Consider the following 102,809-nt stretch of genomic DNA (forward strand, 5'->3'; position numbering starts at 1 on the left):
CGAGCTCTATTGTAGTAGGCTTTGTTTCTACTGTTGTAGTTGCGTTGTTTTGTTGTTTCACAAGTATTTTTCTTTGTTGCATTAGTTTCCTTTCTGACGTTGCATTCTTACTTCTCATCTGGATCTAAGATTTTAGAGTTGTTTCTATTTTTGTAGTAGCTTTTGGATGTTGTAATGGTTCTCTCTAGATTTCTCTGTGTTGCAATGGTTCTCTCTGGATGTTGTCGTAAGTTTCAATTATTGTTGCAGCAGTTCTACTTTTTGAGATGCACGTAGTATGTGTTTAGTTGCTTCAATCTGTATATTACAGTAATTGTTGTATGTTGGTGTAGCAGTTGTTCAGTGTTGTTTCAATAATATATTCATGATGTTTCAGCTGCTTCAGCATAATGTTTCAGCTGTTTTTTTGTTGTTGCAATAATATGTGTCAAGGTGTTTCACCTTCGTCATCCTAATGTTGCATTTGTTGTCTCTTTTGTTTGTTGCAATATATGTGTTCATGGTGTTTCAACTGCTTCGATCTATTGATGTAACAGTTTGTGTAGCGATGTTGCAATAATGTATTCATGGTGTTCAAAGTTGCAGCAGCAAGAGGGGTGGGCTGTGGGGGCGAGCTGGCGATGGGGAGAGGTGATAGGGTTCCAGCAAGGTTGGGGGCGGGTACATCCTGTGTGTGAGAGATGGGGCGAGTTCCTTGCACAGAGAGCGGAGGAAGAGACGATTTCCTTTCTTCTCTGTATGGGGTGGGCGGGGTACGTTCGTACCTCTAGTTTTTTTTCTCCGTGCGAGGGCGGATGGGGTCGAGTTCACATCTTACTTTTCTTTTTCTTTTCCGTGTGGGGGATAATGAAGATGCATAGTAGAGCCACCGTCCGGACGCTAGCACCGGATCGGACGTCCGGGCGCTAGCAGTACCGATTCGGAAACTGCCATACCAAGCAGCAGGGGCGGATCGCGGGGCACGGCCCAAATTCTTTTAACAGTTCTTTTATCTGGCTTAAGATAACTCATAAAAATATATATTTTAGTCCTACCTGCTCTAAAAATACCTTGCCCTGTTTTTAGCCTCCCTTTGAGTGTTTTCGGATCCGCCACTGTTAAGCAGCTTCCTAAGATATTGGGCCGGCTGGTCCGATTTATTGATCCTGTGTGCTGTGGGATTAAGCTAGGGAGCGGCCGAAGCACCCATGGGCCATGACCACCCCAGCCCAGAATGCGTGGACGCCGCATGCCCACCCACCTCCCAATCTGCTGCTGGTAGCCTGGTACCCGCGCGGGTTCCTTCCTCCGGTCCTCCCCGAGAGTGGGCGGCGGCCGCAACCGCATATGGCCATTGCCCGCCATAGCCATAGTGGTCCTGACTCCTGAGTGAGTTTTCAGTGGACCTTGGAAGCGTTTGAGGCCCGGCGGCGGCGTATCCGCCGGCCATTGCTTTATTCAATTATTCCCCGCGACGCGCCACTCCTATGGTGTTTCTGATCAAATGGAGCAAGCCTCCAATGGCGCACTGCCGGCGCCTCCACCGCTACCTCTCGTCTGCCTCCGCCAGAGCCGCAGCGCCGATCCCTGCCCGGCACGTGCCCCGGTCGCCCGGCACCACGTCCGCGCAAAGCGCCCGCATACGGGAGCTCGGCCGCCTCGGCCGCTTGCGCGAGGCCAGGGAGGTGTTCGACGCGATGCCCTTCCGCGACATCATCGCCTGGAACTCCATGATCTTCGCCTACTGCAGCAACGGGATGCCCGACGCCGCGAGGTCGCTCGCCGACGCGATCTCCGGCGGGAACCTGCGCACGGGCACCATCCTGCTGTCGGGCTACGCGCGCGCCGGGCGCGTGCGTGACGCTCGGAGGGTGTTCGACGGAATGGGCGTGCGGAACACCGTGGCGTGGAATGCCATGGTTACCTGCTACGTCAAGAACGGGGACATCACCCTCGCGCGCAGGCTGTTCGATGCAATGCCGAGCAGGGATGTCTCGTCATGGAACACGATGCTTACTGGGTACTGCCATAGCCAACTGATGGAGGAGGCAAGGAATCTGTTTGAACGAATGGCAGAACGCAACTTGGTTTCTTGGACAGTGATGATTTCTGGGTATGTTCTGATTGAGCAGCATGGCAGGGCTTGGGACATGTTTCGCACAATGCTATGTGAAGGAATGACACCAGAGCAACCAAACCTTGTTTCTGTGCTTTCAGCTGTACGCCATCTTGGTAAACCTGGCATTCTAGAGAGTATCCACGGTCTTGTGCATAAGACTGGCTTTGAGAGGGATGTTGTCGTCAGCACTGCCATACTTAATGTTTACACTAAGGATGTGAATATGCTTGACACTGCAGTAAAATTCTTTGAAGGCATGGTAGTTAGGAATGAGTACACATGGTCGACCATGATCGCTGCACTATCTCAGGCTGGACGAATAGATGATGCTTTTGCTGTTTACCAGAGAGATCCTCTAAAGTCTGTTCCTAGTCGGACTGCCATGCTGACAGGCCTTGCACGATATGGAAGGATTAATGATGCAAAGGTTTTATTTGACCAGATTCCTGAGCCCAATGTTGTATCCTGGAATGCCATGATTACTGGGTACATGCAGAATGAAATGGTTGATGAAGCTGAAGAACTTTTTAACAGGATGCCTTTTAGAAACACAATATCTTGGGCTGGGATGATTGCAGGGTATGCGCATAATGGGAGGAGTGAGCAAGCTTTGGTTTCACTCCAAGCTCTCCATAGGAACGGAATGTTACCTAGCCTGTCTTGTTTGACTAGTAGCTTCTTTGCTTGTTCAAACATTGAAGCTCTTGAGACAGGAAAGCAAGTTCATTCACTTGCAGTAAAGGTCGGCTGTCAGTTTAATACCTATGTATGTAATGCACTGATTACTCTGTACGCTAAGTGCAGAAACATAGGGTTTGTGAGACAAATCTTTGATCGAATGGCAGTTAAAGATACAGTGTCTTATAACTCTTTTATGACCGCACTTGTACAGAATAATCTGTTTGATGAAGCAAGAGATGTATTTGACAATATGTCAAGTCGAGATGTTGTCTCTTGGACTACGATAATATCTGCATATGCACAAGCTGATCAGGGGAATGAGGCAGTAGAGGTTTTCAGAAGTATGATGCATGAGCGTGAGTTACCAAATCCACCTATATTAACGATACTTCTTGGTATCAGTGGAAGTCTTGGTGCTCCCAAACTTGGACAGCAAATTCACACAGTCGCTATTAAACTTGGAATGGATTCAGGAATTGTAGTGGCAAATGCTCTTGTCTCGATGTATTTCAAGTGTGGTTCTGCAGATTCCCTTAAGGTTTTTGATTCAATGGAGGAACGGGACATTTTTACATGGAATACCGTCATTACAGGCTATGCTCAACATGGCCTTGGAAGAGAAGCTATCAGCATGTATCAACTAATGGTATCTGCAGGAGTGTTGCCTAACGAAGTAACTTTTGTGGGGCTTTTACATGCATGTAGCCATTCTGGTTTGGTTGATGAAGGGCGCCAGTTCTTCGAGTCTATGAGCAGTGATTATGGACTAACTCCTCTACTGGAGCACTATGCTTGCATGGTCGACCTACTTGGGCGAGCTGGTGATGTGCAAGGAGCTGAACAGTTTATTTATGATATCCCTATTGAGCCAGATTCAGTGATCTGGAGTGCGCTTCTTGGGGCATGCAAGATTCACAAGAATGTAGAAGTTGGTAGGAGAGCAGCTGAGAAACTTTTCTCTATTGAGCCATCAAATGCTGGGAATTATGTCATGTTGTCAAATATATACTCCTCCCAAGGGATGTGGGACGAAGTTGCGAAGGTACGAAAACTTATGAAAGAACAAGGTGTGAACAAGGATCCTGGTTGTAGCTGGATGCAAATAAAGAACAAAATGCACTCATTTGTCACTGGAGATGAGGAACATGAGCAAACTCAAGATATATATGCTACCCTTCGGGAGTTATACACTTTGCTAAAGGCCGCAGGGTATGTACCTGACACGGACTTTGTTCTCCATGACATAGATGAAGAGCAGAAGGAGAGCTCGCTTCTGTACCACAGCGAGAAGCTTGCTATTGCTTATGGCCTTCTTGTTACACCCAAGGGCATGCCCATACAGATAATGAAGAATCTTAGAATATGTGGTGACTGTCACACTTTCATCAAATTTGTGTCCTCTGTCACCAAGAGAGAAATTGATGTTAGAGATGGGAATCGATTCCATCATTTCAGGAATGGAAGTTGTTCATGTGGTGATTTTTGGTGATAAATTATCGGAGCACCAGCAGGTCCTCTTCATGCTATCCCCTCAAACACAGGTTGCGGGTTGCCTAATTTCTTCACCCATGTTTTCATTTCCTTTTAGTTTCGATCTGTATCTAAATCTTTTTTCATGTTGTCCCAATTGATCAAAGAGGATTTTGCTATGTGATATTATCAATGGGTTACACAAAAGTTGGCATAAAGATGGGTTTGTACACTAGAAAATTAACACCCACTGGCGGACGCAGTATATGGACATGGGTGTACAGATGTACACCCAATAATTTTGAGAAAAAAATTACAGGCACTATACATTTGTATGTATTGTACATATAAGTAGACCAAATTATGTATATTTGATCCAAGTAAAAGGAGTGTTTGATTGGAGGGACTAAAGCTCAATAAGTATTGTAGCATATTTTTAACTATAACAATTAATGTCTAATTATAGACTAATTAGGCTTAAAAAATTATCCCGCAAATTATTCTCTAGCTGTGTTTTTAGTTTCGTAAATAGTCTATATTTAATACTTCGTGCATATGTCCAAACATTCGATGTGATAGAGACTAAAGTTTAATATGGGTAATCAAACAGGGCCTAAGAGTAAAAAGGCCACGTTTCTTGCCTCCTCGCCTCCACCATCTAGTTGGGTCTGACTGCTAGCTCAAGAAGCAAACTCACGGAGGGAACAGCCAACCAGGAGTGATGCCCTCTGCTCGTCCGTGACGGTGCCTCAAGCACTTGCCCTGCCTACTTAAACTCACCTTTCCCAATTGACCAAAAAATTTTGTTCCCCACCTGCGCCGCTCGGCCACCTAGGGTTTGATTTCAATGGCATTGGCACAAAGTCGACACCAGTAGGCTGCACGACAGCCGCACAGAGAACACACCATGACACAAATAAATTTGTAATGTTCCTTTATCAGTTGAGACTTCACAAATACTATGTATTAACTAATTAATTATACTAATGTACTTTATATTCAAGTACTGTTTGCTTTAAATTGATGGATATTTAGTATATAGTATGCTATAATGGTTTAGTTTTTATGTGTATCTATATACACCATGTACACCCAATCTTCAATTCCTGCGTCCGCCACTGTAATGTCCACATGAAGTTTGAATTGAGTGCAGAGCAAAGCGAGATTCCTTATATGATGTGTTTCTTATCAATGTTGATGTTCCCCCTGGATTGCATTTTGATATACTGATAGTGTAGTTAATCCTGTATTCTTGTTATCATATGACTGGTGTTTTGTACATTTCAGATCAAGGCTGACGGCTGAGTGTAGGGAGAGGCAATACCTTGCCTCTTGGATGTTCATCTCTATATTAAGGAGGTTGTCCATAGGTTAGTCATTTCATCATCACCAAATCATTATAAAAATAATTGATTTATTATGATATTGTTGTGTTCTCTCTACTGAATGTTTATGCTTTGGTGTTCTATGTACTGCTGTAATGTGCACAGATATGCTATGCGGTTCTGGACAATTGATGTTAAGTCTTGCCTCACCAGCATCTGCTTCTGATGATGTGGCTACCTCAGGAGCATCTACCGATTCTGATTTAGCGTGACAGTTAAAGCCGGCCACCAGGATAGAGCTGAAAACTTGAAATGTAAGACCACAACCCTGAAGTTGAAGTGTTGGTAAGAAACTCAGATTGGTGGATAAATGTTTAGCCACCTAGCTAAGAGTTTAAGGACAGATGGTAGGTGTTGGAAATGGAAGACCACGCAGCTCCCTTGTTATGAAACCCAATCAGGAATTGTGGAAAGCTCAAGGACCACTTTCCAAAATGGAAGGAACAGAACAAATCTCAGTTAAAGGAGATATGAGGTAAATTCTTACAAGGTTAGCAATCGTGATTAGAAATTCCAGAAAAGAGGAAGAAGATTGTGGAGGAAAAAAGTGCTCAAAGTAGATGGTGCAAGATGAGTCGTGAGCTTTCCCCCTACATTATTCTGATGTCGCATCAAGGATAAATACCAAGAATGGCCTCTACCATGAGACAACCGTCGGTGATAGTGCTGTTATTCTTCAGCTCAGTCTAGGCAACGTTTCAGAAGATTTCAGTGTATGAACCTGAAACACAGAAGGGTACTTACTTAGATGCGGATAATCATGCATAAGCGCATACAATGACGTGTGCAGTCAAAAAATGGTTGGTGCAAAGCATGCATTGTGGCTCCATTCACCTTTGATCTGATGTCTACCTCCATTGCAAAATGATATGTTTCTCCGACTCACAGTTAGGAGTTAGGACTGACTTTGCATGCAGTGTTCAATACTGTACTCTGAACTGAGGGCTGAGTTTTAGTACCGATCTGAACTCGCATCCAGTTTTCCATAGTGTACTCTGACCTGAGGACTGAGTTTTAGTACCGATCTGAATTCTACACTGTGTTCAGGCAGCTCTTGGTTGTCGAAGCATCAACCACAGCCAGTCCACCAGTCCTTGTTTTATATATTGAATTCAAAGCAAGATGTGAAACATCGCACCCACAGATCCTCGCATCTTTTTTTTTAACACAAGTTTCATATACTCTTTTTTTTTGGTTGGGAACAACCAGGGCCTTGTTTAGTTCCGAAAAGTGAGTTTTCGGTACAGTAGCATTTTCGTTTGTTTGTGACAAATATTATCCAATCATGGACTAACTAGGATCAAAAGATTCGTCTCGTCATTTACAGTTAAACTGTGTAATTAGTTTTTGTTTTTGTCTATATTTAATGTTTCATGTATGTGTCATAAGATTCGATGTGACAGGGAATCTTGAAAATTTTTTGGTTTTTAGGGTGAACTAAACTAGGCCCAGGTAACCTTTGTCCTACCGACCACCAAATACTGCCGAGCCGCGCCGAGACGGGAGAAAGCGAAAGCGAAACCGAGAAACCACTCTGCTTCGCAGCGAGAAATTATAAAAACCGCAGCTCGAGAGCCCAACTTGGCAGCCCGAACAACGGGAGCTCGCCACCTGCGCGTCAGCGTACCCGCGGCCGCACGTAAAGCCACGGCGCCCTCGTCCTCTGCCCGTGCCGAGCTGGTGTGCCGAGACCGAGAGGCCCCCGAACCCGTGGTCGCGTACTCGTGTGGCGTGGGGGCGAGGAACCCAGCGAAAAAGCCTGGGCAACTTGTGCAGCCACGCACGCACGGCGCACACCAACGTTGTTTGTGCTGTGCCCCCGCCCTCTGGGCTCCGCCGCTCCGGGCTCCGGACGGCCGCGGCAAGTTGGAGTGCTAACGACCTGTGCGGAGCCAAAGTGCACCCGTTGTTTTGCTGCAATCCGACGGCGCTTCGCTTTCGTGGCGCCGTGGTCCGCCTCAAAGGATAGCTTCCGATTTGTCCTCCGTGTCCGTGGTCCTCGAGCAAAGCGTTGCCAAACTGCCGATGAATCGTGCGGGGAACTAGAAAGATTTATACACAGATCCAATGAACAGAAGGTACGGAACAAATAATTTCGTGGCTCGACGCATTGGACAGTCAATTGCCACTTGCGAGATGACATTTCAAAGTCGTGTTTTCTGTCGTTTTATTAGAGAAGAAAAGTAGAGGCATCAGGGGGCCGGGAGACGAGACGGGAGAGTACACGGCTTCACGCAGCTTTGGCTGACGGCATCGCGCTCGCGCCGGCCTATGTTGTGTGCCGCCGCTTACTGCCAGAGCTCGCTTGCTCGGTCGGTCTAGAGTCTGGACCAGGGGCTCTAGTTCTCTATCCTCCTTTTTACTCAACCCGGGGGGGATGTTTCTCGTACTCTCTCGTCTGCCTCGCTGATGGCGACAATGGCGAATCCGTGTCAACACCGGCCACGTCACCGGGGTGAAACTTTACCCCATGCTATCATCCAAGATCAATCCCTGCAGTGATCGAATGGAACACACACTTCGATGACTGCACTAGAGCACGAAACCATGTTTGGTATAGTAGATATATATATGTGCCTCACTTTTGAGTCCAGAAGGCAGTAGTACACTGTGATACATCACGAAACAACGAAGGCTCATTCATGGCCAACTACACTTCTTTATGTACATATACACTGGTAGTAATGATCGAACCGAAACCATGGACAGCAGCATGTTGAGGCCATGATCTCCGGGAAAAAGGGGGGAAACACACACGCGCCACGCTTACAGATTGCAGTATTAATAGTTGCTTGCATCATGTTTGGTTTATCCACAGAAGAATGATGCAATTCATTCATGAAAATGCTAGAATTAATATTGCTTAATGAAGCTGTTCCGAATGGCGATCGAGAGGCGCCTCTTGACGGAGATGGCATCCACATCTTGGGCTCGGCCGCCGGCACTGGGGAACTGGGCAGGTGCTGGCATGCCTACATCACCAGCTCCGACACCCACCCCAAGTCCGGCCCGTCCTCCTCCGTGACCGCAGGCAGGACCGGCGCCGACGACGCTGCCTGGGCCTTCCTGAAGCTGAGCTCCCGCATTGCGAGCATCAGCTCCTCCATCTCCGCGTCGGCGGCGTCCAACGACGGCTCGTCGATGGCGTCGACCCACCTCCGGCCCGCCTCCACTGGAGACACCGGCGGCGACTCCCAGAGCGGCGCAAGGGTGGACTTGGGCGAGAGCGAGAGCGAGAGCGGCGAGCACTCGTCCTTGGCCCCGGCGCGGAGCTCGGCCGCGGTGTGCGCGAAGAAGCAGACGCGGCGCCGGCATGCGACGCCCGCGCGGCAGGGGCGGGTGCGGTAGCGGGACGGGTGGAGCCACAGCTCGAAGGTGCCGTGCGCGAACGGGCACGCGGGGCCGCGCGGGCACGCGGCGCCCGGGCGGCGCCGGAAGTCCGGGCACGGCTCCCCCGTGTAGGCGACGCGGCGCGGGTCCCGGCGCCGCGCGGCCTCGCCCGGGTGCGCGTACGGGCACGCCGTCCAGTCGTGGCTCCGCGCGCGCGCGCACCGCCGCACCTTGAACTCGTACATCATGAACTCGTCGTCCGCCTCCGCGTCCTCCTCGCCACCGCCGCCGCGGGCGGCGGAGAGGTACTCCCCCAGCGCCGCGAGGAGCTGCGGCGGGATCTCGACGGCGGCCGGGTCGGCCCACGACACGCCCAGAGGGAGGGACGCCGGGTCCAGCACCAGGTGCTCGTAGCTGTGGGTGTGCTGCTCACGGCTCACCATGCCGGCGCTCACTGCCTCAGACCCTCCACTCGTAGCTGCGGGTACGGTGGTGCTGGGGAAGAAAAGAGAGGAGTGTGGTGGTGGTGACCGTGCCTTTGCTGAGGTTAACAGCCGTGGGGTGGGTGAAGCGGGTTTTATAGGTGGCGCGCTCGCACGAGATGGACGGGGTCGACGTCGACGCGCGCCCGCAGTTGGGTCGGGCGGGGGCGGCATCGAGGGCATGGGCGGTATTGAGGGCTCTGTTGGTTGCCGAGCTATCGGAGGCTGGCGTGGCTGCGTGGGGAGAGGTGGTTTTGGCGCGGGGCGGGGTACGTGGGGGCGCGGGGCGGGTACGTGGAGCGGCGTGGAGGCCCGTGCTGCATGTTGCTCGCCACGTCGCGGGCCTCTCGGCGAAGGAAGTGGGCGGCCTGCCGCAGTGCCGCCTCTCTCTCGATGGAGGGAGGTAGTTTCTTTAAGCTTTTGCGGCTGATCCGTGGAGGTTTCGCTACGTCAATTTTCCATTTCTGGGAGCCTACTAGGAGTCAGGAGAGCTGCGCTGCGCAGCTTGGACACGCACACGTAGACAGATGCATCACTGCTCTTGTCGGTTCAGCCATGCCCCTCCCAGGCCTTGTTTAGTTCACCCTGAAAACCAAAAAGTTTTCAAGATTCTCCGTCACATCGAATCTTGTGGCACATGTATGAAACATTAAATATAGACGAAAACAAAAATTAATTACACAGTTTAGCTGGAAATCACGAGACGAATCTTTTGATCCTAGTTAGTCTATGATTGGATAATATTTGTCACAAACAAATGAAAGTGCTACAGTTCCAAAAAGTTTTCACTTTTCGGAACTAAACAAGGCCTGAGAAGAGGCACTTGGACATGGACATTTGTTTTTTTATTATTCTACAGGTAGTAGTACTATAGAAAGTATATACTTCCGTGCACCTTAAATACTCTTATCGCCGAGCGATTCGCGTCAGCTGACTCGGGAGGTTACGAGCTTTCCCTACGGACATTTCCGCCCGCGGTAAATAACGCGCGCTGAACCTTTTTTCCATCTTTGCTTTGCTTGGCATTCGAATGAAGCGTGAAATGGTTGGATGATTTTCCTTTTTTGACGAGATTCACGAGAAAATGGTTGGATGATTGAACCAGTGGCGTCTGCAACTCTGCATGCAGCGATCCCATTCCCAGGTGACGAAATCCTCCGTAATACACTAATATGTTCGTCACTGCCGCACCGGAACAGCAGTACAGCACTCCATCTCCAGCCACTCCGCGTGCTCAAAGAGTCACAGGCGTCCTTGGTAATAATGCCGGACGAGACGGGGCGGGTCTGCCGAGTCCGCGCGTGGCTGATCATCCCTCGCGCCGTCGCGCGGGTACGCCTCGTGTTCGTGAAGGCCGAGGTGTGAATCGGTGGTGATGATGATGCGGTGCGCTGCAAAGCACTGGCCACTGCAGACTGCCGCCGGCTCGGCCGAACCTGGGGAACGAACGAAACAGCGGCAGGCCGGCGTCCACCGACTGACGACACATGATATGGATAATTACAAAATTTTTTAGATTTCTCGTCACATCGAATCTTTAGACGCATGTATAGAGTATTAAATATAAATAAAAATAAAAACGAATTGCACAATTTGGTCGGAATTTACGAGACGAATCTTTTGAGCCTAGTTAGTCTATAATTGGACAATATTTGTCAAATACCAACGAAAATGCTACAGTGTCGATTTTTTTAAAAAAATTGAAACTAAACAAGCCCTAAGAACTAGCGCTAACGCTGCCAAGTGCCAACAAGTAGTCTAGGCAACACATTCGGTGGTGGATGCTGGATAGGCTCGCGCGGGATTTCACGTGCGGATCGAAGGAGCAGCAGGGACGCACCCACGGCTACGGGCGCACGGCACGCATGTTTCGCTGCGTGGATCAAGCCGCCGCCGCCACACCACATGCATGCCCACGATGCTCGCGTGCTTTCTTAGCCATTAAAAAATTCGCTAGACAAATTATATAATTAACTATTTTTTATTTATATTTAGTAATTTATGTATATGTTATAAAATTTAATATGACGATAAATATTAAAAAAAATTATTTTAGATGTAACTAAACAAGGTTGAATGTGTAATCTTCGATCCGGTACTCGGCAATCCTCTTTGTTTAGTCTTTCTTCTTTATAGGCTTTGCTGGACTGTCCTGGATTTCCAAATCGTAAACTTGGGCTTTATTTAGTTCACTCCAAAAGTCAAAAAATTTTTAAGATTTTTCGTTACATTAAATCTTATGGCACATACATAGAGTATTAAATATAGACGGAAACAAAAATTAATTGTATAGTTTGCCTGTAAATTACTAGATTAATCTTTTAAGTCTACTAGTTAGTCCATGATTGAATAATATTTATCAAATAAAAATAAAAATATTACAGTACCAAAATTCAAAATATTTTTGGAACTAAACAAGTGCATGAGAAGAAATTGCCGTGCTCACATGGTAGTCACAAATGCGCAGTGGATTACACGCAAGATCCGTTAGACGGGTTTTCTCATTATTTCGTCGTGTTGTTTTCAGGATAGCATTTTTTTTTATTTAGGCCTTATTTAAATCTAAAAAGTTTTTAGATTTTGAGACCGTAACATTTTTATTTTTATTTAATAAATATTGTTCAATCATGAAGTAACTAGATATATAGAGTTTTTTTAGAGGGTACAACATATTGCATATAACCTACACACTCACACCATGCACACACAAACACGTGCGTTTTGGAAAAAGAAAAATTGCAAGACCAAAGGTTGAACCATGGTGAATAGCATCCCATCCGACAGCACCATGGTGAATAGCATGCCATCCGACAGCTCTATCCTGGACCAAAGCCTTTAGGCCTTGTTTAGTTCCCAAAAACTACCAAAAATTTTCAAGATTTCCCGTCACATCGAATTTTAGGACACATGCATGAAGCATTAAATATGGATAAAAATAAAAACTAATTACACAGGTTACCTGTAAATCGCGAGAAGAATCTTTTGACCCTAGTTAGTCTATGATTGGAGAATATTTGCCACAAACAAACGAAAGTGCTACAGTAGCCGAAGCCAAAATTTTTTGCAAACTGAACAAGGCCTTAGATTTGGTCACTGCGGCGAGCTTGCAGATCAAGCTCAAGCTGGGCCAGATCAAGCTGGGCCAACAGCCCAACACAGACCACTTAACGGACTGTTCGACAACACAGACCATTCAGCCCACAGTTCACTTTACAATCGATCCATCGTCGTGGACGCCAACTCTTGTCATCTCGTGGTCGTGATTCGTGGGAACAGGCGTAGGCGCGCAGCCCAGTCCGAGGCGCTCGACGGCTCAAGGCTGTGGCTTTTGACCGGTGAGAGGTGGGACACGACGACGGTGACGGTGAGGCGGTGACCGCCTGACTGGCGGATCGTGGCCCCGATCCACAAGGGACGGCTCCGCACCTCGCGATTCTGCCTCTGCTCAGCAGCCATGCCGTTGAGGCGGCGACAGCCGCGGCGGCCGGAGACGGGTGCGGCGGAGAGGTACAGGGAGATGCGGATCGGGGCTGCGCTGTCGCGGCCCTGGGACTATCCCACGGCCTGCGGCGAGCTTGCAGCGCTCCTGCGCCTCGGATACGCGGACCTCCCTAAGGCAGCCCAGGCGCTCGTTGCCTCCGATGTGCTGCTAGCGTTTCGCCTCCTTCCCGAGTAAGCCTCCTCCTCCAATCATCCATGCATCCAGCATCCCTGATGTGCGGGATTGCCGAATTCGTTTGATTATAGCCCGTTGATAATAGTTTGCTGCCCGGAAAATTTAGCCGCCAGCCCCGTGGATATGTGTTGATGATGATTGATCTTTTTTACTTGCGTGCGCTTGTCTTAGATGCTTATTATTGCTAGCATGTTCTATCTGCAGTGTCCATGTAATATTTTTCTTAGAGCAACAGAGATTGTAGGTATGCAAATCCATATCTCTTCTTCAGGCTGATACAGCATTCATGTAGCTCTCTCATCAATGTTGCCGATGGTTTGAGTATACATTGTACTAGGTTGTCTGTTCTTACCTTAGTATCTTATAAGCACTTTTTATGCCGACATTAGAGTAGCTCTGTTGTTGAAACATCGCTCGAAATATTTCTGCCAGTAGCTGGTGTAAGGTGCCACTTTGACATGCTTGTTCTGGGATGATTAATTGATCACCAATGATATGTAAAAATAACAAAGGTAATATTGATGACTACTACATTGTAGAGAAAATTTGTGTTATATTCCCTCATCTGCAAAACCGAACTTAAAATCTTATGTATAGTTTGCACAAGGAAATATACTGTTATGTAATGAGATTACTGATATATGGATGTGCTTGATCTGTTCACAATTAATACAAGAAGAATCAAAATCAATATCCAGTCCATTATAAGAAGCAAAAAGAAGGCTCCATCGTAGACAGGCTTACAAATATAAATAGGATGAGATTACCTTATCAGTTTATGCTTTACAAAACAATTGTCGTAGCTTGTGCACAAGTTCTCTCTCTGTTTTTCTTATTTCTTTTAAGAAAAACATAAAGCAGGAGCACTGCTATTACATATAAGAAGGATGCAAGCAGGGTTCAACAAAGTCTTTACTACAGAATAGCTGAAAGAACTTGAAAAGATACAGCAAGGCATTCAGCTACGGCAAGTTCTCAACAAGCCTGCCTGCACAAGTGAACCTCCTTTTTGATAAGCTGCAACACCTGCACTGGTTGTTGAAATCTGCCATCAGAGACTCTGCGATTTCTTTCCCTTCCATAATCCAAGTGGTATAGATCATCAGTGCCGCCTTTCTTCGTTGCTTCTGTCTGGGCAGGTTGCTGAGAAAGGCATGCCACCAGTCTCCTACTGAAGCATTGTCAGCCAGTACCTGGACTGTAATCCCTTTCCAACTTCTGGCAAAGAACCAGGCCTCTTTACTGAATGTGCATTGCAAACACAGATGTGTCGCCAATGCTTGCTCCTGATCACACAGCAAGCACTTAGATCACAGTTACATTACTAGCCGCAAGTTTGTCTGCTGGTCTGAACCAAAAGCCAAGCAAAGAATTTTTGCTTTCCTTCAGCATGTGCCTTCCAAATTGAGTTTCCATCAAATCTGCTGAAGGAGACACTGCACTGAATGCTGAAAGCTGACTTCATGCTGTAAATTCCACCAGTCGTCCGACACCACACAATCTCATCGGGCTGGTTGTAAAATGTCGCCTGCTCAACCTGCCCCACAGTTTGATGAATTCTACCAGCTCTTCTATTATGGGCATTCTCCAAAGCCCTCTTGTCCTTCGAGTTCTCTAGATCCTCACGACCTGTTCTATTCTTTCTCCATACTATTTGCTAGTTTGTACATATTTAGTGCGATGCCCATTGGCACTTGGCCATCCACCCAAGAAGACTGCCATAATCTGGCCCTGCAGCTATCTCCACTTTCCACAAAGGCGCTTGCTCTGAACAGCTGCCTTTCAACCGCGTTGCACGGTGGCACCGTGCCTACCCAAGGATGGTGTGGTTCTGTCCATTCATACTAGAGCCAGTGCAGCTGTAGTGCTCTACTGAACATGCTGAGGTCCAGGATCCTCAGATCCTCGGACTTATTTGGACAACTCGCTTTTGGGCACTTTTTTAGTAAATACAGTCTCCACTTATGACTGTTGGTGGGTACTCATACCCACTCCCCAAATCCACATCCACATCAAATGGGTAAGGATATGAATAGAAAATTATTTAGCCATTTGAAATGGGTAATACCTACTAGAGTACTAGTACCCAATGATGATCAAGTAGCACTCCAACTCCAAGCACCTCTCTTCTAATAGCTTGATCATTACCCACTGGGCTCGGGCAAATGGATATGGATGATACTGGGGAGGGTGACGAATGGACAATGATGATCTGGGTTTGGGTGTCGGCAAGCATGGGTGTGCTCAAACCCTCCCCAGTGACAGGTATATGTCCGCCATTAGCTTCCGTGGGTCCTTTCCACAGAAAACTCCTGATCTCGTCAATCTTCCTCAAAAAATACCCAGGCAGGTAGGTTGGCAGCTACCTTATCAACGAGCATCTGAATGTCAACTCTCCAGAGCTTCCTCTCCTGATCTCGTCAATCTTCCTCAATACCCACTTTTTGAGATCAAACAGTAGGACACTGAGGTGAGCATTGAGTTCAAATAGTTAATCACCCTGCAAGATTCAGGAGACGTCTAGGCAGGTAAGTTGGCAGCTACTTATCAACGAGCATCTGAATGTCAACTCTCCAGAGCTTCCTGAGATGCAATGGCAAACCGAGATGTTTGCAGGGAAAAATATTGATTGAACAGGGAAAAGATTCCATGATTTCCTCCAGATCAAGTCCATCACAACCAATAGGGATGTTGCTAAATCACACCCTTTTTTGTGGATTGGTTCTCATCCCCGATGCCTGGTCAAAAGCCTCAAGTAGCTGATGGAGAACCTGTACCTCCTCTTTGACAGGATGAACGAAAATGGCTGCATCGTTTGCATAAATACTTGCATGAATCTTTATTGCCCTATTATGCAGATGAGAGAGCAGGCTTTCCTCAGTAGGTCTGATCAGCAAGTGTAGGTAAGAATGGACAGCATGGACGACCATGAGTCACCCTGGCAAAAACTTATTGCAGAAGTTCTCTAGTTCATTTCCTCAGGCTTTAATAGTATCCCCTTGTTAATGTGTCTTGTTTCTGTCAATGCTTTGCTCTGGTTTTGATGCCTCTGACGTTACACTGATTTTGTGCTTCATGTTTGCTGGAATATCTGGAGATATCTGTGCTTCCAAAGATCATTTTCTCATGTTGTGATTTGCAGTTAGTTTTCAGATGGTTATAATCTATGGTGTGTAGTTTCATGTTAAACTATGTTATTCACTTAACTTCAATCCTCAATGATATTGCTACAGAATACATTGTATTAACTGATTCTTTTCCCACAGTGTGCAGACAGGATATGCAGTAAGCACTGCTAATGTTCTTCTCCAAGCGGTAGAAGTTGCCCTACCAAAGCAAAAGAAGGCGCAGGCTGTTTCAGAGTTCAAGCACTCTATTATTGCACATAAAAGGCGTTCAAGAGTCCAACAAAATTCAGGTACGTGATAGGTTCCTTTTCCATGGTGTAACTGCATCAATGTAACCCTGTTTAGTGTGAACTTGATATCTTGAGCCCATTCAGTTCTTGAACATATTTGGTGACTGGGAAATTGCTGCACCAGCTGTGTCTTTTATTCTGTGCTGTGCTACCATAAATGTACACACAGGCCATTTTGTTAATTTAGTCTTCCAAGTTTTATGAGCTGATTTCAGAAATTTCTCTTGATGGTCTGTTAGGATAGTAAACATGATAAAATCATAAAGTTTGGCTTTAAGTAAAAGCTTATAAATGTTACTATGTTATCTTGTATAGACATGTATCTTCAGACGTCCTGGTGTTCTTGATTCATTTTACCAAAAGGATCAGAGCTTGAACATTTTCAAAGTAACTAACTAGTTGGCTTAAGATTCAGCCTCCTTTGAAGACTTAGGAGTATTACAAGCCTTTTTGACATAAGAGGACTACAAGCCTTAGCACTTACTAATACAAGGTATTGTGATGTGTTATTTTCAATCCATTTGACAGGTTCACCAGACATACCACAAGATATACTTGTTCATATCTTCAGTTTCCTGGACATGCATTCTTTGGTAGCAGCAGGTCTTGTCTGCTGGTATTTTTCTTTTCTTCCCTGTAAAGATTTTCAAAATAATATGGTGCTTTCTTGTTGATCACACCTTTTGTCTTCCTTAGAAGGTCTTGGAATTCAGCGGCAAATGACAACAAACTGTGGAAGATGAATTACTCGATTTTCTTTGGCCTCAGCCATTTGAGTTGCAACAACATCCCTGTATCTGGTGTGCACTACAGCATGAATTCAGTGTCAGATTATCCAAGCTTTAGCTGGAAGGAGTCCTTCCACAGTAAGTATGAAGGTAGGGGTGGCTTTCCTCCTTTTGCATATAATTTGAGTTAAAATGCACAATTTCCATGGTTATCCTCTAAAACAAGGATGTAATATTTTACTGCAGAATGTGCGTCGTGGAAATTTGCATCAAATAGAGCATTTTGTGCACATTGCAGATCAGTTATTTGGCTGAGCAACCTCACATGTGCTTCTCCACACCATTGCCCTAAGAATAGACAAGATGAAGTAAAATTACGGCCTCTGTTACCTGATACAGTAAGTTGTTTAACCCTATGGTGGTTTGGACCTAGCACATCGTACCTTTTATCTAATTTGCAGATTGTTATATACAACACCGTTAAACTATATATTCTGTCTGATCAGCTGTACAAATTTATCCATATAATAATCTCAATCTGTTTTCCTTTTCACCGAGGGTGTATGCACTGAACCTTCTACTTAACCGTATCCTGGACCAGGTTGCTAAATACATATTGCACGTTGAAGATCTAGCAGCTTCATCATCTGAAAGTGATGACACGGATGACTCCGATTACGAGAATTGGCACCCAAGATTTTGGGTGTTATAGTAGGACAATAATATTCGGATTATCAGATTGTGACAGTTTTTCAATTTTCTGGTAATCAGCTGTTGTATGTCCCCTGTTGTATGTAGCAACTGCAAACATGACTCGTCAAAGTGAATGAAACACATTGCATTGCAAATTGTAGTCTTGGTACAACTATATTTTTGTAGCAGCAAAAGGAGGGTGACCAAAAAAATCTATAGTAGCACCTGCACGCTTTGATAGAAGCAGCTCCTGCTAAGAGCCAGTTTGGCTGCTCCAGATTCTAGATTCTTTGTGGAAATTTATTGTCTTTAAGAAGTAATTCTGACTAGAGCTAATTCTTTACGACTCTCTAGGATAAACTCAATTTCTCCGACTAAGGTCTTGTTTAGATACACCCAAAACTTTACAAGATTTCCCATCACATCGAATCTTGCGGCACATGCATGGAACATTAAATGTAGATAAAAAAGATAACTAATTGTACAGTTTAATCATGAGACGAATCTTTTAAGCCTAGTTGCTCTATGATTGGATAATGTTTGTCAAATAAAAACGAAAGTGCTACAGTGTCAAAATCCAAAAAAATTTTGGATCTAAACAAGGCCTAAAGTTGATTCACTGTGATTCTATGCGTGAAGTGAATCAGTCGTCCTTGTAGTTCTCATAATTATTTTTTTCAGCTCCCTCATCTTTATAGTTCTTTTAGTTCATTTTAGAGAATCACTTTGCTGAAAATCAGCTTTAGTATCCCTCTCATTAAAATACTGTTCGAAGAGCTTCTCCTGGATTTTTTCGCAAAAAAAAAAAAACTTCTCCTGGATTTACAAAGTAAAGAATCACTCATTAAAAAAAACAGCGAAGGATCCCTCACTAAAAAATAAAAGATTGTTTGGCAGAGCTTCTCTTGGATTCACAAAAACAGCAAATAATCACTCATAATTAAAAAAATTCTTTGGGTGAGCTTCTGTTTGATTCAGCCAAACTGGAACTAAAAGTTATTGAAAACTACCAGAAGGTATCAACGGAAGCATCAAATATATCAATAACCAGCGAGAACAATTCATCGTAGCCCTAGGTCCGGTTATGAAATAGCACTAGATATATATTACAAACACCGAGGGAACCACCACTTCCAAGGAGGGTAATGTTAAACTGGGAATTCATAACACAATTCTGCGTAACCTTAGATAATTTAGCACATTGCTACTGACCACACTAATACACTAGAACACGTCCAGGTATTTACCATCACATGGAGACATGGAATCACATTCATCCTTCAAAACCGACAAGTAATGATCAAAAGACATGATAAATCACCGCAGACCCTTGTCTGATTGTGCTCTTCTAATGTTGCTTCTTGTCTTTTAATGGGCCCTTCGGAATCTTTGATAGGCATTTCTCGTCGAAGATGGCATAGTACTTCTTCAGCTCGACCATGGCCTTCTCACCAAAAGCATCAACCTTATCCTCATGCTTCTCATACAGGACCGGCACAGTGTACAATACCATAAAAACTGCATAAAAGAAAACCATAATTGAATACTGTTTCTTAACACATCAAAGAACGTTAACAACAAATAATTACCTATGTAGGACAAGGTGAGGAAATTGCAGCAGCTCCCAAGAACAGAAAGGATCCATAGTCCTGCAATCACCTGACAATAGAGATAAGCACATTAGATACATTCTGAAAGAATTGCCTTAATTAACATATATATACAGAACAAAATCCTGCCAGTCAACATACAATCAGAAATTTCTTCAGGTCATGGCCTTGGCCGATCTCCCTCAAGGTAGCAAATCCCCTGTTGATCTCATATCTCAGGGAACGTGCAACATTCACAGCCAGGTCCTCTGGGATCTTCACCTCAGGGATGTTAGGAGGAGACCTAAATAGCCATGGCAAATATGTCACAATCCAAAAGATATGCTAATCAACAACAGGTCAATAGGTGATATATGCTCTTAATAAAATGCAAGGTGAAAATAATAGGGGGTGCAGCCATGCAGAACAATCATGCTGATGCTGCATAAACATGTAAGCTTTGTTAAACTAGCACGATCAGCATAAATAAAACCTTACTAAGGCAAAGGACAGCAGCAGTTTAAGGGATCCCACTAACTCACTTGTTGATGAAAGTCGTGGCATTGGACCAGAGGAACAGGATGGCCAGGGTGAGGATGAGGCAGTGGCATAGCAGGGTGAGGAGGTGGTAATCCATGACCTCAAACAGCAGCCAGATGGCAGTTGCGCCTGCGAGCACCCCACCAGAGATTCTCTTGTTCCTCCATAGAAACAGATCCGCCGCTGCAAGCATGATCACAAGCACATCAGAACAAAGCCCCCAAAAAACAATTGGGGACAATGCTCGCTAGCAAACAAACAGAATCTCTGGGTTTAAGGGTAACCCATGCTACAAATTACCACACAAGCACAAAACAAAACCCCAAATAAACAATTGGGAACAATGTTCACTAGCAAACAAACAAAGAATCGGAGGTTTAAGGGTACTGTAACGCATGGCGGCATGCTACAAATTAACCAGCGAGCTACTGTAACGCATGCTACAAATTACCCAGGAGTAGAAAGCTACTGTTACTCGCTCATAGAATCACCCTGTTACTAGCTTATAGAATCACACGCAGTTACTGTTACTAGCTTATAGAATCACCCGATCACTTAGTCCTGGCGACAGACAGTAATCTGATCACGTCATACTCGCATCGTGGAGACAATGCCGCATAAAGTTGACCCGGACCGCACCGGATCGGAAGTCGAGCGGTTTTCCACACGCTAAGATCTCTCCCCCGGGAATTTGCTTGTGTCCACACGAGGAACAAATGCGGTGCGGCTACAGATTAACAGTTCACCAACACTAAACAGTGAAGCAAAGCCAGACGCTGTTGGATCTATGTATATATAAACCAAACAAGACAAAGCCCCCACAGGTGGAGATCGGAGAAGAGGCTTGAGGTCCGGGGCTTACGCTTGCCGCCGCCGAGGACGGAGTGGACGGGCTTCTCCCGGCCGAAGAGGCGGTAGATCTTGGCCTTCACGGCGGCCGTCGCCGACGAGTGCTCGTCGTCCGAGTCCGACGACGACGACGACGAGCCGCTCCCGCGGCCGTGGAGCTTGTCCGAGATCTTGTCCAGCACTGACCCGCCCGACTCCTCCCTGTGCTGCTCTGCCATGGCTGCCACCGCTAGCCCGCTTGCTCTCTCTCTCTCTCTCTCTCTCTCTCTCTCTCTCCCTCTCCCCTCTCCCTCCTTGCTCCGCACGCGGCTTCTGTAGCAAGCCAACCAGCAACAAGCTTTTCCCCTCTCCCTTCTCTTTTTCTTCCCCCGACGTGTTCGGGCCGCGCGCTTTATGCGCGGCGCGGCGCGATCTTGGCCGTCGGTCCGGTCGCGCCGGGCCGTGTGATCCGTCCGTCGTGCCTGCGTTAATCTAGCCTTTTAATTATTCAATTCGCGCAGTTATGTGTCGACGTAACGCTGCGTGCGTGTCCCGTCCCCCACGGGCCACGCGGCCACGGGTGGTGTGCGGCCCCACTCTGCTGGGCCCGCCTGTAAGCTACGTAGGGTGGATCGTTCGGTGGGGGAGAAAGAATCGCGGGTCGCTTCGTCATGTCCCCTCTGTGTGGGGCCGTGGCGAGGGCGGAAATCGCGAGGAGGACACCGGACCTGGCGACGCGTGTCGTGCCAGGACTTTCGCCGGCATCCGGGTCCGTCCGGCCGGGCGCAGCGGAGCCGAGGCGTGGGGCCAACAGGATGAGTGCTTGACCGCTCGAGTCGAACTCGGCCCTACGTCAGAAGCTTCAGGGCTGTCGAAGCATCTTCTTGCGGGCCAAGGCCTTGTTTATTTCCCAAAATTTTTCAAGATTTCCCGTCACATCGAATCTTACGGTACATGCATAAAGCATTAAATATAGACGAAAACAAAAACTAATTACACAGTTTACCTATAAATCGTGAGACGAATCTTTTGATCCTAGTTAGTCTATGATTGGATAATATTTGCCACAAACAAACGAAAGTGCTACAGTAGCGAAATCCAAAAATTTTCTCAAACTAAACAAGGCTCAAGTCCATCTTATCTACTGGGGGCCTTGTTTAGTTCTAATTTTTTTTTACAAAATAGGAATAATATCACTTTTGTTTGTATTTGACAAATATTATCCAATCTTAGACTAACTAGACTTAGAAGATTCGTCTCGTCAATTTCGACCAAACTGTGCAATTAGTTTTTATTTTCATCTATATTTAATACTTCATGCATGCGTCTAAAGATTTGATGTGACAGATAATCTGAAAAATTTTACAAAATTTTTTGGGAACTAAACATGGCCTAGCTTTGTAGTTAAGCAAATGGAATTTTCGCTCTCTTGTCGGCTAAGGAAACGATAATTTCCTCCTGTTAACCTACACGTTGCAAAACAAAGTCTGCATCACAGATTTTTTAACTTTTATTATACGTCGGAAGAAATAGTTCGGAAACACTCTAACGATCGAAAAAACTTGCAAAAAGAGGTAAATAAACGTCTAATGCTCTACCAAATAAACGTCATTACATACCAACACGTCATCAAGATTAAAATGAAATCATCTATAAAATAACCCCAGCAATAGAGCATTTCACTTTGTTGTTTCCAAGGCTAAGCAAAGCATTTAATTGCTGCAAAATAATTAGATCACATGCAAGATGGTGAAATGATTTGGCCCTCAGTGGGGATTTCATCCTGTTTCACCGCGTGGGAAACAACGCCCGCGGGGTTTCACCATGGTGAAACTACTTCCTTCTCTCTCCTCTTTGTTTAATGCAAAAAGTGCAATTTTTCTGACATGGCGCTCACATTCATAAATGTGCATGATATCGTGATGAAACCCCCACTTTGATTGGTCTAATAGGTCTTGTTTAGTTAAAAAAAAAATTTGCAAAATGGATACTATAGTACTTTTATTTGTATTTAATAAATATTATCCAATTATAGATTAACTAGGCTCAAAAGATTCGTCTCGTAAATTACAGACAAATAATATAACTAATTATTATCTGTATTTATATTTAATGTTGAATGCATGCGCCATAAAATTCGTTGTGACGCTGATTTTTTTGTAAAATTTTTTGGCAAAACCTAACGAGATGAGATTCTTTCTATTCTCCGGGCAGCTTATCAATGGCTCCACCAGCGCGATTCCGATGGCCGGCTAGCTGCCGACGCGAAGGTTCAAGGGTCACATTCCACCCTGCCATAGAGCATCTCCAGCATGCTACCTAAACCCACTATCTATCCTATTTTTGAGTAGTGGATGTCAAAAAACGCACTCCAGCAGACTACCTATGTGGCTACCTACTTTTGTTGGCCCAACAAATTTCTCTTCCCACTATCTACTTCTGTTGGGCCAACAAATCATCCTACCTATTTTCTTCTACACCGTTTCCTTCCCATGCCCGATGATTTCTTCCTTGCGACTTCCGTCTGCCACCACCAAAAAGCCGATGTGGCCCTCCCCAGCATCCCATCCCTCCCAGACAGACCTCCCCGGCAACGCCCCACACCGGATTTGGCTTCCCCCGCGCGCGGCGAGCCTCACGACAGCTCTTCTAAGTGCGAGCATGAGCACTCTTCCCAGTGCGGGCGTTCCTGTCCCCAGTGGCGACCTCCTCCGCCCCCTCGTGACCTCCCCACGGTGGCCTTCCCTGACACAGGCGCATGATGAGGACGAGGGTGCCTCCTCAGCACGGGCGCATCTTCTCACCGGTGTAGAGAACAAGAGGGAGAAGATGACAGCATGGCCCCACATGTCATTTACTCCGCAAATGAATTTAGGTAGTATGTTTTAGGTAGTGCTGCTGGAGTTTGAGGCAAAATATAAGTAGTAGAAAAATAGCTAGCTACCCAAATAAACATTTTGGTAGTCTGATTTAGGTAGCACTGCTGGAGATGCTCAAGCGCCCATGAGGCTATGAGCCCATGACCTACCTGGTAACAGAATTGTGACCGAGATGAAGGACACTAAACAACAAGGTCGTTGTAGTATAGTGGTGAGTATTTCCGCCTGTCACGCGGACGACCCGGGTTCGATCCCCGGCAACGGCGTTTTTTTTGTCGTTTCGTACTTTCGTTCTGTAATCTGTGCAGCCTTGGCAACTGCAACGCTTGTTTTCCCCAGCAACCATGCAAAAGCAAATTCATTTTTGTATAACCTTTACGTCAATTTAATAACTAGTATTTGTTTCTGCAGAATGTGCGTGCTGCACATCGATGCACCACAATCTTGGTAGTTTTAATTTATTGGCATAACCTTATGGTTTAATAGGATTTGTTCCCGTGTTTTTTTTTTCACTGACTTTGATAATTTTTTTCTTTTGCAGGAAGAAAACGATTTGAAAATATGTGTTTGAAATGTGGTAGGTATTTTTACGGGAAGATAACGAGTATATGATGATATTTTAGAGAGTCATGATTTTATTAGAGAGTATATATCGTCATCAGCAATTCACCGATTACTACTATCACATCATCGCAACAATTACGAGTCTGTTCGCTTATCCGAAAAGCTATGGCTGAAAGTACTGAGAGAAAAATATTATTGAATGACTGGCAAATTGGACAGATAAGTTTAAGCGAATAGGCTCTACATTGAAATGTAGTACGTATTTTTATTACAAAGTGAGATACGATATTGGTTGAATATAGAGATGTTGCTAGATAAGATTCAACAACACAATATATGCTTCTAGGGTTTCCTTAGATGCATACCTAGAAATTTTGCTCGACCCTGACATCAATCCCAAGCTTCCACTTTTATTGCTTAGGTAACAACTCCAAGGTAAGGCTCCATCCAACCAAGCCTTATTACTTGATATAAAGTAAAAACATTAGTAGACGGATTTGGCGTTGTACAATTTATTAATAGGTCCATTCGATACTTTCAATACTATGAATGGACGATGGGTTAGACACAGAAAAGAAAAGTTATGTAAAATCAACATAATGAATTTCTCCAATATAGCTAGACACAAGGCTTTATCCATCTGTCCCTACAACTAAGTTTAAACTAACACCTAAGAAGGTCATTTTGAGTCTTGGTACCCTTAGCATCTGATAGCCATATACCGAGTGCTTTGTACGTGAGCGCTTGTTTGTGAAGTATTTGCATTACTCATACCGTTTTCGTAGCTTGTTTTGTCACGTGGCGCCATCATTGGACGGACAAATGCTGCATTGAGAAGGACCCTCCCCCACCCTTGCCTACCCTTTAGATCTGCTTATAGGTTTGCGAGTGGTTTCATTGCTGTATGGCAAAGCACCGTGCTAGGAACTGCCTCCCTCCCTGAAGATCTAATGGTTGTACTGGAGAAATGAGATGATGAGTTCAAACCTAGGGAAAAAGGAAGGCACATATAGGGAAGCACCAAGGGTGACTGGTGAGTGTCTCATCTCTTCCTAATTTTCAATTTTTCCTTTTCCTAGCAAAACTTCTGATTCTTTTGGGTGCACTTTTCTTGATGTTGTTTAAAATTCCCCCAAAGATCTTTATTATGTGGATCTATAAATCAAAAGTTAGAACTTTTGAAGTTTTGTTTTTCAAGAGAGATGTTTTTCATGAACTCTTAAGGAAAAATGCATGGAAAAAACTTTGTTTAGAAATATCCCAAAACATGTTTTTTTTTCTCTTGAGCTTCTTCTAAAGAAACTATTTTTTGGTAGTGGTGATGTGTGTGAATGTATCAGAGTCGAGGAGGAAAAAGGAAGGCCTGAAACATTAGTATTACTGTTTTCTAAAAATAAATAGAGTATACGGGAGAATGTAAGGCTCTGTTTGGTTGGCGTCGTTAAACTTTAACTCCCATCAAATTGAATGTTTGGAATAATTTGCAAGACGAATTTTTGAGCCTAATTAATTTATAATTGGACACTAATTACTAAATAAAACAAAAATACTATAATATATCTATTAAACTTTAACATCTCCAACAAACACCTCTAAACGTACTTGAACGCCTAGCTACCATGATGGTTTCCTACAGTATCTCTATCTGAGCCAATGGCCATCCCATGAGCAAATACACCAGCTCATCAAATCTTTATGCTATCCCCGTACAGCTCCTTGGTCGGCCCAGGCACCACCAAAAGTCAACGAGGCCGCAGCCCACCACCAGCCGCACGGCCCGCAGCAGACGAGCAGTCACCCACTGCCAGTCCGTGTGCTGGCCGGAGTCGCATTGTCAGCGACGGCCCAACGCGCATTTGCTCCGAAACCTCACGCGTTCCCCGCCGAGCCCTCTCCCACCCATCCACTCCACTCTCCACTCTCCAGTCTCCCGGTTCCCACCGGCCACCACACCAGCCGGCTCCCGCAAACCAGAGCACGGCAGCGCGCTGGCTGCTGCACCCGCCCAAGTCCTCCGCCATTACTCCGATTCCCCTCCTCGGCTTCTCCTCCTTCCCCGGCAATTAATGCCGCCAACAACCCGATCCATCCTCCGCCCCCTCGGAAACCTAAGCCCCCGCAAACAAATACCCTCTTCCCATTCTGCCCCTCCCCCGCGCATCATGCCATTCCGCCCCACGATCACACCCCCGCCGCCGCCGCCGCCGCCGCCGACCACCACCACGTGGGAGGGAGCGAGGGAGCCATGTCCCTCCTTGACTCGCTCGCCTCGCTCGGTCTCGGGTACGCAATCGCCATCGCGCTCGGCTTCCTCGTCCTCCTCGCCTCGGTGCTCCTCGCCTCCTACTTCTGCCTCCGCCGCGGCGGCGCCGGCGACTTGTTCGGCCCCGGAGTCGGCGTTGGCGTCGGCTCCGCCCGCCACGCCGCCTCCTCCGCGTCCAGCTCCGGCCACATCTCCATCACCGTGCCCCGCGTCGTGTTCGTGGCGGAGGACTACGACTCGCCGGGCTCCTCCTCCCGCGGCGCCGCCGCCGCGGCGTCCCCCGTCGGGCTCGACCCCTCCGTCATCGCGTCGTACCCGAGGGTGCCCTTCTCCAAGGCCGGGGCGGGCGCGGGCGCGGACGCCGAGGTCGCCTGCTCCATCTGCCTCTGCGAGTACAGGGAGGGCGAGATGCTGCGGGTGATGCCCGAGTGCAGGCACAGGTTCCACCTCACGTGCCTCGACGCGTGGCTGCGCCGGAGCGCGTCCTGCCCCGTCTGCCGTTCCTCGCCCATCCCCACCCCCGTCGCCACCCCGCTCTCCACACCACTCTCGGAGCTTGTTCCGCTGTCGCAGTATGCTGCCGACCGTCGCCGGAGCAGGTGACGGAGGTTGTCATCTCTCATTTCCCATTCTTTGCCTCCTTACTATTACCCTGTTTTATGCCGCTTTTGTTGACTCTGGGACGCCAATCTGATTGTTCCATTTGTTTGGACAGGTTTGGGTGGTTAATCGGTGATGCTTAGTGCATTTGGACTGTTCGGTTAGAGCTACCATAACTAGGAGAAAAGTTTTGCTTGATAGCAGTACATTATTGGACCGAGGAAGACATGCAGTGTACATACATTGTTCTTCTGTTCTAAGATAGCGTCTATCAAGTGAGATTACCTGTGGTCTTATAGTTGTATGCGCAAGATCGTTCTCTGAATCAATCATCTTATTCCATTCATGACTTATATTGCAGTGTACATCCTTGTTTGTTGGCTATCTTATTTTGGTAGCAAGAATGTGAAAGAAGAACCTGCTAGTTCTCCTGAAATGTAGAAGTATTACCGTGCTAGCATCTAAATGGAAAATCTATATTGTAAGGGAAGGAAGAACATTCTTAAGATAATTCTTACTAGTTATTAAGATATTTTTGGGTCTTTAAGAGACCTCTGACTCTTGCGTGTCAGATAATTTTATGAACTGGATTTTCAGTCACAATTGATTTAATATTCAACAAAGATCAGTTATTTAGTTTATGAGGAAGGTAATTGCACTTGATATAATTTTATGTGCAGATTACTGCTTAAAATTCTGGATGTAATTATGTCTTTGAAGTATAAGTACTATGTTGTTCATTATGAGAAATTCTTTCTATTTTAAATTGCTAAATATACTTTGTGCTCTTGATTAGTCTAACTTTTCAAATCCTGTCCTGGTTGGTTGAATTAATCATATTCTCATATCTCTGGCCAAACATTTCAGTTTTGTGTATGAATTTTGTTCCCTTCGATTGTCGGTTCCCAGGATATAACTAAACCAATTGAGACTAGCTGATATCATGACATTTCTGATTTTCTTCTATCTATAATGTGTGTGGGTTGGACATGTAACTTATTTTTATGGCTTTTCAAGTTAATTTTCGTGCGATGTTGTCATCTTGGATCAAACACCAATGAATCATGTTGAATGGATTTTGATGCTTTTTCTCTGTATCTACTGTGTCTAGCAAGTTTTATGTGCTTCCTTGCACTTTAATGACGGTGACAGGTTCAAAGCATATCTGTAAGAATTTTGTTCTGAGGTATTGATAATTTGCTATTCTTTTGGTATCTGATGTTAATTCCCTGTATCTACTCTGTCTAGCAAGTTTTATGTGCTTCCTTGCACTTTTATGACGGTGAAAGATTCAAACATAATGGTAAGAATTATGTTCTGAGGTTTTGATTTTTTTTTGGCATCTGTGATTTATGTGTAACAGTTGTTTTCAAATTATTGTACTGAAGTATGCTTTTCCCATGCTCGTTTCGCTGAAATTTGGCTTATGCCAATACTATTCACTGATTTATAGTGAGAGAAAAATACTATACAATGGCTAATGCTGATACTATTCGCTGATTTATTGTGAAAAAAGTTTGACTTATGCTGATACTGTTCGTCTAATTTGTAGTTTAAGTCATGAATTCAACTTGTCTGTCACATTAACTTTAGTTCATGCCCTTACTTTTTTTTTGGATTGTAATTATTTAAATATTTGTTTGAAACATCACCATTTGTTCTTTTTATGTGGACAGTCCACTATTTTCAAGTATTTAGCTCATCATTGAAGTGATCAGTTTGTTTAGGGAAGCATTTGTATCTATTTTATGCTAGCTTGTTTTGTATTTCTACAGATTTAATGATGCACAGTTACTGTTACTCTTAACATTCTTTGAAACCTGCCACGGCAGCTGAGTTCAACTTTCAGCTACAGTGAAGACTCCTGTGGCATTGTCAGAGCTATGCTAGACACAGCATTGCACTGAAACCAGCAACTTCAATAACAAGCTAAATAATAACGGATAGCCTTCTTAGCTCAAAAAAAAATATTTTTTGCATTTTTCTTAAGATTTCCGTTACATCAAATTTTACGGCATATGCTTGTAGCATTAGATATAGATAAAAAAAATAACTAATTATATAGTATACATTACGAATCTTTTAAAGCTAGTTAGTCTATGATTAAACAATATTTGTTAAATACAAACGAAAGTTCTACAACGTTTATTTTGCAAAAAAAATTGTAACTAAACAAGACCTAAGATAAGTGACCTTTTTCTGAAATGAAGATCCGTGTATAGTATACCATAGGGTCCATCCAACCCTCCACTAACGCTCTCCTGCTATACTATTTAAGGACAATAAAGAATATCGAGGAATACTGCAATATCTACCTTGGCAGTCTCCACTGATTTTCTTATCTTTATTTATCCATTTATTTATGTCTTTTGAGTTCTTCGGCAATGATCGTGTTTTTTTATTCTGTAGTATGACCCTGCTGATTCTTTAATGAAGTGAGACTTCCTTCATCATTAACTTTCCTCTCTGTTAGTTGTAATCTTCTAGATGGTGCAAGCACTATAATGTATTAAAGGATACAAATATCCAACTAGTCTTGGGTATCTACTCAATCATATACAAATAAAAACAAATAATTCGATTGCAGATTTGAGTCTTAAGGACTACGTTATCGTAAAGAATATCGAGGAATGTATTTGCTGCAACAGTAATACTGCAATATTTATTATTCAATATGCTTAGATATCTACTTGGCGTGGTGGTCTCGAGCAAAAAGCAAGAGAGATGCATCTGTCACAGGCTCACCGCTATTGCTTTTTTATTTTATGTCTCCATTTATTTATGTCTTTTGAGTTCTGAAGGCAATGATCGTGTTTAACTGTATGATCCTGTAGGTTTTTTAATTTATATTTTCAGAAGTGTATAGCATACTCCCTCCGTCCACGAAAGAATCAATTCCTAGGATCCGTGCCAGTCAAACTTTTTAAAGTTTGACTAACTTTATAGAAAAGAGTAACAACATCTATAATATAAAATACACATTATATGAAAATATATTCTATGATGAATCTAATAATACTAATTTGATACTATAAATCTTAGCATTTTTTCTAGAAATTTGGTCAAAGTTTAAAAAGTTTGACTTAGGACAACTCTAGAAATTGACTCTTTCGTGGACGGATGGAGTATTAATTAGTATTTTACATTTGTATTGTAATTTCACATTTAATCACGCAACAACACGGGGTCTCATCTACTAGTTTTTATAAACGCACTGTCAGTAACAACCATGTGCCTTGCGTAGTAATAATAGTTTAAAATCCACAAAGCTTGCGTAGTAGTAATAGTTTTAAATTCAGGAAGCTAAGACTGATTTTTCTTTTTTTACTTAAAGATTGTATTATTTTGGAGTTTTGATAGATGAGATTGTAAGGTGCTAAAATATTTGCTTAATCTGCATTATCGTAACATGTATGGTATTCCGGACAGCCTAAATACAGGTCAAGAACTGTCCTGAACAGATGAAAAGGAAGGAAATAGAAAATTAAGGAAGGTAAGCCTATTCATATGTACTATACGACATCATTTTTTTTATTTAAACATGTGGAAACGTAAAAATAAAAGTTAGAGATCGGCCACCCACAAACGATATGGGGAAATGGCTCGCTACTCTGTGAACCGACTCACATGGTGACATCTGCTAAACAATTGATGCTCTTGCTCTGCACGGTGGACGCAACGCCATACTCCAGCGCGGCAGCCGCTCCCCCAACCTGGACGACGACGGTGCAGTTGAGCTTGATCTCGATGTCCTTCTTGATGATCCCGAGCACATTGACCGTCCCGTTGATCTCCGTGTAGGTGTCGAAGTCGTACTCCTGGCCGAACACCAGGCCGGTGCCGTTCATCACGCGGGCGAGCCTGTCGGCGAGGAGGTCGACCGTGACGTTCATCCGGTCGGTCCCGTGGGCGCCGACGCGGCCGGCGGGCGCGAACACCACGCTCACCGTCTGCCCCTTGTAGTAGACGTCCGTCTCCGTCTCCGAGAACTTGAACGCCGCCGCGTTGGGGTTCTCGATGGAGACGTCGGCGGTGAGCGTCGCGTTGGTGGCCACCGGCGCGGGGATCGTCCCGGTGCCGGGCGCGGGGATGGACCCGGGCGCGGCGCTGATGGCCGTGAGCCAGACGTTGTTCACGGTCAGGCGCGGCTCCTTGACCTTGAACACGGTGAGCGCGAGCACCAGGATGACGACGCCGATGACCACGACGGTGGTCAAGCAGCAGCCGCCGCAGCAGAGCGCGCGCTTGCGGAGGTACGGCGTGGACCGCGACCCGGCGGCGGCGTCCGCCTCCGCCGCCTCGGCGTCGTCGTGGACCGACGCCGACGCCGGGTAGACCGTCGGGGAAGGCACCGCCAGGGGCCTCGCCGGCTCGTTCTTGTACTCCCACGCCCCGGCGGCCGCCATGGATGGAGGACTGGACTTGAGAGGCCACGCAGTATGATATGGCACCAGGAGAGCAACGGCTGCTTTGTCTGGTACACGGTGGTCGGCCTTATGAAGTGCTGGCTCACGCGGTCACGCCACTGCCGGTCTTGGTCATAGTCATACTGTCTTACACTTGGTGCTACTGAATTCGAAGACGCCAGTGTATATATTCTATGCCGGGAGACTTGGCCCTGAACTTCGTATCGGTGTCGCGCTACGTATTGGTATCAGCCTATCCTTGATTTTGAAAAATAAAATACCAGTATCGCCATATCCGTATCGGCGTGTCGGTGCGTCCTGATCATAGGCTTTGTTTAGTTTCTCAAGTATTTTAGAAAAAAAACCCAAAACCCAAAATTTTGAGCAGCCCACTCTGTCACATCAAATTTTACGGCATATATATAGAATATTAAATATAGATAAAAAATAACTAATTGTATAGTTTATATGTGATTTGCAAGACGAATCTTTTAAGCCTAATTATTCTATTATTAGATAATATTTGTCAAATACAAACGAAAATATTATAGTGTATATTTTGCAAAAAAATTTAGAACTAAACAAAGCCATAGACGCTGCCCCCTGAAAAAATGTGCTGTGGACTGAAGCTCACATGTTTGGAACCAAGTATCAAATCATCTGTGGTCTGCGTATAAGGAAACCCATGCTGGACAAGGTTTCTTCTGATCTAGATGCTTGGAGAGTTTTATTTCGTCTCTCTGGTTGCGACTTAGACTTGTGAGTGAGTTGTGCGACTGCATCTCCTAGATTCTGATGGTTTTTGAGCCTGTGAGATCTCAAAAACAGGAGGGATTGCCGAGTGACGGCCTTTTTGAAATAGACGTGCCGAGCGAGAGACTGTGGGATTACTAGGCAAAAAGCGGAGCGATTAGCCGTGGAAAGGCGAGGGATTGGTCGCAATCACGCTGTCCGTTTCGATGGGGGATTAGTCAATTCCGTTGAGTAAGAGTTTCACGTTCAGCGATTCAGCGTTCCAAAATGCAGTGCATCTCGTGGTGCTTTTGGTAGACAAAGTCCCTCAATAACAACAGTGTCTCATCATTTTCAACGGCCTCCTTTGGGCTTTTGGGTAGCCATAATTATAATTACAACCATGACTGACCATGACGGGACTCGCTTGAGAGAGCAGCAGACTTTAACGCTTCATCCGTGTGACGGCTAGCTGGATGCGGATGAGCAAGTCTTAGTGCAACTCCAGCAACACCTTGCTAGGCCCTTTTATCTCTAAATTAAATAGCAGAGGTAAAAGAACCACCTCCAGCTCCAATAGCCTCTTATTAGATTCTCTAGATTTGTTGGTCTTCTATTTTTTTCCGTTCCCACTACCTATTCCTGTTAGCTCCATTTTGGTCTATCTAATTTTTTTCTCCCTAGTCCCTAGCGACTGCTCGCCCGCAACTTCTATCGACACCTTCCTCCACCCGTTGCCTCCCCTTCCCCGATGAGGTGGCCCTAGCCCTGGTGTGGTAGCCTCCACTGGCGTGGCGGACGCTGCTTGCCCGCCGCGGCAACTTTCCGTCAGCGCGACAGGCGTGGCTTGCCTAGTGCGATGACCTAGCCCTGGCATGGTGCATCTTCTTGGCATGGCGGATGCGGCCTGCCACGCATCACCTTCCCAACGTCTACGGCGAGAAGAACACTTGAGAGGATGACATTTGAGTTTAGGTGGCATGCTGTAAATAGTATTGATGGAGAAACAACGAAAAATACACAGTATTTAAATAGACAACAACTTGGTAAAATTCACTTGTCAAATCTTGAGTTATAGCAAGTTGCTAATTTGTTTAGCAAAAGAAAAAAGGATGTGTCTCCAATAAATTGCTATTCTCACTTGGTAAAAATAGAGGATGACAGATGGGACCCGCTCACTTGGTAAAAGAATATGTGTCTCCAACAAGTTGCGCTCGGGATAGCAACTTGGGATAGCAACTTGACAAATCTCGGCAGTATAAACCTCTGGATAGCAACTTGGGAAATTTAGCAAGTTGAGATAAGGAGTTGTTGGAGGAGGATTTTTATGCTTTTAGCAAATTTGGTAGGATAACATGTTGAAATACCAAGTTGTTGGAGATGCTCTAAGAGGTCTGATTTTAGTATAGATTTTCTTCGGACTCCCCTTGGCACTATGCATCTTCTCATCCTACGCCCAAAAGGGGAAACCACACATTATTGGAGGTGTTATATTCTAAAAAATTTTGTGTTTTAGTTCATCATTTTATGAAATGGAACTAAATACTATGTAAAATTTTTAGCAAAAATATGGTTATTCTTTATTTTAGATTTTAGCATCAAGAGGCAAAAAAAAAAAACAACCTCATGAGGGCAATAAATTCTGCAATTTTTATGTAACAAAACATTACCCTAAAAATTTTGATATTTTGCATTAAAGTAGTTAGCATTTTGTATTTTGCATTTTTTTAACTAAACATCCCATTATTTAGATGCATTGCATACGCGCCGATCTGCTCATGCGTCTTTTTCGTATTAAAAGAAACAGTGGTTTTGCATCGGATATTGGCAACACACACACAGATGTCATTTTGGCTATCAATTAAGCACACCGCCTCATTACTTGTTGGAGTATAAAATGTAAAATTATAGGAAAAATACAAACCATATATTCTCATGTTTGGATGACATTGGCACCGACAACTCAATCTTCCCTGATTTTAAAATGCAAGCTTTTAGAGTCTAGACACCTATCACACGTTAACATTGCCATAATTTTCTATTAGATCACGCGAGATCACGGTATATCAGAAAAGGTGGTTTGTTTATGGGAGGACGCTGTTGTTTACTTCGCTGACCGTATCTCCAATGAGCATATCTCCTCACGCCTTCTAGAGCATATCTTCAAAGGGTGCACATCTTTTTTTTTTTGCCCTCATAGCGACAGCAACAAGACCCCTTGTTAAATACGGAGTACATGTGTGTTCAGGTCAAAAAATATAACTCCAATCAATGATAGTTCTACACGTGCAACCACAGTGTAGAGAGAGAATCACCCAGTATAATCAAGCAAAGAAACAAAACTGCTTATCAAAGATGCTTTGCACATATATAGATCTATTTACCGTGCAGTTTTTTTTTTGTTTGACAAGTACCATGCAGATTGGATGGCGTGGGAATACATGGTCGCATGGCTCGAGGCCCATGAGCATGGCCCATGGCCCGTTGTTTTGGTTTGGCCCAGTCATGACACAGGCCTATATAACCATGGTGCCTTATGCCAGCCTGGCTTGATGAGATGGCTATGCCTAGTCCGCTTTCTTAGCCGGATCTTAGCCTGACGTACTGGCACAACAAGACTCGATTAGCATACTCGTGGTGGGTCAGCACCGCCCGGCAACGAAGGGCTAAGCCGCTAAGCGGGCCGTGCCTTCAACGGCCCCGGACCGTATCGGCCGAGCGGGCCGTCCATTTAGCTATCTCATGGGCTCGACTGGTGGTGTGCTTCTCGGCCCGTCCTAGTTACACATCCCGGCTGAAGAGTGAAGACTGTGAAAAGTCCACTCTCAAGTCTCTGCCGCTACTCGACCGCCAGTCGATAAGGGGGAGAATTCACCTCGGCGGCTCGTCCTCGACGCCGATGGCGGAGCCCAGTCCTAACCCGACCGTGGTGCTGCACGCCTGCCTCGGCGTGGGCCACCTGATCCCCATGGTGGAGCTCGCCAAGCAGCTCCTCCGCCGCGGCCTCGCTGTCATCATCGCCGTGCCCACCCCACCAGCCTCCACCGCCGACTTCTTCGCCTCCTCCGCATCCGCCGTCGCCGCGCTTGCGGCCGCCAACCCTGCCGTCTCCTTCCACCACCTCCCGCCCCCAGACTACCCTGTCCCGGACTCAGACCCCTTCCTCCAGATGCTCGACGCGCTCCGCCTCACAGTCCCGTCCCTCACCGCCTTCCTCCGCTCCCTTCCCTCCGTCGCCGGGCTCGTGCTCGACCTCTTCTGCGGCGACGCGCTCGACGCGGCCGCAGCCACCGGCATCCCGGCCTACTTCTACTACACCTCCTGCGCTGGCGACCTCGCCGCGTTCCTCTACCTTCCCCACTACTTCGCCACGACGGAGGGCGGCCCCAGCTTCAAAGACATGGGCAAGGCGCTCCTCCACTTCCCCGGCATCCCGCCGATCCCGGCTTCGGACATGCCTCACACTGTCGTCGACCGCACGAGTCGGACCTGCGCCTCGCGGATCGTGCACTACGGCCGCGTCCCAGAGGCGCGGGGCGTGCTGATCAACACCTACGAGTGGCTGGAGGCGCGGGCCGTCAGGGCACTCAGGGACGGCGTCTGCGTCCCCGGCCGCCCCACGCCGCCGGTGTACCCCATCGGCCCGCTCATCGTCAAGGGCGAGGAGGCGGCGGAGGAAGTGGAGCGGCACGCGTGCCTGTCGTGGCTGGACGCACAGCCGGAGCGGAGCGTGGTGTTCCTCTGCTTCGGCAGCCTGGGCGCCGTCTCCGCGGCGCAGATTAAGGAGATCGCTCGCGGGCTGGAGAGTTCCGGGCATCGGTTCCTGTGGGTCGTGCGGAGCCCGCCGGAGGACCCGGCCAAGTTCTTCCTCGCGCGTCCCGAGCCGGACCTGGACTCGCTGCTCCCGGAGGGGTTCCTGGAGCGGACGAGCGGCAGGGGGATGGTGGTGAAGATGTGGGCGCCGCAGGTGGAGGTGCTGCGGCACGCGGCGACGGGCGCGTTCATGACCCACTGCGGGTGGAACTCGGTGCTGGAGGCGGCGTCCGCCGGCGTCCCCATGCTGTGCTGGCCGATGTACGCAGAGCAGAGGCTGAACAAGGTGTTTGTAGTGGACGAGATCAAGGCCGGGGTGGTGATGGACGGCTACGACGAGGAGCTGGTGAGGGCGGAGGAGGTGGAGAAGAAGGTGAGGCTGGTGATGGAGTCTGAGGAAGGGGAGAAGCTCAGGGGGAGGCTGGCAATGGCGAAGGAGAAGGCGGCAGAGGCGCTGGCTGATGGCGGGCCGTCGTGGGTGGCGTTTGAAGAGTTCTTGAAGGATTTGAAGCTCGCCAAATGATCATGCACAGAAGTGAGCATCATGGTTGATCCTGTTATCTGATAGTATGTTCTAATGTTAGCTTGGACTATGAATCTATGATCTCTGTGAGCTCTTTCCGGGATTGTTCCGTTAATCTCTCCCAAAGAGGTTTGAGGGAGCGAGGGGATTTTCTTACTTGCAGGGACAATCCTCTTCAGTTTCTTTCTAATTCTAATCTCACATTCTCACCAAACTGAACAAGGCCTCGATGAGATAGCGGAGCATGACTTGTGAGAGTATGACAAATAATATACGTATTGCTGAGAAATGCATGTTGTAGCTTCCAATCGGCGGCTAAATGAGAGCCTGCGAGCTTTCCTCCAACAGCATATAATAGTTGATCTTTCTTGGATTGCTTTGATTTGGACATGTATTTAGATCCATTACCATGTCTTTTAGCTTAAAATCAGAATATGCTATACTAGATACAATAATCACCGAATTGATTCAGAAAAATGAAGTAAGCTGAGAATCACATTTTAACACATAAGTGGCACTCTGCTTGACGAATTTGATGTTTTGCAAGTACGTGATCCAATTTTACTGCCAGACTACAGATGCAATATTTTTTTATTACTACCAAATACTAGTATGTGATATTGAATCCTCAAGTAATAGCTAACTTAGGGCTTGTTTTTTTTTAGAAAATAGCTTCATGAGTGACTTTCTAGATGAAGTTGAGCTGTTTTGGAAAAAATGTTTGGCAAAATAGCTTCACAAACTACGTCATGCATAGTTGAGAGAGAGAAATGAGAGAGAGAGCTACAATAAGCTACTTGTTTCAGCTTCATCTCAACTTATATCTTTGTGGAAGGAGGGGAAAAACAGCTTCATCCATAAAGCTGTTTTAGAAATAAGGGCTTGTTTGGTACAGCTCATAACAGCTTCGTGAGCTGTTATGAGCTATTTTTTTTTACCAAACACTTCTTTCCAAAACAGCTTCATGGGTGAAGTTGTTTTTTCCCTCCTCTCACAAAGATATAAGTTAGATGAAGCTAGAAAAAAATAGCTTATTGTAGCTTCTCTCTCATTTCTCTCTCTCAACTATGTATGAAGTAGTTGGTGAAGCTATTTTGTCAAACACTTTCTCCAAAACAGCTCAGCTTCATCTAGAAAATCACTCATAAAGTTATTTTCTAAAAAAACAGTTTTACTTGTGAATTTGAGTTGTGCCAAACAAGCCCTAAGTGTTTGGTAAAAAAAAACAGCTCACAACAGCTCATGAAGCTGTTGTGAGCTGTAGCAAACAGCCACTTATTACAGTACGTATTTCGCAGTCCCATCTGCCACACTAGCAGTAGCACACTTCAATTTATCAGATACTTCAAATTGTACTCCTTGATCAATTGCATTCTCCGTTTACGGAGCTGCTCTTGTCCAAATCTCTCAAGAACTCCGCGAATGCCACTTGAGAAGACCCGCACTCCCTAGTAGCCTCCAACGCCTTCTCCCTCGCCACCGCGAGCCTCTCCCGGAGAATCCTCCCTTCCTCCGCCTCCATCACCAGCCTCACCTTCGCTTCCACCTCCTCCGCCCTAACGAACTCTTCGTACCTCCCCAGCGCCACCGCGATCTTCATCTCCTCCACCATGAACACCTTGTTCAGCGCCTGCTCCGCGTACAGCGGCCAGCAAATCATGGGCAGCCCCGACACGATGGCCTCGAGCGCCGAGTTCCACCCGCAGTGCGTGACGAACGCGCCGACCGCCTCGTGCCGCACCACCTGCGCCTGCGGCACCCAGTTCTTCACCACCATGCCTCTGCCCCTGTTCCTGTCCAAGAACCCTGCGGGGAGCAGCCGCCCCAAGTCCAGTTCGGGAGACTGGCCCTCTTCTTCCGGCGGGCTCCTCACCACCCACAGGAACCGGTGGCCGGAGCTCTCCAATCCGCGGGCGATCTCCTGCAACTGCGCGGCGGGGAAGGCGCCCTTGCTGCCGAAGCAGAGGAACACGACGCTCCGCTTCGGCTGCGCGTCCAGCCACGCCAGGCACTCGTGCCTCTCGCCGCTCTGACCTGTGCTGCCGTCGTTGACGAGTGGGCCGATGCAGAAGACTCTCGGCGTCGGCCGGCCGGGCACGCAGACGCCGTCGCCGAGCGCTGTCAGGGCTCGGGGCTCCAGCCAGTCGAAGCTGTTGACCAGCACGCCCCTCGCCTCCGCGATGCGCTTCCACTGGTACATCCGGACCTTGGTCCCGTCGCTCTCCCTGTCCAGCACCGTCCACGGCATGTCCAGCGCCTGGATCGGTGTCGGCATGCCGGGGCAGCGCACAAGCGTCTCGCCCATTTCCCTGAACGACGACGGCAGGGTCGGGTAGAGGTACGGCAGGTTGAGGAACACGGCGAGGTCCCCCGCCGCGGAGGCGAAGAAGAAGTATGCCGGGACGCCGACCTCCGCCGCGACGTCGAGCGCGTCGACGCAGAACATGTCGAGGAGGAGCGCGTCGACGGCGCCGGGCAGGGAGTCCCGCAGGAGGTCACGAAGCGCGGGGTTGGCGAGCTGGAGCGTGTCCTTGTCGCGCTTCGCCGGGTGCACGCCGACGACGTCCGGGCTGGCCGGCGCCGGCAGGAGGCGGAACGCGATGGCCGGGTTGGCCGCCGCCAGGCGCGCCACCGCGGCGGCCGACACGGCGTCGGTGTCGGGTGGGTCGACCACGGCGATGAGCGCGCCGTGGCCGTGGCGCAGCAGGTGCTTGGCTAGCTCCACCATCGGGATCAGGTGGCCCACGCCCAGCGAAGGGTAGAGCACGAACGTCCTCTTCTTCCCCGTCATGGTGTTGGATGGATTGGTGGCGTAGCTCGAGCTTCGTCGATTCGTTCGCCGGACTGGGGAGCCCGTGGTTATGGCTGGAAATGGAATAGATGTAGAAGTAGAACCAATATAGCGGTATAAACGGGATATGAGCACAGTAGCAATCGATGTCGGAGAGTGACACCATTTCTCGGTAGTGGACGGCCCAGCATACGTATTTCGTATCTATGTGGTCGTCGTTGGAAGCTGCAACTCTCCCGGTTCCAAGTCCCGACAGGCGGTCGTAGAAAAATCTTTCAAGTAACCCCGGTCCGCATGGCTGTTTCGTGTGCGATGACGACCAACACCCACGATCAGTTTCGCCGGAGACCCGGAGGTCTTGGCCGCGTTTCTAAAAAAATTTATAAAATTTTTCAGATTTCTCGTCACATCGAATCCTTAGACGTATGCATGGAGTATTAAATAGAGATAAAAATATAAACTAATTGCACAGTTTGATCGAAATTGACGAGACAAATCTTTTGAGCCTAGTTAATACATAATTGGATAATATTTATCAAATACAAACAAAAATGTTATTATTCATATTTTGCAAAATTCTCGCCTTCTAAGCTGTAGAGGCATGAAGTCGCGTACAGCTTCCACTCGTGGCCATGGACGCTGAGGGCCCGCTTAGAAGGCGATAATTCGCTCCTAAAACATTATTCACTGATTTGGTGTGAGATAAAAATCATTATTAAATAATTATTAAATTCAGCAAGTGAAACTGAGCTGATTTCTTGCTATTTCTATACGCCTCTTGTGAAATTCTGTATTTCTATTTCCGCTGGGGAACAAAAGACTCGATTTGAGTGAATGCCATCACATTGACACATTCCTTGGCTCAGCTTTGTCCGCATGCGTCATGTGTGTTGCATCCCTCCATGATCGTTCTTTAGCATATCAGATGTGTCGGAAGAATATTGGAAGGTATTTTTATAAACTAATAAAAAACAAATTACATAGCTCGTCTAAAAACTGCAAGACAAATCTACTAAGCATAATTAATCTGTCATTAGCACATGTGGGTTACTGTAGTAATTAAGGCTAATCATGGACTAACTAGGCTTAAAAGATTCGTCTCGCGATTTTCAATAAAACTATGTAATTAGTTTATTTTTTTTATCTACATTTAATATTTCATGCATGTGTCTAAAGATTTGATGGGATAGATGAAAAAAATTTTAGGTGGGAAACTAAACATGGCCTTAGGAAACAATAAAGGGACTCTGTCCAAAAGAATAAATTAACAATAGATGATTGAAGAGGTGACATTATAATTAATGTCTATAAAAATTACCATAGTTTCTATATTGAAAGTGTTTTAAGGCACTTACAATACAAGACTCTATTATAGAGTCCAAGACAAGTAATTACATATTATTTATGGTATTTTGCTGATGTGGTAGCATATTTATTGAAGAAAGATGTAGAAAAAAAGACTTTAAGTCTTATTTAGACTCTAAGTCTACATTATTTGAAGTAATAAATAACTTTAGATTCTATGATAAAGTTTGCATTGTGAGTGCTCTTAGAGAGAAACTAAAGAGGATTCTCCCTGTAAGTAAAAATCCCCTCGCTTCCTTAAATCTCTTTGGGAGAGATTAAGAGCAAGGTTAATAATACAGTCAACTGTTGATTGTAGGATTTCTTTACAACCTTCTTGTAGCTCATTTATCATTATTAATATATGGCTTACTTATCTCTCTCACAAACTATCTTGATTCGTATGTCTGAACCGGCTATAAGCTTATAACCCGTTTTTACTCTCTCTCCTCCACTTTAGTATTTAGCAGGCTTACACACTTACTCTAACCGAACAATCCCGGAAAGAGCTCACATAGATCATAGATTCATAGATTCATAGTCCAAGCTAACATTAGAACATACTATTACTCATCTGAACACGTCAACAGTGGTAATGACCGTTCGCTCTCTGTCTCACACAATAGATATAAAAATAGAAAAACATAAAGCATGCTTCCACACTTTACTCAGTTTTTTAGTTTCTGGTGGCCTCTCTGTTTGGATTGGAGGATTTCCACGGGAATTTCAAAGGAAGACCGTTTGGAAATTGGAACGGAGAAAAACAGCCAGCCGTTCTAGAGGAAAGGAATCACTTGCTTCACAAAACACGGGAAAAATAAGAATCCACTCCGAGCCGTGGTTTCACGGAAGTCCGAGGCGAGTGAGGAGAAAATAAGCATTATGCTCGCCAAAAAAAAAACTGAAGACGACAAACTTGAAGAAGAAAGAGAACTGGCGCAACGGGCCAAGAAGAACAAGCAAACCATGGCGCAACTGCTGCTGCCCCATGCCTGCCTAGTTGAGTCGTCGTCTGCCCTCCTTGCGTTTGCGTGCATCCGCACTCGCCGCTCTCAATCAGCTGGAACTCATGACCAGCTGACAGAGGAATAAAAAACAAGGCCTAAGAACGAATGAACGATGTCACATGAAGCTTCTAGATACTTGGGCTTGTTTAGCTAGGAAGTGAAAAAAAAATTAGATGTCACATCAGATATTTCGTAGGATGTTAGAAGATATGTTTATATACTAATAAAAAACTAATTACATAATTCACCTGGAAATAGCAAGATAAATTTATTAAACCTAATTAATCCATCATTAGCACTGTAGGTTATTGTAGCACATAAGGCTAATCATGGACTAACTAGACTTAAAAGATTTGTCTCGTGATTTTTAACCAAACTGTGTAATTAGTTTATTTTTTTACCTATATTTAATACTCTACGCATGTATCTAAACTTTCGATGAGGAACTAAACAAGTTTGAAGCCTATACACTCATCTTATAAGGAAAAAAAGCCTATACACTCATAGGACCCACATTGATCTATACTCGCTTGAGCTTATCTGCCGAATCTGTTAGCCATTCAATAATATTTTTTTATAATAAATCAGCGAATAATACTTTTAGCCATGGTACTTTCAGCCATGACTTATCAGCTAAGCAAACATACTGCTAAGATTCCTGTGTTCCAAATACATTTTGGTAAATTTTTCTTTGTCGTTACTCTGTTTTGCTCTTACACACACATCTATCCTATTCCTCTTTTTTTTCCCTCTATTTTGTATTCTTATATGTTCCAGACAGGTCTTCAGTTTTAGGGCCTGTTTAGATTGGGGATGAAAATTTTTTGGGTGTCACATCGGATGTGTCGGAAGGATGTCGGGAGAGGTTTTTAGAAACTAATAAAAAAACAAATTACATAGCTCGTCAGTAAACTGCAAGACAAATTTATTAAGCATAATTAATCTGTCATTAGCATATGTGGGTTACTGTAGCACTTAAGGATAATCATGGAGTAACTAGGCTTAAAAGATTCGTCTCGCGATTCTCAACTAAACTGTGTAATTAGTTTATTTTTTTTATCTACATTTAATGTTCCATGCATGTGTCCAAAGATTCGATGTGATGGATGAAAAATTTTTAGGTGGGAAACTAAACAGGGCCTTATACTCTAGCATGTCGACAAAAACGTTAACGACATCTCGAGTTTATGGTATATTCGGACGGTGGTGGTTCAATTCCTATTGGACATTTTAATCACAAAGATGGAAATTTGCCGCTGAAACATTGCTGCCTCGTATGTTTAGTGCGGCACCGACTCCCATTCAGGTCTTGTTTAGTTCCCGATGAGAAATATTTCGCGACACTGTAGCACTTTCGTTTGTTTATAGTAATTATTGTCCAATCATGGACTAACTAGGCTCAAAAGATTTGTTTTGTCAATTTCGACGAAACTGTGTAATTAGTTTTTATTTTCGTCTATATTTAATACTCCATGCATACGTTTAAGATTCGATGTGACGGGGAATCTTAAAAAATTTTGGAGTTTTGGGTGGAAGTAAACAAGGCCTGAAACATTGCCACCATGTTTCGTATGTTACATGTAGTGGTGGTGGCTCCGGTGTGCGAGTGGCGTGCTGAACCCTGCCTTGTTCTTTGGTGTTTTTTTTTTGCCTGGCTGAACCCTACGTGCAGGGGCGGGCCTAGGCCTAAGGTTAGTAGGGCCATTGCCTTAGTCGTGGCTCAGAAATTGTAGAAACAACTTTTCAATTTTGGCCCCAAAAAATAAGCCCATTAAGAAGAAAACTAGGGCAAACTCTCAGCCACACTGGCCACTGAGCCACGCACGGACGCGCCCACGCCGCCACACGCCTCGCCTCCGCTCTGCTCCAGCCTTTCGGGTCCGCGTCCGGCGGCCCACCTCCCTTCTCTTGCTCAGCGTCGGCGCAACGGGCCGACGGCGCCTCCTGCTCCGGCGTCCCTCGCGGTCGCGGCCAGTGGCCTACTCCGGCGTCCCTCGTAGTCGCTTGCTGGCAAGCAGGGCACCAGCCGCTAGGGCCGACCGCCCAGACCAGGGGGCAGGGCCCAGACACGCTCGCCCCTCGCCCTTCGGTTGCTGCTGCCGGAGCGATAGAGCTGGAAGGCCAGACCAGCGGCCTAGTCGCCCAGATGTGGCTGCCCCTGTCTGACTACCTCTGTCTAGAAACAGGAATGTTCAGAAGCCTGAATCCGTGAACGCAGGAAGTGAAGGTATTCATAGCTATTGCATCGTACTATTATATCATACTATTAATTGGTATTTATAGCTATTATATTATACTATTAATTATATAGTTCAAAAATTTCTCTAGACCTACAAACTTTGCTTCAAAATTTTTGTTTTCTGTGATATATGCATATATATAGTCCTATAATGTAGGTTGTAGCTTTTGGATTTTGGACACCAGAATTTGGCCTAGTCTTGTCCGCCACTGCCTACGTGTTCTTTGCAATTTTGCAGTTCGTTAGATCGGTGGAGTTCATCACTATGGTTGGTTAAAACTCTTGTAATTTTGTTACTTTTGAGTAATGGAATTTGGTTCGTGCGTGGTAAAAAAACATAGATTGCCCATATGAAACTATGTGTAGTTTATACAAATTTGTTTTTTCAAAAAAAAAATGTGTGTACAAATTTGTATACATATAAATTTGTGTTTGATGCAAAATTTTGGACATGAATTTGTTTTATCTATCTCCTGTCCTTGATTAGGCCTTCGCAAAAATTTTCAAGATTCCCCGTCACATCGAATCTTTGGTCGCATGTATGGAGCATTAAATATAAACAAAAAAAACTAATTGCACAGTTACCTGTAATTTGTGAGATGAATCTTTTGAGCCTAGTTACTACATGATTGAACAATGTTTGTCAAATAAAAACAAAAATGTTACAGTAGTAAAAAAAACCAAAAATTTTATGAACTAAACAAGGCCTAAGAAAAGAAAAGGGAGGGGCGCACGTTAATGGATCGAGACTTGGGAATGTGGTTCCAATAGCATTTCAGGTATTGTGAGATTGATCATTTGACACAACACAATATCTTTTAGAACAACACAATATTTCTAGGGAGCACATATTTTGACTCACAATCCAAAGCATCAACCATCAACCAAGTGTCAGACGATCCTGTCCAACCTTGGCCGCGTCTGACAAGAACTGGCCAAACGCCATGCGCGACGATCCACCATCCTTCCAGGCCATGCCTGCGGCCTCTTTGTGCGCTGTCACACGAGCTCTAAGCTGCTCCCCTTCCTCAGACTCCATCATCACTAGCCTCACCTTGGCCTCCAGCTCGTCGGCCTTGACCAGCCCATGCTGCCACCCGGCAAGTTCCACACCGATCCCGATCTCCTCCACCATGAGCACCTTATTCATCTTTTGCTCCGCGTACAATGGCCAGCAGAGCATCGGCACGCCGCCGGCCATGATCGCCTCCAGTACAGAGTTCCACCCGCAGTGCGTCACGAAGGCGCCTGTCGCCTTGTGACGGAGGACCTCCACCTGCGGCGCCCATAGCTTGACGACGAGGCCACGCCCTCTGGTCCTCTCCAAGAATCCTTCCGGCAGGAGCGTGTGGAGATCCGGGTTGGCCTGGTCGCCGAATGTCTTCTCCGGGTTGTCGCCGAGAGGAGCTCGCACGACCCAGAGGAAACGGTGGCCAGATCTCTCGAGGCCGGCGGCGATCTCCTTCAGCTGCGTCTCCGAGTGGTTGCCTAGGCTTCCAAAGCACAGGAACACGACACTGCGCTCTGGTTGCTCATCGAGCCATGTGAGACACTCGTGCTTTTGTTTCGTCTCAGCAGCAGCCTCCTCGACAAGTGGCCCGACGCAGTACACCGGAGGCACTGTAAGCCCACTTTCAGTGGTGAGAAAGTGCGGGTCCTTGAGGGCTGCCACTGCCCGAGGCTCTAGCGATGCGAACGTGTTCACCAGTATGCCAGCGGCCTCCAGATTCTTGCCCAGCGAGTTCATCACCGCCCTGTATATCTCAGTGTTGGGGTCCTCGAGCACCTCGCGAATGAGGTGAGAAGCCGGTATCGGTGGGACGCCATGGAAGTTGACAGTGGCGTCTCCTGCTAGCTCCTTGAAGCTCGGCTGGCCCTCCGCACGACGTCGGGCCCAATAAGGGAGTTGGAGGCATACAGCGAGGGCGGAGGCGTTGGAGGCGAAGAAGCTGTAGGCTGGGATGCCGAGATGGCCGGTGACGTCGAGCGCCGCGTCGGACCACGAGTCCACGATCACCGCGTGGATGCTTGGCGGCGGGATGGAGCAGAGGAACTCGCGGAGGTGCTCGTTGTAGCGCCGTATGATCTCCAAGTATCCGAGGAGGAGGTTCACGTCGTTGGTGACGGTGGGAGGATCGTGGATTCGAGGGAGCGTGTGGAAGGTGACCGCCGGCTTGGAGGATGCGATGACGCGGTCGACGGCGGCGGCCAAGGCGATGTTGTGTTCCATGGTGATGTCGATGAGCGCGACCACGACGTCGTAGCCTTCCTCCAGGAGGACGTCAGCGAGCTGCATCATGGGGATGAAGTGGCTGACGGCGAGGCCGGGGTAGAGAACTACGATCTTCTTCATGGAGGCCACCGCCAAAGGTTTTCTGGCTCGCCGGCCGGCCGGGGGAAAGAGGTCTAGCAGCCAAAGATAAATTGCTTGCTAGGTAACCAGGTTGAAGATATATAGGCGACGCCAGGCTCTGACCTCTGAGCAATGGAATATTGTATTGACGTCTACTTCTCTGTCCACAGTGCATTTTATGAATTTTAGGACAAATTAAGAGAGAATATAAAAGACACATATATCATGGGAACTGCTTCGGTACTCTCCTTTTTAATTTTTACCTCAAATCTTAAAGCAGTCCAGCAGTCCATCATTTTAATTAATTAATTTTATAATTATTTCTCGTCTGGTTTCGAGTTAACCCAGCCTAGCTTGTGTTCAGCTCAAACCTGCTCTCGTGATCCATCCCATTCCTTCTCCCTCCTCCGCGATCGTCTTCGGCGTCGCATGAGCTTCGACGCAGCACAGAGCTGAGAGCGGCAACGACCACTCAACGGTGGCGGTGATGTCGGAGCCATGGAGCTGACCTAGGACGGCGAGGAATGCCCATGTCAGGAGCTCCGCCGAGATGAGAGCAGTGGCACTCAAAGACTGCTCACTGAGGCCACGATATTTCTTAGGACCATTGCTATTCTTCTTAGGTGCACCTTTGGTGACAGCAATAGCTGGATCACATACAAAAACAATTGTACTATGACGTGTCTGATCATTTTGATCAACCAGGCTCAGGCCATCACTGACAGTGAAATTAAACTAGTACGCAAATGTTGACTTTGATCTTCACTAGGAGTATCCAAGGCTTATGTTCAGTAGAATTAAGTGGTGTGTATGTTGCTAGCCAGGCCATTTGAGATTGATCAGTACAAGTCTCACTCTCGGCACTGAACAAAGAGAAGATACAACAGAACAGATCCAATGGGAGTGCAAAATTTTTATAAGCCACTACAATGTCTAGGTCATGTGGCTGGTAATCACTACCTATTCGTGATTAGATACAATATAAAAATTCTGCCTCAATGGGAGTAGTAGAGCTCCCCTCGTCGACCTCCATGCTTGGTGGCGTCGTCGGTGAAGGTGATCGAGTGCCACCGGTTGACGCTCGGTGGAATCCTCACACGGCACTGGATATAGACAAGACGAAGGAAGAGGATCGAATCGGGGGAACGTTGCGAATGAAGCAGATCGGGGCAAAGAGCGTAGCAAATGTGGATCAAATGGATCATGGAGACGGATTTGGGCTGGACATATGGGAAGGGCTGAGCCAACTCGAAACCCAGACGACAAACAATTACAAAAAATAATTAATTAAATAGTGGGATGCTTTAAGATTCGTGCCAGAAATTAAAAGAGGAGTACCAGAGCAATTCTCTTATTTTATTTCCTAGTCAGACGTTATCATCAATTTAATTAATGGTGATTGGTTGATAAATGAAAAATATTCAATATAAAATTGGGATTTGTTATCCGAATGCATTATATTTGAGGACAAATTGCAAATGCTAGAATGCACTTTATCAAATTTCAAATTCTAGAATGCACTATATTACAGGACAAAGGGAGTAGACCACTGTACTAAGGCCTTGTTTAGTTCCAAAAAATTTACAAAAATTTATGTCACATCAAATCTTACGACACATGCATGAAGTATTAAATATAGATAAAAAATAACGAATTACACAATTTGCCTATAATTTGCGAGACGAATCTTTTAAGCCTAGTTAGCTCGTACAAACAAAATGCTACATAGTTAAAACCAAAATAATTTCGCGAAGTAAATAAGGCCTAATCACTATGGATTTAAGTGCTACAGTAGCTAAAAAAATCGCGAACTAAATAAGTCCTAACCACCATGGATTTATTGCGTCCTTTCTGTGTAACCACTATACTAACCACCGTGGATTTATTGCGTAGACCAATATGCTCATGACGTCTAGACGTCTAGTAGGTCAGCTGTCCGCTTCTGTCTTCCCAAAGAAGATTGCAATGTCTTCCCAGAACTTGTTTACTTCACTTTAAAATTAAAATTTTTCAAGATTTTTTATCACATCAAATTTTGTGACACATACATAAAATATTAAATATAGATCGACGCTCTGGCTCACGAACCCCCCCCCCCCCCCCCCCCCCCCCCCCCGCGCGCAAGTGACGATGAAGGTCAAAGATCAATGTACGTGTGTGGATGGAGCTGCTCGACACGGTGGGACACGATGCATGTGGAAGGTAGGTCGGGTGGCTCGCTCACCGTCCAGCGTGGGGTGGCTAGTGTAGTTAGATTGCAGTGTAGTAGTTGACAAGGTGCTGTGTCGGTTTGGAGCAGTGCGGCCGGTGCACATCGAGTGCCATGCGGTCCCGTTGGGATTGACAACAGCTATTGCTAGATATATAATGCATTCTGGAGGACAAATCCAATTTTGCATTAAATATTTTTCATCTATCAACCAATCATTGTTAATCACACGTTAATATAGTGTCTGATTAGAAAATAAAATGAGAGTACATGCGTCTTTCATGTTCTCTCTTAATTTGTCTTAAAATTCTTACAATGCACTGTATTAAGAATTCAGTCTCTATTGGGATAAATATCGCGCTAAGTTTAAGAAAGACATGACTACATCCATTCAAGAAAAGCCGCAGTAAAGATAACAGAGTTTCTCATATCATCATCCTAATATTCACACTATGAGTGCTATTTCGATAGCGCGGATGATGATTCTAGTGATGCTTTTGTTGTTGAATTTGTTTGGGTGTCGAAAGCCATATCATTAACTTGTCCCTCTCTTAACCTAATTCATAAAAATCGATAAGAAGAGATTAAACTTTAATTTTGATATGTCCAAATATGATAAGATGTTTGATGAGATACGTAAGAATGGACACATCAAGTCGCCACATCCTTTTACAACCGCTTAATGAATTGAAGTAATGACCTTATTGTGAACATAATTTGTCTTCTCATGACTAATGATGCAATATTTTTTGTCAACACATCCGATCAGATCTTAATGAGGGACAATTGACTTTATAAAAAAATGATGATTGATAAGAATAAGGTATCTCACTATTAGAAAAATAATTAATTTTAGAAGATAGACTCGTTGATTAACGAATGTGGGCACACGTAGCGACTGGCTCCTAAATGTCCAAGGGGCCCCAAGAAAATGCCTGTCTCCAAAAATCATAGATTAACAGAGATAGATATCTCTATAAATCTATTTTCAGTTTGAAAATCACTATTAGTAGGGGTGACCGTTCTAAGTGGACATCTCTAAAAGTTGATTTTCAAAGGCGAATGTCTTAAGACGTCATTCTCTATAAATACTTACATCCAAAATTTATAACTTTTCCATGTGAACTTGGATGAAGATAAACTTTATATTATAATTTTAGCACTTAACGTGATCTACAACTTTATAGTTGAAAAGTTTTTTTTAGTATAAAACTACTTTGAGTCCCAAATATATTCTAAGATATTTTTGCAATTTGCAATTTAAAATTTTCAAACAACCTCAAATGTTGACATGGTCTATATCAAAGTTGTAGTTCTTACTACAACATACAACTTTGTAGTTGAAAAGTTTCAAAATTTAGAATTCCTAAATGGCATTGAATATTCATATAGTTAATACCAAAGTTGTAGTGGCCAACTTGGTCTACATGTTTGTTGTTAATTTTTTTTATCTAAAGTTTTGAGTGTCTCAAATATTTGTTTTAAATCATATATTTTGAGATTGAAATTTTTGAATTTTTTAAAAAACCTTGGATGGAGACGTATTCTACACCAAAGTTATAGTGTTTGACAAGATTTATAACTTTTTAGTTAACTTTCTTTATTTGAGTTTATTTAGTAGCAAAAATATTTTTATATAAAATTATAAAACATTTATATAAAAAGATAAAGTCCTATATATACTCACAAGTGATTGCATGGTGCATTGTTAGTGCTAAATCGAAGGTGATGAGTTTGAGTTTTGAGTAACACCAATTTTTTTTTGGTTCGCCGGTCTTCGGAAAGCTTGATTAACAGTGACGCTTTGTTGGAGGTGGGCACAACCTCTGCCTCTATTAATCCAAAATGTCCACCTCCAAAACTATTTTATCGTGTATCTCCATTAACAAAAACGATCGTCTCTAGAAATATTCTCTACTAGTGTACCCATCAACAATCTAGATCTCCAAAATCCTAAGATTGTATAAAAGATTTTCTTGTTAAGCTCATATTTCTCCATTAACTTTTAACACTTAGGGTGTCTCCAATGATCTAGCTTAAAGCTAGATGATAATTTTTTTAATTATTGAATAATGTAAAAAGCAAGAGACTAGTGTGTGCTGAAGATATAGTCTCTTTCTATTTCATGATGCATCTCTTTCTCAACACAAGATATTCAGAACTACTTGCTAAAGTTTCTCTTCTTTATATTAGTTACTTTATTAAAGCTAGTGCTATAGCTCATGTTTTTTTTTCTCGAATACATACGCAGGAGATCTGTGTATCATTATATTAAAACGAAAGAGTTTATAATACAATCAATGCACAACAAGCGCTAGATGGTCAACAGCCGAACTGACCTAGCAAAGAGTTCTAATAACCAATATTACATAAATGGATCAACCAAATGTGCTCGACGTCGCGTCTTACGAGTCCTCCTGGAAGAGCTCGCATGCGCGCCCATTGAACACTGGGAACAACGCATCCAGGCCCTCCACCTTGCTCGACGACAAGGTCCCAGAACGCAGGGCGTCGAGTATCCCTCTCGACGCGAGCGAAACAGGTGCAATCAGTGGAGCGATCCCTAGTTGCTTGTTTAGGAGAACCTCAGCCCGCTTAGAGACCACAATGTGCGCCAACGGCTGTGCGGCAATTTGACTACTTCTGGGCCAGATAAGCGTAGGGGGGAGGGGGTCCTGACAGGCTGCCGAGGTGGGGAGGCGATAATGAGCGGCTCCCGCTTGACTTACACCTTGTCAAGAAACCTTGCAAGGCGTCGAGTGGCGTCGGCGTCTCATCCCCACAGGAGACGCCCTTATATATTTAGTATTTTTTTATATAAAATAGCTTGTACAGGGCACAAACACAGGTCAAACTACTATGATATATTATCTTGAGGTGGAACAAACAACAACAAGCTCGATCAACTTAGACCTTGTCAGGCCTTGTTTATATGTGAATTTTTTTTGAATTTCGCTACTGTAGCACTTTTCGTTTGTTTGTGACAAATATTATCCAATCATAGACTAACTAGAGTCAAAAGATTCGTCTCGCGATTTACACACAAACTATGTAATTAGTTTTTGTTTTCATCTATATTTAATACTTCATGCATGTGCCGCAAAATTCGATATGATAAAGAATTTTGAAAATGTTTTAGTTTTTGGGGTGAACTAAACAAGGCCTTAGTTTACTAAAAAACCAAAAAAACTCTTCAAGATTTCCTGTCACATCAAATCTTGCGGCATATGCATGGAGCATTAAATATAGACAAAAACAAAAACTAATTGCACAGTTTGCCTGTAAATCGCGAGATGAATCTTTAAGCCTAATTAGTTTATGATTGGACAATATTTGTCAAATAAAAACAAAAATACTACAGAAGTCCAAGGCAAAAAAATTTTGAGAACTAAACAAGGCCTTAAGTAAATAAACTACTCCAAAGTCCAAACCGTACGAGCAACCACAATGTATATGAATCAAGTAGTCCATATACATGGGATCCACATAATTAGTCCATAGTTATTGTTTTCTTCTGACAATGTATATGGACTAAGAGCAACCACAATGTGTGCCATAAGGTAATCTATAGGATTAAAATACTTGCTATCAGGTAACTGGAACACTGTGAGACTAGTCTATAGAGGAGTCCATAGCAAAAGGTACCCATAAGCTTATAGACTACCCATAGGGAATAAAAAATGTTACTTTTTCTCACTCCTTACTCTCTCTTTCTTGGCTTTGCATAGGATTGTAAAGAGAAATAATTTTTTATCTTATATCGGACCCACTTTATGGACTACTTGTTGACTGAAACATTGTGGAGACAACAATAACTATTGTCTACTGACACAAAAGCTGCTCATATAGACTACTTAGTCTATACATTATGGTTGCCCTAAGTAGTCTATAAGATGGGACCCAAAGAGGATAAAAAATTATTTATCTTCATTCCACCAGCCACTACAAGGAGAGAGAGATGGAAAAAAGTAAAAAAAATAATTTTTTTATTCTTTATGAGTAGTCCATAAGCTTATGGATACCTTTTAATATGAACTACTCTATGGACTGGTCTCACATGTACTACTCTATGGACTGTCTCACAATATTTTAGCTAGTTGATACAGATTATTATAATACCTATGGACTACTTTTGAGCAACATTGTGGCTGCTCTAAGATGCGAACAAAGCAATTCTACCACCAAATTATTATTGCTGACCCACTGCATCAAGGGCGTGTCAGGCTCTGCCCGAAACGCTGCCTGCGTGCGACAGGAACTGAGCAAACGCAGCGCGCGACGAGCCGCCATCCTTCCATGCCATTGCCGCACCTTCCTTGTGCTCGGACACCTGTGCCCTCAGTAGCTTGCCTTCCTCCGACTCCATCACCAACCTCACCTTGGCCTCCACCTCCTCGGCCTTCACCAATCCCTGCTGCCAGCCGACCATCTCCACGGCGACTCCATATTCCTCCACCATGAACACCTTGTTCATCTTCTGCTCCGCGTACAGAGGCCAGCAGAGCATCGGCACGCCGGCAACAATCCCCTCGAGCACCGAGTTCCACCCACAGTGTGTCACGAACGCCCCTGTCGCCGCGTGATGGAGCACGTCCACCTGCGGCGCCCACAGCTTGACGACGCGGCCGCGACCCCCAGTTCTCTCCAAGAAACCGGCGGGCAGAAGCGCGTCGAGGTCCGGGTCCGCGCGGGGATCGAATGGCTTCTCCGGGTCGTCGTGGGGAGGCGCCCGCACCACCCACAGGAACCGGTGGCCGGCCCTCTCCAGGCCATTGGCTATCTCCTTTAGCTGCTGCTCTGAGTGGTTGCTGGCGCCTGTGCTTCCAAAACAGAGGAACACTACGCTCTGCTCCGGTTGCTCGTCGAGCCATGCCAGGCACTCGTGCTTGTCTGTTGCCTGGCCGCCGTTCCCGGCGACCAACGGCCCGACGCAGTACACCGGAGGCATTTTTGGCAAGCGCCGTGGATCGCCGAGGGCTGACACCGCACGAGGCTCAATCGATGCGGACGTGTTCACAAGTATTCCATTGGCTTTTTGTATCCTGCTCTTCATGTTCATCGTTGTCTTGAATGTCTCACTCCCTGGACCCTCGAGCATTTCAGCAGTGAGATGAGAAGCTGGCATAGTTGGGACGCCATGGAAGTTTAGAGGCGCGTCTCCTAGCTCCCGGAAACTTGGCTGCCCTTCTGAACGAACTGATGAAGCCTGGACGAACACGGCAAGTGCGGAGGCATTCGAGGGGAAGAAAGCGTAAGCTGGGATGCCGAGCTTGCTGGTGACGCCGAGCACCTCGGTGGACATCACGTCCACAAGCACGGCGTGGACGCTGCCGGGAGGCATGGAGAAGAGGAAGTCGTGGAAGTGCTGGCAGTAGCGGCCCACGAATTCCAAGTACCTGACCACGAACTTGGAGTCATGGACAAAGGTGGGAGCGTCCTCGACTCGTGGGAGCTTGTGGAAAACCACGGACGGCTTGGAGGCGGCGACGCTGTCGATGACGGCGGCCAAGGCGATGTCTCCTTTCAGGGTGGGGTCGATGAACGCGACCACGACGTCGTAGCCCTCCTCCAGGAGCACGTCGGCGACCTGAACCATGGGGACGAAGTGGCTGACGGCGAGGCCCGGGTACAGGACGACGGTCTTCTTCATGGCTTAGATTTTGCTCTTGTGGCTACCTGTAGTACAAGGATGCACCTGCTGGGGAATTGGGATCTGGGAGTAGCCCGAGTTCTTGATTTGGGGGGAGAATGGTGTTGTGGTCTTGGGAGGCAAGGAGCAAGGAAGCCGTACATATTGTCGATTGCGGACTTGCAATGCAATCGTCAGAGGCACTCACTAGTCACAACCACAATAACTGCCTTTGTTTCTGCGCGTGCCGAAGGGATGAATTTTAGTTTTCTTTTAGGGGAACGGTTATTTGTTTAGATTTTGAATTAAATTTGGAGCTCTACTACATTGCGCTTTCTTTAAACATAATCTGTAATTTGTTGTCCCAAGAGTAAAAAAAACTTTAGACAAATCTGGCAAAATCTGATCTATGTTAATATAAAGACAATTAAAGATATATAATTATTTCTATAATCAGACAAGGACAGAAATTTGACTTCTTATTACACAAAAATTACAATTCACAAAGTAACAATTTACTTGTAATCTTTAGATGTACAAGAATTTTGTCTAAAATCATCTTAAAAATAAGGCACCTAAAATATAGAAGTGTTAGAACATCTCCAAGGGACTTTGCAAATGAATTTTGCATTTGGTGTCTAAAAATAGTCCAACTCCAAGGGACTTTGCATTTAGATTTGGCAAACCCAAAGTGTGGACCCCACCCTCGAATTTTATTTTCATCGATCGCGCCCGCGCGTTTTTTTTCCCTTCGCGCCATTTTGACGTACGCCGTGCGTGTCAGTCGCCGCCCAGCCCAGGCCGCGTTCGTCGTTCGTCGCCGTAGGGCGCGCGCGGTAGGGAGGGCGGGCGCGCGCGGCAGGGAGGGCGGACGGGCGTAGAGAAATCGCGCGGGGTGGGGGGCCGGGGGGACGGAGTCCGACGTGAAAGGCCGAAATTGTGGATACAAAGTGGTGGGAAGGTTTGCATATATGCAAAGCCTCCACCTCTATTTGCAAAGTTAACCAAATTGCAAACCTTATTTGCAAAACCATTGGAGGGGTATTTTCTACTCTTTTTTGCAAATAGGGCAATGCAAAGTTTGTTTGCAAAGCCCTTGGAGATGCTCTTATAATAGTTGTTATAGACAATTTGTTTGCTCACCTGTTGCTGTCGTGACTCTCGGAAAAAGGTGTTTCTAGTGGTACCAATGGTACTAAAGCTTTGTTGACCAATGCATAGCTACCGTTGTTGGTACAATGGTCCACATAACGTTTCACAATCAAGCATCTCTAGTAATGACACTCGGTCAATATCTCTACTTTTCAACTTCTGACACTCTTTTTTCTAGGCTTAACTCCAACAACAACCTCAAATCTATTTCAATAGACATTGACATATGGGACCCACTCATCATTCTCTATTCCTTCATCTTTCTCTTCCTCGCTCTGCTGTCTAAGCTATGCAGCGGCGGCCAGGGATGTCAGAAGGATCCACTAGGGCAGCAGTCCTGATGGATGGGATCCGCTGTTGGGGTAGCGATCCGCATAGACATGATTCACTGTCAGGGCTATGGACCTAATAGAGCCTAGGAAAACTATGAAGAGAGGTTGATCCACCGGGGAGGTTGATCAAGGACGGTTGAGAAAGGCATCAGGCTATGGGGGCATTGATGGAGGCAGGCAGGATAGGCAATGGATGGTGGCACGTTTTGCAAGGGCGAGTAGGTTCTAGATGGGACTAGGAGATAAACGTCAAGAGCTAAAAAGTAGGGGCTCCTCAAATTTGAGGGCTCTAGTAGAGGCTCTATTGGACCTTTTTTTTTGCCTCAAGCCTCAAATTTAGTTTTGAATGCTCAAGTAGGGGACCTGGAAGAGCTGCTCTTTGGGCATCTGCAGTGGTGCATAGATTCATTCAGTTTTGAAGAAGCCACATCACACAACTTCACAAACCTTTTACACAAACAACCATTCTACAACCCGACGTCAAGATGTTGCCTACCATGGACCCTCTTGAGTGGATCTCACTAGAAACATTATATTGATATCTAACACCTATCGGATCTCGCCACACCTGCTGCGACACTCGCTGCTACTTGGGTTTCATCGGGCCGTCTTGGTACGTGCTTCTCGAAGCCAGACACCTCTTGCTAGCTACCATAGTATGGTTGCATGGGTAGATGACATCTTGGGTTTGAGAGAGAGAGATCGGCACTTCCATGGAAAGAAAGGGAGACCAAGAGAGTGGTTGAGATATTTAGGGTTTTGTAGAGGTTTATTAGAATTTGTTGGGTTGGTTGCATTATAAGAGGTGGGGCTCTTAAGAGGTCTCACTTTGAAAATAAGGTCCATTAGATGTGAGCTTCTTAATTGGCATTCCTCTCAAAATCAATTTAGAGATATGTTTTTTCTAATTGTTCCAATAGATAGGTTAAGCGTCTTAGAAATTGGATAGACATTTTAGGAGAGGTAGATATTTTTTGATTGCGGGTGGGCCAAAGCGAAATACCAGCCAATGGCTAAACTTTACCATATTTAGATATAACGTAAACAAGAAATATAGTTAACTATTGAGCTTCTATATGTAATTAAATGCTTGCTTATTAGGATAGATATTCTAAAAAAATCACTGGCCTTCTCTGTTGCCCAAATCGAGACCATGTTGGTGGTTTAATTAGTTTGGGAAACAAAAAATATTTGTAGTGTGCTAGTGCTAAACTACGAGACCAAACGTTCTACTGAAAAAGTGATGAAAATAAAAGAACCATGCACCACTAAAACACATGTTTAATGATCAATGAGTCAAGCAGTGATTTATTGTCATGGTTGTGCCCCGCGATATACATGATTTATCGAGTACTGCAACTTCATTTAGATATGTAGCCGGACGAGCCTGTATATGTTGATGCACAGGAGGCGGGGGACCTATAATTTTGAGGGACCTGTGCGAGTCCTCACCTCATACACCCTCATCGACGATCCTATGGAACACATATCATGGGCTCCATAGAATAATAAGAGAATAGACACATGACGATATTTGTAGAGATGGTTGGGAAGTCTCTATAGAGGCAGCTACTACTCTACATAAGTTGCCTCTACAAATCAGATTTCTAGAGGTGACTAATAGTCCAACAAATCCCACGAATCATTTTCTATAAATTGCATATTGGTCAAATAACAAAATAATTGTTTTCCCAAATTAGTAATGTCCCACTAGCCAGCCTCAAATGGTCGCGGGTCATAAGTCACACGACTTTTCTAGAGATGGTTGGAAACATGATCCACCTAGCCAACCTCACATGGTCGCTATTTAAAAATGTCAATGGGGGCCCGCGATCCGCGACCCGATGGATATTTACTCTATTAAGGTATCAATATAGAGTGAAACCAGTACCCATGGGTACACAAACGGAGCAAACCCTTCACCCATTGGGTACGCGGGTATGGGGACGTTCTAGTAGTCCCCATATCCATTTACCCATGGGTGAAAAATACTCGGCTCAAAACTCCCACCAGTCCACCGGCAGCCCATACACTGAAACCCTATGTAGTGCTAGCAAAGTACTACTCTCTACTACGTGATTTGTATGGATCATGAACTATTATGGTGCTGTGACTAGTGGTTGCAGCATAAATTATTATGTTGCTATTTGCCAGGTATATGGTGAGGTGGCTATGTGACGATGCTTGTGAATTGCTACTACGTGACTGGTGCTTATGAATTGTTGATGTTTGGTGGGTACGGGTGACCCGCCGGGTCTAATTTACCCACCCGGGTATGGGTCTAGGGAAATTCCTCCACCCGTGACCGTATATGGGGATACCCGTGGTGTCATATTGTTATCACGGAGATGGGTCTAGGAAGTCCATACCCGATGGAGATTTACACATTACCAACGCTATCGCTATTGTTATAGTGGGGGATCGAACTCATGACCACTAGCCCTGCACGTAGCTCAATTGATCACTCCACACTCAAAAATCATTTTTGACTAAAGGGCATAAACATTCCCTCATATTTGCTTATCTGTTTTTAAAGTAAGTATTTGGGACCCTAAACGAACTCATATATTTATCAAGTACCACATTTTTTGTTTTGGTGTTTTTTTCATCTAACATTATTTAAAAATTTTGAATTTCAAATATATATGAGAAACACAACCTAAGTTTCCTTGCATAAATGATTTAAATAAAAAATTGTCAACAAGTTAAGAAGCTCTACAAAATCTACAACTCTCGTTGTTGTCGTTTCTCCATGTGATGTTCTTTGAAAATTTTAAATTTCAATATATGAGGACTTCAAACTAAATTTAAGACCATAGTTATTTTAAATAAAAAAAATTCTGAACTGCAATGTTTTATGTGTTTTGAAATCTAGAAATTTATTTTTTGACATTTCTAAGGTCATTTAATAAACTAAAAGAATTATACTTTAAAATATAAGAACTTCAAATAAAATTTGCAGGATTTAAATGATTTTAAATAAAAAGATTGTCAACAATAAAGTCATAGATCTCTTTGAGCTATATAATTTTAGTGTGCTCTATCTATTTTTAGAGACGGTCATAGATCTAGCTATCTCTAGAAATCAATTTTCAGAGACAGTTCTATATCTAGTCGTCTCTAAACACAGATCGGGGCTGTGGAGGCAGAGGGCGAGCAGCCACGCGAGGCCGTCATTCACTAACGGCTGCCGATGGGTAGAGTCGAGCTTGAGGCTAAAGATGAGCAACGGGCTGGCCCGGCACGGCCCGGCACGGGCCCGTATGGCCCGCGTGCAGTCGGGCCGTGCCTCCACAGCTCATCGTGCCTGCCTGACGGCCTAGGCACGGCCCGTGGGCCGATTTTCATGCCGGGCCGGCCCGAAAGGCACGAAGCCCAATAGTGCTTCGAGCCGGCCCATGGCCCAATATATGAAAAACACCAAATTTAATACAAAATTTAACAAAGCATAAATACATTATATTCAAGTCACATACATTAATACTTCACAATTCACATAACACAATATACTCTCAGATTATATTTTACTTGCCAAAAGTCACAAGTTTCAAAAGTCATAGAACCTGATACTTCAAGTTTCACAAATTTCCTGATACCGTGCCGACACCGTGCCTGCTGTTAAAAGCGTGTCGTGCCGTGCCGCCCGCGGGCCGAGGGGTCGGCCCAAGCACGACCCGCAACGTGCTTCGGGCCGGCCCGGGCCCAGTTAGGATCGGACCGTGCCGTGCTCGGGCCGGGTCAAATGACCGTGCTTTGGGCCGTGCCTTTGGCCCGCGGGCTGCATGCTCAACTTTACTTAAGGCCAGTGAAATAAATAAATCAATACATTATAACTTCACAAATAGTTTATACACAAGCATAAGAATCATGTGAGCTAACTACCGTATGTGTGAGCTAATAGGTGGATTCGTTCACACAACCAGTAGCGAGCTATATTATTTGTCTTGGTCCAAGATACAAAGATGAAAGATAGGAAAGCTACCACCAATTTGGTGCTGACCTCCGGCATCAAGGGCGTGTCAGGCTCAGCCCCTGCCCGTGGCGTTGCCTGCGTGCGACAGGAACTGGGCAAACGCAGCGCGCGACGAACCGCCATCCTTCCATGCCATTGCCGCACCTTCCTTGTGCTTGGACACCCGTGCCCTGAGCAGCTTGCCTTCTTCCGACTCCATCACCAACGTCACCTTGGCCTCCACCTCCTCGGCCTTCACCAGTCCCTGCTGCCAACCGACCAGCTCCACCCCGACTCCATATTCCTCCACCATGAACACCTTGTTCATCTTCTGCTCCGCGTACAGAGGCCAGCAGAGCATCGGCACCCCCGCGATGATCCCCTCCAGCACCGAGTTCCACCCACAATGCGTCACGAACGCCCCTGTCGCCGCGTGGTGGAGCACCTCCACCTGCGGCGCCCACAGCTTGACGACGCGGCCGCGACCGCCGGTCCTCTCCAAGAAACCCGCGGGCAGAAGCGCGTCGAGGTCCGGGTCCGCGCGGGAGTCGAACGGCTTCTCCGGGTCGTCGTGGGGAGGCGCGCGCACCACCCACAGGAACCGGTGGCCGGACCTCTCCAGGCCAGTGGCTATCTCCTTTAGCTGCTCCTCTGAATGGTTGCCGGCGCCTGTGCTTCCAAAACAGAGAAACACTACGCTCTGCTCCGGCTGCTCGTCGAGCCATGCCAGGCACTCGTGCTTCTTCTCTGTTCCCTGGCTGCCCTTACCGGTGACCAACGGCCCGATGCAGTACACCGGAGGCATTTTCGGGAAACTCCGTGGATCGCTGAGGGCTGACACCGCACGAGGCTCGATGGATGCAAACGTGTTCACTAGTATTCCATTGGCTTCTTGTATTCTGCGAAACATGTTCACCGTTGCCTTGAGAGTGGCACTCCCTGGATCGTCGAGCATTTCAGCATTGAGATGGGAAGCTGGCATAGGTGGCACGCCATGGATGTTTAGAGGCGCGTCTCCTAGCTCCCCGAAACTTGGCTGCTGCCCTTCTGAATGAAGTGATGCAGCCTGGACGGACACGGCAAGGGCGGAGGCATTCGGGGGGAAGAAGGCGTAAGCCGGGATGCCGAGCTTGGTGGTGACGTCGAGCACCTCGATAGACAGCATGTCGACGATCAGGGCGTGGACGCTGCCAGGAGGCATGGAGAGGAGGAAGTCGTGGAGGTGCTGGCTGTAGCGGCCCACGATTTCCAAGTACCTGACGATGAACTCCGAGTCGTGGACAAAGGTGCATGGAGAGTCCTCGGTCCTTGGCAACACGTGGAAGACCACGGACGGCTTGGAGGCGGCGACACGGTCGATGACGGCGGCCAAGGCGATATCTCCTTTCTCAGTGGGGTCGATGAACGGGACCACGACGGCGTAGCCCTCCTCCAGAAGGACGTCGGCGAGCTGCAGCATGGGGACGAAGTGGCTGACGGCGAGGCCGGGGTACAGGACGACGGTCTTCTTCATCGCAGCTTAGTTTTTGGTCTCTCGTGGCTACCTGTGCAGAAGTACATGCAGTTGCTTCTGATGCTGGGGAATTGGATCTGGGGGGTAGCCCGAGTTCTTGATATATGGGGGATATGGAATGGAGAACGGTGTTGTGGAGGGCTAGAGGCAAGGAGCAAGGAAACAGTAGCCTCCATTATTGTTGATTGCTAGAGCAAGGAAACAGTAGCCTCTGTTATTGTTGATTGCTAGGGATGAAAACGGATCATATCCGCTGATATCATCAATATCATATTTGTTTTCATATTTTTGATCGGATTCAGATTTGGATAATTTCAACCATGTCGGATAAGATACGATTGAATGTTGACATCATAAATATATGATTTAAGTGTTTAGATACGGATACAGTGTTGGATGTTGAATATTCAAACTCAGATACGGACAGAGCTAAATTCCTCTAAACGAATTCGGTATCGCATACGGTCAAAAAATATCCGTATCATTTTGATTCACCTTGATTGCACACTGCTAGGGCGGCATTGCAGTGGCCATTGTCAGCGCTCACTATCACAATGACTTCCTTGTTTCTGTCATAAATTGGTGGCGGTGCAAGCCATAATTTGCATGTTCATCACGTGTCTGTGTTTGTGGTCACGGTTGCAACTACGACATTGCAGTTACTCGAGTCCACGTTACATTCACGATTTAGTTGATCGGTCATTCTCTTAAATAGTGGAGGAGCTTCAGGGACGCGGTTTTTTACCTTAAGGGTATATGCTCTCACTCTCTCATCTATTGGATTCGCTTTGAGAAGTGTGCAAACACACATCTCAAAGCAGTTTTGCATTGAGATGTGTGTTTGCACACTTCTCAAAGCGAATCCAATGGTTGAGAGAGTGATGGCATATGCCCTCAAGGGCAAAATAAACTTACCCGGAGCTTCAGCCTAAATCAAACATATATGAATCGGGTCATATATATTGTCACCAATCCGTCGGGATTCAGAAAAGTTCTGTCAGTACACATATGCTGAACATTTGTTATCTAAACTGTTCACATAGCGTATTGAGATATATGACATCCAAAACAGTATGGTTTTACATTGAGTAGTGTGTGTAGCACGAATCTCAAAGCAGTTTTGAACGGTACAGATAGCACATACTGAGCATGTACATGCTATGTGACATTATTGAAAGAGTAGAGTATTCGGAATAGAGAGATTAGAACACACAGAATAGGGTTGGGTTCATAGTTTTGTTCATTTATATACTTAGATGTCCAATTAATGAAAATTTGTTATCTTAAAAAAATCCGATTAGAGCATCTCCAAGAGATTAGCTAAAAATATTAGCCAAATTTACTGATTTAGCTACTCTTTAAAATAAATTTGATAAAAATATATTAGAGTACTCCAAGAGACTCTGTAAAGGATGGTTAGTGAGGTAGGCTATCCAAAAATAGAGAGCGAATAATGTGGGATGGAGGGCTATAAAATTTAAAGAGTCATTTACAGAGTCTATTAGATACGTTTTTCCGTCAACAATAACTAAATTTACCTTTAGAAAATGATTAAGCTAATCCCTTGAAGATGCTCTTACAAGGGCCTAACCGCCTACAACAGATGTCTTCCAACTGATGTCAACCCAACAGACTCAAACGTGCCTCCATCAGCCACATCGGTATTCTGTTGTCGGACACGCAACAGTGCAACACAGCTTCACTGAATAACATATAACTTCTTGTTTTACGCGTATCTTTTTTTGTTTTTCAAATATCTATACCAAACATATAGGATCATGTGGAGAGTTTCTTTAAACGATATCTAGAGAGTTTTTGTTTTTGATGTTTCTAAGAGTACTATCGGATCATCTGGAGTCATTTGTGATGATCATTGCGGGATTCATCTAGTAGTGTGATGAATGAAATAATGTCCATCAATACATAATTTTATTTTTATTGTTTCATATATAGGATACTCAAAGCATTTAATATATGTGATGCATGATTGATTATTAAACGATTAATTATCAGGTGAGACGAAACTTTTGGGCCGCCTAGCCCGGCCAGGCACAAGCTCGAATAAGCACAACCCAGTCCTATAGGATTATAGGTACGACACATCGCCGCTTGCCCTGACGAGGTCCGTTCTAGACTTTAGGCAAGTGAGTTTTTATGGCCTTGTTTACTTCCAAAAACTTTTGCAAAATATGAATAGTAGCACTTTCGTTTGTATTTGATAAATATTATTCAATTATAAACTAACTAGGCTCAAAAGATTCGTCTCGTCAATTCCGACCAAACTGTGTAATTAGTTTTTATTTTCATCTATATTTAATACTCCATGCATACGTCTAAAGATTCGATGTGACAGGGAATCTGAAAAAAATTTATAAAATTTTTGGGAACTAAACAAAGAAAACTATCGGTGCTTCTTGGTATCATTGCTCCCAATAAAGGCTCATATGGTGACGTGTCTTACGTATCACTCATTGATAGAGGGCACTAGGGCCTTGTTTAGTTCCCTGAAAATTTTGCAAAATTTTTCAGATTTTCCGTCACATCAAATCTTTAGACGCATGTATGAAGTATTAAATATAGACAAAAATAAAAACTAATTGCATAGTTTGGTTGAAATTGACGAGACGAATCTTTTGAGTCTAGTTAGTACATGATTGGATAATATTTGTCAAATACAAACGAAAGTGATACTATTTCTATTTTGCAAAAATTTTTATAACTAAACAAGGCCTAGGTAAATTTTGTATGTTTGCCACCACACTTTTAGGTGCCAGCAGCCACACCGATCTTGGACAACCTTTATTGAGCAGTGTAGCTTCTTACCGGTAAGCTGACCATAGCATGTTGTAAGTACTCTAGAAGAGAAATTTAAATATGCTGAATTGATATAATTGCCAGTATACATATTATTTATTGATAATATTATTATAAAGGAAAAAAATCTGATCTATAGATGAGCTTGTTCCTAGTTATTAATTGTTTCTTTTTGGATAATGATAATAGATTGCTACGAGAGAGGTATACAATTAAAGAATACTAAAAGAATTCTCTGTGTTTTGCTACGAAAATTAGCGATGTCCTCTCATATTGTTATTGTGGAGCATGAAGTATTTGAAACAATTACTATCTCCAACAATCATCACCCAAAATACAAGACCCATTTGTCCTTTGGTAGCGCTACAGGTAAAATGTTCTATACCTATTTTTAGTCTTCTCAAACAACAAGACCTAAAAGATAACACTCTTTGCAAATGGGTCTCGAGGAGAGAGGATACCCAAATTTGGGTTATGTCTCTTCTGATACCCAAAATGGGTCTTATGTATGGATACTCTGTGGAGGCTATAGGTATTGTGTTGGAAACTCATTTTAGGTTTGGTTCCCAAACGAGTCTCCTGTTCGAGACAGCCTTAGGTATGGTTTAGAAAAGTAAGCAACAATGTATTGAACAACTTGGAAATTACTATAAGCGCTCTTCAGTCTCATGCAAAAAAGACCAGAAATATTAAAATGTAAGACATACATTTTCTAAGATTATGAAGATATATTCTTGAAGTAACTGATAAACATGGGGAAAGAGATAGGAAAGTGTAAATCAAACTAAAGCAATACATCATCCAGTAGACTCCATGAATAATAATAAAGACATATATATAATGATGATATTACGTGAATTCGAATGAACCTTCATCCGCCGGTGATTGAACATGGAAAGAAAAATTGGACGCGTGCCCATGGCAACTATACGGTCGATTGCCATTCACACGGTAACTCAAGCTCAGCCACGACATCTAGGTGGACGATGGTGAGCGGCCATCGGAGGTCGTGGCCACAGGCTTCATGGCGGGGTTCTCATGCCGGCCATTGCATAGCGCCGAGACCACGCCGGCGGCCAGCTTGCACGGGATCTTGCAGCAAAACGGTAGCTGATGCGGCGGCTTGCTGCTATCTCGATCCCGATGGACAGAACCCTACACGACGATGACGTATGACCTTGCATGGTACGGTGCACGGACACTGCTATTTGTGACTTTATTAATTTATATTTGTGGTTTGCGACACAGCAGCTGACAAACAAAGAAAATTGCAGCAGCCAAGTAGCAACTACTGCCTCTGTTTTAAATAGGAGACCTACTAGGAAATCCAAATTTAAAATAGGTCTCCAACACGATAACTATAGTCTTCAACAGAGTACATATACGCAACACCTTATTTTAAGTATCAGGAGAGGCATAACCCAGTATCCTCTCTCTTTGAGAGTGTTGATCTTCTTATTGGAAAAGACTAAAAATAAATATTTAACCGTTTACCAATAACACTATACAAATGGGCACGTGCCGAGAGTGAGAGCGCGAGAGGGGCAATTTTGTTGCCTAAGGGCGGGCATGTGCTCTTAGCACATAGACAACTAAATTTACATTAAAAAATATACATGTCCACATCAGATTCACATTGGGAAGTGTGGATTATGTGGTCCATATGCTAAGGACACGTGCCTTAACGGCACATTTTACTTTCTCCTGTTTGCCATCGCAACCACGCGGACACTACCACGGCCCACTAAAAGACTATTGTGCAGTGGCGTGTAGTGGGATGCACGCACTGCCATCTACTATCCTCCAAATCAAGGACGACAATAACCATTCGTGTCTTCAGCAGATGCATATGCTCGCTATCTTTCATAACGCATCGCTATTCACCCTCTCCCTAGCGAAAATCATGGTTACTGTACCAAACCGTCTGAGGGTTATTTGAACGGTTTTAAAAAGTTTAGGAGATAAAACATGCTCCAATTTTAAAGTTGAGGAGTTAAGTAATCTATCCCCATAGTTGGAGGGTTGATATAGACTTTTTCCCTCTCTTTTATCTTTCTTAAACAATTGTAAAAAGGCTCTCTATTTCTACCTATTTAGGGCCTGTTTAGATTGGGGATGAAAATTTTTTGGGTGTCACATCGAATGTGTCGGAAGGATGTCGGGAGGGTTTTTTAGAAACTAATAAAAAAACAAATTACATAGCTCGTCAGGAAACTGCAAGACAAATTTATTAAGCATAATTAATCTGTCATTAGCATATGTGGGTTACTGTAGCACTTAAGGTTAATCATAGAGTAACTAGGCTTAAAAGATTCGTCTCGCGATTCTCAACTAAACTGTGTAATTAGTTTATTTTTTTATCTACATTTAATGTTCTATGCATGTGTCCAAAGATTTGATAGGATGGATGAAAAATTTTTGGGTGGGGAACTAAACAGGGCCTTACAACGGTAGAAAGAAAGTCAAAAGCATCATTCAAGGTGCTACGAAAACTGTTGTACATGAAAGTATCTGCTTTAAGAAAAACAGCTTCTAGCTCTACTTATTTAGTTTGTGTTTTTTTTTTCATCAGTAGAAGCTAAGAAACTGAACCGAAGCAGATTCAGTGAAGCCTTTTTTCTAAGCTGAAGCTCTCCCAGAGCAGATTCGAATCAGGCCTAGTTCGAGAACATGGAACGGGCCGAGGCCCAACCGTTTTTTAGTGTGACCCCAACTTATAATAATTTTTTTCATTTGTCCAGGAAGGAGGATTGTGGAGGACCGAGGAGCCATCCAATTCCAAACAAACCGGACCTAGGATTCCAATTTGTTGCTAAAAGAAAAAGAAAAAGAAAATATAAGAAAAGAAGCGATTCCAATTTGCGTTCCCCACCCTCCCACTAGTACTCGTCCGCCGCCTCTTTCTCGGGTCTTCTTCCCCTCTAGATCGACTGACGATAGCCGTTCGCCGAGCGGTGAAAGCCATGGAGTCGCACATGGGGCTCCCCAAGGATCGATCGCAGTTCGTTGGCCAGGCTGTGAAAGCCGTGGAATCAAGGTTGGGCCCCTCAGCCTCAAGTCGATCGCGCCTTCTTCCTCGCCGGCCGAAAGCCGCTTCGCCCGAGGCGCGCTCGTTTCCTAAATGGGTGATGTTCGACACTGAAATCTACGTCGAGGATCCCCAGTCCTTCTGCGAGGACGACCCGGAGACACCGTCAGCTAGATCCCGTGACTCCAACGGCGACGACGTTCTCGTATCCTTGCGCCTCGTCGCGCCACCAGGGGCGTCTCATCTCCGCCTTCATTACTCGAGGGAAGAGGAAGCCAAGATGTTGAACGGGACCGCGCTCGTGGCGGCTCACCTCGACTCTGTCCTCTTCCGCGTCGTGCCCCCCTCCAGCCCCATCAACCCATTCAACTCCTGGTGCTGCTACACGGACTACTTTGTCTGCAAGGCAGGTCCCTCTGGTATGTCGATCTATGGCCCTCTCCCGCCGTGCTACAAAGACGCGCAGCGGATGGCAGCGCAGGGCCATGCTCAGCGTTCGCACATGCTGGATGTAAGAGACATAGGTCTCCTGCGCCGTGGCGAGGATTTCGCTGTCGCAGACCTCAAGGTGCTCATGCCTAGAGACAGTAGTTCTGAGCCGAAGGAAGCCGAGCTCTTCAGGTATCGTTCCAATGCCCTAACCCCGCAGTGGGAGGTCAAGCGAATCCTGATCTGTCAAAGTGACGATAAGGACCATGGGCTGCGTTGGTGGACAACTGACAAGGTCGTCTCCTTTGAAGGCAACCTGTGCTGGATTGACTACCACAGGGGCATCTTGTTTTGTGACGTCTTTGATGATGATCCCCAGCTACAGTATGCTGAATTGCCTGTGGAGCCTCCCAAAGGCGATCCCACTCACCCTGAGTTTGGCAGGGCTCACCCATATGTGACACGGAGCTTATGTGTCATAGAGGGTGGCACCTTGATGTTCGTCAATGTCACACGTGCTGATGGAGAGATTGCAAGCAAACGCAAACTTGGTTCTGGTTTCACCATTACCTGCTGGTCTTTAGGGACGCCGTTGAGCTCCAAAAGTATAGGCTGGGTGAAGGAAGGTGCCATGGAAGCAGGAGAAATCTGGAGTCAGTATCCAATTTTTGATCCTCATATTCCCTGCCTTTCTCCGGAGTTCCCATTTGTAAGCCTGAATGAACACAGCATCATTTACGCATTATTGTGTGAGAGGGAATATGCTGCTGGACGAACATGGGTGCTTGTGATTGACATTAAAAGAAAGAAACTGGAATTGGTCATTCCCTATAATGATGTGAATTCCTCTTGTGAAGATACTCTGGTGTTGGAGGACATCCTCATTAATTGGCCCCTTCTGCCTAGTATGTTCTCCATGTACTTGAATTCACATGCTTCCTGGTAAGTGTTAACTATGTCATATTTATATATTATATGCATTACTGCATACTCAACTTGTGATCAGGCCCACTTGAGACATCAATGGTGTTTTCCAACTCCCGCATGCTATGGTACTGAGATCTTTATTCTCATCTCACATTTTGGTTTTAGCTTTGACCATAAAACACACAGGCAAAAACCATATCACTAATATATGGACAGATTGTGTGGGGATTATAGAAGCAGAAAAACAAATGAATCTATTGTTAACTACTGAACTTGTCTCCTGTTATGTAAATTAGGCTAATGTACTGTTACGTCATGCTCTGTTTTTTTGTCTTTCCTTTCCTGGAGCAGAAACATTCTATGCTTCCAGATGATAGATCCTGCCATTTGCATCCGTGGAGAGTTGGTTTCATATTTATCTTGATTGGGGTTTGCATTCATTGAGCATGTTGCCATGGGACTTCTTTGAATGATCATATGGGAACTTTGGAGGGGCATAATAAACCAGACTTAAGAAATAATTTTAGAGCCATCACCACCTAGGCTCCACACAGTAAAAAAAAATTAAAGGTGTTCAAAATAAAATGTTTGACAATTTTTCATAACAACCTGTATAGTTTTCTTAAGAGTTTGGAGCAAGGAAGCACGGGAGCGCAGGAGTGCTATGTGTTTCCCTGTGATGAGTTATTATAGAAATATTTAAAAGCGGATGTCATGTAGTAGTACACCCTCGAAAAGGAACCCATGAGGTTTTTACATTCAGGATTTTTTATGTTTTGACTAACAGTTAGTTCAATGATATACTGGTTTGAAATGGTACTATTAGAATTGTGTTTCGAACTATGTTTCAAATGACCATAACAGTTCTGGATAGAAGGCTGCAGATGCCAAGTCGAACCTGCTTAATAAAATAAACAGTAGGGGTACAAAACTATCAGTTTACCATTGAATCTTTGTATCTATAATGTCGTTTCTGGTTAAGCATGTTAGATATCAATCTTCTGTTTGCATGGTGATCATTGGCCACCAACTTCATGACCTTGTTAGATGTGATTATGTGTAGGGTATGTACTCATTTTGATGTGATTCGGGCCTCGTTTAGTTACACCCAAAAACCAAAAACTTTTCAAAATTCCCCGTCACATTGAATCTTGTGGCACATGCATGCATTAAATATAGATAAAAAATAACTAATTGCATAGTTTGCTTGTAATTTGCGAGACGAATCTTTTGAGCCTAGTTAGTCCATAATTGGATAATAATTGCCAAATACAAACAAAAGTGCTACAATAGCCAATGCCAAAAAGTTTTTGGATCTAAACAAGGCCTCAATATGGGGTTGGTGATTAGTGCACAAATAAATTTTGATATGGAATCTCATTGTAAGCTTGCATTGCAGGAAGACTCATGTGCTGAATATGGCGCATCTGGCGTATAATGCATCTTCTCGCCATCAACTATGATGCTCAGGGCGGTCTAGGATTGGAATGAAGGCCTGGAAATATTTCTATTTTCGCAACTATGTTTCAGTTAACAGGTTGAACGACTAAGAGTGGAACTACCGTTTGATGCTCACTGGTGATACGGGATACAGGGGTCAATAAAGGATTTAAAATATTCCCTTTCTTTTAAATAGTGCAATTTGGTTAATGGATTGGACAGCTGACATTCGATTGCCCGCTGCCTAGTTTGTTGGACATGGGCTTTAATAGCCCCATCATGAGTATGATGGTGACTTGGACTTTAGTCAAATCTCGCTTGTCATTCTTATCGGGTTAGGTAAAATGTTCACATAATCCGGTGAGTCTTTTGGTGCATCGTATGCAATTCTGTGTAATGGTGCAGGCATGTTCATTGTGTATCATTCTTCCAAGCCTATATCTGCTAGGAAATATGGAAGACATGCGAGGCCGTAAACATGCTAGCGGGCTGAAATTCACACCTTGTAACCACACTAATCAATACTAACATTCAACGAAAAATCAACAAATCAACCTGCTCCAATCCAATCTGTCGTCTACAGAAACCAACTCATCCTGACCTTAATGTCAGCCCATACGGTACCAAACTTAATTGTGATCCATGGCTTATGTTCAGCGCCAACTTGTGTGAACGATCCTTCAGCTATCCACATGTCAGCAGAAACGATCCGTCAGCTGTAAACTTGGGGTACTAAAAGTGAGCTACAACTTGTGACTGCAGATGCCACTGTACATCATGCTCATGTTCAGCGCCAAACGCAGAAGAAACAAAACAAAGATAGCTCCCAGGAATCAGTCCCCCAGCTAAGCAACTCCCACAGGTCACACATGAGCTCCTACTATTCACACATGCGAATCTCAGCCTAAACCGTACCCTAAACTCAGAACCAGTAATTTTCCTCAAGAACTTTTTCCATATTTTCCTACAAGAAGAATCGGGCTGAAGTACCGCAAAATGTGCCGAGCAAAATTAACAGAACCTTAGATGGGGAGTGGATGCTACGATGGTGCCGATGTGGCTCCCTTCAGCTTCACCTCTAGATCCGCCGTAGCTCTTCAACAGGACGATGCCGCTGTAGCTCTTCTTGGGCTGCAGAAGCTTCTCATGGCACCTAGTTCAACGGCAGCCTGCAGGTGAGGACGACGAGGTGGATGATGCAGTGTACTGAAGGGGCTGGCGTTGACTACGCCTGGAGCTGCAGGACAACCTCGCCGGAAGTCATGGAGGGCGGCGGCGTGGGGGTGGAGGCAGAGTCTAGAGCAGTAAGCCAGTAACCATCCCGCCTGAGGGCTCGGTCCGATTGTGTTCATTACATGAACAATGTATATGGCCTTGTTTAGTTCCAAAAAAATTTGATTTCTCTGCAGCACATGCATAGAGTATTAAATATTGACGAATAAAAACTAAGACGAAAGTATTATAGTACTCAAAATTCAAAATTTTTGCTAACTGAACAAGGCCTATGTCAGAAAGTAACATGGGCTAAACGTCGATTTCGCATGCCCTCGTTACAGTGGATTCAACTTTGATTTCACGTGCCCTCTTTATATAAACTATGTACAATTTGTTATCGCAGAGAAACAAAAGTATTCTGTCTTGATCTACCACGACCTCTGCCAGACCATATTCGATCCACAGACAATTAGTCAGAAATTTCTGATCCAAGTGATATAACCCCAGAAATCAGTACGAGCGTAACCCAGCCACCAGTGTTTGCCTTGCGTCAGAAGTGCATGCAATGTATAAAAACATCGGTCCAGATCATCAGGTATTCACGGCAAGAGAGTATTAACCGGTGGTGACTGACAACTACCAAAATTGAACAGCCTCATAAAGCTATCATGCAAGATCCACACAACTTCGTATTTCAAACATCAAACATGTATCAGTAATGCCATGCACTCCTTTCGCCTTCAAATGCAATCCAGCTCCATAATTGGAAGATCCTGATGCCAGACAAATAAAGAAATATGAGAACTCTTTATTGACCAAAACAGCCCAACGTTCAAACAACAATATATTGAGCACCTGCCCAGACTCTGAAAATCACAAGGAAAGTACAAAAGCTGGATCTCAGAAGCACAAGAAAAACTGGAAAGTACAACAATATATTTACCAGAAAATGGGGACTGGGGACTGGTGACCTAGCGCAGCTGGCAGCACTTTGCTCTGCCAGGAATACCAAACAAAAATGTCAGCTTTATAAGCACAAAAAGAACTACAAAATAAAACCTCGAAAAGTTTAGGACATACTCCCTCTTGATATCTGCATTATATGTAATCAGTTTGAAGACCACGTCTGCAGCAAAGTCACCCAAATACTTCCAGGCTGTAAGGTCAAGTACACAGTTGTTTTTCAGCATCTCCATGCCTGTTTCCTAATATAAGAAAAAAGTATTTTTATCATGTTCTTTTCTCAAACAGAAGTGTGAAAAACAAGGTCTGCGAATGATACCCTAGAATGATCTGGCGCGTGTGTAAAATAATGACGGAGCAACTTGAATGCAGCATATCCATCCTCCTTAACATACATACTCATATTCTTCTCCTCACCACCTTTAATTATCTTCTGAAAAATTGGAATTTGCCACAATTTTGCCAACCACTTTCGGTCAAAGCTGCACTTGCCCAATATCTCAATGAATTTTTGCTTTTCCTCCTTGATTAGACCATCCATCTTGAGTTTAATTAGGTATGTCAAAGCAATTCTGCTTTCAGAAGGTAGCAAGGAGAAATGGGTCTCATAACCCAATTTCATGGACTCGGTCAATGGACCCCTTGGTGTATTCTCCAATACTTGAAGCAAGTGGCTAAGATAGGCTGGTTTCTCTCCATCCAGAACTAAAATCTTACCCAACCAAAAGGAGAGCCGGCGAGAATCATTCCTTCTAGCGCTGGAGGTGGCTTGGGATCGAGGAACGTCAATAATATAAACTCTGTTCTTATCAAATCCAAAGCTATCCAAAGTAAATCTTCCATCCCAACTTCGGTTAGCAATATGTTGTGCATTCACTAACTCAATCCAATTAGTCACGGTTCGACAACAATCATCTTTCATCTTCACGGCAAACATACTGCTCAAAATCGCTACTTTCTCAAGAAGTTGATTTTCATTTCTATTGATCTTAACCATAGCTTTATCGAAGTGGTCCTTCAATGTTACACTGCAATTTAAAATATTAAAATATATCTCGATTTTAATGCAGAGATTAGTGCATGCTAAAATATATTCCAATTGTTATGCTATAGGATGTTATACTACTTCGACATCAAAAAAATAACTAATTATATACATGACTATTACAAGAATATGAGGGAGAAATGTGTTTTAACTTTTAAGGGTAAGCGGATGAGAGTTATAATGACAAACTATTGAAAACATTCAAAGAATAATATACTGAAGTTTTTACCTAATAAATGACATCAACATAGAGCCTAGACAAGATGGAATACTACTGTTCTATTTAAAGGATGTTCTTAGGGGTTGATGAAAGAGATGTTGATGTCTATATTAGAATATTTACATGTGGTTCAACTGAATCTAAGACACTTGAACTGCATCATGTTAACTTTTCTGAAAATGAAATGAACTACAAACAATCAAACAGTACAATGCACAAGCTAACTGACTTTTGAACACAATATTGAAGCATTTTACAAAGACATTGGCCAAGATATTAACATTGGTAGAACAAAGTGACTAGCAAAGTTAAACCACATTTAAACCTGGGAGATTCAACGTGCTAGGAGTGTTAAAGGTGCATAATATCTTACATGAACTCAGGCTGAAGAAATCAGTAAAATGAACTCAGTTTTGCTGACTGGTGGTGCAAGACGATGAGCAGAGTTAACAAGGAGCACAGGAAAGGAGTGAACTCATTAATTATTCTTGGGGCCTGGATTATTTGGAAACATAGGAATGCATGTGTTTTTGAGGGGGCTTCTCCGTTGGTTAGCATGATTTGGAGTGAGCTAAAGAACGAGCACAGCCTCTGGTGCATGGCTGGGGCAAAGAAGCTTCAAGGGCTAGGGCTGGTGCTTGCAGACTAGGTCCTTTAGCTAAGGTCGAATCGTATTTGTTCGCTGTGTGTTTAAACCATGACTCTGTGTACTAGCCTCACTCATACCTGGTCCCCGTACGAGTGAGGATTCTGTTGGGGAGCCAACCTATTTTTCATCTCTATAATACGATGAAACGCAGCTCTCCTGCGTTTTTTTAAAAGAAATAGAAAAGAAAGCTTACAGTAATAATCAAATGGGAGCTTTTCAAGAGGGCACTACAGAAATAACGATTCCATCATAGGTACATAAAGTTTGAATTTCAATGTGGAATGCAATCAACGAAGTGTAAACATTGTTATGCAGGCTTCAGGAATAAACTTTATATAGCACAATTTGTATGGAGCTGTCATGAGGGAAATTCAACACACAGGATTTGCATTATCAGATTTTTGAGATTTGGTGTCAAATCACACATACATTGTGAAGGGATTACATTTTCTAAAGCCACTGTGTTAGACCATTTTCTCCTTTTGTTCCAGAGGAACACATGTGTGCATAATGGGGTTGGGAGTGTGTACTGTGTTGGGTGACTGGTGTTGTACATTTGGGTTCTCTTTCTTCTTAATGAACTGACGCACAGCAGCAACTCTCCTGTGTGTTTGAAGAAAAAAAGGATTACCTGACCTTTTGCTGGAGTTATTTGTTGGTCACTTTGGTTTATCAGATATAGGATGATGATGTGCTAAAAAGTAGGTTTCTCACCCCCACTGATGCCACCTATATTGTTATCTTAGTGCAGAAATGTAGTGCTCTGTTAAAAACACTTTAGCATTTCAGGGATTGCACCATTTTACAGCACGTTGCATTAGGGATAGCACAGAACATGTTCAGGGGTTTACATCACCCAGACAGACTGGAAGAATTCCACATGCCACATTACAAAAAGGTTCATAGAATTCCAATGACAGTCGCTACCTAACAGTATCAGATTTAAACATGACACCAAACAAAAAGTGAGTAACAGCACAGTTGTTTATTCTATGTGCAGGAGGGCCTCAAACAGTTCTAGCGCTTTGTTAAAATTGGAGGACCAAACAAAGGTGGACTGGTTGGTGAACACACTCAAAAATAAAACGTGGGAGCTGAATAAGCAAGCATAACCTGTTTCTCTAGTGATGCCGTTATCCAATGCTGCCAGAGCCCAGGGTCAGCAACCAAGTAAAGAAATGACTTTAGGAGCTTGGCCCAAATTCTAAAACCTTTTGCAGGAAATTTGAACAACCATTGCCACATAAAAGTAATGTGGAAGTTCTAGCAGGCAAGAAAATGGCAATACAAATGATATTTGCCAAGTGAATGATAGCAACAGTGTCCTATACATTTTAGTTAAGAGGTAACAAGGACTATATCTGATAGTACAATTGACATTGACACAGAAGTTAGCTAGGAAAGGTATGCTATAGAGGAATCTATCTAGACTTAGACCCTGCATGGATGGAATCCCAAATTGTGCAGACCCTAAGTCTCTATCAAACATGGAATTTTGTACAGTCTAAATCAACTAAGAGCTAGGATGGTTTATCCGTAACCAAACCAAAACTATTGTGTTCCCTTTCGGCTCAGTGATTTGTCCAAATGCAAAACATCGATGTGCACAATCTTGACCAAAGACAGAGAACGAAAAAAGATTGTAGATTTGTATGCAACTTACACGGATGGTTCAGTGACTTGTCCCAATGCAAAACATCGATGTGCACAATCTTGACCAAGGACATAGAACAAAAAAATTTATAGATTTGTATGCAACTTACATGGATGGTTCCTTCAGTTGACGATTGAACTGCTTCATCCAATCAATAAATTCGTTTTCTGTTCCAGTTGGATTGACAATTTGCCACATATCAAGCCTTTCTTGCTGCAAGAAGGGACCGATTAGATAAGCATTAGTCTATATAAACAGTAGAATAGTAAACAGGAAAAGGATATGTTGTCAATAGACATTACCCATTCATTAATCATCGGATCATTAGGTTGCACATCCAGATGGTGCGCGAATGATTTTTTATCAAGGAGCGGACCAATTTTCCATATGTTCTCAACTCCTGTAGTAACTTAAAGTAAGATTCAGGCATACTTTAAAAGTAGGATGGGTTGAATAAAGGAAATCACCTAGGTCAACTATGGCCTTTTCTGTTCTTATATAGATATCCCTTTTCCCTTGGGATATATCTTGATAGCTCACAGGTTTGGCATAAAGGATTATAGAAAGTAACAAGCAAATCCGCCAAAATTCTTTAACTTCTTTGAGTAGTAGTCCTGCATAGTAATTTTTTATGACACAAATTTACTTAATTGTTCTGCTTCTGAATATGTTTGAAGATTAAAAAAATGGAATTAGAGGTAAGATCATCTAACCAGCAAAAATTCTTTTGACTAAGCTGCCTGATATCTCTCCGAAATTGTCTTGCAGTTTGGCTTTAATCATATCCATGCCATCATTTGACTCAACCAAAGTGAATAGCTGAGCGAAGGGTTCGCAACTTTTATGTATCAAAGCAACCTAACATAACATCATAAGATAAATGTCCCAGTATAGCTTTAAAACTGAAAATAGTTACTAATATAGATGAAGAAAGCAATAAATATACCGATTTCGAAACAGTATAGGTCAAAGGTTTTAAAGGGCCAGAATTCAATGTCTCCAGATATAAGCTGAGTACCACTTAGGATGAAACAAGCCACTGAAGCCTGCATATTAGAAATAACTCATTGTCCAAAAATGATGCGAAATTGATTCACTGCATAGTCGATATACTCAAAAAATCCCTAAAACATAAAACCATCTAGAACTGTTAGATGCATGATTGCTTTCCATCACAGTTTGCTCATGCAGCTAGCTAAAACATGTAAATAATACCTTTTCATCATTTTGATCCATATATACCGCCTCACTTAGTATCAGGAACAAGGCAGCATACATGCATATGAGTCGGTGATCAGCCTGAAAGAGATTACAGCTAAATGTTATCAAAGATAACCGAACATAATTTAAAGTCAAATATTTATCATCAGACAATATAATATTTTCACCCGCACCCTTTGATCAATATTTCCGCTGAAAACTGAATTTTCAATGGAATCCAGAAGCATACAAAATTCCTCTAGCGTTGCAATACAGGACCTGAGAAAGTTTATCAAACATCAACTTTAGTGACTACAAACTACAGAACTTTTAGATACAAGACAGATAGCCACAAACCGAGCACAGTGGTCATCAATTGGATGGTCACTATTGCCTGGAAATGTGAATACAACTCTAAAAAGTCCCATCTCTTCAATATACTTCATCGCCATCACAGGATGTTTGCTAACAAGCATCAGGCTAACCTGCATACAATACAAATCAAAACTATTATGACGATGAGTTTTCTTTGGATAAACAAAAATACATAATGATAATGACTACATCAAAATGCAAAAACAATAAGAAACCCTGATAAGGACTAGAAAAGAATCAAACCTCACGATTAATTCGTTCTCTAGAGACTCTAGAGCAAAGTTCACGTCTCAACCTGGTATCGCCTCCTGCTCTCATCAAATCCTCATCCAATGTGAAGTTTAGCTGAGATGCTGTACGTAAGTATAACATAATGGAATTGTTATTAGTTTTCAAGAATTTTTCATATTTCTCGGAGGTGACTTTCCTACAACAAATAGTATAGCAAGATGTAGAACATACCAAAATGTATTGATCGAAGAATTATAAGAGGATCTTTTAAGATGGATGACAAAGGTGGCAATGACGTTGTAATAATCAGGCGATTTTTTATGTCGTCAAAACCTTCAGGAGAAAAATGACATTGAAGAGGAAATTTCTTAAAAGAATACCATATTATAGGAACCAGTAAGTTGTGATATAAAGGTGTTGCCAACTTACCTCTGCCAGTAATATCTTGTACTACAGAATCGTTTATATTGTACACTAAGCTGTAAATAAGTTAAATGTTACTGTGGTTGGATTCAAATCAGTATTAACGACAAGCAAATTGATGTAACAATAGTACCTGTTTATCGTAAGGTCTGCATGGTATAGGTCTTCACTGTCATATGGTCTCTCCTGCATCAAAACAAGATTTATTACATTACAGCTAAATGGTGATAAGTTCACAAACTACAGTACATATTTTTTCAATTCAGAAGCTATAATGTTAAAGCACGAAACATATAATATAACAATTCATGCATACCATTACACAACTCTGTGCAGAACCTGTATACGTTCCAGCTTTAATGCCCAAAAAGTATACAGATTTCCCTGATAAGATAATGCACGGGGCACCAACCTGCTTGAGGTTCCTGCCAGAAATTGAAGAACTTAGCTTTATGGCAGACCTAATGCAGTAATACTTAAACAAGACATAATATACAAGAGTTTTTTTCCCCAGAAGTGCTGTTCCATAGTTTCATAAGTTCTTTGCTGTAGTAAAGAGCAGGTGACGCCATTAGTTAAGAATAAGCTCGCCCACAACAACATAACACTAAAGTGGAAGGGACAAGCAAAAGGGTAGCTGAGTTGGTTAGGTGGCTTGAGTAGCATTCCTCAGGTCCTCTTTTCAATGCAATGCCCAGGGCTGTCTTTTTTTTAAATGGAGGGATAAAATGGGTTAAGATGGCTCAGAACAACACGATTATAAATACCAGGGAGTTAAACTCAATATTTTGCCGAATAAAGCCTTTGGCTTTTCCTTCTCATTATATAGTGTTGAAACAAAATGAGTTATAGAATTAAATCATGAGTAATGATAGTGATGGCACTACATATTCCATCTTCTAACACTAGGCTCTATCATTGTCACAAGTAATGGTAGTGGTGATTCTATAGCTTCCATCTTCTTAGCACTAGGCTGTCATTAACATGCACATGAACACAGGGATACAGTTAGTTACTAGGTATGTATCTTTACATAAAGGGCAAGACAAACTCTCAATATTTTGGCCCTACTTACATATGCATGTCAACACCTGTAAGAAATTATGATATTCTTCAGCAGACAGAGATTCCCAGACCCAATAATTGGCTAAAAGAACATGCATGAGAAATTTCTAACATAACTTAATGATGATGATAGAGTAATCTTCTTTGGACTAGCATGGTAGATATGCATACCTCACAACAGTAATTCCAGTGGACAATAGATCAGATTCCACAAGGTACTCCATCAATTTGTCAGTGAAAATTCGAGCGGACATACCAAGAACTCCAATATAAATTCTTGTCTGGTCTTGCCCCTGAATCTGGGGAAAAACAATAAAAAGTACTAGCCAGTAAATAAAGGAACTAAATATCCCAAGCTTGCAATTAATAGAAGAAAACAGTTTTCTAATAAGGGTGCATTAATCATCTTATATATCTTACTACTGCCGTTTGGCTGGAATAAAAATAGTATCCCACATCATCGAAGTTTCATTGGGTTTTGGGATTCTAAAATTTTGTGAGTAGATAATGCTCAAAACTGATATATTTTTTTATCCAAATTATCATAATCCAAATGGATTAAAACGGGCCCATATATGCACTAAAAGGAAAGACTTCAATAGCAGTAGAGAACAACCATATGCCTGAAAAGGAAATTTTGTCTATATCTAAAATTATCCAACCGATATAGTTTCCAATATATGCCAAAACTGGTGCCCCGTTACTGAAACATAACGTTCAAATTTGGTCGCTCATGGGTCAAGAAATACCAACGCAAAACAATCTTTAGGAAAGCGTCATGTCAAAACCCGATCGAAAGTAAACCAAACCCAGACCCATCAACCATGCGCGGTGCGAACAAAAATCCTATCATCTAAGAGCAACTCCTACAGGCTGGCCAAATGCATCTGTGAAGCTATTATAGCTATTGTGGCCCAAAAAATGCTTTCCAACAGCCTTTCCATCCGGTCTTCTATTTTTCCCCACTGGCTATTCCGCAATCGTCGCTGGCCAATTTTCGCGAGCCAGAGCTGCTTGCTATCCGCGGCGCCAATCGATTCCCGCGCGCGGGCTTCGCCTCTCCCGCGCTTGCCGCGCGCCGGCCTGTCCCTTTCCCGCGTGTGCCCCTTCTCGTGCTCATCTTCTGCTTCAGATCAGGGTGTTCTGTTTTCATCTCATCTCTCCACGATGCGGATCCTCGAGGTCCTCGAAATCGTGCAGAGGCACCATGTCGCAAGCACAATCAGAAGCGGATCTGATATGTGCGAGCCATGGCCATGGGGAGCCCAATTCGTCTGAGCTCCAGTCGTTCCCCATATTCTCGGCGGCCACCTGTTGGGAGCAACAGCAGTTTCCTTCGCTGCCTTGGTTGCAAAATTCAGGGATACCTAGGCTGCGGCATGGAGTTCTTCCTCCCAATGCTTCATCTGCTGCATCAGCCCCCTTGTCTGACATGTATTCCGGTAAGATCCAAATAGCTAGATCTATTTTTTTTTTCAATGATCAGGCCAACCGAAATATATGCCTGTATGTAGGATTATCTGAAAAATAGTCTTGATAAAGTCTCTCATGCCCAGCCTGTCTATCACGATTTAATACACGGTGTCCCTCAACTGAACCACGATGATGTGGTTCATTGCCAATATCTGTTGATACTATATGGGCAGCAACAATATATAACTCATCATCATCATCCGAAGATGATGAATCCACCAATTCATTTAGTAGATTAAACTCAGCTTCAGAATCCATTACACACCTACGGCTCTAGGGCAAAGCTGTGATCAGAAACAATGACCTGATAAATTCTAAAGATGAAGCGCTCGCCAGTCGCCACCGTCGGCTGCTGCTCGGCTCTGCCACGAGCGCCCAGGCAACGAACAGCCGTAGTGCGCCGCCAAGGGTTGCTAGTCGTGCATTGGGAGCAGACCTGGCGGCGGACGTATATTGCGACTTGCGAGCCAACGTCCGGACTTGTTGCGGCCAAAGACCCCAACCGTCTTGATGAGGTGGCCCGTTTAAATATAGAAAAGGATCATATTTAGCTAGACTGCTGTGGCACGCTTCTTTTTAAGAGACTTTTCTATTTTACAAGATGGCTAAATCAAGAAATTTAGCATTTACTTTTAGCTAATCTGTAGAAGTTGCTCTAAGCGGAAATTTGGCTTCTCACCTTTGCTAGAACCCACTCGCCCAGGACCCGGAGCGTAACTTGAGGGTTACAGCGCAAGGCAACGGATCGCAACAAGTCGAAAATGGAGGCCTCCGTTGCTGTGACCCTCAAGCTGCCCGCCACGTGGCGCTCCCCATCGCTCATCCCCGTCGAAGCCGGGGGCGTGTCCGTACATCCCGCGGCGGCCATGGCGGAGACGGCCCCCAATGGTCGGAGGCCTAGGGTTTTAGCTTTTGGGCAGCTGGCGCGCTTGCGTTCGCGTGAGTGGGTGTTATATGCCGCGCCCCGCGGCGGAGAGCCTTTGCGGCTTTGCACTTTCCAATCTACTACTTGGGCAAGAGCAAATGGGTATGAGATGGGTTCAAGATGAAAATTGTTCGTGGAAATAGATTTTGAAGGACAGATGACTTAAAGAAACTAGCCCTAGAAACATTGTTGATGCGGTTGTCCTAAGCAATCAACCCGTTTTCAAGGGCTCATGGTGAACAGAACAGCTACTGGAAGAAGGTTTTCAGGGGCTATTGTCTTAATACAACCGCTACTGGAAATCCCTTTCTAAAGCTAGAATGTATTAAAATTGAACCGTCCCTAAAACTGGCTTTCAATTTCTTATATTTCCCATCATTTGAAATGTCATTTGCTCACCAAATTTCATGTATCGTGATCCAATATTTCAGCATTACCAAGTCAAATTATACATACATCAAAGTAAAGTTAATAAAGTAAACACAATTTACAAACTATTAACAATATAAATATGATGATAACAATAATAAGAAAGTCCTACTGCCCACGACGCCAAGTCTATTAAAATCAAAGTCATTGAACTTGATGCATCTCCAAGGGCTTTGCAAACAAACTTTGCATTGCCCTATTTGCAAAAAAGAGTAGAAAATACCTCTCCAATGGTTTTGCAAATAAGGTTTGCAATTTGGTTAACTTTGCAAATAGAGGTTGAGGCTTTGCATATATGCAAACCTTACTACCACTTTGCATCTACAATTTCGGCCTTCCATGTCGGACTTCGTCCCTCCCCCCCTCCCCCCGCGCGATTTCTCTACGCCCGTCCGCCCTCCCTGCCGCGCGCGCCCGCCCTCCAGCTGCCGCGCGTGCCCGCCCTCCCTACCTTTGCGATGCGCCGTGCAACGAGGATGTTCTCTGGTAACCTGGATGCCATCTGTGCCGTCCCTGTGTCTTCACGACGACGCACCGAACTGGCGGGCGGCGCGACCACGGAGACTCGCGCGCGTCCATGAACGACGACGTACGCGGCCACGGCGCGGCAACTGGCGGCGACCTGACCTGGGTGGCGACTGGCACGCACGACGTACGTCAAAATGGTGCGAAGGGAAAAAACGCGCGAGCGCGATCGGTGAAAAAAAAATCGGAGGTGAGGTCCACACTTTGGGTTTGCCAAGTTTAAATGCAAAGTCCCTTGGAGTTGGACTATTTTTAGACTTTGCAAATGAGTTTGGAACTTTGCAAACAACACCAAATGCAAAATTTATTTGCAAAATCCCTTGGAGATGCTTACATCTTCTGCGTGCATAATTTATTCTTTTCCAACGATGCCTGAATGCCAGCTTCACTCGCTAATGTGTTTTTTTTAACTAAACTGGAGGGGCTTTCACCCCTACAGCATTTATTTAAAAGGGAGTTTAGAAAATTTACAAGAAAGAAAGAAAGAAACAAAACAGGAATCGAAACCTTCCAAATCCCCCCAACAACTCGAGCAAAGCGTTGTGTGACGTGCCACCTTGCTGCACAGCCTCCAGGGCCTCTCATTCGCCGCCATTGCTCGCCCACGGAGTCGACGTCCGTCCTCCGAGTCTGCGGCGACCACCTCCCTGTCATACCCTGCCATCTCCACCCCAACTCTCGCCTCCTCCACCATGAACACCTTGTTCAGCCTCTGCTCCGCGTACAGCGGCCAGCACAGCAGCGGCACGCCTGCCGTTATCCCCTCCCGCACCGAGTTCCACCCGCAGTGGGTGACGAACGCGCCCGTCGCCCTGTGTGCCGGAGCACGTCCACCTGCGGCGCCCATGACTTGGCCACCAGCCCCCAGGCTTTGGTCCTCTCCAAGAACCCCTCTGGCAGGAGCTCGCGGAGGTCAGGTTCAGGTGGCTGATGACCATCGTCGGCATACAAGCTCGCGCCATCGCGCCGCGGGCTCCGTACCACCCAGAGGAACCTCTGCCCGGACATCTCGAGCCCAGTGGCGATCGCCTCGAGCTGCCTCTTGGAGAACGAGCCCATGCTCCCGAAGCAGAAGAACACGACGCTCTTCTCCGGCTGCGCGTCCAGCCACGAGAGGCACTCGTGCTTCTTGGCTTCTCCGCCGCCTGAGACAAGTGGCCCGACGCAGTAGACCGGCGGCGTGGCACGACCCGGGACGCACGCGCCTTCCCTGATCGCGGCCACCGCCTTGGCCTCCAGCCACTCGAACGTGTTGACGAGGATGCCGTGGCACGCCGGGACCCGCTCGAACGTGTACAGGATCTTCCTGTACACCTTGTTGTCGCGGTCGAGGGCGTTCTCGGGGAGGTCCGTGGGTATGAACGGGGGAACGCCCGGAAAGCAGAGCGGCGCGTCGCCGATGTCCCCGAAGCTGGCGCTCACCTCAGCCTGCTTGTGCGGCAAGTGCAGGCTGACGGCGAGGCTGCAGGCGCCCGACGTGTAGAAGAGGTACGCCGGCACGCCGAGTTCCGCGGCGACGTCGAGCGCGTCGATGCAGAAGAAGTCGAATACGAGCGCGCGCATGGAGGCGGCGGAGGGGGACACCGAGCGGAGGTAGTCGCGGAGCGGCGCGTTGGCGAGGCGGAAGAGAGCGAAAGGATCACGCGGCAGCTCCGGGGAAACGGTGGTGTCGGGCGGCGGCAGCGGCAGCACGTGGAAGTGGATGGACGGGTTGGCCTCAGCAGCGCGCGCGACCCTGGACGAGGCGTCCGTCGACGCGGCTGGCGGCTCGACGACGACGACGGTTACGGCGAGGCCGCGCCGCAGGAAGAGCCCGCTCAGCTCCACCATCGGCAGGAGATGGCTGACGCCGAGGCCTGGGTACAGAACCACCGTGTCTCTCATCACGCTAAACTCCGGCTGGCCGGCGGGGTAGTGTCTGCCGGGCGCGCGCGACTATATATATGTGCCGGCTCCGGCTGCATCTGTCGCATATATATGGCGGCTCTTGTGCGACGTGTGTGAAAATGACAAAATGAGAGCCCGCATGCAACAAGGAGATTTTTGGCTATTTGACGAGTCAAAGAGTGTATTTCGTGTTTTTCGAAACAATGACCTTGTTTGGTCTTATTTCTTTTATTTTTTCTTGATATCAGGTATGCGAAAGGATAGAATTACCCTTCTGCCAATTGCCAAAAAGAAAGCACGTCCACATCCTGTGCAGCTGTGCTTGTACTGAAATCAAGGCTGGCCGGCTTCGTGGGCTTCGTGGGTGGCAAATGGCCGGCCTGCATCTCACGCAGCAGTGCAGTTGGCTAGCCAGCTCCTGGCTGCAGGAGCAGCTAGTGTACACGGTGTTGCTAAAAATTTTTTAAAAAAATAGTGTACACGGCAATTTGACTAAATTTGGGCCAAAAAAAACATATGTATAATAGAAACAAAATCGAAGAAGCCAAAAATAGTGGTTTCTCTTGGCTTCACCTCATCCTACGTGGCGTTCTGTGAGGGCACATTTTAAGGAAATAGCTGTTTTGCTAAACGGTTTACCAAAATGGCTCTAGCTCCACTGATAAAGTTGTTCATGAAGCTGAAGCCCCAAAAAATAACTTCACTGGTGAAGTAGAGCCGTTGGAAGGTCCAAATGGCTAGAGAGGGGGTGAATAGCCTATTTAAATTTTCTACAAACTTTACTAATCAAGTGTGTTAGTAAACAGATGGTGAAGCAATTCTAACACTAGCTCAACTACGCTATGCAAGCCACCTATACAAACTAGTACAAGGCTAAAAATACTAAACCACAACAACAAGAGAGGGCTACACAACAACTCAACTCTAAACAAGAACTAAGCTATACAAGCTAAACAACTAGCAAGATAAGCAAGTATGTAAAGGAGTGGATAGTGATTGTTATACCAACGTTGTAGGGTAGAGATATATATCCAACCAATCACTCACAATTGCAATTACAATAGATAATCCTCGGCAAGAGATGACACAAGATTTTTTATCGAGGTTCACTTGCTTCCCGACAAGCTAGTCCTCGTTGTGGCGATACACCCACTTGATGGATCATGAGCTAATTGGCAATCCAAAGCCAAACCCTCAGCGGGTGCCGCATATCCACTCACAAGATGGGGATCATCCAAGCCACGAGCAATCCACTAGAGTAGCCAATTGCGATCTCCCGCGGGGAAGGCTCAAGAACCTCTCACAAATTATTTGGTGAGGCTCGAAACAATCTTCAATCATGAGCTCATCACCACCGCTGCTCCAAACCGTCTAGGGTGTCGGGAAACACCCAAGAGTAATAAGAAATCCACAACAAACTCAAGGATCAAGTGTCACTAGATGCAACTCTCAATGCAATGCACTTAAATCTCACTCAATCTCACTAAGATTAGCAATCAAGCAAGGAGATAAGTGGAGGGAGTATTCTATAGCTCAATGTATGCCTCAAGTAATCAAATGTGCAAGAGAGAACCCCCAAAGCCGGCCACCTTCTATTTATAAGCCCCTCAAAGAGATAGAGCCGTTGGCTCTGCCACTGGGCAAATTTCGGGGGCACCGAACGCGTACTAGGGAACCACCGGACGCTCGACCTTCTACGTCCGGTGCTCTTAAGTTAGCCACGTGACCACCTTTGAATCTCGCGCGTCAAACTCTAACGGTCACCTGCGGACCACCAGACACGACTAAGTGAGCACCGGACGCGTCCGGTACTCATTGGTCACGTGCACAGAGAGTTCTGCAAACTCACGACCTCACCGGACTCGGAACACCGGACGCGTTCGGTGCTCACCGGACTCTTGCGCAGAGAGGTCAGCAAACCACACTAACACCAGACTCACACCACCGGACGCACTCAGAGCGTCTGGTGCTCACAGTCAGAAAAGTTAGGCCACACCGGACGCATGAACAGGGAACATCCTACGTCCGGTGCAGTGCGTCCGGTGCTCAACCCTAACAGAGCCAAGCACTAACAGCACACCGGACGCTAAAGCCAGCGTCCGGTGCCTCTGCGCACTACGTCTAGTCACTCCCGCGACTTCTCCAAATTTCTCACCGGCGCAGTAGAAAATATACACTTAATTTTCTCAAAAGCGCTGAATCCTAAGAACTCCACCTCCTTTGTAAATGTGCTAACACCAACAAGTATCCACCACCAAATTGCATACGTGTTAGCTTTTCACAAACATTTTTATCAAAGGAGTTAAGTTAGCACTTTACTAGATCCTAATGCATATGCTCAAGATATGGACCTAGTAGCACTTGATTCGAGAGATGACCGTGATTTCCCCTCTTGATAGTCGACTATCTATCCTAAATTCGGTCAATCGCTTCTCTACTCAACTTAGACCGGCAAAAATAAAACTCAATATTTATACATTTGCCTTGATCACTTTACTCCTCGTCTATCACCATGATCTCCACTTCATGCTTCATCCCTTTGTGATCATGTGGCCATCTTTCCATGCCACAATGCACCTTTATCACATGTGTTATTATACCTAACTCAAATCACTTAAACACAAGGCATTAGCAACTTGTTGTCATTAATTACCAAAATCAAACTTGGCCTTTCAGCCGTGCCAAACCGGGCCCAGTTCACCTCCAAAAACCAAAAACTTTTCAAGATTTCCGTCATATCGAGTCTTGCGGCACATGCATGGAACATTAAATATAGATAAAAATAAAAACTAATTACACAGTTTGCCTGTAAATCGTGTGATGAATCTTTTAAGCCTAATTACTCCATAATTGGACAATGTTTGTCAAATAAAAATAAAAATGCTACAATATCAAAATTTAAAAACTTTTTAGATCTAAATAAGGCCAAAGTGCAGCTATGCAGTAGGCATCCTCTGAGGAGTATTGGCCACAGTTTGTGAAGGACTGTCCTCTGCCATAAAAAAAGCAAGACAACTACATATATGTTACTACAATTAGGTAAAATTGTTTCTATATCTTTTCGCCCTCTGACACTTTTATATATCTTGTGAGCACTCTAGAAGCAACACCACTCTATCTTTGGCTAGCGAAAATTAGAAATAGAGATGGAGAGATTTGGAGGTTTAATTAAAGAAATTGTTTGAGAGTATTTTTTTTCACTAAAATCACTATTCTTATTATTATAGATGGGTATAAAAGATTCTTGGAGTTGCTCTTATGACCTCCGGATCGAAGTTCAATGACCTCTGGATTAGATTGACAATTTGACATGAAATCGGCTATCGGTTATCTAGTGTTATTCTCATTTTTTGAAAAGCTAAACATTTTTTACTTTCACTAAATATTAATATATAAGAAAATATTAATATTTATGATATGTAATTAATATAAATACATAGACCATTGAAAATATTTTCACAATAAATTATTTAGAGATATAAATTACTAATATTTTACATAAAGCTAGTTAAATTTAAAAAATAAGTTTGATTGGCATGAGGCATAATTTTTTATATGGACGGAAGGAGTACATGACAAGTTCAGCGATCTTGGATTGACATTACATAAAATAGGACAACACGTGCATCAGGCATTCATTGACCTTGCAATTGTGATATTACATCTTCTCGTGCATAATTTATCCTTTTCCAACGATGCCTGGAGCCTGACAACTTCACTCGCTAGTGTGTTCCACATTCATCAAAACCCAAATCCGCCAAGAGCTCGACCAAAGCGTTGTGCGATGTACCACCTTGCTGCACAGCCTCCACGGCCTTTTCCTTCGCCACCATTACTCGCGCACGGAGTGCACGTCCGTCCTCTGAGTCCATCACCCACCTGACCTTCGCCTCCACCTCCTCTGCGGTGACCACCTCCCTGTCATACCCTGCCATCTCCACCCCAACCCTCGCCTCCTCCACCATGAACACCTTGTTCAGCCTCTGCTCCGCGTACAGCGGCCAGCACAGCAGCGGCACGCCTGCCGTTATCCCCTCCAGCACCGAGTTCCACCCGCAGTGGGTGACGAACGCGCCCGTCGCCCTGTGCCGGAGCACGTCCGCCTGCGGCGCCCATGACTTGGCCACCAGCCCCCGGGCTTTGGTCCTCTCCAAGAACCCCTCCGGCAGGAGCTCGCCGAGGTCAGGTTCAGGTGGCTGATGACCATCGTCGGCATACAAGCTCGCGCCATCGCGCCGCGGGCTCCGTACCACCCAGAGGAACCTCTGCCCGGACATCTCGAGCCCAGTGGCGATCGCCTCGAGCTGCCTCTTGGAGAACGAGCCCATGCTCCCGAAGCAGAAGAACACGACGCTCTTCTCCGGCTGCGCGTCCAGCCACGAGAGGCACTCGTGCTTCTTGGCTTCTCCGCCGCCCGAGACAAGTGGCCCGACGCAGTAGACCGGCGGCGTGGCACGACCCGGGACGCACGCGCCTTCCCTGATCGCGGCCACCGCCTTGGCCTCCAGCCACTCGAACGTGTTGACGAGGATGCCGTGGCACGCCGGGACCCGCTCGAACGTGTACAGGATCTTCCTGTACACCTTGTTGTCGCGGTCGAGGGCGTTCTCGGGGAGGTCCGTGGGTATGAACGGGGGAACGCCCGGAAAGCAGAGCGGCGCGTCGCCGATGTCCCCGAAGCTGGCGCTCACCTCAGCCTGCTTGTGCGGCAAGTGCAGGCTGACGGCGAGGCTGCAGGCGCCCGACGTGTAGAAGAGGTACGCCGGCACGCCGAGTTCCGCGGCGACGTCGAGCGCGTCGATGCAGAAGAAGTCGAATACGAGCGCGCGCATGGAGGCGGCGGAGGGGGACACCGAGCGGAGGTAGTCGCGGAGCGGCGCGTTGGCGAGGCGGAAGAGAGCGAAAGGATCACGCGGCAGCTCCGGGGAAACGGTGGTGTCGGGCGGCGGCAGCGGCAGCACGTGGAAGTGGATGGACGGGTTGGCCTCAGCAGCGCGCGCGACCCTGTACGAGGCGTCCGTCGACGCGGCTGGCGGCTCGACGACGACGAAGGTTACGGCGAGGCCGCGCCGCAGGAAGAGCCCGCTCAGCTCCACCATCGGCAGGAGATGGCTGACGCCGAGGCTTGGGTACAGAACCACCGTGTCTCTCATCACGCTAAACTCGGGCTGGCCGGCGGGGTGTCTGGCCTGCTGCAGTCGCGTATGGAGGCGTGCAGGAACAAGTCCAGCTATAATAATGGCTCTTGTGCAACGCGTGTGAAAATGACAAAACGGGGGAGCGTCCATGAAACAAGGAACGTACATCAGCGACCGTGGCTGGTTCGATCTTCGATGTGTGCAAGGACTTCCCATCCCATCTCATTCCGCTAGCCAGCAGTGTTTTTCTCTTACAATTAATTAGTCAATAGTAATTTCAGTTATAACTTTTCAGAACAGCGAACAGGCTTATTCCCTAAATTTGTACTACAACGGTAATCAGTCGTCTAACTTTTTGATCTTTGATATTTGAACCTCCAATCTTGTAGTATGACGGTATCATTTGAGTTACCAACTCTTGACTTTTGATATTTGAATTCCTAGACCTGTATTGTGTGGTGGTATCACTGGACTTGCCCTAAATGGCTAAATGCCAACATTGGTCCAAATAGGTTTTGTCTTGGCATGTTGACCAAAATATAGTACAAGAAAATATTAATAATATTTATGGTACTAATTGGTATCATTAGACAGGTTGTTGAAATTATTTTTATAATAAACTTATTCAAAGATACAAATGTTGCTAATATTTTCTCTAAACCTTGTCAAATTTAAGAAAGTTTAACTGTTATAAATACCATTGCGACACTTAAATAGTGCGGTAGTAGGTCAATTTGTACCAATGTGTCAGACAAGTCAATGGATCCAAATGACACCACAATAGACATTTAGGGACTCAAATACTTACTCTCCCTGTCCCTAAATAAATAGATTCATAGTGTTATCTTAAGTTATTTTTTTTAAACTTTGACCAAATTTCTAGAAAAATCCATCAAGATTTATAACATTCAATTAGTATTATTAAATATACCATAGAATATATTTTCATAATATGCATATTTTTTAATTGTAGATGTTATTACTCTTTTGTATAAAGTTAATCAAACTTAGATAGTTTGACTTACCGATTTAGGAATTGAATTTATTAAGGGATAGGAAGAGGAAAAAGATAGACCCAAATATATATATATAAAAAAATAAGAGTTGAAAATCTGAATGACACCGCCTACAAGTTCAAAGATTCAAATATCAAAATTAGAGAGTTGTGACTTGTGACCCACGTGACAGCGTCGCTCTTTCTAGTTAATCACTGACACATTCGCGTGGCTCGGATTTTGACACGAAGGCCAGCCCATCCAAATCTGCCGCCAAATTAGCACAGGAATACATATCATTTTCCACACTTAATCCTTTCCATATCAACATCTCGACAACAGCATCAATTTTTAAAAACATGGGCTTTCACTAAAGATATGTTACATCAATACAATTAATCAGCCATATCCTCAAAAAATTGCAACCTCTCAGTCGATAAGGCAACGAAACAAGATTGAAAAAACTTGAGCCCCCCCAATCTGGGCCTAGTCACTACCAACCTACAATACTTACAAAAACCAACTATACTTTTTTCCTGTTTTTCATCCTTGTGTATAAGTACAAAGTTAGATCAAACTTGTGGCCTCAGTCAGCCACTCAGCTGCATGCAAATATACAGTTAGATAGCCTTGTGACATCCTGGCCTTCATTCTACATGTCCTACATCACACTGCTTATAATCACAATTTATGGTTGTGGACTCCATGGGAGAGATTCCCTTGCTACTCCACCTGGGTTATGTGTCCTTTTCATTCTTCAACCTTTGATGGAAGCCTTGTGTATTGTGCCAGCAGACCCCCATTTCCCTTTCTATGCGATCTTATTGTATTTTAGTATCTCAAGTGATAGATAACGCTGCTGTAACTGGGGGTAGTATCACAAGTGTGGAGTAAGCTGTGGCGATACAACCATGTGCAGAATCCCTTGCTCTTTCCAACTCATTGCGAAGAAAGCAAAATGTTAAAGCAGAAGTGACTTACATACAACACATCTTCTTCCCCTTGTTCCCCTATTTTGTATTCACCTTGTTATATGTCAGAAATGTTCCTTGTGGAATTCGAATTTTGTTGTAGACTTGCCATTGAATTCATAACAGAGTTTGCTTAGTTCCTGTGCCAGAACTGGAGCCCCACAATAGAACACTCCTGTACACAATAACAACAATTACCTTCTTACAGTGATCATATCATAGAAGATGGGACCAAGATTACTACTTCGGCCAGAAGTGGCCGTTATTTACCCCCTAAATATTTCTTTTTGGGATATATGGACATGCTTTGTTGCCCTGGCCAGGTTGCTGCCTGGGCCAGGCAGCTTTCCCATGGTCTGAACTATACAGGCCCAAAATTAGGCCTTGTTTAGTTCCAAAATTTTTGGCAAAATGAGCACTGTAGCAATTTCGTTTGTATTTGACAAATATTGTTCAATCATGGACTAACTAGGCTCAAAAGATTCGTCTCGTCAATTCCGACTAAACTGTGCAATTAGTTTTTATTTTTATCTATATTTAATACTCCATGCATACGTCTAAAGATTCGATGTGACGGGAAATCTGAAAAATTTTGCAAAATTTTTGGGGAACTAAACAAGGCCGCCAAAAACAAAAGTATAGAGTTCCAACAGTCCTTGTTTCTGCAAGGAGGCTTTCAAGTCCTTACCCATGTCTGCTCATTAATGGTGTGTTTGGTTTGAGAAATGAGTTAGTCCATCATCTACTCATTCCTCACTTTTTTGTTTGGTTTGTGGAATGGAATAGGCTGATGCATCATCGCCTCATTCCTCACAAGCTAATAATTAGTACTAGTATGAGGAATGGATTCATAACCACCTAATCTAGAATGGAGTGATTCCTCCAACCAAACACACCCTAAGTTCATAGTAACCACCTACTTTTACTGAGATCTAGGAAGTTTCTTGCTTTAGTTATATGCATGAGCTAGTTCAGGTTTTATAAAGGAGTTAACAAAACTATCCTGAAGGATATTCACAGCTAAAAATGATTTATAAAGGAGTTAACAAAACTATCCTGAAGGATATTCACAGCTAAAAGGATAAAAGGTAGCTTTCAACTATATCAGGAATATGAAACGTATCTGACCTATCTTAGCATATGGATGTTTGGTAGCTATCTTAGATAGGACCTTCTTAAAATTTGGTCTTGCAAAATGTGTCCGCACCTGCAAAAACAGCTTATCAGAACAACAAAAACAAAGATTTTTCTTCCAAGCGAGTTGGGGTAGGAAAAAAAAGAACAACATATCATTTGGTACCAAATGACAAGTTATTCCACATGTTTTCTTATCCTATACTACAATGACGTTTTTATGCTTTAGAGTGTGATGCATATTGGAGTGCTGGAACTTACTTTAGTTCCAGAAACTATATCAACACCATTCTTGGCATGGTTGAGAGCTTGTAGCATTGTAATGAGTGCTGACCGGGCATCCCCTTCCTCGTAAACACTTGTGAGATAGTTGTGCATCTCAATGATATTCTAGTATTGAACAAGAGCATCTGTAAGAACAAATTTGCAAAGGCAAAACCAAATATCATGATTTCTAAAAGATAACGGCTTGATGATACATACCCTCTGATCTAGTTCAGCAATTTCATTCATGACCCCTTTAAACCAATCAAAAGACCCTTGTTCACGTGTCACCCAATAAAAGTAAGCATTTGTTGTCTTCAGTACCCTCTTTGGTTTTGAGGTAATCCTCATAAGGGTGTCAAGATCAACATGTGCCTTGCTGCGACCAATTGGTGGGTAAAGATCACTTGAAGCTTCCTGCAAATTTTATCGTGAATAAATTAATTACTGGTCCAAGTCTGGTATTAATGAGGAAGAATGTTTGAATAGATGACTAACTAAATAGAAAGAAAACAAGAATTACAATGATTGTTAATTCCTAGATCACAAAACAGAAAATAAGAGGCCAGTTTTTGTCTTTTTAATATAATAATATAAGAGGCCAGTTGGGGATATGAGAAAGATCGCTTACTTCCTCTTCTTCCATTTTGATGATGTTATTGAGCAGGTCTTTCAGTATGCTAATAAAAGGTGTGGCACCAATTCCTAATCCGACAAGTAGTAGAACATCATACTTGCTGTAGTCTTGTGCAGGAGAACCATATGGTCCATCAATCAAAAGTTTTGGTAACCTGCATTTCCCAAAAAACCATGAAGCCCCAAATAGAAAAAAAAACATATTATTAAGTGTTGAGATGCATATGGGGAAGAAGAAAACACACGCTTTCTTAGTTGTCTCGTCTGCTCGAAGAAGGCCACTTTTCCCACCCACCGGTGGCTCACAAGCTGCTGAGAATACCCGCTTGAGCTCCCGTGTCCAGTCACCAAGTTGTCGAACATGAATGCTTAAATAGTCATCCCCAGGTGCTGAAGTAATTGAGAAAGGATGCCTGAAAGAAGAACGAGTGTTTAAGCATATATTCTAGTGTCCAGACTCCAGAAACATGACTTTGTGAGCTAGCTCGAGTTTAGTTACAAAGAAGATCTACACACCATTCAAAAGGTGAAACTGCAGGGCATTGAACAAACATATACTGTCCGCTCTTGTAACGGAATGCAGGAGGTTTAGACATCTGCAATGTCAAAACATTACCAGGATATATAGCCACCTGCAAAGGAACCATGGGTCAGAGGACTGTAAACATATTAATACTCAGATTTCTAAATATGTGAAGGTTACCTTCAATAACCGAACAGAATAACTGCCTGATCTGAAAAACCTCAGAGTCCTTTCCCCTACATACAGACCAACAGGAACAGCAAGGTACATCCATGTCTGTACAAAATAAAAGGATATTAGATACTTAAAATGTTACTGAGGTCCAAGGAGTACACAGAATAAAAAATGAAGATGAGATTAGCTCACCGTCTTTTTGTACCAGTCATGGATAAGGTATAGACACTCTCCATGAATAACAAGTGCTATGTACACAATGATGAACAGATGATGGGAGTACCAGAATGCATTGAAGCCAGTTAGTTTGTCAAATGGCCTTGGAAGCTTCACCAGGCTACGGCGGAACCACCTTGTTGCTAGAGTAAAAGCGATAAGCATGCACACAACCATGATTACCCCTGTTATGCCCTCCACTCCTTTTACCAGAGCTAGATATGTTGGTTTATTTTCCCCAAAGTATTTGCGCAGCGGAGCATACTTCATCTCTGATGAACCAATGAGCCGTGGAAAATCACATACAAGGTGGTTCCCTGCATGAAGAACAACACCAACCACAATTGCTGCTGCAATAGTCTGCCATTACAAAACAAGCAAAAGAAAAATTGTTGTTTTAGTTACATTCTTGGTCTGGCTAAATCACATGTCACATGTATGTCCTTATTATGAAAAAAAAACTTATCAGGCACCACTAATGTCCCCATTATACTTATGATTATTTTTTTGTTACATTCACAGCCAATAAGAAAAGGTCAGCCATGAGTTGCCTTGACATGGCATTGCCCGACTTCTACTTTTAGCTAAATTGCTATGATAAAATCATGGCGCATGTACTGACTTTTAAACAAAGTAAAGATGATGAAAATGTGTAACATATCTCATAAACACACAACAATTTGTAAACCCTAAAGCTGTACCACGAGTCCACGACCCTCCAGCCCCATTTTGAAGGGGCATAAAGAACTAATTGGAGTCTAGGGCTAACCTTATGGAAGTTTATGTTGTCATCGAACGGCAATGCTCGTGCAGCTTTAGTATTCCGCAGCCAGGTGATAGTGTTGCGGCATACAGGCAAGAGAATAAGCGCCATGTTCAGTTTGAGAGTCTCTGCAGCACCTTTCGCAGTTGTGACACAGTAGCCCATCACATCAAAGACATAACGGTTACGGTACTGAATGAACTTCCAAATGAACAACCCAGCCATTATTCCAATCCACACTGCAAGCACCCAGAGACGTTTCCAGTTGTCCTCCAGATAGTAGTTCACCGTGCTGCTAATTTTTCGGATTGGACTTCTTTTCCTCAGACCAGCAAGGTTCTGGCTTAGTGCCTGGCTTGTGTAACTCAAGGCCTGGCTGTAGTTCACATAGGTATCCTTTTGCAGTAGCAGTGTCTCCAATTGCCAAAGCTGCAATGACAACAAAAAGAAAAAAAAATCAATATGTCACACAATTGCACTCTACATCCCTCCCTAACACCAGGCCAATTTGGGAAAAAAATAACTATAGAGCATTTTTTCCAAAGATGTTTGTTTTGCAGGTTTCAACCAACAGGTCATTGATCAGGCACACATATAAAAATAATAATAGTATGTACAGACGTACATGTAAACATAGTGCATTTAAAATGCGGTGCATATGATAAATTCGTGCTGAAATTAAAGAGCAAAACTACAAAAACCTTTTAGAATATTGTGCAGTGAGGATCTCCCTAGACAAAAGGAAAAGCAAAAATATCCTTGTTGACTTCAGAGAAGTATAACTGCTCAATTGCACAGGTATAGCTTCAGATTCAGCATAACGATTAGATATTTGATAGCTAACTTCATGAATGATTCTATGCTTACAGTAATTTCATTTATTAGCACATAAAATATGGTCGCATCTAAGTGAATTAACAATAATAGTTCAGAGCGTCATCTCCTGAGAATCCATAATTACACTTCTCAGGAGAAAAAGAAGCAGGTTAACCATACATGTCAATCTAAGGGACAAAAGTCAAACACTCCACCAGACTGCAGGTGGTCCCTTCAAGACTATAATTGCATCTGGTGGCGCACATGGCTCCCCATATGAGCCCATCATACATGCCACAATCTTGTAGAACATGCACGCAATAATTCCATTGTGAAAAGGTGGGACATGAACTTGATTCTCAGACTCTCAGTTGTACTCACATCTGAGGACTGAAATTACACAAGTACAAAAATAGCAATACTGCATAGGATTATCTGAAAATAAAGATGTGTTACTTTGTTCAACAAAATATAGTTAGTACTAGACACCTAATAATACTATTGAAAGCAATTGTTATGATTGTTGTCCTTCAAGGAATGACATCTAGAGTTCTAGACACCTAATCTTGCATTTGACAAATGCAGCCATTTGGGACTAAATGGAGAAGCAGATGCCCTGCGAGGGTTGAAAGCGGTACAGGAAAATCCCGTACCGACCAATACATTCTCTGTATTATGATACTGTTTACACTTTTATCAAAACAAGTCATCATTTCGTGAATTTAGTACATCTGTTTTTTACCCTTTTTTCATTACTTATTTTGATAAAAATGGAAAAATCCCATACTGGCCGCTTTCGTTTCCATATTATAGTACCGCTTCTTACTGTTTTCACCCCTACCATAATGCTTCATTTACACACAAAAAAAACTAAGAGCACGTTAAGTCTAGGATTCAGTATGGATGGTAATTTGTATCTTTTTTTATAGGATTCATTTTTTCACTAAAAATTTTGTATCAGATATGAAACATGATCTTATATCAACAGATTTCTTTAAAAAAAATCTTATATTAACTGAAAACAGTCATCATACTGTGTGCTCTGCCTTGCTGAAGAGTAAAAGTAGAGGATGGATGCAAGTTTCTCCAAACAGCTGGTTATTTAAATATAGAGATTTTTATCAAGAAATCAGATTATTTAAATATCATGTTGATGAGAGCGACCTGTAGATTTTTGGTCCCCGCAGCTGGAGCTTGGTGTCCTCATCAGATTTTACAGTAGCTAGGAAACAATTTAAGCTGCCATGGCTAGGCTCCCTTGTGTAATATGAGTGCTCACAACATAGATGTTTAAGTTACAATATACTCCTACAATGTGCTCGCTAGAGCTAAAATACTTTTGCGGTTTTGCTACTAGATGCAACCACAAGTGAACCCATGTATAACGTCTTCAGATATAAAGATCAAAGAGTCTCCTTAGATGAAGTCAGGTGGTTACATTTTAAAGAATAGAAAGAAACTCAACTGCACAGTTAAAAAAATGGAGATAGAACTCCAAAAGGTACATGAGGAGCAAGCACTAGGAGAAATAGTAAAATAAGAGACTTTTTTCCAGACCAAACATGAGCTAGATGGTTATGGCCACAGACCACTGCATTCTGGTATGTTAAGTAGATGTACAGAAGGGAAGCAGGGATGACCAAGATTAGGGTGTGTTTGGTTGGGCTGTGACTTTTGGAAAAGCTACTGTGAGCTTTGAGCTTTTGAAAAGCTGCTGTGGGATGTGGGCTTTGAGAAACCCAAAAGTCATTTGGTTGGTCACTTGTGCCTTTTGGAAAAAAAACTGAACGGATCCCAAAAGTCAGTGAAAGCAGGGGGTGAGGTGTTTTTGGATTTGTACTACGAGAAAAGCTGCTTTTGGGCAAAAGCACTTGTGGCTTTTGGGCCCTTTGGTTGGCTTTTGGCTTTTACAAAAGCAAAAGCAGGTTCAAAAGCCCAACCAAAGGGACCCTTAGACTGGCATGCAGGAAAGTTGGAGGAGATCAATGGAAGGGTTTGATTAGGCAGGAGCAAGAAAACAAAATCTTCCTTCAGATACTGACCCAGGAATGGGACTCTTTCAATAAAAAAGCTGGTTAACTTTCGCTTTCAATTTTCACCAAATAAGAAATAGTAGCTGGTGAACTGACCAACCCTGTGATGTTGTTTGGTTAAAACAAGTTAATGCAGCCCTGCAGTTTTATCAATTTATTACTGGACAGGCCCAAATATGTGCAGTCAAAACTCTTTTTTTGTCAACTAACTCAATAATTCAACAATTTCTACGCAGGTTATTTCTCCTGAACACCTTCAAAATCGGTGGATACTAATGGGGTCATGCAATATAAGAGTATCATGGAATCAGTTATTTGTCTCAGATCATACACAGTATGGGATACAACGACATGCTATATTTACCTCAATGTAGCCAAGCCCTTCAGGATCAAGTTCCTCCATGATCAAGGCTGCATACTCCTCAGCTTGCTCCTTAAGCCTCGACAATTTATTAGCAGAAGCACTCAGCATAATGATCTGGAAACAAAACAACGGCATTTTTCGATCAACTGATCACGAACCATATTTTTCAGTTTTCAAACATCGGGAAAAAAAAAGTAACCCAAATAAACAACCTAGCCTGGCCCTTTCCACGATGACCTCAGTTAAATAAACAAATTAAGCTCTAATCCAAAAGCTTCCCCCTTTCCACACATCGTTTGAGTAGATTAGAGTACTAATTAGGAAGCATGACAGAAATGCCCCCACCAACTATTGCTTTCTGGCCTCCAGCTTCCTGTAGGTCAGTTCCATCTCCATCAATAGTAAATTTACTAAACACCCCTCCCACGTTCTAGAACCAACAATATCGATTGCTAAAAAATAATGATGTGGGGGAGACCGGCGGGTGGTGGGGATGCTTTCTCCGCCAGTTTCGCCGGGACGATACATCGATTAGTCGGCAATGTTTCTCCAAGCTACCAATTCCGTAATCCTTATGCGTAAATCCAGGAACACAAACTTGTAAGGCAACAAAAAAACAAGTACATAACTACAGAGGCATGGAAATGGACAGCCCAGTTATCAAAAGACCCCCAAATAATTGTACGAAAATATCCCCAAACGGGAGAGCAAAAACAAAACAAAAAAAAATCGTAAGTGAAACACCAAGCACAGCGACGAGGAATTGTTTACCTCTTTCACCTCGGCCTCCGTGATATGGCCATCTGCGTTCTTATCCACCCTGATTAAAATGATAACATATATAACAAAAATAAAAATCGAAGACACATTAATTGAACTGAACAACTGATGTGTTCATAGCGTTAATTTGATAGCAGTTCTCAGATTGCAGGGATTACATGTCGAAGAAGATCTGGAGGCGCGAGTCGAAGCTGTTGTCGGTGATCTGCTGCCAGATCTCGCGCAGCTCATCCTTGTTGATCTTATCCACCTGCATCTGCCGGCGGCGGCTCAGCGTGTCGAAGAGCTCCATCGCGAACTCCTGCGACTCCGTCATCCCTGCATCCAAAAACTCCAATGCGGTTAGCAACTAATCGCTCGAACAAGCCTGTGGTTTCTGGAAGGGAAAGGGGGAGGGGACTGAAGTGAACCTATGCATTTGGGAAAGTCGGCGCGGGAGAGGTAGCCGTCGCGCGCGAGGCGGTCGAAGTTAGCCTGGACCTCGATCCAGGCGTTGCTAGCCTTGTTGCCGCCGCTGATGAATCGGAGTCCGCGGATCGCGCGCTGCGCGCCGGACTTGGTGCGGTCGAGCTGCGCGCGGCGGCGGCGCTGTGCGCGGGCCTCGAGCGCGGCGTCGATGCCCGAGGACGGCGCCGCGGCGGTGGCGGTGGCCGGCGGCGGGTCCGCGAGGTTGGCGCGGCTCTGTGTGCGCGTGAAGCGCTTGGTGAGGTCCTGCGAGAACTGCTTGGCGCGGTTGGCGGTAGCCTTGAGCTCCTGCGAGAACTGCAGCAGGCGGTGCGAGGAGGTCCGGCGCATCGCGGGCGAGCGCGACCGCGACGGCGCCCCGGACGACGACGGGGTCGGGTCCGGGTGGCGGCGCGGCGGAGCCGCCACCGCGGCGGAGCCCGCCGCTGCCGGCTCGACGCTCCGCAGCACAATGTTGTCGTCCTCGAGGAGGTCCAGCGTGACCTCGACCAGCTCCTCCCCGTCGTCGGAGCTCCGGTCGGAGCCGCGCGGCGAGGAGCCCGTGCTCAGCGACCGCGGCGTCGTGGCGCCGGACCCCCATCGCGGGCGCCCCGGCGTGCCGACGCCCGGCCCTCCTCCTCCTCCTCCTCGCATCGGACCACTCTCCCCTGTCCGGCTGTCCTCCTCACCTCCCGGCCGCTGCTGCTTGAAGCAATGAAGCCACCACCACCAAACTCCCTTTGACGATTTGGGAGAGAGAGAGAGAGAGAGAGAGAGAGAGAGCGAGCGAGAAAAAGATATAGCTCACGCAACAGTCCAAGCCGGCGCGACCTAAAACGCGGTAGCTCGTAGTCACCCTTCACCACCCTCCTTTTCTCTCCCACTCCCCGACTGCGCGCGCGTGTGTGCGTAAGAAAGAAAGGCACCCTCGTGCTCGTGCTCAAGCGGAGCGGAATCCAAGCTAGCCGGGGGGGCCGAGGCCGAGCGGAGCGGAGGACGACAGGGGAGACAGGGCTAGCAATTTATCCGGGACAGGCACAGGCTAGCCGACGCGACGCCGCCCCCCGAAAAACTATCGTAAAAAAGTTGGTGGTGCCGCGGCGCCGCGGCCGGTGCGTGCTCTCGCGGCCACCGCCAGCTCAGAAAATATTTACTGCCCGGAGTAGTGTGATGATTATGTACGCGTTCACACTTGCCAGTGAAGATTTTCTTGGGTTTTTTTAAACTCTTTGTTATAATTACTACTGCTACTACAGTCGTCGTTGCCAGAGTCAAAATGGGCACATTTGCCCGTTTGCGTTGACGTTGCGTGATGGCGTGACGAACCCAGGCCCAGAGCAGAGCTGAGAAACGAAAAACGGAGCCATGCATATGCATGCAGTAGCTGGATGGCCGGGAGAAGAGAAGAGAAGAGCGCCGACCGACCATGGATGGGACGATCCGGTTGGGAAGAATGGAATTGACCTGTAACCACCGCAAGCCAGTTGCTGTGCTTGTTCTACAATGACTGGCACGGCAGAATCTCCTCTAGCGCGTGGGCATGCGTGCGCCAAGCCAGACCAGACACTCTACCTGGCCGAGGCCTCCGGCTGCTGCGCTCGCCGCCAGGATGTGCGTTACGATTACGACAGTGCTCACGTCTTTCCTTTCCTTTTTTTCCCACCCCCTGGCATTCCCCCCCCCCCAAACCACCTCCTCGCTCGCCTTTTCGCCGTCAACTCTCAACCCGCGCGTGGCCGCGTACGTGCACGGTGAGGAGTTGCCTCGTGCTCTCGTCTCGTTCCCTGTCCCAGGCTCCCCTGACACGCCTGTGCCCGGCCGAGCGCCCATACGAAAGCCGCCACCCACCCGGACCCTGCCGTTGGCTTTGGTTGGTTCGTTCGGGCGCCACCGTACGTGCGCGCCAGGGGACGTGTCCGTTCGGGTGGGCGCACCTAACGTGACCGCGGGGGTGGATGGTGCCGGTGCCGGCAGCCGGCCCTGCGCAGCAGCCGCATCTTGGTGCCCTGCCCTGACCAGCTTGGTATCGCCATCATGAGCCCGGCGGCCGCATGTGCTTTGTGGCCGCGCACGGCAGGCACTTTCGCGTTCGCTGCCCACGACGCCAGGTTTTCTGAGAGGGGACGAGCAGGCGATCATTGCTCGGCACGGCAGCTCGTCGTCGAGGCGTACTCGACCTCTTTTGGTGAGTGTGGTGACAGCAGCATCATTGGTTGTTGAGTTGAGGGGGGCGGCTCCGTCTGAAGCTCCGGCATGGCATTGCCGCATAGCCATTAGCCCATTAAGCACATAGCAGCATCTAACTCTACTACTCTAGCATGTTCGTTTGAGCAGCAATTCAGAGCAAACAGTACTTTCAATTATAGTTTATCAGCCAAACGATAGCACTACTCCTTCAACTACAACTGATGAACTGGACTATAGCAAAGGGCAAAGAAACAGCTTTGGAGCGAGGACAGCAGGACAGGGGAATGCGTGTCCTGCAAGCGCTGGACATTGCGGATAATCCGCAACTGCTGCCGTGGATCATCATTTATATATAATAAGTACTGCTATGTCAACCGCACTTGTTTCGCTCCACATTATTTTGTTTGTTGTTGCCGGACGACACAGTGGCATTTGGCAAGCAACATTTTCAATGAACAGTTTTTCTTTTTTTTTTTGGTTCCAACTGGAAATAAAACAGTAAAAAAACATGCTTAAAATGAGATTACCAAGATCATCAGGGGGGAAACAGCATATTGACGAGATGAGTTGAGTTGTGATGCACCCAATAATGATCTGCCCTGCCCATTTGATTAGCAACACGCAACGAACGCCCCCAATGATTAACCAGCTCATCAGCAAAAGGATTTGATACGTGCCTCGAATAAAAGATCTCGTTCGTACACCGTGTCACGAACATTTCTTAACGTGCCTGAAGAACTCGGCAATGAGCTGCTAGGCTAGGCGAGCTTGGTCAATGGATTTCTACGTCAATGCCAGTGCTTCAGAAGATGAGAAGGCACGGAATTGCCTTCAGCTGGGTATAACGAACTCACGCCTCTTTTAATTTTCGTGCGATTTGCTCTGATTTGATTATTGGGTTCCACCTGCTTCTGATATGATACAGAAACGGAGGGGATGTTCTTTGCTCTCAGTGGCATGCATGAGCGCGATTAATGGAAATCATTGGCCGCCTAGTAGTAATCATATAAGAACAAAATTGGATGGTGGAATAAATTAAAATTTGTAGTTGACCTAGGCACCACAATCATGTTCCACATCTGACTTCCCTCTGGGTAAAGTCATTTGGTGTCCGCTTGAAAATTCCACCAATAGCTCGCCCATGATCTGCATGCGTGCATATGTTCACGATAGAATCTTGTAGTATTCGCTTATCTTGTCATATTTCTTTTCTCAGCTAATAATATTTTTCTCAT

General features: G+C 44.9%; 16 protein-coding genes, 1 long non-coding RNA gene, 1 other non-coding gene and 1 pseudogene across 21 annotated transcripts; 8 read left to right on the forward strand and 11 right to left on the reverse strand.

The window, feature by feature from the left end:
• LOC110429997 (pentatricopeptide repeat-containing protein At4g14050, mitochondrial-like) lies at nt 1,237-6,813 on the forward strand. 2 transcript variants are annotated; one of them, XM_021446780.1, is made up of 3 exons: nt 1,237-4,320; nt 5,537-5,619; nt 5,740-6,813. In XM_021446780.1, the coding sequence occupies exon 1, from the start codon at nt 1,467-1,469 to the stop codon at nt 4,266-4,268; it is 2,802 nt and encodes a 933-aa protein (XP_021302455.1). In that variant the 5' UTR covers nt 1,237-1,466; the 3' UTR covers nt 4,269-4,320; nt 5,537-5,619; nt 5,740-6,813. The 2 variants fall into 2 exon arrangements, with proteins under 2 accessions (XP_021302455.1, XP_021302456.1); XM_021446781.1 differs by having other exon boundaries at nt 5,537-5,608.
• Nucleotides 8,170-9,531, reverse strand: LOC110430358 (zinc finger CCCH domain-containing protein 37-like). Its single transcript, XM_021447962.1, has one exon. The coding sequence runs from the start codon at nt 9,405-9,407 to the stop codon at nt 8,607-8,609; it is 801 nt and encodes a 266-aa protein (XP_021303637.1). The 5' UTR covers nt 9,408-9,531; the 3' UTR covers nt 8,170-8,606.
• LOC8084433 (F-box protein At5g52880) lies at nt 12,736-18,136 on the forward strand. Its single transcript, XM_021447600.1, has 6 exons — nt 12,736-13,118; nt 16,389-16,540; nt 17,069-17,156; nt 17,240-17,418; nt 17,515-17,666; nt 17,870-18,136. Exons 1-6 carry the CDS (start codon nt 12,901-12,903, stop codon nt 17,978-17,980), a joined length of 900 nt encoding a protein of 299 aa, XP_021303275.1. The 5' UTR covers nt 12,736-12,900; the 3' UTR covers nt 17,981-18,136.
• Nucleotides 18,978-21,305, reverse strand: LOC8084434 (reticulon-like protein B1). The gene is made up of 5 exons (XM_002441366.2): nt 20,953-21,305; nt 20,093-20,273; nt 19,713-19,854; nt 19,551-19,620; nt 18,978-19,479 (listed from the first exon to the last, which is right to left on the reverse strand). Exons 1-5 carry the CDS (start codon nt 21,155-21,157, stop codon nt 19,310-19,312), a joined length of 768 nt encoding a protein of 255 aa, XP_002441411.1. The 5' UTR covers nt 21,158-21,305; the 3' UTR covers nt 18,978-19,309.
• On the forward strand, nt 23,992-24,063 carry TRNAD-GUC. The gene has a single exon. It is a non-coding gene; the product is annotated as a tRNA-Asp (tRNA).
• On the forward strand, nt 26,281-27,756 carry LOC8068953 (RING-H2 finger protein ATL67). Of its 2 annotated transcripts, none has more exons than XM_021447206.1 (2): nt 26,281-27,232; nt 27,340-27,756. In XM_021447206.1, exon 1 carries the CDS (start codon nt 26,607-26,609, stop codon nt 27,225-27,227), a length of 621 nt encoding a protein of 206 aa, XP_021302881.1. In that variant the 5' UTR covers nt 26,281-26,606; the 3' UTR covers nt 27,228-27,232; nt 27,340-27,756. The 2 variants fall into 2 exon arrangements, with proteins under 2 accessions (XP_021302881.1, XP_002440115.2); XM_002440070.2 differs by having other exon boundaries at nt 26,281-27,223.
• Nucleotides 30,609-31,801, reverse strand: LOC8084435. The gene has a single exon (XM_002441367.2). The coding sequence runs from the start codon at nt 31,628-31,630 to the stop codon at nt 30,848-30,850; it is 783 nt and encodes a 260-aa protein (XP_002441412.1). The 5' UTR covers nt 31,631-31,801; the 3' UTR covers nt 30,609-30,847.
• LOC8068954 (anthocyanidin 5,3-O-glucosyltransferase) lies at nt 34,692-37,086 on the forward strand. The gene has a single exon (XM_002440071.2). It carries the CDS (start codon nt 35,262-35,264, stop codon nt 36,696-36,698), a length of 1,437 nt encoding a protein of 478 aa, XP_002440116.1. The 5' UTR covers nt 34,692-35,261; the 3' UTR covers nt 36,699-37,086.
• Nucleotides 37,222-39,748, reverse strand: LOC8084436 (UDP-glycosyltransferase 88F4). Its single transcript, XM_002441368.2, has one exon. The coding sequence runs from the start codon at nt 39,487-39,489 to the stop codon at nt 38,062-38,064; it is 1,428 nt and encodes a 475-aa protein (XP_002441413.1). The 5' UTR covers nt 39,490-39,748; the 3' UTR covers nt 37,222-38,061.
• LOC110430097 lies at nt 43,450-47,179 on the forward strand. The gene is made up of 2 exons (XR_002447311.1): nt 43,450-44,067; nt 46,797-47,179. It is a non-coding gene; the product is annotated as an uncharacterized LOC110430097 (long non-coding RNA).
• On the reverse strand, nt 44,830-46,494 carry LOC8068955 (anthocyanidin 3-O-glucosyltransferase 2). Its single transcript, XM_002441369.2, has one exon. It carries the CDS (start codon nt 46,430-46,432, stop codon nt 44,960-44,962), a length of 1,473 nt encoding a protein of 490 aa, XP_002441414.1. The 5' UTR covers nt 46,433-46,494; the 3' UTR covers nt 44,830-44,959.
• On the reverse strand, nt 52,729-54,660 carry LOC8068956 (anthocyanidin 5,3-O-glucosyltransferase). Its single transcript, XM_002441370.2, has one exon. It carries the CDS (start codon nt 54,289-54,291, stop codon nt 52,861-52,863), a length of 1,431 nt encoding a protein of 476 aa, XP_002441415.1. The 5' UTR covers nt 54,292-54,660; the 3' UTR covers nt 52,729-52,860.
• Nucleotides 59,546-61,400, reverse strand: LOC8068957 (anthocyanidin 5,3-O-glucosyltransferase). The gene has a single exon (XM_002441371.2). It carries the CDS (start codon nt 61,217-61,219, stop codon nt 59,780-59,782), a length of 1,440 nt encoding a protein of 479 aa, XP_002441416.1. The 5' UTR covers nt 61,220-61,400; the 3' UTR covers nt 59,546-59,779.
• LOC8068958 lies at nt 66,864-70,169 on the forward strand. Of its 2 annotated transcripts, none has more exons than XR_002447912.1 (2): nt 66,864-68,542; nt 69,817-70,169. XR_002447912.1 is itself a non-coding variant. In XM_021448354.1 (2 exons), the coding sequence occupies exons 1-2, from the start codon at nt 66,997-66,999 to the stop codon at nt 69,878-69,880; spliced, it is 1,500 nt and encodes a 499-aa protein (XP_021304029.1). In that variant the 5' UTR covers nt 66,867-66,996; the 3' UTR covers nt 69,881-70,169. The 2 variants fall into 2 exon arrangements, 1 of the variants encoding a protein (XP_021304029.1); XM_021448354.1 differs by having other exon boundaries at nt 66,867-68,432.
• LOC110430562 lies at nt 71,317-76,202 on the reverse strand. The gene is made up of 7 exons (XM_021448355.1): nt 76,071-76,202; nt 75,906-76,003; nt 75,713-75,816; nt 72,355-73,063; nt 72,153-72,277; nt 72,016-72,068; nt 71,317-71,845 (listed from the first exon to the last, which is right to left on the reverse strand). Exons 2-6 carry the CDS (start codon nt 75,918-75,920, stop codon nt 72,044-72,046), a joined length of 978 nt encoding a protein of 325 aa, XP_021304030.1. The 5' UTR covers nt 75,921-76,003; nt 76,071-76,202; the 3' UTR covers nt 71,317-71,845; nt 72,016-72,043.
• LOC110430168 lies at nt 79,570-84,708 on the forward strand. The gene is made up of 2 exons (XM_021447284.1): nt 79,570-80,339; nt 84,385-84,708. Exons 1-2 carry the CDS (start codon nt 80,148-80,150, stop codon nt 84,601-84,603), a joined length of 411 nt encoding a protein of 136 aa, XP_021302959.1. The 5' UTR covers nt 79,570-80,147; the 3' UTR covers nt 84,604-84,708.
• Nucleotides 82,450-84,190, reverse strand: LOC8068959 (annotated as a pseudogene).
• On the reverse strand, nt 87,748-90,440 carry LOC8068960 (anthocyanidin 5,3-O-glucosyltransferase). Its single transcript, XM_002441374.2, has one exon. The coding sequence runs from the start codon at nt 89,488-89,490 to the stop codon at nt 87,859-87,861; it is 1,632 nt and encodes a 543-aa protein (XP_002441419.2). The 5' UTR covers nt 89,491-90,440; the 3' UTR covers nt 87,748-87,858.
• LOC8068961 (respiratory burst oxidase homolog protein A) lies at nt 90,592-100,375 on the reverse strand. The gene is made up of 14 exons (XM_002441375.2): nt 99,354-100,375; nt 99,102-99,261; nt 98,935-98,983; nt 98,164-98,277; nt 94,957-95,379; nt 94,164-94,547; nt 93,978-94,073; nt 93,791-93,906; nt 93,520-93,687; nt 93,270-93,429; nt 92,858-93,055; nt 92,636-92,764; nt 92,369-92,447; nt 90,592-91,415 (listed from the first exon to the last, which is right to left on the reverse strand). Exons 1-14 carry the CDS (start codon nt 100,039-100,041, stop codon nt 91,306-91,308), a joined length of 2,874 nt encoding a protein of 957 aa, XP_002441420.2. The 5' UTR covers nt 100,042-100,375; the 3' UTR covers nt 90,592-91,305.

Source organism: Sorghum bicolor, chromosome 9, assembly GCF_000003195.3.
Source record: "Sorghum bicolor cultivar BTx623 chromosome 9, Sorghum_bicolor_NCBIv3, whole genome shotgun sequence".
Taxonomy (NCBI): Eukaryota; Viridiplantae; Streptophyta; class Magnoliopsida; order Poales; family Poaceae; genus Sorghum; species Sorghum bicolor.

What these genes read in the sequence shown, in the direction of transcription:
- LOC8084436 (XM_002441368.2), bottom strand. Translation starts at nt 39,489, where the DNA reads ATGACGGGGAAGAAGAGGACGTTCGTGCTCTACCCTTCGCTGGGCGTG.
- LOC8068955 (XM_002441369.2), bottom strand. Translation starts at nt 46,432, where the DNA reads ATGAAGAAGATCGTAGTTCTCTACCCCGGCCTCGCCGTCAGCCACTTC.
- LOC110430562 (XM_021448355.1), bottom strand. An exon ending in CAACTGAAGGAACCATCCAT is followed by an intron (nt 73,064 to 75,712) that starts GTAAGTTGCATA and finishes TTTAAATTGCAG; the next exon opens with TGTAACATTGAAGGACCACT. An exon ending in AATGCAGATATCAAGAGGGA is followed by an intron (nt 72,069 to 72,152) that starts GTATGTCCTAAA and finishes TATTCCTGGCAG; the next exon opens with AGCAAAGTGCTGCCAGCTGC.
- LOC8068953 (XM_002440070.2), top strand. Translation starts at nt 26,607, where the DNA reads ATGTCCCTCCTTGACTCGCTCGCCTCGCTCGGTCTCGGGTACGCAATC. An exon ending in GCCGACCGTCGCCGGAGCAG is followed by an intron (nt 27,224 to 27,339) that starts GTGACGGAGGTT and finishes TTGTTTGGACAG; the next exon opens with GTTTGGGTGGTTAATCGGTG.
- LOC8068957 (XM_002441371.2), bottom strand. Translation starts at nt 61,219, where the DNA reads ATGAAGAAGACCGTCGTCCTGTACCCCGGCCTCGCCGTCAGCCACTTC.
- LOC8068961 (XM_002441375.2), bottom strand. Translation starts at nt 100,041, where the DNA reads ATGCGAGGAGGAGGAGGAGGAGGGCCGGGCGTCGGCACGCCGGGGCGC. An exon ending in AAGGGCTTGGCTACATTGAG is followed by an intron (nt 95,380 to 98,163) that starts GTAAATATAGCA and finishes TTGTCATTGCAG; the next exon opens with CTTTGGCAATTGGAGACACT. An exon ending in TCAAAATGGAAGAAGAGGAA is followed by an intron (nt 93,056 to 93,269) that starts GTAAGCGATCTT and finishes TAAAATTTGCAG; the next exon opens with GAAGCTTCAAGTGATCTTTA.
- LOC8084434 (XM_002441366.2), bottom strand. Translation starts at nt 21,157, where the DNA reads ATGGCAGAGCAGCACAGGGAGGAGTCGGGCGGGTCAGTGCTGGACAAG. An exon ending in GCCACGACTTTCATCAACAA is followed by an intron (nt 19,855 to 20,092) that starts GTGAGTTAGTGG and finishes ATGGCTATTTAG; the next exon opens with GTCTCCTCCTAACATCCCTG. An exon ending in CCTCACCTTGTCCTACATAG is followed by an intron (nt 19,480 to 19,550) that starts GTAATTATTTGT and finishes TCTTTTATGCAG; the next exon opens with TTTTTATGGTATTGTACACT.
- LOC8084435 (XM_002441367.2), bottom strand. Translation starts at nt 31,630, where the DNA reads ATGGCGGCCGCCGGGGCGTGGGAGTACAAGAACGAGCCGGCGAGGCCC.
- LOC110429997 (XM_021446780.1), top strand. Translation starts at nt 1,467, where the DNA reads ATGGTGTTTCTGATCAAATGGAGCAAGCCTCCAATGGCGCACTGCCGG.
- LOC8068956 (XM_002441370.2), bottom strand. Translation starts at nt 54,291, where the DNA reads ATGAAGAAGACCGTCGTCCTGTACCCGGGCCTCGCCGTCAGCCACTTC.
- LOC8068960 (XM_002441374.2), bottom strand. Translation starts at nt 89,490, where the DNA reads ATGGGAAGTCCTTGCACACATCGAAGATCGAACCAGCCACGGTCGCTG.
- LOC8084433 (XM_021447600.1), top strand. Translation starts at nt 12,901, where the DNA reads ATGCCGTTGAGGCGGCGACAGCCGCGGCGGCCGGAGACGGGTGCGGCG. An exon ending in GCAGCAGGTCTTGTCTGCTG is followed by an intron (nt 17,157 to 17,239) that starts GTATTTTTCTTT and finishes CTTCCTTAGAAG; the next exon opens with GTCTTGGAATTCAGCGGCAA. An exon ending in CTTCCACAGTAAGTATGAAG is followed by an intron (nt 17,419 to 17,514) that starts GTAGGGGTGGCT and finishes ATTTTACTGCAG; the next exon opens with AATGTGCGTCGTGGAAATTT.
- LOC8068958 (XM_021448354.1), top strand. Translation starts at nt 66,997, where the DNA reads ATGGAGTCGCACATGGGGCTCCCCAAGGATCGATCGCAGTTCGTTGGC. An exon ending in TTGAATTCACATGCTTCCTG is followed by an intron (nt 68,433 to 69,816) that starts GTAAGTGTTAAC and finishes CTTGCATTGCAG; the next exon opens with GAAGACTCATGTGCTGAATA.
- LOC8068954 (XM_002440071.2), top strand. Translation starts at nt 35,262, where the DNA reads ATGGCGGAGCCCAGTCCTAACCCGACCGTGGTGCTGCACGCCTGCCTC.
- LOC110430358 (XM_021447962.1), bottom strand. Translation starts at nt 9,407, where the DNA reads ATGGTGAGCCGTGAGCAGCACACCCACAGCTACGAGCACCTGGTGCTG.
- LOC110430168 (XM_021447284.1), top strand. Translation starts at nt 80,148, where the DNA reads ATGGCCATGGGGAGCCCAATTCGTCTGAGCTCCAGTCGTTCCCCATAT. An exon ending in CTTGTCTGACATGTATTCCG is followed by an intron (nt 80,340 to 84,384) that starts GTAAGATCCAAA and finishes TCTTGATATCAG; the next exon opens with GTATGCGAAAGGATAGAATT.